Consider the following 142,468-nt stretch of genomic DNA (forward strand, 5'->3'; position numbering starts at 1 on the left):
ATCAGAGAGAGGGACACTTTTTCCACACCACTGTGTATAGTTTGGATAAATGTCCTTACATCAAATGTCTGTAGACAAAACCAGCAAAGCAAAGACCTTCAGTCATCTCAGTTTGGCATATAGAGCGCATCTGGGGTCCATAATGCTACTCACTTGCGGGCCAGGTAGCCTCGGCAGACAGCCTGAAAGTAGATAATGATATCTGTGATCTTCAGGTCACGCTCCTCCTCCAGATGGGCCAGGACACCAGCTCGGAAGAAGATCTTACTCTGCCCGATCCGGAACAGGTTGGCATCCAGCTCCAGGGCCCTGATCTATCGGTGTGAAAAGGAGTTCATGAGAGTTGAATTGACTTTAAAAAAAAACTGTCTCTGTGTGTGTGTGTGTGTGTGTGTGTGTGTGTGTGTGTGTGTGTGTGTGTGTGTGTGTGTGTGTGTATATATATATATATATATATATATATATATATATAAAAAGAAGTAGTAGGCCTTCCATCTTACCATCCTCTCACAGGCCTGCTTCCCATCCATGAAGCCCTTAGGAATAGCATTGGGCGTGAGGATCTCATACCTGCAGAGGGAAATAAAACTGTGTAAGAGCAGCATGTGTGTGTGCATGTTGCACTTGTTACAAGTTGCACATGTTTACAAGGCACAAGGAGAAATGAATCTTCTCGCCTGGAGGGTGTCATACCTCTGTCTGAACTCCTGGAAGACAATACGGTTTGGGAAGCCCTGTCTGCAGATACGGATGCCCTCCAGAACACCATTACACCTTAGCTGGTCCAAAACCAGGTGGGGGTCCAGTTTACCGGCCTACACGAAGGGAGAAAATGAAGAAGATTGCTCACCCTCTACAACCCTTACATGATGAATGTCTGTTTGGATCATTCCAGAGGAACCCTTTTTAGGATACAAGACTGAACAAATGAAACAGACTGAACAAATGAAAAATGTTCCCTAAATGGAAAAATATATTTATCATGAAATAATAAGTGCACAGAAACCAATAATAAGTTCACTAAAACCGACAAAATATCTGAGGAACCAATTTTTGCATTAACTGTCATTCTTGAGCTCTAAAATATGAGACACATGATTAATTTGTTTTAGGGTTTCTACTGTCCACTTTGGGGTGGAGCCTAAAACAGTTACATTGATTAAAAAAAATTCAATAAAGCTGGTACATCACCAAACGTGGGTGCACTAGGTCACTCTTTCTAAATGTGTCTTATTCTTTTTGTAATATTTTATATTCAGACAATTCATTTCATTTTTTTTTTTTTTTTGAAAAACAAGCCCACAATATTTAACTTTTTTTTAAATAGAATGTAGCAGATGACCTTGCTTGGCAGAATATTCTTTTAACATCCACGGTGTACTAGTAATACAACATGGCACCTAATGGCTTGCAGGCAAGGGCCACTAAACAAAAGCCTTGTTCTGCTGTGTGTTCTGCTATTCAGCTGCGGTCACCCGGAGGAAACACAAATACCTTTCGGCCGTCCCCGGGGACCCACTGAGCTCCACTTAACAAGCCCTTGGTTCCTGTTCTCCAATGAGAGCGAGTTCACGCCCTCCATACAAGTGGCTGATTCAGACTCATCCAGAACATTAATGTACAGAGACGCCCTCTTTTCTTTACAAAGGACCTTTATGCAATTCATAGTCTTGCATGCATTATTACATGTATAATGCAAATGCTGCAGCAAGGGGGAAGTGAAATTAATTCAGTCCAAGTAACTCACCCTCTTCTCATGGTTGGGGATGATGCAGCGCACAAAGTTGGGGTTGGTGTTCCTTAGTGTGGCCATGAGCTTGGACAGTTGCTCCTTGTAGAGCTGTCCCACTGTGCGGAACATGCCCTTCTTGGTCTTGTAGGCGGCACCGAAGGCTGTCTCGTTCATGCCAGCGACCTGGTCCAAGCCCACGATGCGGTCCACTGCAGAACGGGACAGAGGGAACAGGGTCATGTCTGTGGAAAAGGGTGACGGTGGTGACCGGACATGCGCTCGGCACCTGCTGGATGTGGTGGGCGGTGGTGGATGGTGCTGAAGCGGCAAGTGAAACAGACTAAAGCCATGGTCAGGAGGGATGAGGGACATCTAAAGAAATCACACTGACAACATCTAAAGACCATGACTTCACAACAAGAGAGAGAGGGCTGATGAGGCAAGATGGACGCTGGCCTGAAACCACATTCATAACTGCACACAAACAGTGTGGAGACAAAAAAGCGCCACCCCTACTCAGCCGACAGGCCCAGGAGTCGTTTTCTGCCAACTTGGGGTCCACCTTTCATAATATTTGCACTCTTTGGGCTGCCTGAAGGACGATATAAAGGCCAAAGCTGGTGGAGCAGATGTCTGTGGCCCACGGACATGTTCAAAGCACCTTCCCCTCTCAGACTGTCTGATATCCAGTGGAAGAGATGAGGACAGAGATAACCGTGAAAAGGATGGGACTGAGAAAAGATCAGGAAGAAGATCCTAGAAATCCTGGTATTACTGTGCTACCGCAAACAGTAATAATAACTCCCACCACCCAGCTATGTTCCAATAATAATGTTACACATTCCTTACATGCATGAGGGCTATGCAAGTTTTTATTTAAGCTAATTGCTGAACAAAATATTCAAGAAAATTGAATACAGGAGCTGAAAAGCAAACAAATCCAATACATGTGTGAAAATTTTATTGGCAGCTCAATATTTCAACCTTTTGCGGAGGAACAAACCAAACTAAATATGATAATACAGAGAAGACTGAAATAGTCTTGTGATGTTTAAAGACCATGTGCCAATTTGTTTTTCAAAACATGTTTTTTGTAATTTGACAAAGGGTGCAGTTTTGTAGGGAAACTGAATGCAACATACATACCATATAAGTAAAATAACAATAAAAAATGGGGAAAAATCCATGACCACAAAGGTGTGAGGCCACACCACTGCATGGCCCTGATCTCATTACTGTACTTTTATACTTATAAAAGGAAGGAAGTTAAAACAAACCAAATATTGCTTTCTGTTTCCAATAATTAAATAGCCCATATATCCATTTGCAATAGCTTAAATCTCTCGCCGAGAGCCAGATGTGGTTGGACGTTTCGTCCTAGTCCACCATCTCTGTACTGGCTCAGCTGTTACCGTGGCTGCAGTCCTTGTGGTTTCCAGCATCATTAGGGAAACTGCGGGCTGCAAGGCGTTTCCTTGAAATGTGGCCTGACTCCAGCCTTGTGCGGCGTCTTTAAATGAACTGAAGTGGTCTTGATATGCAGCGTACAGTATGTTTTGGCAGAAACAGGGATTTCATTTGAAGACAGAGGGACAGAGACAGACAGAATTCTGTGATTCAGAGGTCAGGAAGGACACGTTAAAAACAAAACACACTCTGGATTCAAATGCGACAGAAAATTGATATATTCATGGTGACTGCCAGATTGGAAAGTGGACAAACTGGACAAGGAACGAAGATGAACGACAGTGTGGGTTTCCCAGACGGGCGGGACTACACTGACCTTGAGGCCGTTTCCTCAAAAGTGAATCAGTCCTTGTCTTCAAACAAAACCGAACCAACAAAAGACATTCCCACAGAGGACCCATCCATATCCTGCTGAACATAATCATGTGTGTTTTTGTGTGTGGCTTGTGCCTAGAACGTACTGTCTGCGGTTACATGGAGAGATTCATTTCTCTCCCACTGAATTAATTCCACTGTAATTTATCTGATGAAGTGTACCTGTATTCCGAACAAAACACATTGCTTTCTGACATGTACATGTTCACTTAAATGGATTCAACGTTCTTCAGTTTAATTCATTATTAAAGGGTTAAAACAATGAACAAGAAAGTACAAACGAATGAACTATCAAATTTTAAGAAAATCACATTAAACATAAAGAATTTGTACCAGAAAAAAATTAAAGCATTGATAAATACCATGCTGACCTGAATAAAAAGTGAGCCTGAATATAAAACACTTTTATAATCAGGTACAATAACAGTTAAAACTAATTTGAAGGACATTAAAAAATGTCATATGGGATGCCACCTACCTGTATTGTGTTGTTATCTATATCCTGATAGACACCACTTACATCAGATATGAGGGACAATAATGTAATAAAGCCCTACTTTCAGCTCATTTTATATAACTTTATAATAATTTAATGAGGGATAAGCACAATTAAATCAATTCATACTTTCTGAATGCCATCAATTATAAACCATAATCGACATATAAAGGCACACAGTAAAGTATCCCGAGGGGTGTGGCCTCTACAGCAGGACAGGTGGGAACTCTAACTGCTTAGTTCAGTTAGTTCGCTCAGTATTCTAGTGCATTAGGCCATGCAAAGCCTGTAGGCAATGGATGGACACTAGTGAAAGAGCAAGGGTGCGTGGGAAGGGAGAGGGGTGTACGACAGCCAGCACAAGGGGCTTGTGGGTATTGTAGTACATGCCTTCAGCTGGAGGGTCATGGAGACCAGATACATTGTCATAGAAAGAAGCTCTCTGAAAGGTCTGAATGTCTACAGCAGACACAGAGAGAGAGAGAGAGACAGAGAGAGAACAAGGAAGAATGAAGGATTTCCCAAACAAACAAAAAAATGACAAGTCAACACTCACTGATGCATTAGGAACATTCTGTGTTGAACATGCAGTCAAAGTGTGAACACACACGTGCATGTGTTTGCATCGTTCATTGTAATTTACCCAGGAGATTCACAACCTTCAGTAAAATCTGAGCACTGTTCAGATACTATTAGGCAAATTCATGTTAAATTGCATCTGCATGTCAGCTGTGTGGAACCTTCTGAAAGCGTGTCTTTGTTCCTGAGCAAGAAGGTCTCCTTGGAAAAAATTCAACATAAGGGCTGATGGGAGAGGAGAGCATCAGATCGATTAGGTCTATGCAGGGGGGTGAAAGAGTCCCAGTGCATTCTTAAACATGCCAAAGGACATAGAATATTCTGACTGTGCACCAAACAAAAAATGTAGCAAAATTTAGAGGTCTCACTTCTGAACTCCCCAAATGTATTTCAATTGATCATTTTGGCTTCTTAGGGTCAGGTGCAATAAAATATTTGATTATGAACTTCCATATCATTGTCTATTGTCTTCCATATCGGTGTCCGTGTCCATTGACCAATGTATTGTGATGCATTATTGAATCAAGGTATTAAAGTCGATCATTAATCGGGCCACATGCCCCCTATGAATATTTGAACAACATACGACACTTAAAAAGACCTACCATAGATTATGGTTTCATACACAAGAATGACCAACTGCTGAAAGTTTTAGGCCACATGACCTAGTCCTAGGTTGTACTTTTCACCCCTCCTGTGTCCAGATTCTCTTGATTTCATTTCCAGACTCCCTACAATGTGGTTATTGGATATTATATATTAGAAAGCAGGCCTGAAACTGCATTTATTGATCTGAATTAAGCTATGGTCAACATTTGTTCCATCCCACCTTCTAGAACAAAGGAGTCTGAGTAAGGGAGGCGGCGTTAAAGGTGGAGGATTTGCCTTACCATCTTTCCACAGCTCCGCCACAAACTTGTCTGTGGACTGGTGCAGCAGCGTGGCCACGTTATCGTTCAGAGGGTCCATGTTCTTCATCAACCACTCATCTGCTTTGTAGTCCACCTGAGAAAAGGCGGGAAAGGGCATCAAGCATACTGCAATTTCACAACATGGTCTGACTAAGACCCTCGCACCTCAACTCTCTGATGTTCATTGCAGAGCATAGACAGGTTTACGCTCCCACTGGATACCCTGGCTTCCCAGAAACACTTCAAAAGTACACGGACGTCTGTATACTTATTACAGTCAGTTCAGGTACACTGAGAAAAACATTAGAGCCTCCAGCCTCTCGATAACAGACATGAAACAAGTGCTAATGTGCAAATCCTGTGGTCTGTACATACGTGTTGGCAGGACACTGCCGCTGACGGACCACCCGATGGTTCGCGTTGAGAATTCCTCGTTTTTTATGTAACATGAAATTTCCCCTTGTAATGGGAACGAGATGGGGCTTATGCAACACAAACAGGCTTTTGTTGCACACGAGTGACCCAACCAATGTCAGAATGGTGAGCTCTACAATAAAACCAACTGGCTTTCCGCCACCATGGCAACCACTAACAAGCGGTGAAAATGAACTAAAAGTAACTGAACTGATCATGGAGGTGAAAGAACTGCTGGGGACGTGGATTTATGTGGAAAAAAATTGATCTGAAAATGGTGATGGTGTGAAACTCACCCTGCCGGCGTAGTGGATGATGCAGAAGTCGGCCTTGTCCTTCAGCTGCCGGGGTTTCTGGAATTTGGGGTGTGTTCCCTGCTCCTGTAGCACCTTGTCCACAAAGGTCTTATCTGTGGCTTTAGGGAACCAACACTCCTCATCCAGAAGGGCCAGCACCCCTGGAGGATTAGTCTGCAGGCCAAAACGGAAAAAAAAAATGAATTTGTGTAAAACAAGATGTTAAAAACACGCAAATCTGCAATTCTGGAATGAGCACGGACCGGCCTCTCGATGAGGTCGATACAGGGCTGGAGGTCCAGGCCGAAGTCGATGAAGCTCCACTCGATGCCTTCTCGCTGGTACTCCTCCTGCTCCAGGATGAACATGGTGTGGTTGAAGAGCTGCTGAAGCTTCTCGTTGGTGTAGTTGATGCAGAGCTGCTCGAACGAGTTCAGCTATGAGGAACGTGGAAAAAGGACAAAAATTAGTCTCAGAGCTCACAACCTTTCTACCACTATAACATGAAACTGGGTCTGTTCTGTGAGCAAACTCTTCCATCCTGAACAACAGGATGTCCTTCAGAGATACAAAACCTGGTAAGTAACTATAAATTCTACAAATGTGTTTGTTCAATAATACATTTTTACATGCAAGTTGCTCAAATCCTTATGCTTGCCCATATTTTCTGCTGCCAACACATCAAGAGAGTTACAGTCAAACAAGATGTTTCCTCCATGACAAACAAGACAAGACTGTAAAAGTCAGTTTACAAGTGAGAACGATTATGGCAGTGCAAAACAGGACAGTGTACAATATAGCCAACAAAACCAAGTCAACAAGTGCTTTTTATGTGTGTGCAAAAGATGTTCGCTCTCTGCCTAATATCCCACTGGGTATTCACTCAGCCAGTTTTTAAAGGTCCCATGAGATTACATTTTTCTTTTTCCTTTTATATAGGTCTTAGTGGTCCCCTACTACTGTATCTGAAGTCTCTTTCCAAAATTCAGCCATGGGACACAATTACAGCCTATTTGAGCCAGTCCCACAATGTTTGGCGGAGACAGAAAGTTGTGTCTACAATTTTCCAGAATAAATAATATTAAGCCGCTGGATCTTCAGAGGCTCATGTGATAGAACTAAGAAAAAAATTGTGCTAATTTTTACATCCCAAATTCCAGATCCAGCCATCTGAGCTGGCGCTCTCTGAATGACCAAACAGAATGACCAAAGCACTTTTTACACCTATCGCCTTTTCTAGCCACTGCAGGTCCATAGACAGGCTAGGGGAACTCGTATTAATGTAAAATACTTTATAAATACTGTTAAATTGCTGTAACTCCCTTCTAGCAGGTCTACCTCTGAATGCCATCCGACCTCTACAACCAATGCTGAATGCAGCACGACTGCTTTTCAGCCTTAAGCAAGGAAAAAGTACAACAGAGTGAATAAAATGATTGTATTCAGGGTTTGAGTCCGAGTGAACCACAACCGATTACTTCATTGATGGTAACATGAAAGCACATTGTAAGTCGCTCTGGATAAGGGCGTCTGCCAAATGCCATGTGAAATTTTCATGTCATGGGACTTTTTCTGCTGTCTGGGTCTGTTAGTAAGTACCTCAAAGATCTCAAAGCCAGCAATGTCCAGGATGCCAATGAAGGAGGCTCCCTGGCGCTTGGTCCGGTCCAGGGCCTTGTTAATGCGGTGGACGAGCCAGCGGAAAAGCCTCTCGTATGTAGCCTTCGCCAGAGCCTCCACAGCAAAATCCGCCTGGGTAGGAGGGCAGAGAGAGAATCATAAACCAGGCGTATAAACGGGTGCTGCGTCTGATTGCGGTATCTGATAACATCGTCCGCATCAATTTCAGGGCTACAACAAGGCTGAATGTCTTGTGCTGAACACGCCCATAAAATTAAAGAACATATTTACACAGCATATTTGAACAACCTGAAGATTAATTCACAATTTTGCTGTGTATAATGCCAAATGGGTCATAATTTGGTGACCTAATTCAATGTGAAAAATGGACAAAAAGCAGAATATCACATCAGACAGACTATGCCTATGGTGCAGCTTGTGGACATGGTGAGACAGAAACTGCTCTTTTACCTGCTCTTTGGTCTGGGCTTTCTGTACGTAGTCCCGGCCGACCTTGATCCGTGGAGAGAGGATGGCGCGAGTGAACTCCATCACGTTCATGCCCAACAAGTGACAGAGCTTCTGCGCGGCTTGGAGAACAAATAAACACAGTCTGTCAACACGATGGAGCTTTAAAGGATATTTGTGGCGAAAGCGAGCTGGTGTGACACAAATGTGTTTTTCATCAAAATAACTTTTCAACTACAGCACTGTGGGTTCAATGTTAATGTTTTTCTATTCATATATTACTGTAACTCTAAGACCCGGTACGATGACTAGGGCAATAACAATAACAAACTGAGACCAAACTGAAGTCTATACAAATCCATCAAAACTCATTTTTTATTTTACAAATAACACCATAACACATGTGCATCAGGAAATCATTAATCTGTTTAGATAAAAAAAACTTGGAGTCTTGTTTCACCCCTAGTAATGACCTCAATATGGCAGAGCTGAAACGTAACAGATTGTCATAGTTTTATGACAAGGCTTTGTATGGATTTGGACATGGACCAGAGGATCTCAAGAGAATAGAAAAGCCTCCTAACTCTCACGGTTACAACACCATCTAAGTTTCAAAACACTGAGTGAAGTCATCCATTTCTACCCGATGAAAGGAACAGACAGCACATGAGGCTCGTCCGTGATTGGTCAAAAAGGCAGAATGCATAGCCCAAGAGAAAATTACTAAGGGATACTTTAATCACAGCACCATAAGCACTGCAGGTTGGGAGTGTGAGACTGCCTTTTTTGGGCCCTTTTGATCACAGATTCAACATGGGCCTGTGTATCATTGACCCACTATAATAGGAAGTGAACATCTGCTCCAATAGACTCCTTTTCTTCCAGGAGAAATTGGTTAAAGGTGAGAAATGACGTAATACTAAATGCCTAAGTGGTGAAAGACACTCATTAGCACTTACAGCGGCATGACTATGTAATAATTAGTCTCAGTGAAGAATTTTATAGTCACACCCCATGATCAGCCATTGAGTTTCCCCTGACGTCTCCAAATTCTTTTACTCTTTTCCCCTCTGTGGAAATGTTCTGTTCTTTATTGGTAAAAAGAGAGGAGGCAGTGGTGGCGCACCTGTGTTCTCCGGCATGGAGGCCTGGTCTGTGTTCCTCTCCTTCTTAAAGACAATGTTGCCAAACTGCAGCACGGCCGAAACCACCTTCAGCATGGCTGCAATGAAAGTGGAGATGCACGTGTGACCAATGACAGCGCGAAGAACGACATTGAAGGGGTGTGCTCAAGATTGAAAAAGATTGCTTTTCAAGATCATTGTAGCCTATCAACCAGGTCACCCATAAAGTCTCAGTTTCCGTTTAGTGAGACCTGAGTTTGTCCATGGGGACCATCCCTGTCATTACTAAGATGCTCTGGATAAGAGTGCATCCGCTAAATGTAAATAAGTAAATGCAATCCGATCAATGGTCAGGGCTTGTTAAAAGAGAGTGAATAAAGTGAAGCTGTAAGTGTTCTCCATGTCTGCGTGTCGTGTGTGTGTGCATGCATGTACTGGTGCTTACACAGGATCTCGTCATGTGAAAAGCTCATGATGTGCATGGCATCCATGGTCTCCTGGAAATTGTCCTTGTCCTGCTGGCCAGGGATGGGAATGTTGCCATTGGAGAGGAAGCGGTAGTTGTTGAAGCCCTCCAGCAGCAGGTCGGCTGGAATCAAAAAGAATAACGAACTTTTAATAGAACTACATACAACCACCACATATAATACACAATATGCAAAAATGTGAATGAAAAATTAAATTATTATAAAACAAGAGAACACGTAATCGCATGTTCTCCAAGCAAGCCACTACCTACCACTGCACATAACACACCCAGATAACTCTGAGTTCTCTGAGGAGGCAGTGGTGGCCTAGCAGGTAAGGAAGCAGACCTGTGCACTGTGTGCTGTGTTTGCTGTGCTCCCTTCACCTTCACCTCACTTTCTAATATTAATATAATTTAAATATCAGTAATGATGTATTAATCAGCCTGGGAGAACAAAATACTGTCCAAATTCATGAAAAGCAGCTACTCACATTTCAGGTGCTCCCCGGCTCCAGCCAGAAGTTGGTAAAAAATATGGAAGGTCCTCTCATCTTTGGCCTGACGGATAGCCCTGGATTTTTCTAGAAGGTCTGGGTGTTTTCGTTAAGACTCCATTACATTAAAATAGAACCAGAAATATCAAATATACACTGTTATATATAACAGTGTTACTTACTTTTGTTAGGCTTCTTCCACATATATTCCATATATATTATTAACACTGAATTTGAATGATTCTCCTCCTTTTGACCCCAGATTTCCAGACCAGAAAAATATGTTTCTGCTGTTCTCATGATAAAATTTCATATTAAAAAAGGCAAACCACCAAACCATTAAGCAAGACTGAGATTTGATATGGAAGTCCTGGGAAAGGCCTTGTGGAAAATAAATCTCATAACCATTAGAACGCCATGGCTGCCATCAGGACAATGTAGTGTGATGACTTTCCCAAATGCACTTTCCATTGGGGAACACTATCATAAAAATAAACATGGATTAAAAAAAAAAAAAAAAAAAAGAATATCACACAATGTCTTTCACTCCTGCCAAATATTGCAAAACCACAAACCCTGACGGGGACTGGAAGTATTCAGCACAATAAGTAACACAAAACTTCAGTCTGCTTCAGATACTGTACGTGGTATTTAAGAATTTTAACATTTTGATGGTGTTAATTTGACACTGCATATTCATAGTAAAACTAATTTATCTGTGTTATAAAATTTGTAGCTCTTATAACAATGGAATAATTTACATATTAAAGTGTACAGATTAATTTGTACAAATCAACAAAAATCCAATATGGCCCTGGTGGGGGACACAAAGGAAAGGCAGAAGATGACATATTGCATGGAGCCCTGTGGGGCTTCCGCCTGTCCCGTCCACGAAGGAGCTGTCTCCACTACGCTGCATTCCTGCGGTTCTGCGTAAAGACCGGAGACCCCTCCCAGCTAAAACCACGGCTTCGTCTGCTCGCTATCTCTGCCTTTTCTTCTCTCTGTCCATCTGTAGCCAATGAAGGATACAGGTTTCGATGTTGGCTCCTACAATGTAGCCCGTGACGTCAAAGTTTATTCTGATGAATTTTCCCTGTAAAGAGAGTCGTGCAAAAGTCAGCCATGAAAAACAGCCATTCGGTGTTTCAGTTCACATGTTATGCAATTCTTCCTTTAAGCTCTGATTGGCCTGTAAGGTGGAGCATAATCAGCGTTCCATATGAACAGTGGTGTGTACAGTGAAGGCCAGACATGCTGTAATGCACGTCAAGGCTGCTTCCCGTCAGCCGTCCATGCCTTGTGTGTAATGTGTCTCAGATGGGCCACGAACACAGAACCGGATCTCGGCGTCCGAAAGGGAAAGGGCCTTGTGATGTCTATTTAAGGGAAAATAGGGAGCTGTAGGCATTTCAGGCATCTTTGGACGGACTACAGCGATGACACGTGTGAGGAGAGCAGGTACAGATGTGGGCAGCAACACTGCTACATGGTATTTCCATACTCCCTGTTCTTGGAATACTTATCATTAGTGTCTGGTTATCCAGTTTCACACTGACTTACACCCAGCTTAGGGCTGTGATTAATTTTAAATATGAAAGATGCTCAAATATATTAACGGCATTAAAATTGAATAAAAACAATGCAACACACTCATCTTACATAACTAAGTAGTTATACTATACTATAGTATTACTATACGTATTATCAAATACAACATTGTTATTACTATATCTGTATTATGTTTATGGATAACAGCAATTAATGGAATCAAAAGACTTTAGACTTACAAAACGTGATGAATTGTCGTTTTTCACTGTCTTGGCGTTCCCAAAGGATTCAAGGATGGGGTTGGCTTGCAAGAGCTGTCGTTCAAGCTCACCCTGGGAGGTAAGTAAAACAAGAATTAGGAAAATGATCACTTCCCAAAGTGATTTGACTGACAATGGACATCTGGGAATTTGGCAACTAAACCTACATTCAAACAAATAGTGAAATGGGGCATATTAAAGGTGCCAGAATGTAGAATGAAGTCGAGTTTATTTCATGCCAACTACAGAAGCATGAGTTTTAGGAGCACCGGGTGTCTACTGAAGGGGAAAAGGATCTGACACAGGGGTTATTACAATGTCAGCTGGAAGGTCCGAATGGAAGAGACCTCACTGGAAGTGTGTTAATGTTCCCGGGGAGTTAAAACACTCCACAAAGTAGCTGTGGAATTTTGAGAGTTACTAAACACGTAGGAAAATAAGTAAGCACAATTTTGAGAAAATGTAAAACATATGGTGCTCAGCAGTACAGAAACATTCCTCGGCAATGTGGACTGAATGATCAATTGATACTTTTTTTTTTTTTCGCTCTGGGCTACTTCTGTGGCAAGTTTGACTGATGCTAGTTAGTGTGAAGTGCCATAACATAGTGGGATGGATGAGAGCCTGTGAGCAAATGAAAAATCCTGCACATCCAAAACAGGCGGCGGATTGTGTAGAGCTCAAAGCACATGTGGAAATTGGAGCTGAATCCATCTGTGGCCATGGACAGAGGGAAACGTGTGGAATGGGTCTGTTAGAAAGCTGGAATTATGAACAGATTTGATATAACATGCAGTCTTTCTGTAGGACAAGTGCAATAATGTTTTTAATGCCCTTCTGCGCTTTCAAACGGCCACATACATACAAACAGTGGTGGCCTGGTGGTTAAGGAAACGGATCCATAATCAAAAGGTTGCTGGTTCGAATACTGAGCAAGGCACCTGTCCCCACACACTGTCTGTGACTGTCATGGCTGCCCACTAGTGGCATAGTGGGTTGAAATAGTGCGGTTTCAGCTCTGTTACCGTGGTTATGATGGCATTAGTGATGTGCAGAGTTGACTGCACCAGATGACAAATTCCATGTACCTGTGATTGTTATTCATCAATTTAGCATGCTAATGTAAAAAAAAAAAAAAACTTTTCATAACTATGCTAACAATGCTAATTTGGTTTATTGCATTTTATGTGCCATACCTATTGTATACTTTAACTGTGATTCTGGAGATTTTCAAGCTAACTACAAAGTCAAGTTTAAAGCTGATAATTGACTTTTTTGACATTTAATGGACTTTGAAATTTGTGCAAGTAGATTGAGCAGCCAGGACAAAACAAGACATCCTTCCTCTTGTTATAAAGTACTTTGTAATATTTTTCCTCCAGCCAGTAAGAGGGTAGATAGGCCAGGCAGAGGTAGTTTTAATTGTGGGGTATGCTATGTGCCAGCCTCTCCCGTCTCTGTAGATTTCTGTGGCTCCCAGAAGGTCCAGACAATCCACCTCTCTTTCTCGCTTGTCAAAACTTGGGTCACATCAAGAATTCGAGACACTTGAGGGTGACATTCCTGCATGTGGCTATGTTGCTGGACCAGGAAGAGCAGAAATAGTACGGTGGCCACATAACAGCAGGCCTGGCTTGGGGCCGGAAGGACAGGAGTGCCCTGGGACCTCTCGGGGACAGGATGGCTCTCTCTCTCCGATTTCGGCAGTCAGTGTGGGGCGCTGACCTAGATAAACAGAGGCCCAGAGAGCAGAGGAGTATGGCGACAGGGCTTCACAGCCGAGGACTGTCCCACATATTAACACAAAAAGCCCCAAATACCAGTTTCATTCAGTTTAAGATATTTGTGTCATAACAAGTGTTTAACCATTGATTTGTCCAGAGAAAATCCAGTCTGCTCCGCTCGTCCTGCTGCCCTGTTTTTTTTCCCCAGACTATAATTTCATTCTGAAGTTGCACTGTTGTTCTCTCGATTTTAAAAACTGAAGAGGATTTCACTTTCCTCCTCCACCGCGCAGGAGCCCCAGCTCCCTGCCCCAGGCTACTGTGCATCTAAAGCAGCTCCTCCAGGTCGGCCTGCTGCTGTTCCCCTTCTTCTCCTCCTCCTCCCATCGCATTCCTCTCCAGCCAGCTCACAGGCAGCTTTAATTGAATGCAGACTATGGCCTGAGCCAAGAGGGGCAGAAGTCTAGTGTTCCTTTCTCATCCAGGTACACACACACACTCGCCAGCGCAGAGGCGATCTTAAATTACTAACACACACATACATACATACATTCATAGCTTCAGAGAATATGGTTTCAACATGAATTCCATTTAGGCCACTTCTGGCTTATGATGTTAGTGAACACTCCCCCCAAAATAAAATGTGGAGGAAAAATATCTACTGCAGAAACTTGAAGCCATCAGGAATTCTTTAGTGTCACATGTGGATGTGAAAAGGGCTGAAAGGTGAATTATGCAACACGGCTGATCACTCCCTTGCCATTTTACACAGCAGCACATCCCTCAATTTATCGAGCTTTTTTCCTGCGCTGCAATTCTTGTTTCTTCCTCTCTGAGGAAGTTGTGTGTAGTTGTGACGGTGATGCTGTCCAGCTACATGCTTTGTCAGTAAGACAGATGTTACCCTTAAGATAAACAAGCATGATTTCGACTAATAGGCATCATTATGGTTTTATAGGCTTAGAAACTGGGAATGAATGCAACGAAAGGCTTGAGCCAGGATGTAAATTACAGTACATTCCCGGTCATTTTTGCAGCAAGACTTCAGATGGGTAATAGCTGCGTTATTGAGAACTTTGGTCTCAAAATAATATGTTTTGGTGGTGTACTAGGGTGTATAGTCCAGTGCACAATTGCTTGGGTCACAGTTTTGGCATTTATTAGTTATGTTAGAACTAACATTAGAGATTAAGAAGAGCAAAGAAGAGTTCTTAGTAATATTAAGCAGCCTAAATTGTAATTGCTTCATATTATTATTTCATTTTGCTTTCCAATTTTTCCAATAACTTGATTTCATGATTCAGTTATTAAAACAATTAAATAAAATAACTCTCAACAGTTAAGATCACAACACACCGAAAAGTATTTGTCTTGACACGGTTGGTTGCCTGTTTAGGCAATTAGTGCATGCTACAGAATACATGTTGATTTTAAAATATTGCGATTCAATGCAAATATGATCTCACTTGATCTTATTTGAATCTAAATACACCTACTCTGGCAGTGATTGAGTCTAAGATGGAGCCATTTTGAAAAATCCAATGCAAAAAAAACTTATTTAGTATTTGCTGCATCTGGAGAAAGTGAAGTGAGTTTGATTAATCTATTTTTCAGAGTCGGCTCTTTTTACCTTCATGTTTTGTTCACTATCATCAAAAGCCATTTCATGAGATTCTCATTAACATGAGTGAATAATAAGAAAGTGTTCTGTATAAACCTTCAGGACTGTTGGAATCCATCCCTGTTGTCTAACAAGGTGGTGGAGAAAGCCAAGGGTGTGAAATGCTGCCACAGCAAAAGCTCCCTGCTTTGGTGAGACTCAAAATGTCAATTTTTTTTGCTAATTTTTGTGTGTTATATTATAGTCCTTTTGTCTTCAGTTTTGTTCTATAATGTAAAAAAATGCTTTTTTTTATCTGTGAACATGACTATGGGATGGCCACTCAACCCTGATGGCTCAGACGTGCTGAAAATAAGATATTTTTAATAGTGTAGCCCTACAACGCAGTGCATAGTAGAGGTGTGAACCTTGACTGGTCTCACAATTCAAATCAATCATTATTATCAATGCCTTGATTATCGATGATTATCCCAGTAAGAGAATATGTTGATCTCTGAGTGTGTGGACACTCAGAGATCAGCTGTTCCTCCATCCCCGCATTGTGTGTGTGTGTGTGTGTGTGTGTGTGTGTGTGTGTGTGTGTGTGTGTTTTGAAGGGGCAGACCGAACATTAGCCCGCTTAATTCCTTCATTCGTGCAAAAATACGTAACGGCGTGTACCGGTCAAATATTAGGATATAATCGATTATGTTCTGTACTGCATCGATGCAGAATTGTCTACATCTGCATCATGATGCATTGATTATAAGATTTATTTCAACAGCCCTAGTGCATAGCTACAGGTTTAGTAAACCAGACCAGCATAGAGACGTAGCAACCAACCAGTTGTTAATATTAAACAGCAAGCTTCTCAAGTGAAGATGCATGCAGTAAAGAAAAGTAAGGAGGGTAAGAAAGCAGAGACACTTGCCTGAAGCTTCACTGGCTTAGGTGAATCGGGCTGTTTGTCACAGATAAACAAATGCAAAGCGTTAACACATATCTGAGGCTTCCGTTTGTCAGACACAAAGCCAAACCCTCTGAACATTAAACCATCAGGCCCCCCTTTCAGGTGCCAGCAGTCATGCCCATCCAGCCTGGAATGAAGTTTTTTTTTTTATAGCAGGCTAACATGGCATTAGAAGGCAAAACAAGATTAGCTATCAAAGCTCTTAGCAGAAGTCGCGAGAGCAGGCTTAGTTTACGATGGCATCAGTGTCGGGTCTAGAGTTGCTTAAAGGACAACTTGGACAATGGACGTCCTGTGACTTTTTTTTTATTAGGGATGCAAATATGCATTCGTTTTAATTTTCTAAAACATGTTCTATTATACAAACACTAAAAATGCAGCATTAATATGAATATTAATACAAAATCTCAAGCATCTGAAAGCATTGCAAGTCAACAGGTCACTCATTCAGTTTGCTATTATGACGTTAAATAAAAGTGAGATATTATATTATTATTATTATTAAAAGTACAACAAGTTTCTCAAAGTGGCAAATGATTTACATCCCTGGAGACCTTAAACATACAAGTATACTGCATGTCTGTTGCTGAGAGTGTGTGTGACAGGCACTCACAGGAATGTTGTGGTCTTTGCGTCCTTTGTGTGAGGAGGCGACGTGGGCCAGGTACTGGATGACCTTTTTGGTATTCTCTGTCTTCCCGGCTCCTGACTCACCCCTTTGTATAAAAAATAAAAGAGAAGAAGGCAGAAAATACAGAGTTGGTACAAAAAGGGGACAGAAAAACAAAGAAGAACCCATTTATATGTTCATTGTAATTTACACGACATATATTACACATAAAGTATTATAATTCATTGTTTCTGCCAAAGATTCTGGTTACCCATCACCACCACAACAGTATTTTGTAGGGAAACTGTGACTACACCTCATGTTGATATTATAATATGTATTATGAGAGAGAGAGAACGAGTGATGAACAAAACCCTGGTGCAGTGGTGGTCTAAGCAGACTCATAATCAGAAGGTTGCGGGTTCAAATCCCTGGTGCCACTGACTTGGCACTACTCCTCACTGCTCACAAATACACAACTTTTTTATCCTGTAGGCCAGTTTGACAAAAGCTAACTATACATACATCTTTAAAGAGAAAAAGCAACATGGCTCATCTCGTACAAATAGCAGCTCAACCACATACTGTAGCTACTCATCATAAATGTAGGCTTCCATTCCCAGACGAAAAACTACAACTAAAGCAAGAGCTGAGCCTCCAGGGCAGGGGTCCTTTCTTAAAAGAAGGCTCAGGTCTAGAAGTCAGACGACTGTCCAGTCAAAGAAATGGCTGTTAGGATCTTCAATCATAGTTTGGTATAAGGGAGGGAGAGAGGGCAAGAGTCATAAAGGCTAAAAAGAATAACAAAGACAGAGAGAGGGAGTGAACGAATATGACAAGACAAGAGAATTAAAGCGGTGGGAAGGACGGACAGACAGGCGGAGAGTAAAGTGTGTTAAAAAAGAAGAAGTAAGAATAAAAAGCGAGAATTGAAATAAAGGCCACAGTTCCCGCCATCCTCCGGCCCAGCCTCCATATCCACCACATACCAGTGGCTTTACTGTAGGCAGCCATTAACTCTCCACACAGAGGGCCGCTTTTGCAGGAGGGCAAGGGTGCAACTCTGAGCTCCGGCCAAGCCACACTCACAGACATGCTGCATACTAATCCCCAGGGGTGCGTAAAAATTCCCCTCCCTTCATTTTCAAATAACTTATGGTATTTTTGCACGAAAGGGGTAACACCAAAACAACATCAAGAGGAGTCTCTGGTTGCAACTACAGACCCTCAGTCAGACCTTAAGTGCCCCCATTAAGGTGATGCTTTAGTCTGCTTGTTCACTGCGTGTTTATGGGGCTCTGGACGTTTTTCACACTGGTGAAGTTGAAGTTTAAAGGGCCGGATGCTTCGGCATCTAATCTCGTCTCCAGGTGGGACATTCCACAACTCAGACCAGCACCCTGGGAACAAAAAACTGCGAGGCTGAAGTTGATTTCCAGAGGACTGACAGTATGTGAATGTGCCAAGTTAATTAGGAGATAATATGGCACCATGTTCACAAAAAAAAAAATACAGTCAACCATAATGACAAATGTTCCGAAAAGAAGGTGATCTGTGGAGGGCCAAACTAGATGCCGTCAGTAATCAGTAAAGGCTGAAAAACAGTCTAGACCAAGCACCAGGAAGAACAAGAAAATAGTATTTATCTTTATAATAACTAGTGGTGGCTCAATGCAACCAATAGAGGGAGCTGTTCTCAAATTCCAATCAATCTATACAAACCTAATTCAATTTAAACAAGGTGTATATCCTAAAAATCCCAAGTTTTTCCAGATAATTCTCTACTTTTTCTAATATCTTACGTAGAGTCACAGCAGAATGAGCTGAATGTAATTTACTTCAAGCCATAAAAATTGTTCACTCACACAGTGAAAAGTAATTATGGCCAAAGTTGATGTTTAGTTATTCAGCTCCAGTACACTATTGGTAATTGCACCACGCATTAGGACTTTTTCTGGCACTGTGATATAAAGATTTTGCCATTCATATTTACTCTAATGCCTCTTAGGCAAAGACACATAAACACACATTCTCCTTATTCCCACTGGCATTATGGGGCCCAATACAATTATGGGTCCCCTAATGTGATTGTTATGGGTTTATCATTTTAACAGGGACCTTCTGCTCGGTTACATAAATAATTCCATGAAATGAACATTGTTAATGAGTTATATCTCACAAGTCCGAGTCAAGTCTCAAGTCATTGAGGGCAAGTCTAAATTCAAGTCACAAGTTATTGTTAAGCGCGACTTGTGTCCGATTCTCAGATGCTAATAAAATAAAGATGGCCGCACATCCTGTAAGAATTTGGAACGATTAGACACAATTGCTCACTCATGCAACTAAAGACTAATTAACACTAGGATTTGTGTGACTGAAATGTGCCAATTGCTTCGTCGGGTAAATCCAAATTCAGATGGAAGTGATTTGAGGGCGGACAGAGATGGATGGGCTGTGAGGAATGTTGCTTGTACTTACGTGCACAGGATGGATTGGTCCTCACGGTCTGTGGGGGAAGAAAGAGGAGCGAATGTCAGCAATGTGATCTTTTCATTAGCAACACAGTGATGCAGGCAAAGAGACCAGGGTCTGGAACACCTATCAGGGAAACATCTGCAGTAGACAAGACTACACTTGATCAAAGAAGTATGGCAATTGATTCGTCACTGCAATTACTTAAAGTGCTTATAATGCACTTGTAATTAAATGTTTATTACATAAAAGTTGTCCAGAAACATGCTTGTTTGGATTTCAAAACAAAGCAATTGCATTTTTTATGTAATGTATGAAATCGTGCTGATGCTATTTGTGGGCTGTGGCTAAAGCAAGGAGAAAATGTGAAGAAAATAATGCCTGGCTCAATTTACTTGGAATAAAAGAGCCAGGCTAAATACAGCTTCAATCAAACCAATCAAATAGAATATAGTTTCCTTTTAATACAGATTTGCTGACAACTGGGCTCTTTACACCGAGTGAACGCTCTCCTCTGGGTTTCAGCTGATGTGTGCGTATTAAAGCACCGTTCGGAACACAGGTCCCAGGTGAGCCAAGTGAATCTCACACATGTGCTCACCGGGTCATCAAAGCATTCGGAGAATACCGCGGAGCCACTCGCCACGGATTCCCATCTGCCAAAATACATACTCCTGGCCCCTTGTCCTCCACCTCAAATAAACTCCTCAACATTCTCCATAAAGCCTTGACTTTCTTCACCATATTGAACAAACATCTTAGCTATGAGGAGATAAGGGCTTAATAGCTCCATGCCTTCCACAAATTATGAAGACCAGCTTCTCTTCCACCCACATTTATGTGAAAAACTGAGGGCTTGAATTTCCCTACAATTGTTTTTAAAGGAGTACCTCCACCAGTGTTCCGGGTCCGGTCTTATTGGTCTGTCACTGTCACGTGCGTGTAAGTGTGTGTATGATGTCGGGTCGGTGGGTGTGCGTAGTCTGTCTGAGTTGCCAGCAGGTCTGGTCCAAGTCGTGCCCTGAGTCGGTTGTCTCAGGGTCTTTCGCGACCGTAGAGTGTGCTTTCGTTTTTCGCGACCGTAGAGTGTGTTGTGTTTGCAGGTGTTCAGGTGCCCCCATGACATCCTTTCTTTTTCACGTTCCCACTTCCCCTTCCTCAAAAGTAGATTCCTATATGTTTGTTTGTCCCACTATTCAATAAACGCCTGGGTCCCCCCCTTCCTTTGTGTCATGACAATAACTCTCTTGACGCCAAGGATAATGGTTCAAATCAGTGGAAAGGTGCATGAGGAAATCCAATGGCAGCCAAAACTGGTTTTGGAAGCTGAATGAGGGCTTCTAACCAGGACCAGGGCATCACTGTGGACCTTTATTTTCCTTGGAATGTTGTTCACAGAAGACTCTGGTTTCTCACCATGTGGACAGTAGCTCCTGTTTAGTTTGGAACTTCTCTCTTGGTATCTGCTCAGTTTCTGTATGAATGGTAGCCACTGGCATAATAAACCAACTTATCTGATCGTGGAACTAAATGAGGTTTCACTGAGAAGTAACCCTGCTGATCCGATCTCCAAACGCCCCTAATGCTATCCGAAGAGATGGCTTTCATCTGAACCAAAGGAATACACAAGAAATGTGTTGAAGGTCACTGCCCTGATGACATGATGAGCTGCCACTAGAAGGTTCTCACTATGTAGAGCTGCTGGTTTTGGCACTGACTTACTGATATCAAGAGTCAAGTAACGAGAAAAGATACTGATCCATCCAGTCACATATTGTCACTGGTTGTTTAGCTCTGAATTTATCCACCATTGGTACCCCAGACCCAGTTCGTGTGAAGGAAGCTGTTGACAGTGGGCTAAGGAGGGCTACGAAGTCAAAAATGCAGCTAAAAAAAGTCACTGGTAATTATTTAAGTAGAACATTTTCAATATTTTGCATACAGCAAGGATTTCAGTGTTATGCTTAAACTGTATAAAAAGTATTGTAAGACAACTCAACACCAGTCTTGTTACAAAGCCACACGCATGCCATGGGGCACAGAGGAAATGAAGGTGGTGTCACCTTAAAATATGGCCATCTGGCACGTTGGGGGGGCAAACGACTCGGATCTGAGGCTCCATCTCCCACCAAGCGAGAGCTGTCTGCTGAAACAGCAGTATGCCCAAGATAAATCTTCCTATAAACCTGTGCACTGACTCCAAAGCCAGGAGAGAGAAACGTACGATGACTTGCCTTTGAGCGAGGATCAAGGGGAGATAAAAACTCTTAGTTCTAGAATGGCATTTCCCCCCATGTACACAAATGTCTGTGGAACAACAACTATCCAAGAAGCCAGACTAGATCAAACGTTGGTTGTACTCAGCCATCAGTTGCCTCAAAATCAATAGCTTCACCAAAGCTGTCCAGTTCACTAGCTGACCTAGTTCTACAGTTGAAGCTGACCGCTGAAAGGTCAGGTCATGGTGTTTACTTTGACCTCAGACATGCTGTTTGACCTTAACCTCACTCCGTCTGTAGTTTTGTGTAGTTTTTGGCCTGGACTAGCTAGAGTGCTTCAGTCAAAATGCAATATGAAACAAAAAAGCTAATTAAAAACATCCTGATTATTATATACATATGAGTGCTTTAAAAACAACACATTAAGAGATGTGATTAAATAATAAATATTTAAATGTGTTAAAATGAACACAGCTGCATTTTTGTTCACTTGCTCTAATCTTTGCCGTGGATGCAAAATTCATCCTAGACAAGCACAGATGGTCAGTGAAGGAGTTTTAGGGCCGACTCAGATGACGCATCTCTCTTGTGTGCTTTTACATTATTCTCAAATGGAGAAATATGACTGCCAAGGCACGATCAGATGACATTATTTATATACTCTACTGTATATATAAACATTTTTTAGAAATGATTTCAACTAATAAAGCAAAACATCAGTTTTCAAACGAGGAAACGAGTTTTGCCTGTGGATATGCAAATAAGCTGTCAGATGAGCAGGGTAACTTATTTTAAAAGGATTATAGATTTTGTAAACTAATCTATTCACTAGATGAATTGGAAATCATTTAAATCAATTAAACATGTAAATTAAATTGACCAGTGTCTCAAACACATTTGGACGAGAGGACCCAGGACGGGAGGTTCAAACTGAATCATTCATATAAAAAAAATGAAAGGTAAGGGGAATGGGACCCCAAAAACAGAGCATAAACACATGTAAAGTTTAGACTGAAATGTTTGGAGGTCAGCACTGGGGGGTGCCGACCAAAGTTTGTTTAATGTGTCCTGAATATGTGCAGGTGGTGGTGATGCGTCGGTGCAGCTGTGTGTCATCACAAGGAGGCTGAGTGTGAATGACATTTACATTTACAGCATTTATCAGACGCCCTTATCCAGAGCGACTTACAATCAGTAGTTACAGGGACAGTCCCCCCTGGAGAAATTTAGTGTTGAGTGTCTTGCTCAGGGACACAATGGTGGGATTAAGTAAGTGGGATTTGAACCTGGGTCTTCTGGTTCATAGGCGAGTGTGTTACCCACTAGGCTACTACCACCCCGGAGCAAAGCACCGTCCCCACACACTGCTCCCCGGGTGCCTGTCATGGCAAATGCAGAGGACACATTTCTTGGGTCACCTTGTGCTGTGCTGCAATGTTTCACAATGACACACTTAACGCTGAGTGTTACTTTATGCACTCAGAGCAGGGTCCTTGAAGAACATGGTGTTCTCAATTTTTCTGATTGCCTTTAGATGGATTTTTCTGCGGTGTGCACACACCGTCTGGCCCACAAGCCAACATCCCATCTCCCGCAGAAATCCATTCCACATTTCTCAGGATCACAAACCTGCAAAAGTAATATGGTGATAATCAATGAGCTGCTGCTAAATCGAACTGACTCGCTTCCCCCAAAACGTTCCAGAAGCCAAAGCTCACGCTCGGAATTGGTCCACTGGTCCATTGTCATAAAAATGACCTCAGGCCTTGGTATGCCACAGGCACTTCAAACTTTTTTGGACGGCACCTTGGCTTTCTACAAACTACAGCGTAGCCAAAAATGGAGAGACGAGGGGAGAGCTATTTGTCCTTTACTACCACAGCCAATGTTGTGTCAGCTGCAGCAACAGTGCCGTAGGCTGCTCTCGCCAGGTCAGTCCGGGGTCTGGAACAGCGCGCCGCTCCCCGTGGGAGGTGGATGCCGTCTTTGTGACCGACCTCTTCGGGTCTGTGGGAGCTGGGATCGGGCCGTCCATCACTCACATTGACTGACGGCCAATGCTGACTGTTGTATAGAAAGTGCAGACTCCCATGCATACACACCCTCCCCTCAATATCAAGACCTTCCTCCACCTTCTGCTCCTCATCCTCCCTCTTCCACACCCTGTCTCTTTCTGACATAACAATATGGCTGCAGCAATTTCTGTATAAATAATCTATATTCTTGTCTCACATCAGTCTGGTTTAAGAATATTCTGCAGCATGAGGTTAAGCTTAATTCTGCAGAATAATTTTTAATGAATAAATAGGAGAAGAGGGGAGTAATGTGAAAAGAGGACGAAATGTTCATATTTGTTTTATTATAAAGTCAATCTTCTGTGTGGTAGCTAGCTTCTCCTCCCCAAAATACAAATAGCTGGCAAGCAGTCTTTTTGATGTTTCTGTTTATTCCTGTAAATCCAGTAGACACACCCCAAGCACTTTATCTTATATAGCACCATGAAAAGATGGCCCTATAAAACAATGATAACAGAAACATTAAATACATTAAATAAATCTCATTACAATTAAGCATTTGTAGGATTATTATGTTTTACTGCGCTCTGCAGCGACTACTATAGAGAAGATCTTGGGTTCCTTGTCATAACTCCCATTAAAACATTAAATCCAGAACCGTACGACCCCATGTTCCCCCTTTAGAGGGTGTCACATCCCTCATCCTTTCCTCATCTGTCAGCCTAGCACATGTGAGAGGAAACAGGGCACAGGATCCTATTCCCAGCATCACTGAGGCCTTCGTCAGCCACATTCAAACAGCGGAAACCTGATGAATCATCAAAGAGGACAGCTGGGGAGGGGTGAGGTACTGAGCTCTGTGCCATTCTGTCCGAGGCAATGTCCTTGTTTGGCACAGTTCATGTCACCGCTAATCCCTCCCTACACCCCACACTCGGTCAGAAGAGGCAGGTTTTAAACAGGGTCGTGCTGAAGGATTCGGCTTTTCTTTAGATCAGCGAATCAGGGTTCTGGTGGGTCATTGCAACTGTCCCTGCAAAAACAGCATTGCGAGCGCGGCAATGTGGGCCGTGACGGTCAGGGAGGCTCGCTGAGAGGGAAGAGGAGAGGAGCACACAACCCGCCTAGACAGCTCCCACAAAGGGCTCCCTGTGACGCTCTAAGCCCCTGGATCACAGCCAGACTCGGCCATTGGCTTCTAATGCCTGGAATTACCAGGAAGCAGTGGAGTGTAAACTGTCACTCCAGACCCGAGCGATCGGCCACTGATGCTGTTCGCACTGGGCACAGGACGTGTAAAGCCGTGTAAAAAGCCCATCGCTCTGGTAAAAGCCGGGGATTCCATCACATCAGAGGGGGGGGGGGGGCGTCCTTATCATAGCCTGGAGTGCCGCGCACCATCAAAAGTGCAGCTCTGCTTTTCCACATGATAAAAGCTGCAGTAATTACACCTGGCACGTCCCTCCGTTGCCTGTTATAATTAAACGGCCAACAGCCAATCCCCTGCACTCGTTCCCTAACCGTCCGCGTCCCTAATTATTCCATATGCCTGAGCCTGTCGCAATTAGGATTGAGCGCGTTCCAAACTGGAATCTCAAAGTAGTGAAAAATGTACGGTTGCCCCACTCAGCTGGACACGTCCGAAATGACAGCTCAGACCCATCTGCCCCGCCCGGCCGCTGGCACCCATCTGCTCTGTAGATATTCACAAGCCCAGTGTGATTACCTTGTGCAAATCCAGCACATCTCTTGCCGCCAGCACACACACGCATTTACACACACACACACACACACACACACACACACACACACACACACACACACACACACACCCTCTCTTCAAACTGTAGGCCAGAGCCAAATGATTACTCAAGCCATTAAACAGAAAGCAATGGCTTTTCCTGTCCACAAACACCTAATAAGAAAAAAAAATTAGTCCATTTTGTGGTGGTCCTTGCGAAAAATTTAACACGAATAGAGCAGCATTACTAACATAATGAATAAGTGACACATTTCCAGATTCAGTTTGGTTTTAGCATGAATCCAGTTCTGGTCTTCTGAACTTTTCCATCTCAGACCATTTACATTTATGTGTTTAGCAGGCAATTCAGACACATGCCAAATGCTGTAAAACCTTAGAAACAAAGAAGTGGATAGCAACAGTTCAGAATAAGGCTGGTGGGACATTTAATCTTCTCAAACATTTTAAGGCTATTTATATAAAACTAATAAACAAGTACTAAACCCCAAATTTAGAGGAAAATTTTTTTTACAAATTTTGCCACTGAAATCTACAGTAATTCAATTGGGATTAAGGTTGATCCTGTCCAAAGCTATCTGGTTTGGCTACTCAAATACTGATAATACTAAAAGTACATCCTAATATAACAATTTAAAAACATTCACATATGCAGTCTCCAACCTTTTTTGTATCCTAGAAAAGTGTAATAAAAGAGAATTTTAGATGACAAATTGGCCATCACATGTGAAGTGAAGTGATTGGCGTTGTGATACACTGCAGCACATGGTGCACACAGTGAAATGTGTCCTCTGCATTTAATCCGTCACCCTTAGTGAGCGGTGAGCAGCCATGAAAGGGTGGTGGTAGCCTAATGGGTAACACACTCGCCTATGAACCAGAAGCCCCAGGATCAAATCCCGCTTACTACCATTGTGTCCCTGAGCAAGACACTTAACCCTAAGTTGCTCCAGGGGGACTGTCCCCTGTAACTACTGATTGTAAGTCGCTCTGGATAAGGGCGTCTGATAAATGCCATAAATGTAAAAGGAAAGGCACTCGGGGAGAAGTGTGTGGAGACGTTGCGCAGTGACACCTCAATGGCACCTCAGCGGTTGGGGAATCCTTCCGATTATGATTCTGTTTCATTACCCGTTAGGCCACCACTGCCCAGTGCAGATTATCATGCGCACAATAAACACAGCTCACCATAACACACAATCAGTGACAGCCCTGACCATTGGAAGACTTTCACTAAGTTCTGACTGGGTTAAAATGTTAGGTTTAATGTGACAAGTGACAAAACGTCTCCACGTGACATTTTTGTTACATAAAATATGGACAAATAACACATTTGGGGAGCAATCACATTCTTTCATTTGTCTTAAGGATAACACCCTGTTTAACAAGTATGTCACTAGTATTGTAAGACAGAAGGAAACAAAAATAAATTACAAAAACATTATTCAAATTATGTCAGAGTTTTGTGTACATTTTTGGATGCTTTTTTTATTGAGCATATTAAACTAAAGAACTATTATGTGTATGTGACCCATCTGTTGCTCTCCCTGAGTTTCTGAAGATTAATAAAGTAAATCCCTTCTGTAATTCAAACAATACACACAAACATTGGCAGGAGACACACTGTGTTCTAGTACCACCAGGCCCTGTGTCGCCAATAATTCATTCCCACATACAGGATTAATGTGCTCATTCCAAACATTCCAAAACACTTCCCTGCCTACATCCCCCTCCCGCTCTCTCTCCGCCTCTCAATTCAATCTTAACATCCCCCTCCCCATTTCATCAGTCCCTCTCGTGAAAAAAGTGGAAGATGCTATCGCTGTAAGGTGCTATCTTATACGCATATATGGTAAAATCAATCTTTTTTAGTTCTCCTCCCCAAAAATTCACCTTCCGTAGTGTTCTTCCGTAACCGTAGAACACGCCTAAGGGTGATTCTGCAGGAGAATTCATGGCATCTCCTCAGCACAGCGATATTGCTGAATCGAAGGAGCATGAGACAAGGCGTTAACAATGCAAAGCCACAACTCCAGACCTGGAAGCTGAAGGCCCCACCCCCATCCAGAGCTGTTCACACTGATTTAAAAAAAGACGACTTCTAAAAATAAAGGCTACAGAAATCACAAAGGCCTAAATTCAGTTGACGTGCACTTTCCATGGCCGGGAAATGGGTATTTTATTCAGAATTCCACCTCCCCGACCATGGGTAACACATCCCCCTTGAAAAGCAGGACACCCTTTGTGAGGTTGGCACTGTGGCCCACTGGAGCGGGGGTCCCTGTTCTAATTCCGCTTGTTAAGCGCAAAAACTGCAGCCCCCTGTTTTGTGTACTGCCATCGCTGTGCGTCGGGCCAGATTCCAGGGGTACTTAGCGCAGGCGGAAACAAAAGGCCGAGTGTGAGCCCCCCCCACCACCAACCCGTGTGATGTCTGGACTCTTTCAGCACTCCAGGAGCCATTCCTGCATTCTCAGACAGGAAGGCACGGACAAGAGTTAAAAAAAAATGATAAAGGAGTGAAACGTGTTCCACCGTCGCTGGACGTGCCAGATCTGTGGAGCATCACTGCCGCCGTCACCTTCCCAACTTCCCCTGGCTGTCAGGGGGACACTGCCACTGTGTACACAGCGAAGATAGAAGCCATTCATCCCAGGTCGATTAAGATGCTGAAGGATTAGGGAGCTTTGGTGCCACAGGAAGAAATGCATTAACTTTCTATTAAGTTTCTAACAAGTGCCAGAGAAAAGCCAGAAAAAGAGAGAGAGAGAGAGAGAGAGAGAGAGAGAGAGAGTGGTCAGCAGACACCTTCATACGACCCCACCAGTCACAAATAAAATACCACCAAACCTTTAGGGAGCAGAAGCAGGAGGTCAGAAGTGGTTCTTCCAATGGGTGGCACTGAAATGGGTCGTCAGAAGGGATGTAACAACACTCCAAATCAAGGGTTTGGTGCAAGACCCTGACATTCACACCCAAATCTGCTAGTGGATCTGCTAGTGGATCAGGGTCCTTTAATTAAAGCATTCCGATGGGCAATCTATGGACGGGACATTCACTACGTCTTACATAGTGCCAATGAAAATATCCCAAAATAGAATAGATGTATAGACTTATAATGATGATTTCATGATGTACATATCGTTTAATGCATTATAGGTGCAGAAGTATAAACTATGCGTGGGGGCTTGGTAGCTAGCCTCAAAGGTGTCCTCAGGATTTACATGAATAAAAAGAAAAAAAGGAAAGAATTGTTTGGTAGTTACTTGTATCTTGAACAAGAAACCATCCTTTTTGTTAAGGTTTAACACAGAACAGAATTTAAAATGGGTGGAGCCAGATGATTGACAGCTCTCACACATGCTAATTCCTTATTGTGCATGATTTAAGACATTGTTCCTTATTGTGCATGATTTAAGACATTGTTAAGGCTATGTACTAGTAGGCAAGAGTAACCAAAAGGCCCGACCAGGCCCAAACCTGAGCTGACAAGTGGAGCTTTTTAAGAGCCGGCCTTTCTTTGCTCGCTTTGAGTGATAGACTAGTGAAGGGAAGTGATTGTCACATGTGATACACAGCAGCACAGCACATGGTGCACACAGTGAAATTTGTCCTCTGCATTTAACCCATCACCCTGAGTGAGCAGTGGGCAGCCATGACAGGCGCCCGGGGAGCAGTGTGTGGGGACGGTGCTTTGATCAGTGGCACCTCAGTGGCACCTTGGCGGATCGAGATTCGAACCGGCAACCTTCTGATTACAGGGCCTCTTCCTTAACCGCTAGGCCACCACTGCCCCTAAGAGGGAGGGAAAGGAGAGGTGGGGAAAACATAATCACCACCAATCACCATCACCATGGTTAAGATGTATCACCTGACGATGGTGGCAAGGAATTGCAAATCAAATTTACATTGCCAAAAAAAAAAAAATTTGCATTTAATCAAACAAATTTACATCATGCAAAACACTTTCACCAAATCCAATTTTACAAGCAGCATATCATATGGAAAGGATAGACAACATTTTGTGTTTGCTGATCATTGGGTCAGGTCGGGTCAAGCCTAGATTTACAGGTCTAATACTTAGTGCCACCAAAATAGTGTTCATACTGCTAATGATAAATTGTTATTCGCCTGTGTGTGTGCGTTTATACGGTAAGGGGAGCTGGCTGTTTGCATATCGTTACAGCCCTAGTAAGCCTCAGAGGACAGACGGTCCAGAGTGTCTACACAAGAACAAATTGTTATAAAAGATCAGATTACAGAGCACTTGGAAGGTGGAAAATAAAGTAGCAATGAATTCCTTTCTGAGTTCATACTGCTGCACAATGAAATGTGGAGAAGAGGCCAAAAGGGCTGAGTAATGTTCCTGATTCAAGTGGGCGTCAGTTCTGCGGTGTTTGCAGCAGATGATGGGGTCCAGCCAGCACGGGAACGCAAGCTGCACAGCAGATACACCAGGTAATAATAAGAGCAACTCTTTTCCATGTGAGAAACTATTTTAAACCATACTGCTCTATTGGAGACACGCACAAACATCTACAAGTTTCATATTAGCATCACATACACAAAGATATATCTGACAAATCGAAGCCGTCGAGAACCTAAAAACAGAGTTCACTACAAAACACCACAAAACAAGATTTCATCCTTGAACTGATCATGGAAGGTTGGAATTCAAAACCTGCAGGGTTCACCCCCTAAGAGAACAGGAGAGACCATGTCACTCTGAAGATCCATGTGCTGAGGGGGTTTATGTGACGAGTATGACTAAGAAAGCACACACTGAAGTTCAGGTTTATCAACCACAAAATCAAGATCCCTCCCACAAACAGCACACACGTCAGCAGGAAGATTACAGAAACTTAATGTCCTTTCTGGCCCAGAGAGCACAGCAAACCTCTGCCAGGCCCCCAACGACCACAAAATACGGCCCCCTGAGAGCCTGCAGTTACAAGGCCCATTCGACCCAAGCCTCCACCAGACAAGAGCAGCATTCCTGTTTATAACTCGAGTCAAGAGGACACCCAAACACTTTGCCACCTCATTTGCTCTCACCGCGACCTGGCAGCTTGTTAATGTTTACAGCATGGGGGGGGTACAAAAGCCCTCCGCCGAGATGGTCTCCGTCCAGATGACGAGCAAGGTTCTGGACGCCAAAATAAACTGGAGAGACAGACATTAAGTGTCCTGCTTGCGTTGCGTAGAAGGACCCAGACTACACTAGACTCAAGTGACCTGCAGGTCCCTCCAAACATCGAGCTGGGATGACGATCCCTGGTTAAAAATGATATAGTAGCTCACAGACTGTAGAAGGGTGGTAGTAGCCTAGTGGGTAAGACACTCGCCTGTGAACCAGAAGACCCGGGTTCAAATCCCACTTACTGCCATTGTGTCCCTGAGCAAGACACTTAACCTTAAGTTGCTCCAGGGAGACTGTCCCTGTAACTACTGATTGTAAGTCGCTCTGGATAAGGGCGTCTGATAAATGCTGTAAATGTAAATGTAAATGTAGAAGGGAGGGAAATGTGTGGTGCTCCAGGGTACATAAGGGACACATGGTTTTGTTTAGTAAAACACTGTTGTTGCTCAACTGACACTTTCTTGCTGTGGTTAAAATTAGCTCGTTGCCCCACCGAGCACAGCCGTTCATCCAATCGAGCCAGAGGGAGATACCACAGAAAGTGCTTGGCCACATAATTGACGGCATATGGGCACATTTGGCCCACAGTAGCCCTTGTAATGGAGAATTCTAGACTGGCTATTCCATGAACATATTTTATTTAAAAAATACAAATTCATCAATTAATCGCATATTTTGCAATTGTTTAATTGTCATAAATTATCAAAAGTTACGTTTGCTATAATACACATTTAAAACTACACCAGAGTGTGAGAAGGAGGATCAGATGGGAAGTGACAGGGGGATGATCTGGTCAGTCCCTGACAGTAAATGCAACTTTCCATCTATGGGCTGATGGGCCCAAACGCACTGTGAACCGCATGTCAATTGAAATGTTTTCTGATGTAAGCTTGTTGCTAACACGTTTCAGCACAGCAGCCACGTGTCTCCATTTGAAAATAATGTCAATATGCATGCGAAAGATACGCACATCTGTATTATAGGTCACACAGGAAGGAAGTGAAGCTGTATTCTAGTTGCTAAAATTTTTTTTTTAACATGTTTAAAAATGTTTCTTTTATTTTTTTAACATGTTTAACACAAAGTAATCACAACAATTAACGTGAAATTTTATCACATCTCTGCCAACATGCTACTCATATTACAGAAGAGGACACATGCTCACACTCAAAATGCTGGGCAGCGGCTACAGATTGGACCCACATTTGTCATTGTGCCGCCCGAAATTTATGTTGAAAAATGCTACCTGTGGAAGGCATAAACATTCAGCTTCACCCAAATTTTTACTGAATTTATTTACTGCAGACGTCTGGAGAACAACAGTCCAGGGGAAAAAAATCTGGAAAAATGCAGGAAACCTGACAAGGAAGGCATTCTTCTTCATGGCAGCGAGGCTGAGGCCAGGAAACTGGATCTGCCCTCCTCAAGCAATGCGTAGGCTAATGTGTACTGTAATCTGTACTGTAATCTGTCCTAAGAGGTTAAAGGTCCTACTCCACAAGGGACGACTGGCAGTCTGGCTGTCACTCAGGAGTAGCTGCAAACTAACTTCTGTTCTTTTATTATTTGGAGTTATTATTTTATTTCACTTTTCCTGAGTGATGTATGAGGTAGAAATACTTGTATGAGATACATATTGTGTTCATCTTACAATTCAAATGTTATAAAAGTTTGTTCATCATGGTAGTAAGAGAATTGTTAAAGTAAGATTCACTCTTGTGACTTGGTGGTTTAGACAGTTGATAGTCGTGTTTGTTCATCCAAGTAACTCACAACCTGTAAACCAGAAAATCTGACCAAAATCCAGCCTGAAGGTAACTTAGGTCTCACTGTGATGCTTACTCGTCTTGAAAAAGATGAATGGCCAGGGAACCATGCAGGGGCAAATAATAAAAAAGAAGATTGAATGGAGGTTCAGCACATAAATTCACTCATCAAACTTTCTATTTGTGAAATGGACTTTGTTAAAGCATGTCATTTCATGTCATTTAACAACACAGCAGTATTTTAAAAAATCACCATCTACTGATCTACTTTCCATTTCACATCACAACTGAAGTACCCTAGATAAAATGACCCTTGTAAATATGATTTTGTGGTTGGAATTATGATATTTCTGATAGCACAAGGCAGACTGAACCTCCATCTCTCTTCTCTATGGGACATCAGTACACAGACCAGACACTACAAGCAGATCCAAAGCAAACAATCAAACCTTCCCCACGGTCATCCCGAAAGGCTTCCTGAAGGAAGGAGGACACAGGGGCTCAGGATTATTAAATGATGGCTTTTCATCACTCTTGTCCGTCTCTCAGCACTCCTCCTTAGGAAAGACAGATGCATCGGTGCAGGAGAGATGGAGGAGTGTGAGAAAGTCTGAGGCAGGCAGGCAGATCTACGAGGGGGACTCCCTGGCAGAAATAAGATTTTAGGCTGCATGCCACAAGTGGGGTGTGTGAGCTCCGACAATGTGTGTGTGTGAGTCTTGTGGGGACGGCCATTTGTCTGAAAGTAACATCCTGTTAAGAAATGCAAGAGATTCCTTTGAAGGTCAGTGAAGGTCCTAGTAAGAAGACTCACACACACAGCCCACCACAAGTGACCCCTCACACCTGTCCTGTCGATCATCCTCATGGCCCTCCCTGTCAGGAGTTTCCTCTATCTAAACAGAGGGCCTCCTCTTCTCAGACGACAGTGTGTCCAGCATCCCCTCAACCCCCTCAAACACACACACACACACACACACACACACACACACACAGCACCCCTTTCCCCACCACACAAAGCTCCCTTTGTTCTGCACAATACCAGTCGGCCCTCTGCCTCTCCCTCTGGGAAGTGATGAAGGGTGGTGGGGAGGGTTGGTTTGTGTGGTAATGTGAAGGGTGCAGCCACTAGGGTGCGCTGTGAGATGCATGTGTCTTAAAACCGCACTCAACACCAATAAGGGAGAGTCTTCAAATGCATGTCCTGCATGTCCTGGCCAAGTTATAAACTGCCAATCACAAAGGTTCTCTTTAGGCCAGCCCCACCCTTGAGCTGTGGTATGTGCGCGTGAATTCTGGTAAACTTGGCCAGGGTCCAGCCTGAATCCCTCCAATCAACCCAGGGCCAGCCAAGGACCCAACAGCGAGTGGAAAGAGGAAAGGTGGGATCAAAAAAGCAAACGAAAAATAGAGAACACAGGAGAGTGAGGGACGGCTGCCAAAAGTCTGGCCCGGACGCGATTAGATATGAAGTCCTTGGCATCGAGGGTACTCAGGGAGTTCACCATGGCAACGGTCGCCAAGGTCTGGGATGGCGCAGTCCATCCGGGGACATTCCGGATCCATGTCCTCCTGTGTTCTCTGTACATGACCGGGAAAATGAGGACAACAAGTGGGACAGGACCTGCACAAAGCCTCATAGTGCAATTTCCCCCTCCATCGTCCACAACGACGAAATGAAAGACACCCAGAAGCTCTCAGAGGCTGCGAGGAATTTATTTTCCATTTGCCAAGCTGTGCTTTTCACTCGACAGGAGTGGGAGGATAGAGCGAGGGATGAAGGGAGAAGAAAAAGAAAGCGGTGTAAAAAAAAGAAGGCTGGTTGGCGGACACAGTTCCTGAGCTCTTTAGAGACAAAGCAATTATCACACAGCAAGATGCGCAACTCCTCCCAAAACACAGCCATGAATCACAGCCATGCAAACTAGGGGCACTATTTTCAAACTGGCGCAAAGCGCGGCGCAGGCGCCCTCAAGACTTATAAAAATAGATGAAACAAGATTGGTAGTTATCTGTATCTTAAAAATAAAACTTCACTTTTTACTAGTGTGTAATTATTGCTGTCACCCAAAATACAATCTTTAATTATATTTTTATAGACAAGCGTTTAAAATGGCCTGTTGATTGACAGCTCTCTTACATGGTATGTCCTTATCCAGCCTGATTTAATCCATCAACACATCACATGCAAAAACATCATTATACATTTCTTTCTTGTTTAATCTGTTTCTTAACACCTTTGACCTTAAACTAACCACCTTTGACCTTACACCAAACAACTGTAACGATTCACAGACCAAAACCAAAACCTTTTTACATTACAAGCCCATCAGTCTTAAAAAAACAGCATATCAGCACAAGAATTTGATGACTGATGTGAAGCCAAAATGAGGTCGAATGGCAGCTATGCTGATACAGGATGACAGGAATAGTCTGTGTGTAATGGCCATTCGGAAAAGATGTTACCTCAGTAAGCGTAACGCTTAGGTACAGGAGGGGACGTCACAGGCACGCAATGACTCAGGAGCCGTAAAAAAAGTCTAAAACCACCGTGACATCATTCCCCTGTACAAGGCTGATGAGCCAATCTGACCAAAACCAACCACAAATTCCCAACACTGGCAACAGACATGCCTGGAGGCATCATATTTTTTGGTCGCCTGTCTGTACATCTGTCCCGTTTTTTGGGAATTAAGGGAATTTAAGGGAATTTCTACAAACAAATTGCTATAAACCTTTATTGTCAAAGATGACCTGAATACTCACCAAATATGCCAAAACATTATGCCAACATAGGTTAATCTTGCTGTATTTAAAGTGATTTACAGATGGATGACAATTAAATGGTGATGGGGGTCATGCTGCTCAGTTAAGTGTGTGTGAGTAAGGTAAGAAACCAAAGAAAGCTGTGTAAGGTTTAAGTCCTCGAGATTTTCGGGATGCTACAGAGTGGGAAGAACATTCCAGCATATGGGAATGATCTTATCTGTTCACACTCTCTATGATTTAGAATTGTCTAGTTGCTAAAATACTCTGCTAGTTTCGAGCAAATTTTGATTTGTTTTCCAATTAGGGCATTTTGCAGCACATAAGATTATTAGTCTTTAAAGATGACAATATATTTATGGAAACAATAAAAGTATTGTCAAAGGTCAAGTTATTAAAACGATATCAGCACCAAGTACACCAAGATAATTTCTCCAAAATTGGTATAAGCACTTGATTGGCGTTAGAGATGAACTGATTACATTGTGGTGGCCACACAATAAATAATTGAGTTTTGGGGGTAAGTGGCCAAAGGCCAAGCGCCCAGTGACCTCACATTCTTGGAAACATGGTACATCAGGAGGTTAAAGGTTGTCTACAATGAAACGGAATGGATAGCATATTCACTGTGCAAAATGTATAACCTTCCATATTGCTCTCTTTTTACTGAAGGCAGTGTTTCTCACTGAAAAAAGATAAAGTAGATAAAGAAGAATCATGCGTCATTATGGCGATACTTCAATTTTCTTTAAAAATACACTGTCCTGCAGGGCTATGGCACTGGCTGTGCTGACTCTGGCACCTCTGCAGCCTGCCTTAGCCTGCCTGGTGACTGTGACAGTGGCATCTGCCCTGGTGATAGGATTTGGGGTGCTCACCACCACGCCTGGACTGTGGGGCCACAGCTCACCAGCAGGTCTATATATATAACAGTGAGGACATGGAAAGTCTGAGAGCGAAAGTTCCTGGAGATCTGAGTAAAGACACACAAGGTGGAGATGCCCTCAGAAACTGTGAATAAATCTTTATCTAAAAACTGTCTGGCATTACAGACCTATAGAATAAACGCAACAAGAAGACAACTTCCTGGAGTGGAATCTTGGAACTGCCTCCCCTCTGTGGAAACATCTGGACCTGTGTGTGTGTGTGTGTGTTCTATGCAATGTTCGAGAGAAGGAGCCCCTGCCAGGGAATAAAGCCACAGTTCTGGATGTACATTCAGCGCTAAAGCCAGCTTTAATGACACAATCAGTCCCTCTCTGATCTCGCTTTATTGCGAGAAGCAGGAAACCATACGCAGCGACAAACCATTCTGCAGATTTGTGCGTGTTATAGAGCACAAGCGGTGCGGCGCCATGGCAATACAGCGAGCAAAATGGAGGAGTTTTCTGCCATGGCAACAGCAGAGCTGCAGAGTGTGAGGGAGATTCAGGAAATGATGCTCAATATACAATCGATATACAACAATATGTAACTACACCAGGATTGTGTATATCTAAAAAGAGCTGTAGCTGACTAATGCAATCCCAAATGTTCTCCAAAGTTTTTCTGCAAATTGGAAGAACAATCTCCATGGGCAGGTCTGCTCCACACTGTCGTGCCTGACAGGTGACAAAATCCTAATTCTGTCCTACCAAGATCCTGTAATGTTGCAGTTGCAACAAGCCAGCTTGTCCCTCAATGAAACCAGACACAGAATTGTAAAAATAGGCCACTCTGAGTTGAAAATCTCACTGCACCCAGACTTCATCAAGGCAACCAGCCCACATGACCTTTCACCTACTACGGCAATGGGGAAGGATTCTAATGATGTTATTCAGATGCATCTGTTGTCATGGCCGACCACCTGCTCCAAGGCAACCCACGCCCGGCCAATCACCTCCCAGTCATGGCTGCCCCAGAAACTGGGTTCTGAAGATGGCATTCTGCAGACGCCACGGGGCAGCAGTGGACGTACCTTGCAGCATGCAGCGGTAGGCGGTTTCTGAGATGGCGTAGATGTGCGGTGGCATCTCGTGCCGCTTCTTGCCGCGGTACATCTCAATGATGTTCTCTGAGTAGATGGGCAGGTTTTTGTAGGGGTTGATCACCACGCAGAAGAGCCCCGAGTACGTCTGCAGGCGAGAGAGGAACAGTTACACCCAAGCACAGGAGGTCATGCACATACACACACAAACACCGGCACACACAGGGAGGCTTGACTTGAGTGTGCGAGGATGAAGGTGCCGTGCACTTGTTGTGCTTGTTGTGTTGCATGGGTCCACATCTGCTGAACAGCAGGAAGATTCCAGCCAGTCACAACCAGGAAAAAACAAAGGACATACAGAACAACCGAGCAAATATTTGTTCTTTCATATTTGTTGCTAAAACCATGAATATAAGAGACGACATTAATATGTACCATATCTTTGAATTCTTCAGTACAATAATGATCATTATTATTGTCAAAAATGCACAATAATTCTACGTAGACAATATTAAATTATAGCCAATATTAAATGATAATGCGAAACAATGAAAAAACCCTTTAAGAAGGGTTCAACAATCAAAACCGGGTGAGATTTGGTTGCTCAGATCATCACGTTGAGGAAGGTGAGCTGCTGGTGAAATTCAACAAATAACAGACACAGAACAGCTGCCATAGGAATAGAAAGAAAATACTTTGAATGTTTTTTTCAGAGATTTATATTTCCAGTTATACTATTTCATTATGATTCATTGTTTTTCTTATGAATATGCCAGGGTGCCAGAAATATGTTGAACAGGAAAAGTGAAGGAGGGAGAGAACGGGAAAGGAAAGGCCAATGGAAACCAACGCTCAGCACATTTCACATCTTCTCCCGGTCGAACACACCTGGGCTCAATTTCAGTCGCAGAGCAAGGCCAGGTTTAAAAAGCGCAAGTAAAAGCCTGACAGCCAGCAGTGGCCTTCATGGTGAGATGAAGACGCAAACATCCATGGGTTCAATAAATCACTCTATCATGCAAATACACCTTTATTATATTTTGCACCCACCTTTTCTGTTTTGTGCCATTGAAAAGTTGGTTTTCTCTGCCATCAAAACAGAAGAAATTGCCACGACCGGCCCAAAACCAGACCCGTGGTCCTGTCTCCTCCCTTCCTCTTCTCCATGTTCATGGGCCAGAGGCCATTACCCACACAATCTCTATTACGATCAAATTCTGCAGGATTGAATGTGTCATAAGGGCCAGAGGGGCCGACTGAGGGCAGGAGGAGGAAGGACGCATTGGACATCAGGGTAACAGTGAACAAAAGAACAAAAAAAAAAACAGGGGTGTGGCAATTTCCAGAAGCGAGAACAAACAGAGGTTAAGTCTCTTGGTCCACATCGATGCAGCAGCTGTGTCCTGCGGCTGCTCTTTGCTTTTAACAGGTCCTAATCACCTCCATTAGTGCGAGGTAGGAGCCATTAGGAACTGTTAATCAGGCTCATTAGACAAGGCCATCACAATATGACATGCTACCTGTATGTTTTGTATCATTTTATAAATCGCAGTAAGAAGTGGTAAGATGGGAGGCGCTTGGTGTGACGCTGTCTTGTCGCGACAACCAACGCGGCACAGGAAACGGCAGGAAACGCGCTGCTGTGCAGAATGAAAGAGTGCGAGTAAATGAGGGAAGGGCGGAAAGAGAAGGGGGAGGAGCATCTGAGAGGAAGAAGGACAGACAGAGTGAAAGTCAGAAAATGACTGCGAGCAAGCATTCCATTAATTAGCACTGGGACTCTGATTGTGCTGACGGGCAGGCCCTGCACCCATGGGTGCAAAGTGTCGGGGCTGTGAGACCGAGGGAGGGCACATCACTGTAACTCAAACTCAGGCTTCCATTCTGTAAGACATTAAAAATGCATGGTCCTGATCTGACAGCGAGGTCTATAAATAGAGGAGAGCGTGCAGCGTGGGGTGTCCACGGCATGCTGCCTCGCCACTACCTGTCCTGCTGGTGCATTTATCGATATCACTTACACAGAATGCTGATGATTCAAAATATCATCATATTTCGTTTGATTAATCCCAGATCATGGGCAGAAAAAAAAATTTAATGTCAATGGATATTTTTTTTGTAAATTGGTGGAATTAAAACATAAACTTGAATACAGTTTTATTTACATTTGCACAGTTTATGTCTAATGGGTTGTTTGAATATGAAATGACCTGATGCCAGTCTCCAGGTGTCAGAGGTCAGAGGACACACGGTGGTGAGTCAGGTGTGATTTCACACAGCTCCACAGGAGAAGACAGAAAGTGATAGAGAGTGAAACGCGAGCCAAGAGATTCTCAACGGTGAACACCAGAACCCACAAACACCCACCACACACACACACACACACACACATCACTGCAGTACACACACACACACAACCCAGTAACACAGGGCTCTTCTCCTATAACACAACAGCATGTGAGGGATACACGCCGACCAGTTACAAATCAATAACCAGAACTCTACATCAAGTCTACCAACAGTTACTGCCCAATAACCAATAAAAGAAACAAAGAAATAAAGTCATTTTGTCCACTGGTTAAACCACAGGCTTTACTGGGTTCGTTTGGACTTTAAAAGAATGTTTTAATGAATCCACCTTGGGTTATCATGTTACTCAATGTCTCATGAACAAGATTTAGATATTGTACTGTCAGTCACTATCAACAACAGGCATTTGGAAGAAACTATTCTTATTCATGTTGTTATATATAACACGACTAAACTTTTTGCAGTTGAATAAATGTGACAATAAAGCATCTATTCATTGTGATGTACTGTGCTCCGGGTCATCTTATAATTTAACTACGACTCTAAATTGGCATTAGAATCAGGAGAGGGACGCCTTCCTGCCGACCACACTGCCGCTATGGCGCTATGACAACGCCGCGAGTGTTCCAAGAAAAACGTAAAAGCCATTTCACACTCTGCAACATGGCGAAGCGCTTGTTCCACGTCATGCAATCTCTAAAACGGCCAAATAGGATTTAATAAATCTTTGATTTGTTCCCAGAGACCAGCTGTGGACGAAGTGGACACAGCTGCTCGTGGGTAAAATGGGGGAGACGCAGGCAGACGGACAGAAACTTTTGTTAATTTAAGGATCGCCAAGATGTGTCCTGACAGCTGGGGCTTATCTGAGCGCACAAAGGGACAGTTGTGGAGGACAGTCGGGCCTGACTTCTGACTCAGGGCCGCCGGCCCCACACTGCTGTCTGCAGCCTAGGGACGGGCGTGGAGCCAGAAGACCCCAGGCGGGTCACCTTGGCTGGGAAAGGGGACAGGGGCACTGGCCACACTCATGATCCTCTTCTCTAAAACCGCATCTTTTCTGTGCATGATTATTCTCCCATCCATTCAGAATAAAAACTTTAATATAAAAAAAGAAAGCAATTTCTTAATATGATATATCAGCACGGTATTTTATTGTATAATGGAGACCAACAATTTTAAACTAAAAAGTCTCAAGTGCATTAAAACTTTCTTTTCATCCAGAATGGTATTTGTTTCTTATATGCAGCATCCACTGCCATCTGTTGACCTCTATTCTGTCCTTGTAATCAAATAAACATAAAAAACCATCCTAAAAAGGCAGTTTAGTTTTAATCCTCAAACCGAAGAGTAGAGTAGATGTGAAATGCTACCACCAGTCACTGCTGCCAGGTGTGGGAGAAGGACGGACGGTCTGGTCCACGCCGTTCCTGTGACGGCCCCAGTCCCACACCTCCTCCAAAGTGTCAGGGTGAGCAGTCGCGTCGTAATTAATCGCAATTTTTACAAGCCTTTCATCCCTTCTGTAGACAATGAAACAAATGAATGTTCTCTACTGCGCGGTTACATTTTCACTCTAGACCTTTTTCAAGCAGGAATATTATTTTCCAGAAGACCATCCACGAGAAATCAATCTCAGCTGCCGCACGAATCCCTCCGAGGCCCTTTCACTGGTCTCAGGTGATCGGCAGCCCACATTCTATTCCTGGAATGCGTGTCACAAAATGGGTCAAGATCACCGAGATTCGCGCCGGGCGTATGTAGGACGCCGCTCAACTGCTCCATTTGCCCAGCTGCGTGGTGGATTTAACACGCTCCCGCCAAAGCAGCAACTGAATCGCCGGCCTGATGGTGCCATGAGCTCATGCTCTAAACCGGGGAACCTCGCTTCACATCGCCGAGGTCTGTGAAGTCGCCAGGTTTCGCCTCTGTTTGCTGCTGTTCTAGTGACTGTGATACAGTGACAATGACGTTCATTAGCATTCGTGTGCTGTATGTTTCCCACTGTTGTTCATGTAATACATGTATGCACTCATTAATGTACATATTGTTCTATACCAATATGTTAAAAGTGAGTTAAATGTCCATTGTTTTTTTTTTTTTTTTTTGTGGAGGGATGCCTAATAGGGCCTAATACAACAGGACAACCTAAAAATAAAGTAAACCTACAACTCAGTCGAGGTGACAGAAAGATGTCCAGCGGTTCATACTTTCTCTCGAGAAGAGGTCGGTGTTCATTGAAAAACTCAACTCAATGAATTTTTAGATATTTCATTTATTTTCCATTACCATATATATAAATATCTCGTTTGTTAGTGAAGGTAATGTAATGCACTGTAAACAGGAGGTCAGTAGAAATAAAATGGGTAAGGACTCACGTAGATGAGGCCAGAGTAGTATCGGTCCTTCAGGTTGTGCAGCACTGATGCCTCGTTCAGGCAGGTCAGCTCGGCCATGTCCTCCACCTTGCTGAACTTGGGCGGGTTCATCTTCTGAATGTCGTCCTTGTTTACCACGGCCTTCTTGCCGTTCTCGGCCAGCTCCACCAGCACCTCCTCGCCGCGCTCCTCGCGCACACTGGCTGCTTCGAACCCATGCCTCTCCGAGGGAACCCACACCAGCTTTTTGGCCGTCCAGTCGGCCTGAGTAGCCGGGTTGTACACCACCGCCCGGTCCACAAACAGGTACCGCTCCGGGTCCTCCTGCCCACCTCGCTGCGCCATGTTGGGGTACCAGATGTGAGCTCAGAGCCACCTGGGTAACAAAAAAAAAAAGCAACTGACCAGTGAAAAGTAGAACAGGACATTCAATTTTAATCAATTACAGGCCGTTATTCCCACACACGACCACAGGCAGAATGTTTTTTACAGACTAAAACACCCCCGAGCAAAAATTACCCCAGGATTTAACTCAATATTCCAATCCTGCATTACATCTTATTTTTATTCACTTAAGACTCTACACTCTGGATGAATTTTTTAAATGTTTTTTATTCATGGTTGCACAAGATGATGATTCTCGTATCCATAGTAAAAGGTGCTCATTCCGCATTAAAAGCTGCAACTTTATGCTGTAATTATGCTCTAATTGCTTTTCTTTATTGGTGTAAGGGAGTATGAACTATGCTTCCGAGTGTCATGTCCCATCATTAATATGACATTTCTAGTTCGAGTTCAATTAACTGAACTACAGCCCCTATTATAACAGGCTGTTGTAATATCAAATATCCATGTACAATACAGGCCAAAGTTTGGACACACCTTCTCATTCAGTGTGTTTTCTTTATTTTCATGACCATTTCCATTGGTAGATTCTCACTGAAGGCATCAAAACTATGAATGAACACATGTGGAGTTATTTACTTAACAAAAAGTGGAGACCTGGCCTCCACAGTCCCCGGACCTGAACCCAGTCAAGATGGTTTGGGGTGAGCTGGACCGCAGAATGAAGGCAAAGGGGCCAACAAGTGCTAAACACCTCTGGGAACTCCTTCAAGACTGTTGGAAAACCATTTCAGGTGACGACCTCTTGAAGCTCATCGAGAGAATGCCAAGTGTGTGCAAAGCAGTAATCAGGGCGGCTATTTTGAAGAAACTAGAATATAAAACATGTTTTCACTTATTTCACCGTTTTTTGTTAAGTACATAACTCCACATGTGTTCATTCATAGTTCTGATGCCTTCAGTGAGAATCTACCAATGTAAACGGTCATGAAAATAAAGAGAACAAACTTTTGGCCTGTACTGTACACTACGGTTCAATGTTAAAGGTAATTTAGAAATTTTGCCATTAAAATAACGTCAGACTGATCAAACATTTTATGCTAAATTGATCCACAAGTTGTTCAGTGTCTTGGGAGCCAATGGAATGTTGTGGTCACTAAAGCAAGTTTGTCACTTTAAAAGGTTAATTATTAAAATCGATCCACAAGGTCTGCCAAGTTATAAATGCTGCAATTGTAAATTTTCAAACCTGGGAAGGACAGAGGATAGTCGTTAGTCTTCCTTGTCCCAACTCGCTACTGACTCAGCATATCTGCGTCCTGAGATCCCTTTCAACCAGAACCGTGAAAACACTGAGTAGGCAGCTTTTCTCACCCAAGAACCGGGTAGATATGATCTGAGGGCGTGTTTTCTCTCCCATTTCCACTCTTCTTCATTGTGACCCAGGTCCCAGCTGAATTGTCACCGATTTAGCATTGAATTGACAAAGGAAGAGTCAAATAACCCCAGTCAAGAGAGATATAGGGTAGCACACTACACCCACACACCTCCATCCAAACTCTACACCTACACACCTCCATCCAATCTCTACACCTACACACCTCCTTCCAAACTCTACACCTCATTCCAAAGTCTACACCCACACACCTCCATCCAAACACCTCCTTACATTCTCTACACCTACACACCTCCATCCAAACTCTACACCTACACACCTCCTTCCAAACTCTACACCTACACACCTCCTTCCAAACTCTACACCTACACACCTTCCAAACTCTACATATACACACCTCCATCCAAACTCTACACCTACACACCTTCCAAACTCTACACCTACACACCTCCTTCCAAACTCTACACCTACACACCTCCATCCAAACTCTACACCTACACACCTCCTTCCAAACTCTACACCTCATTCCAAAGTCTACACCCACACACCTCCATCCAATCACCTCCTTACATTCTCTACACCTACACACCTCCATCCAAACTCTACACCTACACACCTCCTTCCAAACTCTACACCTACACACCTCCTTCCAAATTGTACAACTACACACCTCCTTCCAAACTCTACACCTACACACCTTCCAAACTCTACATATACACACCTCCATCCAAACTCTACACCTCATTCCAAAGTCTACACCCACACACCTCCATCCAAACTCTACACCTACACACCTCCTTACATTCTCTACACCTACACACCTTCCAAACTCTACATATACACACCTCCATCCAAACTCTACACCTACACACCTTCCAAACTCTACACCTACACACCTCCATCCAAACTCTACACCTCATTCCAAAGTCTACACCCACACACCTCCATCCAAAGTCTACACCCACACCCCTCCATCCAAACTCTACAACCACACACCTCCATCCAAACTCTACACTTACACACCTCCTTTCAAACTCCTACAGAGGCCATTGCCTCCTATGGATAATTTCACCCTTGATTTGTTCCCAAAGTAGTGACAACTAGGGCTGCACGATTTGGGGGAAAAAAAAATATTGCGATTATTGACGTACGATGCAGCGCGTTATGCGGCGTCTAACCATATGTCTCTGAATCAAAAGTCATGTGACCAAACACGTCACATCCGACTGAAGTGAGACTTCAGTCAGCTCGCAAACTTTGAGAGAATGGATCGGATATGTTGCTGATTTAATCCATGTACTAATCATTTAAATCGCAGCTTTTTGCGTTCATGTAATCGCAGACTGACATTGCGATTACGATTGTGATTAGATTAATCGTGCATCACTAGTGACAACCATGAAAATATCAAATTAGTACTTATCCTCTAGCTAAGAAGAATCTACACATATAATGTATAGAATTTATCATTACAGGAGCAAATGAAAGGGTTGTGATTCCGAATGTTGTGGGTTCAAATAATATTCAAATTAGTCATGTGTCAATAATGTACCATCTGTTAATAACAATGTTATGCATGGAGTTAAAAGGTGAAAATGTACACGAAGGTAACAGTCATTAATGAAGAACGTTCTGTGCGTTACAGACAACAGATGAACATTGGGCCTGAACGAACATGGATCTGACAAATCGTCACTCATTAAACTCATAAATCAGGTCAGTCTGTCACCAGCTAGAATTCCCTCAGATCAGGCCAATCTTGACTTTTCACCAATTCCAAATTACAATGAATACTGAACACGGAACAAACCCCAACTCTAGTTAATATAGACACACTAGACTTGACAAATGAAGCCTAGTGACCCATGGACCACAGTTATGTGACACCTCCTCGGAATGTGATCTAACCCTAATAATCATCAGTTAGGAGGCTGCTGCTGCGTAGCTTCACATTTCTGAACATCTGCTGTAAACGTGGACAAAATAAATCAACTAAAAGTTTATAGTGGAGCCCAGGCTCCCAGTCTTGGTCCTGGGGGACCCCCTCTGCCAGAGAATTTGCATTTTAGTGGTCAGTAATAGTTTAGTACTGAATTGGGGGGGCACTGCAGTCGCATTGTCGCACCGTTATGCACCGGAACGTCACGTGGTCCGCAAAAGGCGTCGGGCACAAAAAAAACAACCGCAAACAGGTTCCGCCGGAGATCCTCCACCCGGACCAGAGCTCCTTCAAGAAGTTCTGAGGAATCCTCCCTGTCCGGGGCGGCACGTTTAAAGATTTCTGTGCATTTGATTCATTCCTAGTTGGTAGTTGCGGGGGGGCCTGCTAGCGTCCCTCCATCGGAGTGACCTCCATCTCCAACGCAGGGAAACTGCCGCGTCGGGCTGAAATAGGGATGATATCAGCAGATAGAACCGATGCTCCTACCTGGTGCTGTCCGCGAAGAACCGAGGGCGGCCGCTCGAAAGAAGGAACCCGCACGCCCACCGCAGTACGACTCGACCCCGCGCCACGCGTCCGGCCAGAAACTGCAGCATCTGCCGCTCGCCGCCGGCCTCAGATCGGCCCCGGCACGGCCCCGCCCCTGCAGCCGACTGGGCCGCGCGAAGCCCCGCCCACCGAGGCTGCCAGCGCACAGATCCACACGCACTAGACGCGTCCCGGCGTCGCTCAACTCCGGTCGCTCGACGCACGGCGTTCGTTCGAGACGATGCATAGCGGGCGTCGAGCGTCTCGGAATTGCAACGAAATGCTGGGCGTTTGTCGCAATCGTTTGGAATTTAGAAACGCTTTGGAAAACCCCCCAGCGCGCTGTTCTAGATTAGAGTGCGTCTAGCTGCGGTTACGCAGCGAGAAGCCTCCTGGTTTCCCATTGGCCGCTCGCTCCGTTATTACACCTGTTATTATAGGATGCGCGAGTCATGTAATGACGTTTTCATCCTTTGGTCCTTTACTTTCCTGTTCTTTCTCTAAAATAAATCCCGTTAGGATGCTCGTAAGCAACTATTTATGAACGACAGCTATATATATATGATAAATTCACTGTCTTTGAATTTATAAAGTAATCACATGGCCATGGCTGTCCCCTTGGCCATCAAACGTCAGAATCAAAATGATCCGTTTTCATAAAATTGGGCAAGACACTGAAATTGCTCGACTTCTTTTTATTCCTGATGCACTGAATCACATTAACAGTCCGTGGTACTATTTAGGGTCCATTACTCTAACTCACGATTAGCACAAATTTATCCTGCCATTGCAGATGGCTGCCACTTGTAATTTGTCCCATGTGTTCTTCATATGTCCATTAATTTGCCGTTTTGGAAGAATTGCTTTAGAGTTTTATTTTAGGTCCTTTCCAAAACCGTGTCATTTTCTCCTGATATTGCCATATTTGGGATCCCAGAAGAAAAGTATCAGTATGCCTCAAAGCAGCTGGATGTCCTGGCTTTTTCTCCTTTTCTGCTCATTCTCATTTCTAAAGCCAGAGGACGTTAGATATTCAGTGAGCGGTAACTCTGTAACATTTGCAAACAAGTTGCAATCCTTCATAACCTTCTTCAGTTCTTTCTTCTGTGTCAACAGACTGAGCCCCCTCCCAATCAGTATTATTTCTATAATATTATTACTTTACTTTTAATTTTTTTTTCTTTTTTTCATATATCTGTCAAGTATTGATTTATTTTGTAAACAGTATTTTGTCATCAACGTGCAATAAATATATTAATAATAACAAACAGTTACAAACAGTAGTAGGGTGGTAGTAGCCTAGTGAGTAACACACTCACCAATGAAGCAGAAGACCCAGGTTCAAGTCCCACTTACTACCATTGTGTCCCTGAGCAAGACACTTAACCCTAAGTGTCTCCAGGGGGGGACTGTCCCTGTTACTACTGATTGTAAGTCGCCTTGGATAAGGGCGTCTGATAAATACTGCAAATGTAAACAGTCTGCGGTAGGCAGAGAGCTGCCGCCCACAAGCTCCATCCATCAAAACTGGAGCGTCCTGGGGGCAAAAACTCTTCCGCACAATGAGCAGAATTAACATTCGAACCATGTGCGCTCTCAAAAAATGACATGCTACAGTACAGAGAGTGTTGCACTCATTTAATAATTGAAACGTAGTATTTTTAACACATTTATTGCAAAGTGTGGACTGTTCTTTTAGCCAATGTTGCGGAAACAGTGGGCCAGAGTATGTGTGTGTGTGTAGGAAAGGGACGTACAAAGCATTTCAAAAACTCTCAGATCATACACAAAAAGTTATTCTGTGTTTAAATTCGAGGACATTATATATGTACAACACTTATGAGGCAATTCGGTATAAATGAAGGTCTAGCGCCCCCTCTTGGCTCCTCCACCTCCTCGTCCTTTCCCCCTCCCTCCGCCGGTGAATTTCCCTCCCTTCACGTTTTTCCTGACGCCGCTGGACTGCTCGGTGTCGTCCCCTCTGTCATCTTCATCTCGTGGCCTTTTCCTCTTCTCTCCTTGCTCTTTCATCTCCTTTAAAAGTAAAAAAAAAAAAAAATCATTTATTACAAAAAAAAAAAAAATCATTAAGTAAACTCACAAAGACCAATCCTGGGCACACTTGGTTTAACTATTTGAAGAGCACATTATCAGTCTCATGCAAACTCTGGAACTGTCATGCTTGTATTGCGTAGCTGCAAATTTTGTACATGAACTAGCCTTCGCTGAACTTCTCAGTTCTAAAAAATGGAACTTACAATCCTGGCAAATCTCTGCGCCTCGCTCACACGCTCCACCAACATCATCACTTCTTCTTCTTGTGTTGGGAAGGCAGGCAGCTTCTTCCCAATGAGACTTTCTATTCGCTGGAAAAGCTCTACATCGTATCTAGAAAAGATTTCACACGTTAACTTAAAAAGTGAAAAACTGTCAATTCATCATTATGTCACAGGATAAAGACTCACTGTGTGACAAAAGTGATGGATTTTCCAGACCGCCCCGCCCTAGCAGTTCTTCCCACTCTGTGGATGTAGTCCTGTGAAAGGAGGTTTTAAGGAGGCAAACCATTAGAATCTCTCGAATCTTTCAAACATCTTTCGATGTAATAAATGTGCCCCCTGCATTTGTAGATCCCTTGTACCTTGGAGTGAGTCGGGATGTCGAAGTTTATGACACAGTCCACGTGTGGAATGTCCAACCCTCGTGATGCTACATCTGTGGCCAGAAGCACGGAGCGGGACTTGGACTTGAATTTATTCAGCGCTCCCAAACGTTTGTTCTGGAAGACAGAATACAGCATTAAACAGCAAAAGAAAAATGAGACTTATCGCAAGCCATGTGTGACTAATGCCATTATTTACCTGACTCATATGCCCATGCAGCGGTATAGCGGTGATCCCTAAGTTCCGCAGCATCAGCGCCACCCGCTGGGCATTGTTGCAGGTGCTGCAGAAGACCATGAAAGCGTTTCCAGCCAACTCATTCAGAATGGACACCAAGTAGCAGTCCTGAAAGAGAAAAGGCACAGGAATTAAATTTATATAAATGTATAAATCAAACAAATTAATCAATTGTTGGCAAAATATGCCACTAATTAACTGATGAACTGCCATAAAAGCTTGATGTAATACTTAAAACTGATCTGCCTAACTGAAATGTGGGTGCATTGCTTCGCCAGCCAACTTGTAAGCGTATAAACGTGTTGGCCAATGTCATGATTAAATCACACAGAGCACACTGCAGCTTACCTTATATTTGGCCGGTATGAATATGTAGTACTGCTGTAACTTGTCCACTGTTGCGTATTTAGTAGACACGGCACACTTGACTGGATCCTTCAGAGCTGCACGCTGCAGTTTCTGGACCTACAAAAGGCCATGAGCAATATCAAGGAAAAACTTGGTCTCACGCTGACCTCAGACACACATTAGAAATACATATGAACACATTTTCCAGAAACATTAATGTGCTCAGGTTCTGTACAGGACGGTACCTTTTTAGTCATGGTGGCAGAGAACAAAAATGTGCGTCTGTCCCTTGGAATGACCTTCAATATCTTATCAACCTGAGAGAGCAGAGCAAAAATGTTATAGAAAAGTGACAGTGGTTGCAGGAGCCTAGTGTGTATGAGCCAGCAGACCGCAAGGTCACAGGTTCAAACCCCACTTACTACCATTGTGTCCCTGAGCAAGAGACTTAACCCTCAGTTGGTCCAGGGTGAAAGTAACTGTAACAACTGAATGTAAATTGCTCTGGATAAGGTTGTCTGATAACGGCTGTGACTGTAAAGTGATTGTTTTACACAGCACACGGTGCACACAAGAAAATGTGTCCTCTGTCACCCATCATCCTCAGCGAGCAGTGTGTGGGGATGGTACCTTACTCAAGGGGACCTCAGTGGAACCTTGGCGGTTCAGGACTTTCAACATGCAACCCTTCGATTGCGAGTAAGTTTCCTGAAACTTCGAGGGTATTTTCATGAGGTGTTCACCTCAGACTCAAAATCCATGTTGAGAATACGGTCTGCCTCATCCATCACCAGAAACTTCAGAGCTCGCAGGTTGAAACCCTTTGTGTTTTCCAGGTGGTCTATCAACCTTCCTGGTGTGGCTGAAAAAGAGGAAAGAACTCTGTATTTTAGGACACATAAACCTTTCAAACAATACATACTGATAACTGTACTCACCGATTATAATATGGGGTTTCTTGGCCAGCACCAGAGACTGAGACATCATGTCAATGCCTCCAACAATGACAGCTACAGCAAACAGTTAGAGGCCAGCCAATTAATCAAAACAACAGACATACAAAAGAGCAATATTATTATTAGTTTATTGCACAAATGCTAAATATAGGTATGCCAATACATGTTATTTTCCAAATTCAACCTTGTGACAAAATAAATACTGATGAGGCAATAATATATGTGCAGATATTGCTCATCTGTGTTTACCTGTCTTGACACCTATGCTGGAGCCCAAGGCCTCAAATTGCTCAGCAATCTGGAAGGCCAATTCCCTGGTGGGCGTAAGTACCAGTGAGTGGAGCCTCTGTGCAGAAGACAGGAGTGACTGGAGGATGGGCAGTGCAAAGGCACCGGTCTTTCCCGAGCCCGTCTCTGCCAGGCCAATAACATCCCGTCCTGAGAAGAATGAGACAAGGAAAGGGCAAGCGTCTGTTTTTGTCATTGTGATACACAGCACATTTACATTTGTGGCATTTGGCAGACGGCCTTATCCATAGCGATTTACAACGTGCAATCAATGAAGTAATCGGTTCTGGTTCACTAGGGCTCAAACCATAAATAGAATCTTTTGATTCAATTTGTTGTAGTTTTTACTTGCATAAATCAGACTACAAGAAAGTTACAAGCATTCTCTAAAGAGGGTTGTCTTAAGCTGCCATTTGAAAATACTCAGCGACTTTGCTGTTCTGACCTCAAAATCATTCCACCACCTAGGGGCCAAGGCAGAGAAGAGTCTTGATGAATGTCTTCCTCGTACCTTCAACGGTGGAGGGACCAGGCGAGCAGTACTCTGCGGACTCTGAGGGAGGCTGGTGAAACCCCATGTTTGGTTTTGTAGGCCAGCATCAGTATTTGAATCTGATTTGGGCAGCTACTGGGAGCCATTAGCGGTGAGGTGGTGTGGGACAATTTGAGAAAGTTGTGCATTACAGCAAGGACAGCATACGGTGAACACAACAAAATATGCTTAACTCAACACCCTTAGTGAGCAGTGGGCAGCCATGAAAGCGCCCAGGGAGCACTGTGTGGGGACGGTACCCGGCTAAGTGGCACCTCAGTGGTACCTTGAGTGTTCAGGATTGGAACTCGCAACCCTCCAGTTACAAGTGTACTTCCTTACCCGTTCACAGGCATGATCATGCATGCACATCAGCTTTCATTGCTGCACTTTGTTGAATCTAGTTTCTTTGGACAACATATGTGAACATTTTTAACCAATGTTATGAGGTCTCACCTTGCAGAGCCACAGGTAAAGCTTCCACTTGGATCTTGGTCGGACTCTTCCATCCCAGCTGATCACAGGCTTCACACAACACTTCTGTTACCCCCTGTAACCACAGATCCATGTGTTACCAAACCTTACGCCCAGAGAGTCCACGTGATTCAATGGTGACGTCACAACAGCCGGTTTTCTGGCGAAGATAACTCTCTAAATAAACAACCGTTTCAATGCTGTTTTGTCAGCAATTACATAGCAGCCATAAACCGCTCGCAACATTGGAAAAAGTCTTAAGCCTAACATTAAAAACAGCATCGCGCACAGACGGAGATATTTTAAGATTACCAGCTCTTTGAACGTCTTTGACGGTTCTTCGATTTCGTCTCCATTGCGGTCCAGACTCTCTGTGGCGTTTTTGTCCGGTTCCTCCTCAACCTCACTTTCACTGTTTACCACATTTTTGCTGTTCGTCTCGTCAGTTTTCTCCGTTGCGTCTGCCATGCTTGCTCAGCCCCCGTGCTGATTTGGGGCTCAGCGCGCAGGACCGGAAATGACGGTACAGACAAACAGACTTGTGGGAAATGGTGTCTCCATACATGACGGCGTTTAATAAAAACCACCACAAGCAACATATTCTATGTTTCAAGTGTTTATTCAGTGTTTTGATGAGCACTTTCAACACTTTAACAAACTACATACATTACATCCCTCAACTTGAAACTCCCACAACTTTACTTAAACCAAACAGAAAAAAAATCAAATATATAAAAAAAAATGACATGGGCTAAAGAAATTCAAAGGACAAAACAAGAAAGTCTTGACTAGTCTTTCAGCGCTGTACAATTTAAAATGAAATCGGTCTTAGGTTGAAAGCTCTTTTGCCAGGGAGCTGCATTTGCTAAAACAGTTTTTGCAAAGTGACTTAAATGAACTTGAGTGCCATTACCTTGAACACTGTATCATTTAATCCCCAACTTCATGATAAGCATTTCTATTTTGATCACCCGAGCCTCAGAGGAGTCCTTCCATCTCTCTCATGAACGCCTCATACACCTGGTCCTTGGTTTTCATGTTAGGCTGGCTACCTTGGGCAGAAATCATCTGCATGGGGTTTGCAGAGGAGGTGGGTACCGACATCACCTGTTTCTGCACCAACCCTCCTGCAAACTCATCCCCTCTTCTGGCACCCTTTTCAAGCGGCCCTCCAACGGCTCCCTTGTCTCTTCGCACCCGGAGTGCTGTTGGAACAAAGCGTGTGACTTCGGTCTTGGGGTTGATGATCTGGGGTTTGGCTGAGATTGTGGCACCTCCAGCCCCAGCTGCTTGCCCTGCACCAACCCCCGCAGAGGTAAGGTTTGCACGCTTCTCAATGGTAGGTGCATGAGGATTGCCTGCAGCACTGGTGCCTGGAGGAGGCGGCATCTGCATGACACCGGGACGCATGGGCATAGGCATGGAGGGAGGAGGGAGCATAGAAGGAGCACTGGAGGCGTTCTGAGTGCCTTCAGGGGTTGAGGAGGTGGACTTCTGACGGTGGACAATGCTTGGAGGGGCACTGAGGACATTGGGATTGAGTGGAGGGGGAAAGAGAGAAAGGGGAGGGGCCATTGGGCGTGGAGGTCCTGCTCGGGGTAGTGGTGGTGGAATACCTGTTGAAAAAAGAAACGTATATGATACCAACATTCCTGTAATGCAATGAAACTGAACCAGCAATTAGGAGTCATGGTGGCTCAACAGATAACATGACATTTCACATTTATATTCTTCACCAAACAGTTATAAAATTTGTCAAGGACATCTGTCTCAAAACACAAACCTGGTGGGGCTGGTGGAGGGAGTCTCGGTGGTGGTCCCCTGGGTGGGGGACCTGGAGGCAGGCCGGGAGGAGGGCCAGGTGGGGGGCCCGGGGGACGACCCGGTGGTGGCCCAGGAGGAAGCATGCGCGGCATTGGCCCCCTCAGACCAGCTGGCATACCAGGGGGCCTCAGGAACGGGGGTGCCCCTGGACACATTTGAAAAGGTGACAAGATGGATTACATTACAATTCCGCAAAAAATTACATTATAATATATTTAAGACAGTCAGGCACTTTTACCTGGTGGTGGACCAGGAGGTGGGCCAGATGGTGGGCCTGGTGGCCTCATTGGAGGGGCTGGAGGGGGACCTAACGGTGGAGGCCCAGTGACTGGAGGAGCCTGCATGTGTGGAGGAGGCGGCTGCGCTCCCATCGGCGCTGAAGGAGGTGGCAGTCTGGCATTTGCCACTGGAAGAGCAGACTGGATGTCTCCAGGTGCAGACATGTCCTCTGTATCAGACTCCTCAGATTCTGAGTACTCTTCATCCTCCTCGTCTTCCTCTTCCTCTGGCACGGACTGACCTGGGGAAAAAAAAAAGAAAAAGATTATTAATATATTCTGTTGGTGGTTCTGATTTTTCTGTCACTGATTTGGAGACACCGTGAACTCACCAGCCATACGAAGCATCATTGCTTGCAGTGGTGTGATTGCCTTAGCCTTCTTCTTTACCAACCTCTTCTTCTTCTTCTCATGATGAGAGAGTGCCGGCATGTCTGCAAAACGAACACTACGTCCTGGGCAGAACAAAAATAAGAAAAAATTTAACTACATTATAATGGTTAAGAAGGGTCTTTGTAGAACTTGATTCAGTCATTAAAAGGTGACTTCTGAAGAGATGATTTGTTGATAATGCAGGTTTTTTTTATTTATGAAAGTGGAGTATATAGGAGTATATGCATATTCTGGTGAAGGGGGGAACCCCCCACCTTTTGTCCGAAAGCAGGCAGTATAATACAGTAATAATTAACCTTGCTTTAATTACTTTATTAATGAAATGAATGAAAAGTTAGACAACCCTATTTTTTCATGAACAAAATATAAAAGAATTCAATTAGCAAGAAGCGCTGCAAGTCAATTACAGTAAATTTCTCTCACACATTGAGAACTGCGGCTTTTACAATGTTGCAGCCAATTCATAAATTTCTATACATTTAACCTGGCCAGCACACTGTCTTCAGACAGGATAAGCACTCAGCGATCCATTGAGTTGTGTTAGACTGAGGACTGGGTTTGATTGCTGTGGTCTGATGTCTGAGTAAAAAACATAAGATGCATGCATATGGTCTCTGTTGTCTTTTTCCCCCACTCATTAATTCAGTCTACAACTCTACCCTCCACTCAGGAGTATACCCACATGAAAATTTCACTTTGTGAGATGAATTAACATGAATATGAGCTCATCTAGCCTGTCTACGGCCCTGCGGTGGTTAGAAATGGCGATATGTATAAAGCATGCTGTGGTCATTCTGCTTCGCCATTCAGAGAGCAACAGCTCAGGTGGTTTGATCTGGAATTCGGCCCCATAGGAAATCATAAGGGGAGATGTTTCTTATACTTTGTTTGCCCAGAGAATTTCACCAACCACACACATTGTGGTTGGTGAATGGTGTTGATGCAAATGCCTGCTCACTTCTATAGGCCTCTCTCCTCCTCATCCTGCCTCTACACACACTGAAATGTCATGTCCTGGGGAAATCTCATTGTGGGACTGGCTCAAAGTGGCCGTAATTCTGCACCATGGCTGATTTTCGGATCAGATATGGTATTGGGGGACCACTAAGACCTATATACAAGCCAAAAAAAAATAAAAAAATCATAATAGGGACCCTTAAAGCACTGATCTGAAAAAAGGTAGTTTGTATGTAGTTGTGGATATTACATTTAAGTTTTAAAAACCAACGGGGGACACCTGTGGCTTATGTAGGTACAATTTCTTTTTTATTTTAAAAATTAGTAGGAGCGGCTTACATAGGAACACACTCTTTAGTCTGGAATTTATGGTATATGTGTTCATAAACTGTATTATGAAGGAAAAATTCTAAGCCCCATTCTCACCTCTTTCTCGCTCATCCTCCCTATCTCTGTCGCGGTCATCATGCCGATCACTCCTCCGCCTCTCCTCACCAGTGATATCCCCCTCTCCATCACTGTCATCATCTGAGGCATCCTCATAGTCATCTCTGTCGTTTCCTTCTCCATCACTTTCACTCCCACTGTCCCTGACTCCTCCGGTGTCCATAGCTTCTGAGTCTGACAGCTGGTCAGCTTGATCTGTTTTTGTGTGGAGCAAAGACATTGCAAAAAAAAAAATATTAATAACCTACAACTATTGATATATATAACAAAAAAATGTTTTAATGTCAATTGAACTGCTCCCATAATCAGATCTGCACGGACTGTTGTGTACCTGAATCTCGTCTGTACTGCATGCCTCTACGTGAGTAAAGCTGAAGGACCTGTGGAGGTGGGGGTCCAGGAGGCGGACCTGGGGGTTTCTTGCCAGGTGGAAGCCGAGGCACGCCCGCAAGTGCAGCGGATGTAGGTGCTGCAGATGTGAAGGTGCCTTTGCTGAAATTAGAGATTTATGGAGTGTGTGATTTCTAGAAGTACTGCTAGTAATATCTGTGTGTTAACAGGTTTAATTAGGGAGAGGCGATTCACATTTTTCCTGACACAATAAACAGCTTTGCCTTTATGTCATATTCCATACAAAAAAATGCCCACGTCTTTCATGACATCTTTATCAAACTCGATGTCGTCCCTACAAACAATTATCCTATTACACACTGTTAAAGTACAAAAGAAAGGCTTACCCAAAAGAGGAACTCTTCTTGAGTATGGAAGGAGGCTGGGCACCAGGTAAGGGGATGTCCTGGATGTGAATGCTGGAGGGCGCGTGGGGCATCTCGGGTAAAGGGATGCTGTCTACTTCTACAGACTCTGCATTCTGTAACGGTGTGTGCAGAACACCATTTGGTTACCCCTCTGAGCTGCAAGGTGCTGGAAAAACATCCATCTGCATAGCATACAGCATAAAAGGCACAAACCTTCACAGAGTCGAAATAAAGAGAGAGCTGTCCACGTTTGGTCTCATAGTCCAGTTCCAGTTTTCGCAGCTCTTTGTAGGTTTCAGGGTTCTCTCTCTCATACAGACGCACTATGCGCTCAAACGTCTCTCTCAGTTTCTTCCTCTTATCACGAAGCACCTTCTCATTCAGCAGGGGCTGCTGCACTGGGTTGAACTCTGATTCCCACACAAAAATGCATGAGTCAGAGAGACCATGAGCTTCTATTGCACCATGCTCACACAGCCATCTATTACACTTTAAAGCTCACCCATCTCATCCAACTTCTCCATATCTCTGATGATCTGCCTGGGGTCCTTCATCTTCAGGACAGCTGCCCGCACCATCATTCTCTGCTTCTTGTTCTGTAACACAGCAGAGAGGGATCAGACGAAATGGCACAGAAAAGAGAATCTGTTTCACTTGTACTACACATGCAGACATGCATACCTTTTTAAGTTCCCGCTTTCGAGCCTCCTTTCCTGAAATGAAAGAAGAAAACGTTGACAGACCTGAACGTATTTACGGACCAAGTATTTAACTGATCACATTTATAGCTCTAAACAGAATAATGACAACAGCAAAAAAAACAGCAACTCACTGGCTTGATCAGTGGGATTCATGAATTTCCCACTCTTGGTGGATGAAGTGGAACGTCGCCCCATGGTGACAACAGGCTTCCTTTACCTGTAAGCAGACATTTTAAAGAGGAGAACTTAATAAATGATTTTGGTGCCAGGTTGCAGTAACTGCGCTAGAGGAACGAAAATCACTATCCTTTCTAGCTAAATATGGAAATTTAAGCATAGATAGTTAAAAAGAAATTAATATAGTTCATTATGCACCGATGAGTAAAAAAACGCAATTCAATGCCAGTCCCCCTCCGCGCAGGCTGCAGACGAAGCTACAGCTTGCAAAGGTGACCGAAAAAACTCGTTGCCCGAACAAGCTAAATACTATGGGTTTAGGGCAATAAACGCAGCCAGGTGTGCTTTATGCATCACGTCAGCTAAAACCCTCGATTCAAATACAAAGCAGTTCGCAAGACGACTGGTCGAAAACGCAGCACAGTCGTTAGCATTAGCTAGGCTAATGGAAAAAAAACTATCCAGCTTACCTCGCTGCGGAAGAAAACGGGTGCAAGTAAGGAGCCCTTCCGTCTGCTCCTACGCAAGAGGCGTAATTTATATTTCAATGCGCCCGATTCTTTCCGTGTTTATCTTTATGCAAGACCAAATGTAGCGTATACATGACAGATCTCATGGGCCGCCATTTTTGCCGCCATTGCCGGAAGTAGGGGGAAACGTGTTTCCGGTAGAGGGCGTCGTTTGTCACGTGGTGCTCCGATCAGAACTCATGAATATGGAAGTTTTTTTATGACCATAGTTTATTGTCAGCCTTTGACAAGGAGACACAGACACGATATTCAAGTCTAAATTAATATCCCATTTATAGGGAAAATAATGACATATTAGTGTATTCTTTTGTTCATTGCAAGAATCACACAGACAGCAAGACAGAAAATTATATACTTTAGAGAGAAAATTACAGATTTAATATTGTGGGTGTTGAGGTATATAAATAGAATGATGGGGACATTTTGTCTTGTAGTTTGATTTTTTTGGTCTGAGAGATAGAAGAAATGTGTACATTTTATGACTATGAGAATGAAATGGTTGCTGTGTATTTGAAAAATTAATGCATGCTGCTGTTTAATAGAATTCCTTCAATATTCTGTGTCATGTGATGTGGTATTTATTAACAAGTGGGCAACACACTCGCCTGTGAACTGGAAGATCTCAACATCACAGGTTTAAACCCCACTTAACCCCGTTGTGTCCCTGAGCAAGACATTTAGTGTCCGCAGGGGTACTGTCCCTGTAACTACTGATTGTGAGATGCACCAGATAAGGGTGTCTGCTAAATGCCATAAATGTAAATGTAGTTGTTTTGTAAGTCAGTGTCAGAATGTCATGTCTCTAAGACAATGTAAGTAGATGTGCATAACATGAAATGATTACTTATTTGACAAATTCATCACAATATGAGTTAATATGAATAAAATAGGAACCGCCAAGGTGTCACTGAGCAAAGCACCGTCTCCACACACTGCTCCCTGTGCGCCTGTCATGGCTGCCCACTGCTCACTAATGTGATGGTTAATCGCAGAGGACACATTTGTGTCACCGTGTGCTGTGCTGTAGTGTATCTCAATGATAATCACTACACCTTTATCACTACATGACTGAAAAGTTTTGCATCATTTGAAGAAAAAAACCTTTAAGTTTGTAATATTTTGTATTTTTATTGTTGCTTAACTAATATCTACTAACTGTCGACACACTCATAATTGTTAATAGCTTCATTTTGTAATTATAGCTTATTTTTTTTTACTTTTCAATGAACCTTCAGATTTGACACTTGCAAAATATCTATGCCCAACGTAATTTCTTTAAATGGATACAAGTTCCCTACAGGAATTGGCATAGATGGTAACGATGACAGACGTCTAATAAGGAATTGGTCCGTAGTAGGCAGTGTAGGCAGCGATGATTCCAGAGACGTCCATCATGTGTTCACAACCCAGGTCGGCCTCACACACTTCCCTCAGGCTGGAGGAAAAACACAAGGGAATCATTACAATGTCTCATTTTAATATTACATATAACACCCTGTGACAGAGCTAAGGCCTGTTACCAGTAACGACACTCTGAGCAGCCATGACATGGTAAGTATTGGTGGTTACCGGAACTATTGAACAATATGTTAGTTTTGTATTTAGACCGGCCAGCTAAAAACAAGCTGACATTGTTTAGTTCTAGTAAAGGAGTTTTAAAAGTTTCCTGAGTGCTGGGGAAGGGCGGGGCTAAGAAGGTACCAAGGTGGTGGTTATAGGTAAAGATTTAAAATGATTTAAAAATTAATGATTGTGCAATTCAAATGTTTATGTAAAAATGTAAATGTTTATTGTTTATATGTAAAATGTTTATTAGTTTATTATTTAATGAATGCAAAATATGCTTTATTATGAACTGTTTTAATGTTTGTGTAATTTATAAATGCTTTGGTCCAGGACCATAAAGCCTGGCTCAAGTTCATAGAGAGTATTGAGATGAAGATTGAGAAGAGAATTCGAAAAAAAGAAGAGAGAAAAGTGTTTTATTAGCAATTTTTAGAGGTTGACTAACATTTTATTATTTATATTTTAAATACTACATTTATTGAAGCTTTTTAAAATCTAATTAATAAACGGAGTCTGCCTTCGAACTGCAACCACTTTGTATATTCATCCCTGTCACCATCAACACTCAGCTGTCCTGCACAGGGGGGTCTTCATGGCCTTCCGCACACACCCCTTGCCATAAAATGGGACCAGATGTGGACATTACTGGTGCTGTGCACGGCAGTAGAAAGTGCAGTGGTTTTGAGGCAGACCCAAGCTGAGGGGCACAGACACCCCAAATTACTGCCTACCTCTCCAACTGTGCCACAGAGAGGTTGGTGGGGTCAGCAGGGGCAGCTCGCTTCTGCCGCATGATGATTGAGGCCAGGTCCTTCTTCACAAATACACCTTACAAATTCACAAATGCACAAATCTGAACACACATGACAATTTCACAGACAATTTCACAGTCGATGAATAGAAGCTGTAGTCACAGTATCATAAATAAATGAATGCATGCTCAATTATGTGAAAATTCCATAGTGTTCAACCACACAAAAATTTGTAGTGCTGCGTCTATATTATTATTCATAATGTACCCTGGTCACCATGGGAGTCTGACTTGGTGGCAGGGGAGTCAACTGCTCCTACAGAGAGAAGCAGCAGGTTTTTACACCATAACCATCCAGTATGTTCTATATAACATATGTCTGTTCAAAAATATAAATGCCTTTTAAAAATATATTTACACAGCCTTGACTTACCTTCACACAGACAAACGTAAGCAAAAGCACAGAGGATGAGGATGGTAAAAGTCTTCATTGTTCTCCCTGGTAGTCTAGTCTCAGTCTGGACAATCAACAGAGTTTGACCAGCAAATACGATGCACACACGCACACACAAAGAGTTTATAGTGTGGCTGCTGTGATTGCTTTGGTATATGATTGGTTGAGGAATGATATACACCCACATAGTGAAAAAAATTACCACTGGACACACACAAACACACACACAAATTTTGGATTTGGACAGTTACATCAACATTTTCAACATGCGAAAAATTTAAAATAGAAATATAAAGTACATTACATACCTAATAGGTTCTAAAAACTCAACGTGGAGACACTGAAAATCACATTACTTCTAAAAATGGAAAACATTGCAGTCAGCTGGACAGGATTTGGGGCAGTAATGGCCTAGCAGGTAAGGAAGCGGCCCTGTAATCAGAAGGTTGTGGGTTCGAATTCCGAACCGCCAAGGTGCCACTGAGCAAAGCACCGTCCCCACACACTGGCTGCCCACTGCTCACCAGGGGTGATCGGTTAAGAGCAGAGGACACATTTCGCTGTGCATTGAGGACACATTGCTGCAGTGTGAAGTTGACAATCACTTCCCTTTCACTTTTTTCTTTTTTTCAGGATGAGCGAATGTTCATGATATGCAGGAGATGCAGAATAGACATGCAGTTGCACCAGCTCGCCACACGAGGTCCGAATTTTACAACCTGCCCATGCGCCTCCACTTTTCGAACCTCAAAATATACCAACGGAGGGACATATGAAAGTAATTGAAGCATCAATGCAGCCGCCAGCATTCATTACATTGCACAATTTAATTAGAGAGTTTTCTTTCTCTGATGGCGCCGCAACCATTTCCTATAACAAGAAAAAGCAACCATGTAGTATTTACAAGCATTCAAAGAGTCTCATTAGCTTCATTACCAAGTGTATTTAAATATCTGTGCTGACTAAATTCACATACGTAATATATATATATATATTACGTATATATATATATATACACACACACACACACACACACACACACACACATATATATATACATATATATATATATTACAGATATGAATTTACATATGTGAATTAGTCATTACTCTTATTACTCTTAATTACACTTATATATATTATATATATATCCCTTTTAGATTATTAACCTTGAATAAAGGCTGAATGGAATATTTGCATTTATTCACAACTTATTTATAATGTCATTACCCATGTCTTGATATTTTTAGCCTCAAGAAAGCTAAAAAAAAGCAGAAAAATTGTGTCAAGGGAATGACTATTCAGTGTTTTCATTTTTATTTAACTTTTGTGACCCAGACACACGTCTTGAAGACGTCTCGAGAGCCCCTTAACAAGGTTTCCTGTACCTTTTTTTGGGTGAAGATTCTACAGCTTTTCACAGCAAAATCCCTGTCTCCTCGGCTTATAGCATATGTTGTATGGGATGCAAGCAATGATCTCTCTTCTGGTGTGTCTGGTTATTTCGGGCGTGACAGCGGCCTTGGCGAGATGCTGTGTAATTTCGCCGTCTGGTTTTGTGGTCTCATCGTGGAACCGTGGCAGCACAGTTCAAGAATATTTGTTACATACCAGAAGATTTCTTATTTCAGGATTTCTCTTTGCGCTTGGCCTACACAGTGTCCTTTTTCTTAAGAACTGGTTTTATTGCACAAGAAGATTTACACTCATGAGGAATTTTCTACAAGGCTACACCCAATAAGACCTTGTGGCATTTAATAAAACACGCATTCTGATAATTAAATAAATTGAGGCAGTGTAATTAAGAGTAATTAACCGAGTCCAGTAACTTACAGTGTGTCAGTGTGTTTTGTGAGATGTAGGAGGGCATTTAAATACAGGCATTTTAGAGAAATGAGAATTAATGGGAAATGCCCACTATTTATATAGAATCAGGTGCTGATTAGATGAACAGCTCAACCAAATCTCACAAACAAGCGGACAAGAAATAAATGTTTCTTAATAGTTTATTTATGAATATACATGAACATATATTTCCATTTAATAAAACAGGAATGATGGATTATAGTGAATTGAGTTGATGTTACAGTGCAATATGCATGACTTTTATTAATATGCGTCAAAAGCTTGAGCTGCTCATGATGGTGTTTGTGCAAAAAGTGCACGTTTACTGCATTAACACTTAGGAAACTAGCAGACGCATTCGTTTGCAGTGATCAAACTCTAAGGACTTACTTGTAGACTAACAATACGCATGGTGAGGGTGATTAAAAGGCAATTAGGATGAGAAGCTCAGAATCTGCGAGGATTGGCGACAGGTTGTCGATTCCCAAAATATGTCTGGTAGGCCATCTGGTATCCATAGCGATGGGCAAAAAGGCGACAAGGAGAGTAGTCCTCACAGATCTCTGACCGAATTTCCACTGGAGATTTCACTGGCCTGTCAAAGGGGGTAGAGGGACAATCATGCAAAATCACAAAGCACCCAAAACATCCACTCTCCAACCAATCCACCAATATCAGTTTAAAAATATGACTGACAATTATTTAAAAGTTTTAGTTGTGATTAGTTCTTAAGACTAAAGCTTGATATAAAGCTATTACAAGTACGGGAAAGAGGCTCAGGCCGTGACTGTATACTTTTGCATGAAGGTTGTGAAGGTGCCAACACAGACACTTCCCATTCACTTTGAAGGTGGTGACAAACTGAATTGTGTCAGGCTGTGATTGGTTGCTGCTCCTGTGCTGCCTGCATGGCAGACACGACCACCCTCAAATATTAGCATGTAGGTGTAAGTGTACAGTTAACAAAACATCTGTGTTAATGGCACAAATTTAATAAAAAAAATTATATATTTTTAATGTCACAGTTCTAATTTGCATACAGCGGTAATGGAGAATGAGTGAACTTTGACCTTTTAATGCCGTGCATATCATATTTGAGACGTGCATTTCTGAGACCCATTGCATTAATTTTAACTTTGCATAAAAGCAATTTTCATACTATCTGATGCTTGTCTTCTACCTTTTGCACTACAACAATTCTCACGTACAGCCGGTATAAAGGGAGATTTAGTGGTCATTTGATATTTTTTCTGGATGTTTTATGCATTGGACTTCCATAGTCCACAATACAGGGTTTTAAATCAATTACACAATTTACAGATAAAAATCCATGCAATGACTAATTTCTAGATGCTAAGTTAACTTGCTTGATGGTCATTTGAGTGACACAGAGGACCTTAGAGACAGATGACGAAGTGGAAGATAGGAACCATACTCCCAATGCATAGCACAATGATGTTTGATTGTTTGAAATAAGATACAAAAAAACATACTTGGAATGTGTAATGCCCAAAGGTTCAAATACGATACAAACAAAAAAAGTGACTTGGAAATTATTATTTTTTTTGTTATAGGGCCTAATAAAGACTAAAGATTATTTTTTATTATTATTATTTATTATTATGTTCATTATTTCTTGGTTCAGGCATTAAAGGGTTAACAATACTTGTGTGTCTGCTGATGAAAGAAAGAAAAACAGGAATTGATGTTTTTCTACCGTCTGTAGCTGTAGGTGCTGCCCCGGGACGAGCTGGACGAGCCGTAGCTATGGCCTCGGGGCCGGTTGATGAAAGTGTTGGCTCTGCTTGGACTCACAAACAAATCTGGATAAGGCAGAAGTGCAAAGAGATAATAGCTGATGTGCAGATGATTTTAGCCATTAGTGTGTTATCGTACTCGGGATCCTTTACCTTCATACGACTCGTTGCTTTCATGAGAATCTGCAAGAGGGAGACAGAAAACAAGGGGGAAAACATGGCTGATCTGATTTGATGGCATTGAGTTGACAAAAAAACAGAAAAGCGTGGGCCTCGTCGGGGACCTGCTGAAGCTGGCACTTTGCTGAGGAGTTGACACTGGCACTGAAAGTGCATTCGAGGGTGTGTTCAGTGGTGCGTGTATGTGTGTGTTGGAGAGAGGATGGGATGGCACGTACCATAGCAAACAGTGAGCGTGATGGCAACACACAGCACTGTGCAGCACTGCAGCAGGGTCCTCATCTTGGTCTATCTGCAAGAGCAGTGCCCACAAATTAAGATGCTAAAACATTTACAAAACATGTATTTCACCTTCATTGCTACATATGTAAATAGACTACCATAAACTTTCTATTTTTCACCCCAGATGAAAAAGTCGGTTTGTGTGTGAGTGTGTGTGTGTGTGTGTGTACGGGTCCATGTTGAAGGACTTGAGGACGGTCTGCCAGCCACCTTTTTGGCTTTGTGGCTCAGGTGCTGAACCAGACAGCAGCAGCTGTGAACCTGAAGAATGTCGGGCAGAAACCTCAGGCCAATGAAAACAGTGTGAAACAGCTCGTACTTTACAAAGTCTGGTTTTGAGAGGCAGAATTTATTTAAAACTAACTTTAAATTGCATTAAGGTTATTTTAAAAGTAATAACATGATGAATGAAAAGATACCATGACCCCGAGTATAAATAGGATTTTCTAGTAGCTGGAGGTATATATAAGGCATCAGAGTTGCACAAGAACCAGCGTTTTTGTTTTGCTATTTAGAAGGAACCCAATGAAAAGTGAGATTTATTTAAAGGAGATTATTATTATCATGATTGCAACATGGTGTAAATTGACATCACAAATCCACGTTCTTAAAAATGTTTTTAAAATGTTAAACATATATAACAATGACAATAAGATTATTTTTTTATATAATATGTGTGTGCTAGCGGCAACGTACTATAACTTTGTTTATGAGGCTGTGACCACTTTTCTGAGAATCACCCAGTGGGGTGTGTGGTGAAATGTGAAGGAAGAGACCCACAGAAGGGCAGCAGCGGGAGTCGGACAGTAAAAATTGTGTTGTTCACCTGTACAAACAAGCCCACAAGATGTGTGCAAGAGCCCGTTGTTGGCACTAGTAACAGCCCCATCGTGCTTTCTTTATGGCCTTTGGCTCGTGCTCGATCACATCACCCCCCCCCCTCACCTTCACACAGTTACAGTTCAGTCAGTCAGGCTTTAAGAGAATACGGGGTGTGTTTTTTTCAGGAAAGGTGGTGGAGTGGGGGCTGCTGACACCATCGTCTGCAGCTCTTTTTTTTTTTAACACGTCTGGGAGCTGGGAGGTATGGAAAAAGCCCAGCATGTGCCCACCAAGGATCTGGGAGGTACGGAAAGTACCCGGTCTTTGCATGCCAGGGAGTTGCACATCATCATGCCCTCTCCACTGGGTAACCAGCAGCCTGATGCTGCAGAGCTGACGTTAGCATTCGTTGACAGCATCACCCTGCATTAACTTGGTGCTGTGCGATGAGCTAACTGCACTGAGGTCAGAGTACAGTGTGCATAATGTCACCTGACAGCACATGCAATATACTTTCAATGCTATCTTCAATGTTCTGTTTTTAGCAGTTATTTAAAATCTAATTTTTTTAAATATTGCATTTATGTCTGACCTGAAGCTTGTTCCATACAGTACAGATTATGTGCACTCACCTTAGGCTGGAAGGCAGAAATCTGGAAATCTGGAGAAGTTCACTCTTCTGAAGATCTCTCTCCACTCCCTCACTTTCTCTAATACAGGGAATATTCCCTCAAACTATGTTGCTTGGCCCTTATAAATGCCTCCTTGTTCCCCACCCCTTCAACCCCCTTCCCCTTCGTCTCCTCTCTCCTCCCTTCCTCTATCGCCCCCTTACACCTACTCAATCAGACCAGACTATTAGCTCACAGTCTTTCTTCCTTAAGGGTTAATTTACAGGGGAAAAAGAAATGTTGGTGAGGTGGAACGATGGAACACAGAAAAGGGGAATGATGGAGAGATAGGGGCACATCAGGGTGGACCTCAGCAGGGTCATCCAGGTTCTTACACAAATAAAGACTTCATTTCAAACTTTTAATCAGATGTTTCAGTATATTACACTAGAGGGCAGTTGGGAGCCAAAAGATTCCAACCTTCCAACTAAAAACATGACAACAGTGGAGTAATTATATGGTGGTGGTCTGTGAGACCATTAAACAGGTTTTGATGGTTGACATGTAGATGGTTAATAACTTTTCCTCATCCTGCATAATCTCTCTTTAAAAAGTTGAAACATTTCTTTTTCATTACTATTGAACAATTAGCTTATCAGTACTGCTCCATTTTGATCGCATTGGCAATCTTTCTGGAAAGAAATACAGGCAAAATGAACCAAACACTAAAAGCCATATCCATAATTTAACATCAAGAGAAGAAACGGGGCTTTTATTCTTACCCCACAAGGTACGAAGAGAGCAAAAGTGAGTAGAAAGCAAAATGAGAGACAAGGGCAGTGTGAGGGGGACTGTCATGGCTGACTTGTTGGGCTAGGCCTGTGCCCATGTGGCCATCCCTTTGGTAGACATTCTGATGGAGGCATAAAAGTCAACAGGAAGGAAGAGGAAGGAAGGAGTGGGAGAATGAGTGATGCAACGTGCATGTTTATGTTGTCCTTAATGAACGTCCGAGGTTGGTTTACATTGACATAATACCCTGGAGACCCGTCGACCGCGTTGCTGCGCCAACTGAGACTTTTTTCAGATGTTTTCTTACAGCGGCGGGGGAAGAGCTGGAGATGGAGGCAGTGAGGAGATGGAAATATTGACAGGAAGGTCAGCGCGCCGTTCTGTTTCTGTTCATGCTACAACCAAGTGTGAAATATGCCAGTGTACCCCTCCATCCACACACACACACGCACACACACACCATGCACTAAAATCCTGTAAGGGTGGGTGTGACATCACCCTCTCCTTTACCTGTTATGAAATCTGCTCTCACTCCCCCCTCCCTCTTGTCTCTTGAACATCTAAATATTTGAAAATTTTTAATCTGGCCTGAAGGTCCGAAGCCGCAAGTCGTGTTTTGACAAATAAAATGTGCCAGACATTGAGACAAATGAAAAACAGGACAAGACGTGGTCACTCATGTCTGAGTAACACAGAGAGCCTGCGTGTTCGCGTCCATCACCCAGAACCACCACCGGACTCTTTGACTCATTAAAGTCATGGAGAATAATAATAATCTAATAATCATAGTAATAATAATAAATACAAAATAATATTGCAGTGTTTTCAGTTTTTGCTTCTTTTTGGTCTCTCGTCCTACATTTATTTACCATGAATATTTTTTTCCCCAAGATTACACATTATCACTTACCTGCAGTAAGAAAGGGCCGTTGTCTTCTCCCTTTCTTCCCTTCGGCGTGTGTCCTGATAGCCTCTCAGATAGAGTCCGTAGGTCGGCCTTCAACACCCCCTCATTTTAACTCTGCTATCACTAAGGGTAGAAAAACCTCCAAAGTATAAGGCAGGGAAAGTGACCTATCAGCGCCCGAACCAATCAAGCCACCAGAGATGGTCCCCTAAGTTCTGGCAACGCACATTGCTTTTTCCAGGCTATTTTTATGACACGTTATGATCACAGATACCACAAAGCCACTCGCTAGGTACGGCTGTTGACAGACTTTTCATTTGCTGAGGACACTGGCCGCGCACAACGCCCCTCTTAGCTGTGGACTCAATTAAAGGGTGACTCAGAGAGGGTCTGGAGGTAAAACCCCAGTGCCATCAATACTGAGTCAGAAGGGGATTTTTATGACTGACGTTCTCCGAGGCCACCCTGTCCCTAGTCACTGCCCTCGTGATGGAAGATGTGGGGATGTATTTGTATTAATTTTGGTGACTACAAGATTTAAATGTCCTCATAAATGCACCCACTTTTTTGCCAAGTAGCTATGTGAGACTGTTTAGCCATGCAACACGTGTTTACTGAATAAGAATACGGTAGTTTGTCTCGACTTATCTTACGGCAGGTTCATTCCACACCGCAACATAAAAGGGTCACTATCACCCTTTTTCGAGGTTTGAGGCAATTTATTGGAAAATCTAAATAAAAAAAGAACATAGGTGAAGAAAATCAGAAGGTGCTTACACCAACCAAGACCCAACCCAACCATGTGTCTAACCCCATAGAGAAGAAAGTGAGCTCCTTTTGTAACTGCACCCTAAGTACACGTGTAAGACCAGGTCCTAAAGAAAAAGAAGTACGATGGAACCTGTGAACTGTTGTCAAAAATGTTCACTTTTTATGGACAGCACAGAAAAGGACTGACCTGTGTGTACATTTTAAACCCTATAGTATCCATAAAGTGTTTCTTCTCCACAAAAAGGTGAATGTGCAAAAATGACAATTGACCACAACACCACAACACTGTGCCATGGAACCGTATATGTGACGTCACAACTTAAAAAGTGGGTATATTATAGGCTTTACAACAGTCACAGAGCCATAATGCACAGATGACCTAATGTCAAATATTACACTTGCAGTGCACTACAGCATATAAATGTTTGCACTGCACTGTTCAGACATAGTGCTTTCATTTAAAAACATCTCATTGCATGAGAAAAACATATTGAGGTCAGATGTTTTCATGAGAGCACTTAAAATTTTGGTTGAAAAGTACAACCCTATACCACAGTTTCTATGATGATGCTTGTAAAAACCAAACCAGTTTTTTCCTGCACATCAAATGGAAGAATCTACAGATTTGTGCACAGTGGACATTAATTCACAGATTTAAGCAGAGAGAACATTCCTTTATATTTTTTTTATACAAATGTCGCAAGAAGGCAGAATGATGATGAGATATTAAAAATGATGGGATATTAAAAACTGACAGTTATAACAGGCACAAGGCCAGATAATGTTGGAATTGCTGACAAACAAAATACATCCTGCATTGGTCTAAATGCAAACATAATAAGAAAAAAGAATTTATAAAATCATATAGAATCCTCTGTTGAATAAATAAATCATGTAGACAATACATGCCAAAAATGTCCAAAGGCATGGTGATGGTCTCATACCTCGTGAACTCAGTGTAATGCATGATATAACACGTTTACAGCCTTCAGATTGATACAATCTGTTATGCAGGCTGTACTCTGCACCAAAATGTCTTTATGCATGAGGAAGAATGGAAAAGTCTGAGATTTCACTCAACTGGTGGCTTCATTAGCACCTGCCAAAGTTGTTGAAAAGTTGCTTGGACAAAGCACATCCACACAATACACAGAGGGATGGAGAGTGCACTGTACAGAAATAAAGATGGAGAAAAGACCATGCAAGGATTACTAATAATCCCTACGAATAATCCCATACATGAGATCATGTTTGTTTTTCTAAAACCACGCTATACCAGCTTTGCACACTTTTCAGAAAATTTTGGGTCAGGTGTTCTGCTGGATAAATGCATCTAGACCAAATGGTCAATTTAGCATCACCAGTTCACCAACCCAAACTGGAGAGTGGAAAAAAAGTAAAGAGTAAACACACGGGAACACAGTGAGAAAATGCGGACTCCTCATGTCAGGTCCATAGTATTTCCAACATGATCAGCGCCTGAAAAAAATAGCCAAAAGGAGTAAAGAGTCTGACGAGATTTTACAACAGACCAGTGTTTGAGAACATTACATAATCGACCCCACTTCACCTCGCTTGGTCCCGCACTTACTGTAAGTTCATCTGAGTGCATCGTGTCTAATCGGGGACTCATCTTGCGAGTTCTAGCATATTCTACTTCTTTCTTTTCATGCACAAAGTTCATGCACTTCTGTGCAAGTATCTGTGAGCATCTAGTGCTTTTTTTCCCACTCTGACAGTGATTTTTTTATCTCATGACCTTATTCTCCAAACAAAGGCACTTTTTTTTCAGACTGTCAGTGCATGAGTCTGGGTATCAGTTTCTGGGTGTGTAGATACATTCACACACACACTGAAAAAAGACAGCGGTTCTGAACCTTAATAAGTAAATTATGTGGGAAGGAGGTAATGTCGTAAGTATGTGTTTATATAACGTCACGGGGAAAGGTCAACTGAGGACTGAGAACCTCGAGACCCTGATAACCACATGAAGATAGCTTTCCCTGTGTTTATATCTGTCGCGGGGGCGAAACATTATCGCCTCGTCTACATTCCTCAGATTGGCCTGCTCCAGTTCGCATCTGGGTGCTGTCGCCAGTTCCCCCACTCATGTCCAGTGAAACATCTGTGCGGCTGAAGCCTGGCGAGGGCCAGTGTCAATACGCTCCACAGTCAACTGCTGCCAAACTGTCAATGGTCAGCACATTCACTGGCCAGACTGTACTTTTAAGTGCTTGAAGATGTTTGACTTCTGAATGTCTTAAATGTTAAAACCTCAAGAAAGTCTTAAAGCCTCAAAATACTTAAAAGATCAATTTATGTAAAAAATTTGAACATACTGTGAACATATAAGTTGAAGATGTAAATATATAAAGGGTAAGCGGAAGAGTATTTGGAGACTTCTGCCAAGGACAACAGTCCCATGACATGCACATGTAGCTTGAAGGTATGTCAGGTGTTCCAAGATGAGTGCCATCTGATAGCCATCTGCTACATTTCATCACCACTGAACTTTACTGCCCCCTACAGGATAGGACAGTTTTCCTAAATCAAAATGCCGCACACTGCGAAAAGTGAAAATACATTTGTACATTTTCCAGTCACGCGGGTTCTTCTCTGGCACATGTTACACCTGGTCACCAACTTTCATGGAAATCTGCCCAAAGGTTCTGTAATTCCAGGACATTTTACCCTGAAATTAACTTTGATAAGGATGAGAAACAGAACCAAACTGCAAACTGAATGTCAAAGTAAATGACATTAGCCGCGAAAATTTCCAAACAATAGTATCGCTGGTGCAGCGTTTTCTTCGCAATGGCAACACACATACATAAAACACACACTCGAGGAAAAGAACACACAATCAGTGCACATAGACAGGCAGCGGTACATACACTTCAGCCAGCACATTTCAAGCCAGAAATCCCCATAGTGTTTGTTATGGGAGGCCACAAACACACAGGCTAAGTGCAACAATATGTCCCGTCTATAAATAACATTGACTTTTCACTCTGTCTTTCTTTGTAGGTTTTATTTAGCTGGTGGCTTCTACTCATTATCTTTTATCGATTTTGGAAGTCTTTTTTTGTATTTTCATGCTTGAAGTTTAACTTGGTCATCAAATTTCTTCTTTGTCCTCATCTCCATCAATGTTCCTGTTTATCTGTATATGAAATGTCCTGTTTCGCTGAATCGGATTTCTTTTTTGTTTGATCCATTGCCCGTTTTTTCCGGTTTTGCATGCACTCTTGTTTTGCGCTGTGCACCATCTGTCCCCGTCTCTCCTTCTCTGCTCCTTCTTCTAGATCATGCCTTTGCAGACAGTAATCACATCTGATGGACTGTGCACAGCACTCTACAATGACAACCCAGTAAGGGACATGTGCATGTCTCCTGAACCCTAGAATGACTGAACACACAAACAGATATACACAGAGCAAGATAACAACTGCATTATTATAACAATGTATACAGCCTTTCAGTTGCTTTACTCTTTAGCATAATAAGATTTTTTTTTAGCTAAGCCAGTAATCTAACTTAATTTCAAGTATCACCTATTGGCCCAAACATAAAAAGTTTTTTTTCTCAAAATAAACCTGAACAAGTACATTCTGTGTCAAAACTAAGGGAATTTCTAGAAATCATAAAGATTTAAGGTAATTCAATTTAAATTAAGCATCATTATTATCTTCAAATCTGGATCATCACAGTGAATTGTCTTAAAACAAATGTGTAAGCTGTTTATGGTCAGATGGCCGAGCACAATTCTTAACATGTTGCTTTTTGCTTCACAGGCCAGACGAGTCGGAGCTGAACTGCTCTGTCATGAAACACTGAGCACTTGTTCTTACCTTGCCTGGGCATAGAGCCACCGCCCATCTCCAGACTGCCAAACCACTCTAATCTCATCCACACACAGCCTTTCAGCCAAATCCAACAACTGTTCTCCCTCCGACTTTCAATCCTATTTCAATAATAATTAATAAAGGCATGCCAGAGCTTTTACCAGAACAGAACAGAAATTATAAGTATACTTAACCAAAAAAAAACATCAATACTGGGGCTATTATGGCTCTAATTATTTTAATGTGCACTGGTGATATGATATAAAACTGGTACTACTAATTTATATGCCACTTGATGTTAATTATGGTCCATCAGCCCCCTCTGTAGGTGGAGATTTAGAAGTGCACTTGCCCCTACATCGTCACACAGTACCTCCCTTTAACTATATTTTGTCGAATGGAGAATGTTATTCATTTATTTTGTCATTGTTTCCATATCCAGAAGGATATAGGATATTTAATTCTGGCTTTTGGAACAATAAAAAGGGAGCTGGGGGGGTAAACAGAACGAGAGTTTGGAAAGACTTGAAATTATTTTCTGTTTTGGCTGTTAATAGATCCCAAATTTTTGGCCATCATCCCTATCATCAGTGCGAGAACTAATGAAAGACACATCCCACCTACACACACACATGTCCTGTTGTGTGAGTGAGAGTGTGTGGTGTGTGTGAGAGTGCAATCATCAGGTTTTGGTGCATGCTGCTAAATTAAGGTGTTAACACCTATAACCTTTCAATTTTAATATTTATCCCACTCTTCTTCTCTTCTCCCATTTTCCTGTTTTTTTTTTTTTTGTTTAATTCAGCCACAATGCCAAACCCATAATGCATTTGCCACGGCCTCATTTCCTGTCTGCCTTGCACATGCATGGCCTCCTGCCTCTCCCCACCTCCGCCTCTCACAGGAAGTCTGGCCGGAGGGCTCAGTGTTTCTCCGCTTGTGCCACGGCGACAGCGAGCTACCGTGCCAAGCCTGTGGTTGGTCCAAAAAAAGAGGGCAGGGAAAAAATTCGGAGAGAAAAACAGGCGCATATGGAGAAAAATGAGGGGGTAGATGCAGCATTTCGGCTGAAAGGAGCAGAGAATCCATCCTTGCCAGTGCTTCCCCAATATCACTCCGACTGCCTGTCAGTCCCTACAAACCCTGCAGACACAGCACACTTGGAATAACTGAATTTAGTTTGGTTCTGTGATCATCAGTAATGCCATGCCGTCAGGCACAGACAGAGCTGAGACAGAATGCACAGCACATAAACACTGGCCAAAATAGACCACCAATGGAAAAATGAGATGTTTAAATATAGAGTGGACGTAAAAAGTGTTGCCAGTTGGTTGTGAAAATTTAGACCACAATAAATCAATTTGAAAATGTTGTGTGACCTATAATATATACAATTCAACTGAAAAGCAAGCATACAATTAAAAATAAAAAAGTATGCATTTAGTTGTTTGCAGACTAATACTAATACTTAAACTAATACTTTATTGAAGCAACTTTTGAATTAATAATAATAAAGTGAAGTGATTGTCACATGTGATACACAGCAGCACAGCACACGGTGCACACAGTGAAATTTGTCCTCTGCATTTAACCCATCACCCTGAGTGAGCAGTGGGCAGCCATGACAGGAGCAGTGTGTGGGGACGGTGCTTTGCTCAGTGGCACCTCAGTGGATCGGGATTCGAACCGGCAACCTTCTGATTACGGGGCCGCTTCCATAACTGCTAGGCCACCACTGCCCCATTAATTAATTTCAGCATTCAGTCTTCTTAGGAAGAACTCTGTCAACATGACATCTTGATTTGGAAATAGTTTCCCACTGTTCCTTGCGAAAGTGTTCCAAGTATGTCAGATTGTGAGGGCATCTTTTCTAATGTCACCCCACAGATTTTCGATTAAATTTAAGTCTGGACTCTGGCTGTGCCATTCTGAAGCTTTAATTTTCTTCATGTGAAGCCATCCTTTTTTATTTTAATGTATGCTTGAAGTTGCTGTTGTGTTGAAACGTAAAATTCCTTTTCGTCTTCAGCTTTTTAGCAGATGCCTTAAGGTTTTACGATAAAAGTAAGTGTGGAAGTGGAAGTGTGCATTATTCCCTCTGTCTTGACCAAAGCCCCAGATCCAGCCCGAAAGCATGACACTGCCGCCACCATGCTGCATGATGGGTATGGTGTTCTTTTTGTTATACATTGCACCAAAAATACCTTTTGGATTAGTGAACAAAACACTACAACATATTTTGGCCTGGATTTTTTTTCTTTATAAGAAAAGGCTTCCATCTTGCAACCCTAAGCCATAATCCAGACATATGGAGAATACAGGAGAAATTCCTGTTGCTCCCAGTGTTGCTTTTGGTCTCTTGGCAACCTCCCTGACCAGTAGAGTTGAACTTTGAACTACCTTGCCTGTGGAACTAATCAATCTCTTCATTTGTTGGTGGTGTGAACCCAAGATAACTCAATGTTGTAATTAAATCAAAAGGTGCTTCAACCAAGCATTACCCTCCATACTTATGCAACCAACATATTGTCTGATAATTTTTTTTTCTATTTATTTTATAAAGTAAATGTGGGAAAGGTTTTGAAATGTTATTTTTTACAGTCATACAAACAAGTGTAACTAATGAAGATGTCCATTGGCTGCAGGCGTGTGCCGATTTCCAGGAACTGAAAAACATACAGGAGGTAGGTCACAGATTCCACACCAAAGGCACAGCCTTGGACTGACTGCTGCATTTTGGTTTTCTGGAGTCCTGATCCATAATCAGGTGCATGGGCACTTGCTGTGACAGCCCAATGGCCCCGGGGCATCACAGTACCCCCCTCCTCAAGGGCACAGCACTGAGGCACCCAAACTCAATCATGGGCGGAGGGGGGAATGGCGGCGGCAACCACTGGGTTCCGGCACTGCTGTCGATAGTGGTCCTGCCTCCCACCGGAGGACCCAGACCCTCTGGCTGGCCCCCAGACGTCATCCGGCACAGCAGCATTGGCCCCGTCATGCCGTGGAACGCTATGACCCCATGGTGCTCCTCGCTGGCACCCGCACTTGCCGCAAATGGAGCTCTTCTCAGTCATCTTCCTCTTCTGCCGTTTTGTTCTGCTCTTCTGTCACAGCCCCACATACTGGGAACAACGATTTATTAACACAAAGAAAACAGCACAAAGGCCAAAACTGGGGAACCAACAAAGGAACAAACAAAAATATACCTGCAGCCGTTATAACAGCCATGTATGCCTGATCAGCCGCACCTGTCCATGGCTGGAGCCCTGCTGTCAAGCTGATTGGTGCCAGTTGTGTCCCCAGAATGGCACATTAATTGTACATATTAAATTAGCAAAATAACACAACTGTAAATTTGCAACACATCAGACAGTTAGTAGTGTAAAAACAGGCATTGATAGAAATGAGCCAGCAACTCAAGTTATTGCATTTTCAGTATGCAAAAGAGTTCTAAAATCATCAATTTTTTAACATGAACACAAACTGGGCTGCACAAAGCTTAATTTGTAGAAGAAAAATGTTCTTTGCATGCTTCGTCCTCCATGCAACATTAAACCCAGAACACTGTTTCCAGGTCAGCTGCATATCATCCCTGCAGCCTCCACCACGCACCCTCAAACGTCATGCTCCTGATTTGGTCAGATCCAATTAGCTTCTTCACCAAGCGGGGAAACTAATCCAATCTAATAAGTGTCCACTTTTAATGCCCAAGGAAAAGCCTCAAAGATCGGATTAGCATCTCTGCTCTGTCGTCACCTCTCTTGCCATTCTTTCATGCCATCTCGCTCACTCTCTTTCTCTCTGACGGCATTTCTAGAACTTTCCTCTTTGCTCAACCCTACAATGTTTTTATCTTTGCAGCCCATATGTTTCCATGCGGCAAGTTGCGGTTTTTATTTAGCTCTATAAATTTAAAACTAACTTTAAAGTGTTGGAACATGTTGTATGCTATTCATTACACAAATTAATGTAGAAGAGTGCAACTTCTAAAAAAAAAGTAGAATAAATAATGTGTTTTGATCTATTCTGGTTCAGGCCCATAAAAACACTGTCAGTTCAGGGAGCTGCCTTTATTATAAGTTAAAAAGCAGCTATAAGCACTTTTTGCTTTTCTGTCTTTTTCCCTTGCTGTCATCCTCAGCACATTATTACTTATACATCAGCCAAGGTCAAGATGAAGTAATCACAGAGGGAATGGCAAACTCAGTTCTGAATTCTAACACATCTAAGGGATTTTTTTTATTGGAGGCAGTTTTTTCCCCCTATGTCTGAAAGTTAAGCAAGTGCAGATCACTATTCCACAGCTCAGAATGTCTTTGAAGGTGCTCAAACAAATCCAAAAATACAAAATCTAAGAGCACCTTTCAGCACTGATCCCTCAGTTCAGCTGCCAATGATTTTGCTGCAGCTTGGTTGAATGTGTTGTCTGCACTAGGTCAGGGAAAAGTGGCGTCTAAAAACAGCAGTGTTAATCACATCAAATCCTTGGCCGACGAAAGAAGAACAAAAGCAGGAACGGTGAGAAGAGAGTGAAGGTACTCATAGGATCTCACTGAGATCTCATAGGATCATAGTCAAAGTGGTGAAAATGGAAACAGTATTTATTCAAACATTCATCAAATGCAATACATTCACATTAGCAATAATGGTGTTTTTTTCAAAATCTGAGAAAAGTCCCAAATTGCAAGGGATATTGTGTTGCCATGGCAACTGCAGGGGAAATCAGTTTGCTCTGCCTTGGAGAATGAGAGCATGACAGAAACCATACTGCAGCAACCCAGAGCAGATTAGCAGTCTCTCCCAAGCACCTGAAATCCTGGTCCCCATATTAAATGATAAAACGGCTACTACGGGTTTAACTGAGGTCTAAGCAGGAAAAGGGAATTGTGATAATATCACTGTTTGTTCAGTACATTCGGAACACATATTGCATTACATTTGGACTGGGAAAAAATTTATGCATGCAAATGTGTATTAAATTGCAGTGTATTAGCTACAGGAAAGCAAGAGAACATGATCGTCCAATTTACATGTTTCTCACAGTAAACCGTTTAACTGAGACATTGCAATCGTCATAAGCACTCAGATTTTTTTCCAGTGGCTGAAAAGTATGTAATTGCAAATGGAAATGATTTTGAGCTTTTTTTGCACAATTATCCACCCTTAACCTCAACCCTCTGATGTTTGAAATGTGGAGGCAGATATGGAGTCTGTCAGATTTCAACAGGAAACAGAATGAAACACCAAAATTGTAACAATTAACAAGAAAAAAATCATGAAGGAAACATGCTGCTGGAGAAAGGTGCAGACAGTGGAAATTCAGTTCTTTTCGTGACCAGTAGGGGCATCACGTCCTACCCAGAAAGTGTTAGGTAGAGGTTGTATATTAAGTTGCTAAGGGCTCCTTGTTCATTGTAACAGTCTGTACATACAATCAAACACATCCAATGCTAGGCTGTCAATGAATCTCCCTATGGAAGCTCTGGAAAAAACGCATTCTGGCATGGAATTCCAGATATGGAATTCCAGACATGGTTTTGGAAGCTCCTGGACAAGAGAATTTTATTTAAGGCCATTGTTTTTTTCATACTATGACTAACAACCCTCAACTTCAGTATGTGGGGATGGGGCTTTGCTCAGTGGCACCTCAGTGGCACCTTGGTGGATGAGGGTTCGACCTTCTGATTTCGGGGTCGCTTCTTTAACCGCTAGGCCACTACTGCCCCATTGAAACATGGATAATGCGGGCAATGGTTTCTCTTTATGCTGAAAAGCATGACTGAGTCATGTGTGAAATAAGCTTTATGCTTAAATGGGACCTAATTTGAAGAACGTTCTTGGCTATGGCTGCTAAACAGATCAGAAATATCAATGGAAGGTGCTGGGCATGCTCCATGTAAATCAGGTTGTGCATTGGGAGGGAGATGCAAAGCACGGTTACCCCCCCACTGCATGAATGCCCCAAAGTGTATAAGAGCCTAGCAGCATTCTTAACACTTCTCCTGCTATTAACAGTCAGTATGTAAGCTGCGTGCTTCTTGATATTCAAGTTACATCTTAGTAAGGTACACTGACCTGTCAGCACAGCATAATAATGATAAGGATCATTCAGTTGTCATGCTGGGTTTCGTGAACTTTACTCAGTTGCTGTAAATATAGCCTTGCAAAGCTCATTCTGAATACTGAGCGGCTCTCCGTTTGCAGGCTTCCTCATTTTATCTTTGGACTAGGCGACCAAGAGGTGGTGTTGGTGTGATATGGAAGGTGAAAATTAGTGAAATGCCTAAAATTGCCTTTTTTTCGGGGTCAACGCCAGACAATATGAAAAGCGAGTTAAAAGCTTCAGAAGACGTGACGTCACCCCATTACGGGTGGTTACAGCCTACTTGTTTGTGTTTTGGGTTCCTTCCTACGATTTACTTATCGGTTTTGTCCTTTGTGTAAATAAGGCTTTAGTTTACACCTGACTGTCTTGCTTGTGACGTGCTGTCGTACCTTTAAAGTGTTTACTAGTAGCTTGAAAAGGTCAAGCTGTCATTTAGGCAAAACCCACTGAAAGTCACTTTCATGAACATGAAACAGCTTATTGTTGGTGAAAACACACAAAAGAAAAAACGCCTTCATAATGTGCTGTAATCTTAGGCTTCTTGTGCTATTTTTCAGAACTGGAAGACAATATATCTGAATCCATGAAATTGTGAAAATTGTCAATCCCTGAAAAATGATGCATGGACTGCAGTAGATACAGAGACTAAAGATCGGATTTTGCTTTTTAAAGTAAACCCCAACTGCTCTTATTTTGTACCCATTTCTCCTATATCAATAAAGGTGATTATAGAAATATGCCATCTCCTTCCTCTACAATATAATCCATTCTGTTCTGTTCTGTTGATGAACACTGTGCTTCTAAAAGCGATAACTGTAACGCATCACCACAGGGACTGTTTGCAGCACTGTTTGGATCAATGTACACAAACAGTGTTTCCAGTAAACACTGCTGTCCTGCTCTATAATCCAATTTGAAGCTTACACCCACAAAAAGAACAAATGCTGGAGGGTCTGTAAACTCTATGCATTTTAATCAATGATTTAATTATAATACATCATACATTTGTGTAAAAATCATATGAATATTCAAACATAAATTTTGTAAAATGTAAAGCAATTTAACATTCAGTTATATGCATTGAATCACAGGTGTGGTGGTAGTAGCCTAGTGGGCAAGACACTTGCTTATGAGCCAGACGAAGACAAGTTCACCTTACTACACATGGGTCCCTGAGCAAGACACTTAACCCCGAGTGTGTCCAGCTGAGTGTCCCTGTAACTATTGAAGGTCACTGTAGATAAGGGCGTCTGATAAAGGCAATGCATTCAAATGTAAATAAGCATTCAATAATGAATCATGTGCCATTGCATGTGTCCTAAAGGGACGTAAAGGAAAAAGCTATGTAAATAAAGAAATATCCTATGGATCCTGAAGGCAGTCTCACAGCCCAAACAATGTACCCTGAAGTGGCCATGTGTAATCTGCTGTTACCTCATCCCACCCTGCTTAACTGTCTGACGTCACGTTTCTAAAAGAACCGAGCTTAAAAGAGCTACTGCCAATTGTGATAGGCGAGTACTGTAATTTTTTTTACATTTATATGAAATGTAATGTGTTGCTGCAATGAATTTGCTGGAAAATGCCATCATTTTTAGTCACAGTGGTAATACTCATGGTCACCTCAAAAGGAACAAAACCATTTTGCTGGTGAATGTGATGATGGGCCTGAGCTAAAAGCTAGCGAAACAGGAAAAAATATACATTGCCTATGAGATAAAATGGCTCACATGGACATGAAACGAGACCAGACACACACACACACATGCAGACAGCAAGCAGACATCCACCATTGATTAGACTGTCCTCTGGCCCTGGAGTCCAGCTAAAATCAGGTAATGTGTGTCCCAATGTGTTCTTAAGTGGCGGGGATTAAAACAACTCTTGGCTAAGTATCTCTTTTGTTACCTCAGCCCATGAAGGGCTGCGAGGAGCCTGGGAGGGGACAGAGAGACAGCGTCGAGCAACGCTGGTTGACCTTCAGGGGGACACGTGATTGGAGAGAAGCAAGAGATTAGCACGGCGGTATAAAAGGTGAGGACGGAAGATGCCTCCCTGTTCGGATTTGCTGTACCATCACCTGCTCTCTGAGAATAGGGCGAGAAGAACAGGTGAGAAGATTTTAAACATGTACACAGTGCCATAGTGTTTCTGTAGCTATTGTTTATATTGATGCATAGTGGTGTACTATGATGTTGGACATGCACAGAGGAACTGAATTGAAAACCGAAGTTTAAACCACAGATTACATAGATGAGTCTCAACAAATCAAATTAAAAACCATTTGCTTTGATGACAGCTGTGCACACTCCTGGCATTCTCTCCATCAGCCTCATGAGATTGTCAACTGGAATGATTTTCAGTTAACAGATGTGACTTAGTTAATTCCTTGCATTCTACATGTTTGAGACCATCAGTTGTGTTGTGCAGACTTATGGTCTATATAGTGAATAGTCATGTTCTAATCCATATTATGGCAAGAAACACTCAACTAACGAAAGGGAAATGACAGTCCGTCAATGACAGATCAATGAAAAGCTGGTCTGATGAGTCCAAATTTATGGAAAAAGGTGGTTCCCACTGTGCAGCAAGGAGGAGGAGATGTGATAACATGGGGGTGCTTTGCTGGTGACACTGTTGGCAGTTTATTTAAAATTGGCGGGGCACACTTAACCGGCATGGCTACCACAGTATTCTGCAGCGACATGCCAGGTGACTTTGAAGAATCCAAATACAAAGCATTTTCTGATTTGTTAACTACATAATTCCACGGCTGGATCTACAATGTAAAACATTGTATGAGAAGACTTGCCCAAACTATTGACTGGTTCTGACACACTTTCTGTTTCTTTTGCTGAGGGCATGCAGCCAAGATCATATCATGTAAAATTTACAGCTGAATGGTCTTAGACTGTATGTGACAACTGTTAGGACTTGCCAGGGCAGCGAGGGAATCACCCCAGATTGGATCTTTGGTGGCTGCATATGCCACACAGGCTGTCGATGACATATGCGCTGGGCTCGAATGCAACACTGATCTTTGTACCATGTGAACGTGTGTCTAGCAAATTCTATAATACACTGAGTTCAGGCTCTTTAATCGCAAGATCCATGTGTCTGAGGTTATGTAACAAGATCACGGAATCGAACGGGGTGAAGTAGGAGGATTAGTGAGAGGCGGCTGGAGGAAGATAGAGCAAGGACAGTGCTAGTTGTCAACAAATGTGTGAGAAATGTAATCTTATTAAGGTGCACACACCTAATGGCCTAACTAGATGACTGACATTTGCGGCAATAGTTTGTTTCAAAAGGGTTCGGACCTCTTTCCGCCTTCTTCCATATTCACTTAGATATAAATAGTGAATGTGGTGAGACATTAATCAGAATCAGAATGTCTTTATTGTCAATGTAACAAGGTGCAGTCCCTGAGCCAGAGAGGTATCTTAAATACTCTGTGTAGAAACAAAATAAAAATAAAACAGCTATCTTAGAAGACATATACTAATACAATACAAAATATAATACAAATATAATACCGAATATTCAAAATATAAAAATAAAAACTTTTTAAATTAAATGGTGAAGTAGAAAACTTATTGCACATGAGAAACCTTATAGCACATGAAAAAGAAATTGAGTTGGAGTTGGAAAGATGACATTAAGTGCCCTGATGGCAACAGGGTAGAAGCTGTTGTTTAGTCTGTTTCTCCTGGTTTTAATGCTCTTGCGTCTCTTGCCTGATGGCAACAGTTGGAACAGGTCATGATAGGGATGTGAGGAGTCCTTTATGATATTTTGTGCTCTTCTGAGGCAGCAAGAGCTGTGCAATTCATCCAGAGAGAGTAGAGATTTAATACATCTGCTAAAGGTCAATTGCAGTTTTAAAAATGCAAAAAAAAATCTTTGCACAGTAAATCAGGGTCAGGATTTCACTGTAGTTGACAATGTGCAAATGAAGATAACACAATGGTGGTTTTTGACTATGTCATGCCAGATGACATACAGGAAAGACCCAAAATTGGGAAGGGCAATTAAACAAAGTGGCTATGGGGAGGAATCAGCGATAATGCCTGTGATTAGCCTAATCAGATCTAATCTGGATTAGCCCTGCAATCTGAGGGGTAGTGGCAGGATGGCCAGGATTAAAGGCAGTTGAGGTGGGGTGGGTGTTGATAAAGCAGAGAGTGTGACGTCATCGTGGTTTACTGTTGGGGTGGGATAGAAATGTTTTATGTTGGAGCCTTAGTCTGACATCTCTGTCTCGCTTTCTCTGGAAGAAGACCACAAAGATGAACGCAGCACCCCCTGCAGGAAGTGCCCTCGCAGCCCCAGCAGGTGGAGCAGGGCCCACCACGCCTAAGAAGGGACCACCCAAATTCAAGCAGAGGCAGATGCGTACTTTCAAGAGCAAGGCCCCCAAGCCTGGACAGAAGGGGTAAGCTTTCAAAACCCATGTTCACACTCACAATAATCCAGCATCTATCATACGGTTTATCGTCCGAAAAATGGAAGTTTAACCCATCTGTTCCTCTGTAAACCACAGATTTGGTGATGACATCCCTGGCATGGAGGGACTTGGAACAGGTGCGTTGCAACTTTGTGACAATTCTTTCTTGATATTAGTTGTTAAACATGAAGTAAGACTTCATGTAACTCTGCAAATAAGATGTTGCGGTTGATCTTCTGGCTTGTCAAAAATAAACTCACAAGAAAGAAACCCCGATTGTGAATTGGCTTTAGCTGGTAGAATAGGATATTTTATAATACTGCTGCAATATCATTATTCTCTTTTTCTCTTTATGCAGACTTTACAGTGGTCTGCCCATGGGAGGCCTTTGGCGACATGGAGCTCAGCGACCTGGCCAAATACGGCATCATTTAAGATGCCATGCTTCAGACCCCACCCTCTTGCTCCACCTTTGACCACAACCTGGCCCCTGCCCATCGTCTTTTTCGTATCCCTTCAACTTAATCTTCCTCCCTCTCGGTCTCGGTCATGCGGTCAGCCGGTGATGTGTGTGCGTATGAAGCCAGGAATACAACCAAGGGCTTGCCAAGAGAAACTATACAAAAACACACAGATATAATTTATTTTTGCTACTATAATTATTATTACTATCAACATGATTATTATTATTACTGTTATTATTATTATAATAATATTTTATATATTTTATATATGCCCGATCTGATGACTGCTTGCCCAGGCGCCTCAGCCCGCACCACCAAACTTTGAGCAATCAGCATTCCGCAAGCCGGCCTACCTCGTTTGTTACCCTCCACAAAATCCTAAACACGGGAATGTAAAAAACGAAAAATGAAATGTAGGTGTGATATTATGTGTAATACTTGCTTCTAGTGAGTGGCCCTAATGATGCTAAAACAATTAAACATTAGTGCGACAGTTATATGATTGTCGGTATTTCGGGCCTTTCCCCATTATTTCACTGGTGTGTTTTATCTGGGGTGCTGCTACCAAACACAAACAGAAAAAAAACGTTCACAGCATGCAGTACTATTTTATGTTGCTGTCATGGAGCCTTTAGTTCTTATTCATTTATTCGTTATGCCCCCTTTTGACTCCTCCCATTCCTTGTGAGTTAGAGCCTGCCACGCAGAGGACATGACGCATCTGTTTTATTCCAAATGTGAGGGTTTGCTTGTATATGCTGGGTTAGACGTAATTAAAGTTGATGTTGTCAGTATGGACTTGTCTGTGCTGTTGTCATTGGAAGAACCTGCCAGCAGCATGTTTTCACATGATCACGAAATACACTGGCACCACTGCACAAGCGTTTCATCCCTTTCACAGTCTTTAAGAATTGTTTTATCACTTGCAATGTGTAACGTCTTCAGAAAGAGAATTTTTTTAAAAAAATGACTCAATAAACTAATAAAAAACAAAAAGAGGCTTTGTTGTTTTTTTATCAGCTCATTTAAGACAAGAAACGCATTATGGTTGTCACATTGTCAATAGCTTAAATATACAATCTAACAAAGTCCTAAAAATCTGTAGTAAATTTATTTACTCCCATATGGTGGGAAATTTCTCAGAAACACTAAATGCTTTATTTTATTTGTGCTAACATAGCAAGCTACCGCAAATGAAAACTAGCCTTAAGCTAACCACGATACGATATATCAAACATTGAAATGTGTAAATGATCATTTACAACATATTGCTAGTGACCTGTTGCTTCCCATCTAGTGATATCTTGTTTTCTTAAATATGAAAATGTGGAACCACACTAAATGTGGAATTTTGAGGCATTTACAACTAACATCAATAGTTGAGCCCTCCTCAGATTGCACCACCATTTTCACCAGCCTCTGTGCGTTCAAAATAAAGGCCACAATTAAATAAAAACAACAAAATTACATAGGCTATTTCAATAAATTAACTTTTAGTGAAGACAAAGTATTGTATGGAGTAAAGTGGGTCAATTCTGTATCGTACAAAATACAATGGTGGTACGTAGAGAGCAGCCACGTTCTTAAACCAACATTCAAGACACTTTTAGAAATAAAACGCATTTTATACAACAAACTGATACAATTGCTTCTAATTCATAAATTCTGCATGGAGCCCAGCTTCTTTCATTACTGCTAGCTTGAGCATGTTAACATGTGTATTTTCCTTTAAAACTGTTTTCTACTCCATACAGGTTTTGAATTATTTGTATTTTCATTTCAAGGATGCATAAAGCCAAGGACCAAGGAAACATAGAAGGCTGTGGTAGTAACACAATAATTTGGTTTTAACCACATTATTAAAGTACACTTAATCATACATCAGAAACGCCAATAACATCAAAGAATGACGGCTCAGCCTGGCCTTCCTGACATGCTATAGAAGAAATTGTAACCATGGAAGCAGTATTATGTTAGGGCATTAATATTGTGTATGAGTTGAAGGCATTTTTGTACTATTACTTCAGGATTGCATCACGTCCCAGCTATTATTTCTCAACATCTTTATTTCCATTGCAAAAATTAGCATTGCTCAAGCATACCACTCACACACATGTTGACCACATTTGGACTGCACACACATGAACCAAAATACCTCTCTTATTTATATCAGAAATATTTCTTCTTCGTGAATCATCCGTCAAGTGACAGTTTTCCTTTTTGCTGCAAATCTGAAATGCCGTTAAGGCGGTTGCTCTCCTCCGCTAACACTCCCTCACTCCCAGACTTGTAGGAGCTTGAACAAGGTGACATCACACACAGGCACACTCAGTAACAGTCATCTTCCCCAACCCCATTACAGACCTAGCAACCACTGTGATGACCCTCAAACAATCGTCAAGATTCGCCCACTCATCCCTGAGCTGTGTTTTTTTATCACCCACGCCAGATCACACGTTCTTTCTGTTTAACTTGACCTGCTTTCCTTGTCTTTACAGACAATTGTGGAGATTATCATGCAGGTAACCGATAAAACCACTTTGTGTGTATGTGTTTATCTGTACCTGTTCCATAGCCTCCAGCTACCTCGGCCACACCTCTGCGAGGCGATGCGTGAGTGTGTGTGTGTGTGTGTGTGTGTGTGTGTGTGTGTGTCTGTATGTATGCCCCCATGCACCACTCCCTGCTCACCTCTACCTTTGTCAGTGTAAATTCTGAGAGCAATCTTTTCTTCCCACACTCATTCCCTCTTCCCTTTTTCCTCCACTAGTACAGGCCTGGGATCATGACAGGGAGTGAGCTGTGACCGATCTGCTGACACACAGCTACGCATTCCACTCATTACTCATATTCTGGAGACAATAGGATTACCTCAGTTAGTGCACTTTATGAGGGGGATCCACTGAGACGGCTGGACTTCAGGTAGGCACAACATTCTGAGACTCTCTGATGTTGGTAGAAAGCTAATCTTATTGTTGCACAGATAATGTGATTGATTTGACTAAAAATTGATGTTCAAATTGAATGATTGAACATAATTTGTCACCTTGCTGTTTTGAGAGATATTCAGTGTTATTTTGTGGATATCTGTCATAGCTCTTTACATCCAGAAAGGTCAATTAACAGAACCTCATTTACCAAGTTACCATTTAGCAAGAAACTGCTTCTTCTATAACAATATAGAACAATATTAAACACAATTTTTTTGTGTTTAATGCGCATGCTAATGTAAGTCAGAAATGACAATCAGAAAATGGCATTTGCGCGATAAGCAAATTGAATGTCATGTTTGAATACAGTGACACATCCACAAGGGCTCCCTTTCATAAAGGAGAGGAAGTGGCCATAACCTATCTGGAGTGCACATCTTTAGGTTCGCTTTCTCGCTCACTTCTTCCTTCTGGCTCCCTGATCCCCTCTCTTTTTCCTGGTTTCGCTGGCACAGATTTGTCAGCATTCAGCCGATCTATTCATCTATTCCCCCAAATTCTCTGTCTCACATGCCATTGTTTGCCTGTTTTGACTTGTCTGCTGTCTGTTCCAGTTACAATTCTAGCTCAGTCCAGTTTCTGCCTGTAGATTATGTGCTTATGTGCTAATGTTCTTTGCTCTTAAGGTACATAGAAATATATAATTGTAAATATAGAACAAAAAACCTTGGATCTGTCATGAAATAAACAAACTTGTCATTGTTTCAGTTTTATTCCCAAGAGAGGAATAACACCTGGGGAAAAAAGGCTCAGTAGAGAGTGAAAGGCAGCGAAAGGCAGCATGGCTTCCAACCATTACCAACACGTACACTTTCTTCTCCTCCTGCTGGTCAGTGCCTCCCCAATGGCCATCGCAGACAATTCCACTGTAGCCACCAATCTCACGACAATGACTCCCTCAGCCACAACCGTCCCACCAGCTGTGACCACAAGTGGCCCTCTTGTTACCACACCCTTGAACTCTACTGTGGTCCCCGGCTGCAGGGCGAACCTGGATAGGATTTACTTCAACCTGTGTGACCGGCAGGCCGTGTGGGGCATCGTGGTGGAGAGTCTGGCCTCTGTGGGGTTCCTGCTGAGTCTGGGACTGTTCCTGGGACTGCTCTTCTGGAGTCTGTGGGTCTGTGCCTGCCGGCCAGGCTACCGGCGCGTCGGCCTCGGGGGCAAGGTGGCGGCACACTTGCTTTTCCTGATGGGAACGGCGGGCGTGTTCGCCATCACCTTTGCCTTTGTGGTGCAACTGACGCCCCAGACGTGTCCCGTGCGGGTCTTCATGTTCGGCGTGCTCTTTGCCATGTGCTTCTCGAGCCTGGCATCCCGCTGTCTGGCACTTCTGGGCTTCTCGCTGGCACGTGGCTGGGGCGAGATAACAACAGCGACGGCCCTTTCTCTGGTGCAAGTGATCATCGCCACTGAATGGCTGGTGGTGGTGCTGGTGCGGGACAAGCAACCCTGCGGCTACACGCCAGCCGAGTTTGCCATGCTGCTAATCTACGTGCTGTTCCTGCTGGCGGTGGCACTGATGCTGTCACTGTGGCTGCTCAACCTCACATGTGGCACCCACAGCTATGCCTACTCCTCTGGCAGCCGACGGCAGGCCCAGGTACAGGCAGGGCTGATGTTCTTCACGCTGCTGCTGTGTGCAGGAGTATGGGTGGCCTGGATTTCTATGCTCACTCGTGGAGACCAGGCGGTGGGACGGAGCCCTGCTTGGGACGACCCAGTGCTGAGTGTTGGACTGGTTGCCAGTGGGTGGGTGTTGCTGCTGGGTCACGGCCTTGGGCACCTGGGTTTCCTCTGCCGATGTGAGGGCCAGTCCAAGGAACGTCTGCCTGACTTCTCGGGATGGACCACCCCATCTATGGACCTGTCTAGACCGCCTCCTAGAAACAAGGAGGGCAAGGAAAACTGCAGCTTCGAGGGTGATGGTGTGGAAAAGAAAGGTGAGTGGTGAGGGTGTTTTAGGAGGGAATATGGGCAGGACAAGCATTCTAGTTAGCACAATACTGAGTGTACAAGGTTATCCATCATCTGCCAACTGCAATGGCCGTACAGAATACAGTAGAACAGGGGTCACCAACCCTGGTCCTAGAGGGCACTTGTCCTGCACATTTTTGTGTTTACCTTCGTTTAGCCCATCTGATTCAACTTCTGTACTCATTATCACCCAGTTCTTGAGTTGAATGAGGTGTGGTGGAACATGGAAAGATCTAAGCTGTGCAGGACTGGTGTCCTCCAGGACCTGCAGTAGAATGTGCTGTACTGTTGGTCAAATCCCTCTCAGTAATAAAAAAAGTGCAGCTAGCCAGACAGAACCAGTGTCTTACTAGGGAAAGGATCCTCCACCATGTTTAACCAAGAAATGGACAAATCAACAGTGACTCTTGCAAGCACCTTTTGCATTTTTTTATTTTTTCTGAAATGGCAGCACTGGCACGACATGACTGGCACCTGCGTATCTGTTGTTAGGTATCACATGCACATATATATATATATGTGTGTGTGTGTGTGTGTGTGTGTGTGTGTGTGTGTGTGTGTGTGTGTGTATATATATATATATATATAGTTACAGCCATATGATTGCCTCCTTGCCTTTTTATCATTAACAGCAAGACCTATAACAGTGTGCATGATATAATATAACATAGAAATATTTAACCATATTGGCAATTGAGGACTATATGACTTTTCTTTTCCTTCCTCAGTTAAAAAAAGCCTGCCAGTACTTCGATCCCCATACGAATCTGGATTCTCAATGACGGTGAGTGCTTGGATTAAACAGTAAAACCAAATGCTACATTGGCTAATTGCACTCAGTGTACAATTACACAAGTGGTGGGCAGTCATTAACGCAGCCCTGTGCTTGTGTTCTTCCAGGAAATCGATCCGTCTAAAGATTATACCATCCCACGGCCTCAGACCACCAATATGAATGAGCCCTATGATGACTACTATGGATCCAGGCTGGAAAATTAGCAAAATTGAGACACATACAGAAGCGCCCGTCTGCTTGCACAGCACATTGTGACTGGAGAAAGCCGTGCACACGCTGCAAGGTCACATCACACTCACAACAGAATGAACAGAATTAACATCACTATCTGATCCAGGATCAGGAAGAAGATTTTTTTTTCCATCCATACATCACTCAATGAGCACTTTCATACTGACATAGTAAATGACATAGTAATATATATGGAAGTATTTTTTTTTTCTCTGCATTGTGCCAAGTTATCAGTGGATTAGCCAGACGATTAGAAATGATCATTTCACCCATATAATTGGGAGAGTATAGTAGCCTTTGGGTCAGAATTATATGGACAAGCCTTCTGTATTATTACAGGTAAGGCCGAAGATGTCTTTTATACATGTTTATACACTTCACACAATCTAAAGCAGCACAAACGAGTGGGCAGAAGGCTATAATTTAAGGTTGAGCAAATAGTCATGACTAGAAAAGTGGTTCTTTGTCTCTTAGCCCACACGGAGCTAAAGCTGCATTAGTTGTCGGTGGACATGTCCATGCTGGCATTGGAATGACGCAGGCTTTGGAAATGATTTAAACAGGCAAACATTACACCCAACCAGTGAAACTGCAGTAGTTAACAGGAATATTTTAATGGACGAAGCTTATCTGAGTGTGTGTGTGTGTGTGTGAGTGTGTGTGTTTGACTGTGAGGAAGTGGAGAGGATGTGGGATATGTGTCCTGAGGAGGCAGGGCTGGGAAATTATGGGGTGGGCATCAGCGGTGTTTTCAATTTTTTAATAGCAGAATTTAGACTGCAAAACTTTAACATCACTATGCCAAAATACTTCTCTCGTTGACTTGATAACCAATATATATATACACACACACACACACTTTGTATCTGCAACAATTCTACACGAATGGGATTTTTATGCCAGTTAGCGTTAATTGATTATGTTGGATGTCAATGATTAAATTGAATGTATCTGTATAAGTGACAGCATGTGAGTCGCACATTTATGATTTTGTTCCCTAGGAAACCACTAGGTGGCTCTGTCACATGCCAAATGACGGATGAAAGCTCCTGGAGCTGCAGCGTTTTCAGCTGCATTGCAGGTCAATGCAGGGTTTAACAGACAGCCTGCAGTTATTTCTCGTTTTCTGACATGTGCTTATTCATTTAAAGAGAAATACGAATGACTTCACTAGATTTGGTAACAAACGACGGTTAAAGGAATAATGCAAGCAGGCAATTGTGGATATTCATTAAGAACGTTCTGTTGCACAACTGGCCACCTAGGCAGCACCTCAAGTAACCCGAATCCACACCAGGTGGACCTTATTGGTGGATCTGACAGGAGAACCCTGGTGTTGCCGCTCAGTCGACGTGTGCTTGTAAGTCTGCCACACCAAAGCGACTGGAATATTTTATAGCTATTATTTAACATCTGTTCCAGTTAGAGTGAGAAACACACCTGAAATGTGAATGACCTTGGAACGTTATGGAATTAATGTGACCCAGGATGTATGTGTTCTTAATGAAATGTATAATGTATATTGCGATAGGAACATCTTGAAGGCATTAACACTGAAACTGTACTTAATCATTGGCAGGCAAGTTGCATGGTTTATTATAATTTTTTTAAAAATGAGAGCAGACACATTTTAAAAACCAAACAAACTGTTTATATGTACATTCAATAACAATGACAGAAAAAATGGCAGGCATGAATACAATTGGATGAGGGGAAAACATGAAAAGGAGAAAAAAAAAAAAAAAAAGAAACACACAAGTCAGTCACTTTCTATTGTAAACCAAAAGGTGAGGAGGGTGCTCGGGGAGGGAAAGGGTTAACCGTACAGTTAATATATAAAAAGTCCTGCAACGGCCAGGCTTCAGCACAACACAGAAGGTTGGGTGGGTGGGTGGACGACTGACACGGGGTCCCATCAGTCCTAGAGGCTGTTGGGAGAGTCCAGCCAAGGGGAAGTTGGGGGTTGAAATTAAACCCGGGGGTCACTATGACAACATTACAAACAACTCTTGCCGTGAAATCCAGCATTTTCGAGGATGTTTTTGACTACCAAAATCACGTTTTGTTAAACTGCCACAACCAGCATTCAAACCAGTCTAGAAACACAAAAAACAGGATATAGAAAAGCAATTCTCACTGCAATGGTAGTGACTACATCCTCATGCATTTCAGCTTCGTCCCGGCATATTGAAGTTTGGCTGAAGATACAGATTTGTTGTTAAAGACAAAAGCCAGAGTTGCAACCCTTTCAACCTCCCTCAACCCCCCACACAGCAATGAAACACTGATTAACACTACAGAGCCCCATCCCTCCGCCTCAGCTCTTTACACTTTACTCGGGTACCACCATGCTTCTTCATGCAAAAATCACTTATACTGCTCATCACAAGTCTTCCCAGTGACCACTACTGAAAAGGCCTTGAAGACTCATGCCACCGCAGAACACGACGGTGTCTGTTCTCTGAAGAGCGCTCTGCGCATCTAACATCCTTGAACTGTTTGAAATGTCGTCGCCATCTTCTCTCACACTTGCTACCACAACGCTGGCAGCTGGAGGTGGGTAGTTAGTTTCTACTACCTCTACTGGTCTTTTCTAGCAATCTTTAACCTGTTCCAAGACAAGTGGGAGAGTCCAGGAGGGCCTTGTTAGCCCTTGATAGGACCGGATGCTAAAAGCAGTCCGAATAAATTAACATCAATCCATCCACCCCAATAAAGCATCATCGTGACTTCTCTGCAAAGCTGTTAGATGCCAGGACTCCAGGACCAGGTGTCTAAGTAGACATATGATGAAATGACGGCATTTTAGACACAAAAGGAAAATAATTAAAATAAAATGATTGGAACAACCACTATAAAAAGGATAATAATGTGTATAGCTGACCAAAAATGTGCTTTTAGAAATCTTTGGAACCAAAGAGAAAAAAAATATATAGCAATAATAATGATAATTATTATTATAATAGCAACATATTCAAGAGTATATGGAGATATACAATAACAGGACAAAGACCATATTTACATATTGGTTCAAAACGTCCTGTAACTTTGGAGGAGGGAAAGAAAAAAAAAAAAAAAAAGACAAAAGCTCTGAGGCAGTGACTTGGTACAGACTCAACTACAACATTCCCACAGGAATAACACAGGGAAAAACCGCGCAAGGTGATTTGGACCGTTTGCCCTTTCAAGAATGGCGCAGTTTTTCAGTATTGATTACACACTTTTTTTTTTTTTCTATCAAAATGCAAGGTGATCTGCTCTCGGGCCAGTCATCTCAGACCCTGAGAATTCTGATCTTCATCCTCAAAAACCAGGGGTCTTACTCAAAATGGGATACATGCAAACACATAATGGCAAGTCACCGTGAAGTTCAGAAAGAAGACTGCAGGAATGGTGGGTGTAGTCTAGCACTGCAATAGGAGTTCAGTGTCACTCGGCAGAACGGTACACGGTCTCCACCCATCATTATTTGATCCAGGCGTTCCACTAGGTGTTCCTCAGGAGAAAAACGTAAACGCAGCCAGCAGTTAACATGATACAGATGAAAACCTCTATTTGAGGGTTTTGTCAGTTTCACTTACAATACAACCGGACCAGTAATAGCACGAATCAAGATGATCTGCATAATAACAATAATAACCATCATTATTTAATGTTTTAAAGGACGTATTTGCTCATCACTTTAACAGTTATTACCAAATAACCAAATAAAAAAGTACAATGAGGTAATGCAGAACAAAAACATTGCTTTCTTGTCATTATTATTACATTACTGCTTTGTGAATTAGTTTCTTTTATCCATATGATTTTGGCTCAAATGGCACAATGACATTTTGGGGACATGCTTGCAATTGATTCTTACTGCTCGTCACCCATGGTGTCTTTGTAATGTTCAAAATCAGTCACTTATCTCTCAGTTCTCACACTACACTCCAGATAACGGAACAAATAACGGATTGCCAGATGAAAGTCTGCACCATTTACACAGCAGCTTTTTTCAAAGTAGCGACTCCTTAACCTAAAGGTTCTGTGCACTTGGTAGATAGAGTTGTAAGGAAATAAACACTGGATTTAAAAATTGTAGATATATACATTTTTTTTTTTTTGTAAAATGAGAATACAGGTCCTAACTATAGACTGTTTCAAGGAAACCAAAGTAGTGAATGCAAAGCTGTAGTGTGGGGAAAAAACAACACCAATAATAATTATAATAATAATAATAATAATAACAACAACAACGACAACGACGACGACGACAACAATAGTAAGTTAAGCAGCGATTTCTCAGTCCTGGTCAAAGAGTTTTACTCCTGGTTCTTGTTAAAACGTCCCCAAATATATCTTCCAATATTTTTCCCACCAAATGTCTCTTCAGAGTTGTTCTGTTCCATCATGGCAGAGAATTGATGAATTGATGTGACGGGTTGAGTCTTCTTTATCCTGGTTTCCTACAAAGTCGGGCTCAGACTACAGCCCAAAGAAGATGACAAGGGGAGGGCTCTTTCCGAATGAAGAGAGAAAGAGAGAGGGGCTTCCAGAAATGTAGAAGGGAAAAATCTGGGGTGGACTGTCTTCCCTCCTTTAATATGGAGCAAACCTACTGTATCCACCTCGATATAAACTAGCCTGCAAGAAGAAGAGAGGAGGGTTAGTTAAATCTTAAAAACAGGTTTAAAGCACTCAACCAAACATTCATGTTGGATTAAAATTGATGTAATGGTCGATGTACCATGGCACCGACTCCGTAAGCAGCAGCGGCAGGGGCCAGAGCGTGGTAAGGATCTGTTGTATACACTCTGCCATAACTGCAGGGGTGTTACAAGGAAATAAAAAATTAGTACAAGAAGAGTACATTCAGTGCTCTGGTCAAACACAAAGTCCAATGGTGAGTGGCAAATTGAATTCATTTAAAAATTCAAATTTTTCTGCTAATCAGATTACTTATTTCTCTCAATTAATTGATTAGTTTCATGTTTTAAAAGAAACAAAGTCAAAGATAAAAGACATAAAAGATCTGAGTCCACATTGTGATTAATATGGCAGCTTGAAAATAAAGCAATATTAGTGATGCAACAATGATCCATTATAATAAATTACTTTCATTTACATTTACATTACATTTACGACATTTATCAAGACGCCCTTATCCAGAGCGACTTACAATCAGTAGTTACAGGGGTAACCCCCCTGGAGCAACTTAGGGTTAAGTGTCTTGCTCATGGACACAATGGTAGTAAATGGGATTTGAATGGGTCTTCTGGTTCATAGGCGAGTGTGTTACCTACTAGGCTACTACCAAACAGCATTTATCTAAAATGTCCATGTATCACACACCAACTATTACAATAATAGCAACATATTGAAGAATATAAGGAGATGTACAATAACAGGACAGGACAAATGGGAAAAACATCAAAACATAAAAATCACATTGTTCAGCTATGCTTAAACTGGTAGTTATGAGCAAGCATTAAACCGATCTCTTCCTCAGTCCTGGCTTACTGACGGCATCCTCTGATGACACTCACCTGTCACTGTAGGCAGCAGCAGCAGCCGCCGCAGCAGTTGCCCCGGTTACAGCAGCGGGCTGAGCATAGCGATAGGCAGCGTAACCTCCCTGTGGGAAAGACATTGAAAGAAGGATGGAGGTCAGAGGCAGAGACTGCATGACTAAAGGGATTACAGGAAGAGAAGAGAGAACTAGGAGGTAGGGAGGCAATAGGGTCACTCCACGTCAAATCACTGCTTCAGAATGGTACATAAAAGGCACATTTATCGCATGGACTTGATTCTATTGGTTTTAATAAAGCAGAAAACCTCAATCGGCTCAATGGGCACTGTGCATCTTCAAAAGTCAACAACTCACAATATAATAATTTATCTGTACATGCTCTACTGATGAGAATTTTTGTTTAACCAGATTGTACAAACTGTTAAATTTAAGTTAACTTTAACATACTTAGCTGTTTGTCCTAACATTTGGACGTCTCCACACTAAATGCACCCACATACTCATCTGGTTATGAAATGTGCAACATTTAACTTAAAAACATGCATCAATTCAATTGACATGGACTGACCCCTGCTTTTGACCCCCCCAACGGCAAGGCATCAAAAACGTACACCACAATTGAAGGTATTACAAAGTGAGAAGTTAAGGGCAGAAATAAATAAATAAATAAAAAAAGATGACCAGCACACACGCCCATACACGCATACACACACCCCCCTCACATGTAACAACCACTGCCTTGCAAAAGATGCTGCATGCATCCTATTCAATTTAATATGAGCACACTACTTTTTCTTTTTTTTTTTTTTTTTTTGTTAGCACGCCCTGATCTACAACTGCAGATTAAGAAATGGATGAAACGCCTAACGTTGTATATAGAAGGAAATATATAATCTATATAAATATAGAAACCTGGGGAAAAGAAAAGGGGAAAGCACAGAAAAAGTTAAAATGTTGGCAAGGTGCCTGCATGCAGATATTGAGGGTCATGCTGCAGGTTAATAGAAATAGTGATGAAATCTGAAAGGGGTCAGAGGTCGCCATCAAAAGCTTCATGGTATATACACCCCATGGTGGTATTTCAAACTTTAGGCTTTTAGGTGACAATCAAAAGTAGATACTTTCATATATCCTTACTTTAGAATATACTTAACCATATAAAGCCAGTGTGTGCTTTTTACAGACCACTGTCTCTCTAACTTAAAATAATAATAATTAAAAAAAAAAAAAAAAAAAAAAAAAAAAAAAAAAAAAAAACTCCAGCAGGTTAGTAAAGTGGTGAGCATTTTTAAAATTAAATTTTCAAAAATAAACATCATAACAACCACCTGAGTGAGAAAGGCACACTTGTGTTTGTATTCACCCTACCTGAGGCAATCTGCTACTAATGACTGAGTCCTGAAACACTATTCTATAGAGAGAACAAAAACAGCTGATGTCAACCTTGACTCACACGCATTTAACACACACACGCACGCAGGCGCACGGAAACACACAACCAGTGTGGGCCCATATGTGAGTCTAGAGATTCCCCCAAAAACCCCCAAATCTGCAGTGACATGACCTTTCATTGTCATTGAAAATGAATACGGCATGAATATGTAAATATAGGCCCACAAGGTGTCGGCCTGATGCTCACACGTGGGCAGCCCCCTGCATCTCATTTATGCACACGCATGCAGAAAGAGAGGGAAACAAGACAGAACAGCAGGAGATGGAGAGAAGGGGAGGGAGGAGTGGAGGACGGGTGGGGAAAGTACTTACGTATAAGTCGGCGGCTCCATAAAAACCATCCTGATACACCACACTAAGAGAGAGAGAGTAAAAGAGTGCAGAAGAGGGATGTGATGAGGAGTGAGGGGTGACAAGAGAGTGATTTAAAAGGACGAAAGATTGAGAGTGAGAGAGCATTTCATGTGTACAGGTATGGAAGCCAGAGATGACCAAAATGAGAGGCAGAAAAAAAAAAAAAGAGAGAAAAGAAAAAACATGGAGAGAATGGGGATCCCATGATGAAAGGGATGAGATGAGCCATCACAGGAGTTCCAGGGGAAAAATGAAAAGACAAGTTATTTTTCACACCCATGCAGCATGCAGTCAATATAGCTTCCAATCTGGACAGAGCTAACCCATCCATATGGGCTCATGTGTCAAAACTCTCTTGACCAGGTATGGAAGTTATATTAACTTTTTTTATTCCATTATAAGCACCGCAAAATTGACCAAACCACCACAACCTCATATGTAAGGTTAATGATCATCACATTAGTTTGCATGTACGTTATCAACTTGCTGACATTTAAATTAGAGACCTAAGATATACACTTTCTAATATGTCTGAAATGGTAGATTTTGTTCAACTGAACAGGCAGCTCCATCTAGTGGGACTTCCTAGAATAACACCGAACACTGCGACTAAATGGTCAACATTTTTGTCCATATGTAAAGGCCTGTTTATACATATATGCGTTGATATGTTAACACTGCATTGCCTGTGTGGAGGCTACTTACCCAGGATAGGCTGGTATAGCTGGCTGTGGAACTGCAGCACGAACAGCACTGTAGACAGGTCGACCCCGGCCCCTGAGGTGTGCCCCTCGAAATGCTGCAGCAGTGGATGCTGCTGCTGCGGCCGCCGTAGGGTACGGAAAACCTGGAACTAGATGTGGAAGGAAGAGCAGTGGCTTAGTACCTGTAATCCTCAGTTCCTAATGCAGGTTCATACTCCCCACCTCTCTCAACCACAAATTTCAAATAAATAATCATACTGCAAACCAAGACACAGAAAAATCAACAAAATCTATTCTACATTTATTCTATTAACCATCTTAAATAAAGGAAAATGAGTTTAGAAGTAAGGAAAAGTTTAAGAAAATTAATACTTTCCAACCTTCTAAAAGTATTTTAAGAAAGATGGAAAAAAAACTTGTCAAATCTTCAGACCAATATGCTAATCAGAAGTTATTTACTTGTGATTAAACCTCCTGAAATCAGCACCACAGACAGATGCATTTTATTAATACAGTAAGGTAGACAGGATGATTATTCCAATACAGGAAGATTTTTTTTATGTGTATTCTGACCCTAATGAGCATATAAAAGATGACCAGAAGTACCTGCGTAAAGCTCGGGTCCATAAATACCCCCGACCACAGGGCTCAGCTTCCAGCCTGCTGTTGGGGAGAATGTGGAAGGTGAGGATAAGGTGTGGTGGAGGAACAGATGAGGAAAAACAGGAGGAATGAGAAAAAAATCAGTCCAAAATGGAGTTGTTTAAATTTGAGTTCGGCCAGCACCAGGGTGTTGAGGTCCTGACCAGATGTGAAAGTGAGAAATGGAATTGACTGGGTTACCGTAGGGCAAGGCGCTGAGAGCCTCTCCGTTAGGATAAGGGCTGACCATCTTCTTATTGGTCATGACCCTGGCTGTGGCATTGTTGACCTGAGCAGGGAGGGGAGAGATAAAGAAATAATAAATAAATAAAACCTAACACACCCAAAAAAAATAATAAAAAAAATCAAGGAGTGAGTCCAGTGAGTTGTAAGACAATAAAATGAACGCAACAAATTACTATAATGAAGGAGGTGGGCTCACTGCCTCGACAACAGTCACGCTACTGATGCGCTGCCACGTGCCACATCAAATTAAGACCCAGAGAACAAAATGCTCCTTTTTTGTTCAGTCTTTTCTCTGGCGATCGATCAGAGCACTGGCGTGGGTGACATGCTTCTAATGCGGCTCATCGCTCCACGCTCTCTTCTGCTGACGAGTTAACCACCAGCAAGGCACCTCAGCCATGCGACTTTGGTACAAATTATGCGACAAACTAACCGGGTACTAGTGATCTGATGAGGGCTACCTTTAATGTCCGGCTGCGCGCTGCAGGGAAGAGGAAGATCTGAAGGACAGGGATAATGAAGTGTAGGAGGGCAAGCTCAAAAAAATGAGCAGCTGGGACTTAGTGGCACAACAGAGCCTGGTGGCAATATGTCGACACAGCCTCCGAGTGGGTGTTTGTAGCTGCGGCCATTTAAGAGAGGATGGATAAGCCACCTCAAATCTAAAATGGGACTGACGTCATCTCCATCGTTGCGTGTGACAAGGAGCGATTCAATTAGCCGCCAAGCATCACACTAAGTGCAGGGAGCGCATTAGAAAATTGAAAATGAGCGATAAATCACATCTAATGGATCTGATCAATTTCCTGATCCTTTCATGTGGTTGAGGAAGTAGCATCGCTCTACCTATGGCAGTAGCGTGTGAGTGCTACAGCTGTGACATGATTAATTGCTCTGCAGGACAAAAAGATGCAAATTAGAGAAACAAGAGCTGTAAAAAGACATTTTATGTATAAAAAAATATGAATTAAAAAAAAAAAAAAAAAGTGTGGCTGGGAAGTACATTTGAAAAGCAGCATGGGCAAAAAATCATGAACACTTCCATCCTCTCCCCAAGCTCCCTGCAGGTTAACACAGACCAATGAATACAGCAAAAATGCCCATCTTGTTAGGATTTGTGTGTGTGTGTGTTTTAAGAGTGTTTACATCCCAAAGGAACCTATAATAAAATCAAAGAAGCAGAAGGGAGAGAAAGAGGGGGGTGCAAAAACATTTGTCCAACAAAATTAATGTATATATATTTTTATAATAAACAAATTACACACAGCCAAATATGGGCGCATCACAAGACCAAGAAGTGAGTACGGAACCAACAAAAGAAAGAAAAAAAAAAAAAAACAATAATACAAAAAAATATTTCAGCCAATCAGCAAGCATCGGATGCAGCATAGAAACCAATCAAAACAATCGCAGCACTCCCATATCAACACATACAGAGAGAGAGAGAGGTAAGATAGAGATTGACAGTGAGAGAGAGAGTTCTGGAAAACAGGATGCAGGATTGACAGGTAGAGGAAGACAGAATATAGAGCCAGTCCACATACAAAAAACAGGGGGAAACTCAAAGATGGTAGGAGAAGAAAACTAACAAATAATAAACAAAAGAAAATTTCTACATTAAGCAACACCAAAAATAAAAGGTTTTCCAAGAACCAAACTAAAACAATTAAAATAATACCCCAGTGCGTCACTCAAAAATGAAAGCATTTGGAATCAGTGATCATTCTCCTACAAACTCGACTACTAAAAGTGAGGAATGGAGGGAGGGGAAAAATAACAATCTTCATAACAAGAACAAAGAAATAAAACCCACAGTACAGGTAAAACACTGCCAGGCATTATTACGGTGTCACAAACTGAAACCAGAACACACACTACACACGCAGTCCAATAAAGGGAGAGAGGAAGGACAGAAAAGAAAAGAAAGAAAAGAGCCTCCCAGCAGCCCCAGTGGAACCAGTGTCAAGCCCTACTGAGGGCTGAGTGATGATAGATCCCATCACTCTCATCTTAGAGACTTAGAAGTCTAATAAAAAGCTAATTTCCACAGATCCAACCCCACAGAGGAACGCAACACCGGTGGACTCTACCAGTCCGCTCTTGAGAAACGTGCATGAGTAGAAATGCACTCAATTTATTTTCATTTGTCAGTTCAAATAACAGTCCATGATATAAAGGATTCTAACATTGCAAAATGTATATATTTGGTTCAATGACAAAAAAAAAATACATTTTGTTCTTTAGAATTAATTCTAAGTCAACTTTGAGTAAACACTGAAATGGGTCCCACAGCACAGAACGCCGCATAAGGGTTAATACCGCAATTCAACAAAAAATGTAAAAATAAATAATACAAAATTTAATTCCCAGACACTACACTGGCCTGGGAATTAAATAAATAAATAAATAGATAGATACATAAATAAATAAAAGAACACATGATGCTTAGGTGCTTAGTTATGGCATCAGTGCCAAAAGTTGTCATTCATTCATCAAAAGCGGACTGTTGCAGAGCACCACCCCCTCACAACATCGGTGTTATCAGGTTTTGCCATTCCTAATTTTTAGAATTAATTCATGGTTCAACCAAACGAAAAAGAACAGAAACAACCAAACGCAACAAGGAATTAATGGAATGGAATCTGATCAGCCATGTCATTGGTAAAGAGAAGGACCATTTATCATGGGCATTCCCGGGGAGACGTTAATGACGGGAAACGGGGTGGTGGGGTGGGAGGGAGGTAGAAGGGAGGGTGGCAGATGCTGCTAGCACCTTGGCCGGGCTGCCGGAGAGCCATATCAGTGTGTCTATTCGACCTCTGCCCCATGCTGCCACTCCCGCCAGCTCCTGTTCGGCTCAATATTCTAGTCGCGAGTTATTCAAATATCAGCTCCCAAAAATTCAGCCTGTCGTCATGCCCACCCAAACAATTACCGCGTCGTCTAACCTTGCCTTCCCTGTTTTAATTAACATTCCCTGCAACAGCAAGTTTAAGTGCTGCACTGTGCACCATTCTGTTCATTGGACTGCTTGATGATAATTTTTCATGCTCACAGTGGAACAGGACACATCCATTTTTAATCGTTGCAGTTTTCCAAGGTTAGAATATACAAAAATGATTATCATATCTCAGGGTGTAATTCCCGCTTGCACTAAATTACGGCTCTCTCCAATTAAGAAAGCAAATTAGTCAATCCCAATTAGTCTGTTGATCTGCAGATGTTTTATAGAATTAAACATCTATAAAATGAAACAGCAATTCTGCATTAGAATATAAAAGATGGGGAAGGGTCAGTCAGTGATGTCGTATGTACACAACTTACCGTTCCTGAAGAAACAGCGTGAGGACACGCGAGTGGTTACCGTGGAGACTGACAACAACACACATAGAAGTCATCAGGGAAACAGAAAAATATAATAAACAAATAAACCAACAATCCAACAAATAAAAGCAAATGTAACCCTCCCCCCCCAATGTCAAAGGAAAAATGAGGGTAAGAGGTTCTGAAACCATGTTATTTGTTAAAATTATTTCTCAACAGATGATAAATGGTAACTATCTTGAAAGAGAAGGAAAGTAGTTCATCGTGTGATGGCCACTATGAGATATCAGATGACTGCACTACCAGCTAAGTGGGTTCATCAGAAGTGAAAAGACTTTACAGCCATCACAACACAGGCTCCGGGCACCAATGCTGACCCCTTTAAACAAGCCTCCTATAAAAGGAGGGAGAACTGGCCCAGTGTGGAAATAGGTTTTATAGTTATCCGCTTTCATAAACCCTGATTACTGGAAGAACCCAAAGAAGAGTGAAGGATAAATGAAAGTAGGGTGGAATATGTCTAATCTAAAAAATAGTAAACTGATACAGGAAAAACAAGACAGAGAAGATTGAAAAAGGTCAAGTATTCTTCTACAGGGAGTCTTCTGTTACACAAAGGGAAGGTCAGGGGAGAGGAGACCATGGGATGAAAACACTTGACTGGCATGGAGAGAGAAGAGTGGAGCATGAAATAAGAAAAATAAATTTAAAAAGAGAAAAGACGACGACATCTGGAAGATAGAGAAGGATACAGAATGGAGAGGAAAGGCACACACACCAGTTTTCATTTCCTCTCACACCACACACACACACACACACACACACACACACACACACACACCTATCTACACACATCCACAACCAAAGTAAAACCCACATACTGAACCCTTTTTTCACATTTCATCATGCAAACTGGGATTAAACACTGACCAACAACAAAAGCCAAGTCCAAAGCGTACACCATTTTGGATTAAAACAGCCTAGGTGGTGAAGATCTGTACACCTGAAGTTATGGGAAAAACCACACAGCATTCACTTAAATCTGTTCAATTGTGTTGTCAGACTCCATTTCAGGAAAATTCCACGACGACTGGGAGTGGAAGATTTAAGTGAAGGCTGATGCAGCTTCCCTTGACTCCACAGCACAGAGAATCCGTCATTCAATGACCACAGTACTCATCGTTAGCCATGCAAGACCAGGAACGGAGGAGTTCAGTGTTGCACACACTCCAGTCTACAACTAGTCTGACAGCCATGCAGTGACAACGCTAAATCCAGGGTTTCCTTCATCCCACTGCTGATGAGACACTCTACAGAGACATGCAGAGCACCGACACTGGCAGGTAGCCTCACAAACAAGCCCACTCACTTTCTACCACAGTCTGCCTCAGGCCTGGCAAAAACTCTGCGCCATGTAGGCCTTGCCACCAATTTCCACCATGTTAACAGTGCGCATGCGATTAAATGATGAATGTACATCAGGAATGTACTGTGGAATGGAAGATTTAAGCATGGCTGGACAGCACAGGGAAGGGGGGGGGGGCCAAACCGTGGTTTAAACATGGGGTATTCCACAGCACAGTGCTCTGAGGTGCAATGAATTGGGGTTTAGGGTAGATTAGATGGGTTTAGAATAGTTGCAGAGGAGCCAGGGATGTCTACAGTGGAATAACCCTTCAGTGACATGAAAGTGCACACCCATCACACACCACCACCAACTCTACTGTGATTCAAGTCTGTTGCAAACGTTTCAGACACACGCACACTTAAAAAAAGGGGAAGACAAAGGAGGACAAGTGAATTTTGACCACTTACATGAATGCATTTGAAGCGCACAGGAAAGTGACCTCTTCAAAGCGCAGAGTTTTTGCTTTTCTCCCAGACATTAAGAAGTGAGCTTAGACGTAATAAAATAGGGTCATACACTATACAGGTCTCTACTCTAAATACAAGCATGCACATGAAGCCACGGGTACTTTTAAAAGACCTCTTAAAAAAACATGCACTTATGCTCAAAATAGTCAGTACAATGAGATCCAAACATTACATCTGCCACTAAATATTCAGCTATTTTAACTTTTTTTTTTTGTTTAATCAAAGATCAACTGGAGCTTTAGCTACAGTGAATTTATGCTAAATCAATTACATCCTTCATTTTACTATAATTAACCTGCATTTACATTAAATTGCAACAATCTCAATTCAGCATTCTGTGATCAAGCACAATCACTAAATGCAGACAAAATCAGGTCACATGACAGAAATGGGGCATTTAGAACTACATAACACTGGTATGCAACAAGGCACTGGTCTAGAACCATAGCATTTTAAAGGATTGATTGTTTCCTCTGCCTCAAATGTGAAACCAACTTTTCAAAGTAACATTGTTACAATTTTGCAATAGACTATTTCAGCAAAAAACACTGATGGGACTTTGCCGTTACATATCAATTTATTGAGCATCAACTGAGGCTTCTCTAGACTCATGCACTACCACACAAACCCAGCCATCCTACATTAACCCATGCAGCAGTAAGATGTAAAATAGATACACAGCACGATACAGTAGAGATCTACCTCATGCAGAAGTGATGCAAAATAAGTCTGAGATACAGAAACAGAGGAACACAAACCACCTCCTTGTTATACCATGCAAAAAAAGAAATGAAATATTACAAAATCAGGAGGCTACAGAGACAATGTTTAAAGGACCCCCAATGGACTGAACAGGTTGTTAAGGTGCCAGCTGCACTAGAATTTCCACTACAGCATATTGGATTCTACTCATGCTTTGTCAGTATCCATTCAACTTGCTGATTGACTGAAGAGTGTCAGATTAAAGCATATTAAAAAAAAAAATCAAAGAGGAAAATAAAAGATTGAAGAAAAACATTCATGCACAATTGTGTCACATCATATGCACCATTAAATAAAACAAATGATAACCACTGTAGAGAAGCCCATGCACAATCACATTTTGCTAGGCATTTCATTTGAAAACAGCTTCAAGAGAACAGGGAGTGCAGAATTTCATTAGATCATTCTTAAAGAAATGTTCTAAAATAAAAAATAAAAAAAACATGCAACATCCCAGGTCCATCCTCCAGTAACAGCAGGCCGTACAACAAGGCCTTGGATTGGTACATGGAAAAAAAAGTATAACAGTAACTGGGAAGGGGCATGCATATTGCCAATCTGTCATGCTGGGCAATGAACTAAAGGCACATTAATAATTCAGCCACGCATAAATAAACAAATAAACAAACAAAAAATTAAATAAATAAAGGTGTAATCTGGCCGATTAAAACAAAATTAAGGCATTTTATGGAGATTTTCCATGCATTGTTGCAGGATGTCATAGAACATGCTGCATACTAAGAAACTAGAAGTGGACAACATATCAGTGGATAAAAACATAAAAAGATTTTTAATTGTGCAGATGAAAGTAGTCATGCCAGTTTGTCTTTACACCCACATGTTTGGCCCCCAGAGAAAATAAGAACTAAAACCAAAACAACTGATTTAATGAACAGAAAATCTGCAACAACAGCATAGCCAAAACAGGGTCACAGGGCATAACAGTGATAAGAATGGTGACAGGAACAAGGCAAAAAAATGTGTACAAGCAAAGGGACAAGGGATGTAAACATGTTGGTGGTAAATAAAAACTAAATAAAACAATAAAAGTTACCTCAATCTTGCGGCCCTCTACCAATGTGCCATGAAGCTTCTCACGAGCCTTCTCAGCATCAGCACTCGTCTCAAATGTTACAAACCCAAAGCCCTGTTCACAAAGACAGTCAGAAAAAGGAAATAACAAAAGAAGAAACACAAAGTGAGATTATAATGAGTGTGTGTCAAGTCTTATTTTATAATATTTTTTTTTCCCCATTGGTCGTAAGTGACCACCCCTGACGGCAATCATTTGAAGAAATGCAACCGCATCTATACAAAATTTAGTATCTGCGAAATCAATCTGTGGTCAGGCATTAGGTCCTGTACACTCACCTTTGAGCCTCTTTCGTTGAAAATGATCTCTACATCAAGATCTTTCCAAATTGCTATAAGAAAAAATTGAGGTATGAAAAATAGAACATAGGTTTATATTAACAACAAAAAACTCTTACATAAACCATGGACTGGGTAAATTCAGTGTGTACACTAGGGGGCACCATTGCAATACTAAATACTAAATGCACCATTAGCCTGTTTCAGTCAAGAGTCCTTTTCTTTGGTTTCTTCTTTTCTCCATTGCACTTACACCCATTACTGACTACTTCGTTTCAGCCATAACCCCATGCAAACAGGAGGCATCATTTTCTAATGTGACCATAATGACTTCTGTTCCCTGCCTCCAGCAGAACCTGGGTTCCATCCAGCAGCAGTAATGGAAGCCTAATGCTACAGCCTCCTAATGCTCCCTGTGTGTCGTTATTAGGAAGGCTTTAAAAAAAAAAAAAAAAACCAAGGAGACACATAAAGATGTTCTTACCCCAAACATCTGCCTGAGATCTGGGTCTCGAAAGCGGAAAGGAATGTTGGAGACGTGGAGGCGCTTTGGGGTTCCTTTGGGCTCTGAGTGGTCACCACCAGATGCTCCTGACCCTCCAGACCCACTCGCAGCGCCGCACTGAACCTCAGCCTGAGAGGAGCCTTCTGTCTGCTGGAGAGGGATGGAAATTTTAATCCTCCTTTCGCCATTTATTCATGTCAATGCTCTTGACTCTCCACTTGTTTGCATATGCTTTAGTCTAAGGGCAGGAAATTGCCATCCTCAAGAGCCTATACAACGCAGGATTTTCTCTGCAAGCCCTTTTAATGCCTCAGAATTTTGCCTCATTAGTAATGGGTTCCCTTGAAAAAGCATGTTGGAAACTGTCATCTTCTTGCAAATGTACTAGAAGACTGTGTTTTTCTTGAATAAGAAAAAGTTTTTGCATGATGAAGATGGGCAAATGTACCAACAAAAAAGGGGTGGTAGTAGCATAGTGCATAACAAAAACCTGCCTATGAACTAGACAAACCAATAAGTCACAGGTTCAAACCTCATTTACTACCATTGTGTCCCTTAGCAAGACGCTTAAAACCCTGAATGTCTCCAGGGTGACTGTAAACCGCTCTGGATAAGGGCGTCTGATAAGTGCTGTAAATGTAGTACAACGTTGGTAGGGGGGCACCATTAAAAGGGTGGTAGTAGCCTAGTGGGTAACACACTTGTCTATGAACCAGACGATCCAGGTTCAAATCCCACTTACTACCATTGTGTCCCTGAGCAAGACACTTAACCCTGAATGTCTCCAGGGGGGGACTGTCCCTGTAACTACTGAGTGTAAGTCGCTCTGGATAAGGGCGTCTGATAAATGCCATAAATGTAAATGTAAAATTAGCCTCCTTCATCATTTGGTCATGGCTATTAACATAAGAAGAAAAAGAAATAGACTTACTGGTGTGCTCACATTGTTGGGGGCAGTGGTCAGGCCATTGACCCTGTAGCTGACTCTGTCTGGCCCTGTGGTCCAGGGTTATACAGGGCTCCCGAAAACTCCGCACCAAGCCCATTCTGAGGTGGGTGGTGGAGGGGGAAAGTTGGAAAAGGCCACTAATCCCTCTTGGCCAGTGGCTGAGTCTGAGGCTCCCTGGAAATAAGAGAAACCATACGATGTGAATAAATGTTGGTTTAGCAGATTTGCAGACATCCCATTTCCCCCTTTGGTTCCGGGAGTCTCGTGGTCATTGACAACAGCTACAGGACGCTCCGAAGCTGCAGGAGTGGATGTGGAGGTGCAACTGAACCTACACATCACATCACTTCCATGAATAAGTTGATTTATTTTTGTGTCCTAAGCCGCTCAATTTAAACTTTTAAATTAAAAAGCCTCTCAAATCAGAAATACGGAATATTTAGAAGGGGTGGGAGCGGTCACGGGCTTTCACACCGGTTTATTGTGCAGCTCCGGGTTAATTCAATCATGCTGACAGCAGTGGAGGGAGAGAGGGTAAAAAAAAAAAAAAAAAAAGTGCCTATTATATTTCACTCTCCTCCTGCTTCTTGCCCTCCTTCCTCCATTCTCTCCGCAGCCCTGACAGCCAGTGGGTTTCAGTCTACCATGAAAATATTCACAGCAACCACATCTATTATTGAGGGCTTGAAAATTTGATACACACATTGCTACACAACGATGCACACGCCAACCCACGGTAGCAGCACATCACACAGGGCCAACCATTTGTATAGATCCTCGGCTTTATTTAAACGGACAGTTGCACGCCGCGAGGGGGGTGGGGGGGGAGGGTGGGGAGGGGTTATGGATTTCAGCGCAGCGCGAGCGTTATGGAGGAGGAACGCAAATTGTCTGATGCCCATTTCTGCTTCGGCGCATTACAGGGATAAGCTGGAGTATGCACAATCAGGCCTGTGAGGTGCACTCGTACCTCGAAAGGACATTGGTCAAGAATGAAAAGGAGTCAAATCCTGAGATTTTACCTTACATTAAAAAAAAAAAAAAAAAAGTCTGGCCTGCAGCTTGTTCTAACCACAGCATCTCCATTTTCTCACAGAACCCCTTCGAGGTAGAAGACGAGTCTTAAGTGCAAAACACAGACACACAAAAAGCAGGGCAACCCTTAACAGCACACTTGGGAGGCTCTGGTGACGTCCCATGGAAAAATTAGCCCGTTATGTAATCATCAAACTCAGGGGCCTGTGACAGGCCAGCGCACACTTAGCAACACGCGCAAGGCAGCACGCTACGTTAACTACAGAGAAGACGGGGGGGAAAATGAGAGAGAGAGAGAGAGATGCAAAAAGGTGGCAAGCGTGTCACAGTTCAGCAAGTGACATGCTCCTAAAGGCGGCGTTCTCGGTGCGTCCACCGGGTCGAGTCGCCGTGGCGAAGCGTCTACGGCGGAAAGAGAGAGATATTTCTGCTGCACGGAAGAAAGCGAGAGAACAGAGCGGAGAAGTGGGATATTTTCGCTCCTATCGCTCCATCATGCCAACACACGAAGTTGAGGTGCTGTGGGTTAGAAGCCCGGGAGGCAGGAGAGGGCACGGTGCAGTTACTGTGTGGGAACACCATCATCTTATCTGAGAACTAGGCAATAAATACACAGTAAAAAAAAAAAAATAATAAAAATGAATGATCGCTCTCTCTTTTAATAAAAGAACACCCGAGCAATGACCAGCGACCAGTGCATGATGTCTATCTCGTGATTATTTACGCTCCTGCGGCCAAGTCGCACATTAAAAACACGCGCCGAGTGACAATCACGCTGGGTCGATGCACAAGACGAGGGTTGCGTTAAACCAACGCGACAGTAAAAAAAAAAAAAAAGAAAGAAAGCGGCGACATTTACCTGTGCGGGCGCGCGCGCGTCCATTTTCGCGCGTTAACTTTTTCAAGCAACGCAGCTCGGGGGGAAAAAAGCGTATAAAGCGCGCAGGGAGAAAGGAGGCGACGAAGGGAGGGCGTTACCTGAGACCCCATGCGTTTCTGCGTATAAAAACACAGAGAGAGAGGGGAGAGAACCGGGCCAGACGCTCCGCGCCCACCTTTATGGTTTATACGCGGCGTTACTTTCAAAAAACGGTCACGCGCACGTGCGCACGCACGCACGCACGCACGCACGCACGCACGCACGCACGGCCTCCGCGTTCACGCCCCTGCTGCAGACGGCGCCGTGGGTTCCCCTCCCTCGGCTTCATTTTCCGTGGGAGTGTCCCGTCTTCACCTTGACTGAATAAATGGTTCTAAAAATAATAATGGTGACCAATTACATGGAGCGCCAGAGTGTTCAAATGACATAAATACAACATAATGAAACAAATAACCACATGAATAAACAAGAGAGTTATATATAATGGAAATATAAAAACATGTGAAATAATTACACACGTTTTGATATACAGCTTCTTATTGTGAAATATATTGCGTTCTGCATGGGTGTGTGTACTTACATTTTTTCGTGGTCATTGTTTTATTTCATTTCAGCAGTTTTTAATAAAGAAAATAATGTTTTTCAGTCAGCATTTTCAGCAGAATGACTTCGTCTGTCAATCAAGAGAGACAGGGCGTAGCTAGTTGTGTGATTGGCTGCTCCTTTGCTCAGACATAAGCAATAGCACACGAAGTGTCGATTTAAGTCTTCTGCTGCAGCGCCTTCTCCTCTGCAGAAAATCAGTTTCTGAGTTACTCAGAGAGGTTGATAATCGCTTAGAATGGTCATTCCCAACCTTGAGATCGCCAGTGGTCCTCACAATTTCATTTTAAATTTAGGAATTAAAAACTGTTGAAATGAAATAAAAACCTGTGTTTGATAAAAATAATGACCATCAAATAATATCACACAATAATAAGTACATTTATATAGCTGTATATCAAAATGTGTTCAGATAATTCACAATTTTATGTTGCTATTATCATTCTCTTATTTCTTAATGTTGTATAATTTTAAACACTTTGGAGTTCCATACGACTGCAAGACCACACCTCTTTAAACGTCGAAGGCCAACGAGACTCCTGATATTCCACTTAGCGCCACCCACTGTGGAAAGTTCCACACTAATTTGCAGTTTTGTGAAAGTGATGCAAAAGGAAAGGGAAGATAATCTGGTTTTAAGCGAATCAACAGTAGTACCGCAATAATCAGGCCACTGTGACTGCATCACGTCACCTCCGGAGCACCTCAGCAGGAGCTTCTGAAAATATCTAGCAGCCAGTCTGATGAACCTCTCCAGTTCGCGCCTGTAGATGTATTGTGGAGCCGCAGGTGAACAACTACCTTGGTTAATGCTGCATTGTAGGCCCCAGTATACGCAGTGCTTGCATATTTTTTATATTTCCCCAGGAAATACCATGCGTAGTTTCACTGTATGAAATAAACGTGCTCATGTTAAATTGCAGAATTATATGCCCCTATTAAAAATCCTAATAATGAGGAACTAATATCAACATTTGTTTAAAAAAGGAGCATCTTTTTAGGGTGGAAGTGAACCAGACGACCCAATTACTACCATTGTGTCCCTGACCAAGACACTTAACCTTGAGTGTCTCCAGCGGGACTGTCCCTGTAACTACTGATTGTAAGTCGCTCTGGATAAGGGCATCTGATAAATTCCATAAATGCAAGAACTGTAGTAAGCTTTGAAGGGGAAGAGAGAAAAAAATTACTCACACACACACACACACACACACACCACACACACACAGGACCCCAGAAAGTGACTTCATGAATCCACCTGCAGCTGGAGGTACAAATGGTCTAGTTTCCATGAGGGACAGAGAGAATGAGCTCAGGGCCTGTGCTGCAGTCACTCCCACCCTGGTAGGGAAACACATGGGTGGAGCTGCACAAATACTTTCAGGCCCTGCTATGTCTCTTCTCCATCACCACATTACGATCCCCCCCAAGCAGTTACATGCTCAAATAAACACACAAAAGGATGGGACACACACACACACACACTGAATCAAAAACCCTTTAGGCAAGACTCAACATTACCATTAACATGAGAATACAGCACCATCACCACTTATATACGGTTTTATTGTACATTTTTCAAATTTCTACTAGCGGTGTCATCTATTGCCTACAGTAGATTAGCTGAGACTGCAGTTACATTTGCAGCACATTTAAAAAGTGTTACTTTTAACGTTTCAAGCGTTGCAAATGCTGCAACACTCAACGAAACAGTGCATGTCCATCTTCATCCCCACTGGGTATAGAAGGATAAGGATGTCACTTTTAAAATCCATTCACACTCACAATCTCACCTCTCCCCACCCTGCCCCCAACACCATTTGCTCAGAGTGGGTGTAAGGCGGTTGGGGTGGAACATTTAGATAACAGCTGCTTCAGCCCTCAGGAGGGAAATTAAATAGGACAAAAAGGTTCAATTGCTTTGAAGAAAGCACTGTATAACAGATCAAATAATACAAATAATGTAAGACATTTCTTGAAGTTATTCTAACCTCCGTGACAGTGGGGGGAAAAGTAACTATAGACTGACCCAGAGTGCATAAGGGGATTTTTACCAATTGTGCCAAGTGGACTGGCTCGACAACTGTTACCGGGCACCTGTTCCTTTCATTCGCAGGCAAAGATAGGGAGGGGAGGGGTGGTTGCAACGACAGCTGACAAGACAAAAGAGTTCCTGTAAATTACCCCAACGACCCCCAACCCAAACTACAGACCAAAACACGGCCAAATCAGAAACCAGAAAAGGTCGTTTAAAAAAAAAAAAAAAAGTTGACTCAGGGACCTCCAGGGCCTTGGAAGAATTTGCAGGCTTCAGGACAAGTCAGGGCACAGCAGACTTACAGCAGCTGGTTAGCCAGAAGAACGCTGCTCATTAGAAACATACAGACATAACTCCTCAGTTGCATTTTTAAAGGATTTGTTTTGGAGGTGTAAAAACCAATGCAAAAAATTGCAAAAAAATGTAATAAAATAAAAAAAAAATAAGGGCACCCGGCTGCCCAGCTCATATGTGGGTCGAAAAAGCAGCACCCTTATTAAATCACCAGAGCTGCAGCGAACAAGCTGTACAAATACAATGTGCCAGAAGGCCCGAATCTCTATTTAACCACACATCAGATACGCAGCGTTTCGTGCTAAAATGCTTTCTGGGGAAAACGAACCAGGAAAATACGAAACTCACCGGCAAAAGGGAATGATAATGCAGTCCCAACATGACGTCCAAAAGGTGCAAATCTGTTCTCTTCCACTGAGGGAGAAACTCAAATACTCCCTATCATGCACTACTCCAGAAGGCACTGGTGTCCTTGGTCTTGTGTCACTCAGACATTTCTATTGCAGTCTCGACATGTGTCTCTTCCTGACAGTTGGACTCAGCACTTCTCACATCAAAAGAGCCACTCCCACTGCTTAGCATTTTTTGTCTCCTTTCCTTCAAAAAAAAAAAAAAAAAAAAAAAAAAAAAAAAACTCATCCCACCTCCAGGCCTTCCAGCCCTCCCTCTACACCTCGGCCCATCCCTCAGTCATGCAGCAATCCATCTTTCCGCTCGTGCTCCACTCTTCCTCTCTTTGCGCGAGCAAATAAACGACTGGCTTCTCGCGATCCTGAGAGATGATGTTTGGCTGGCTTCATGCTGGATCGCAAACCCACCGCATTGCAGCTTTTTTTTTTTTTTCCTCTCCCCCCACTTTTCTTCTTTGATCATTTATTTATCGGATGGCAACATGTCAAGGCTCTGGCCTGGTCGTCTCTGTGCTGTAGCAGCACTGGAGCGAGGGAGAGAAAGGGTTATACCGCTTTTTTCCTTGCTCAGCTCCCAAATGTCTGCACTGCACATGGTGCATCAGCAGCACCAGGCCACGGCGTGCGGGGGGGGGGGGGGTGGCTGGTAGGACTAAATTAAAGGCACAGCAATATGGGCAGCACAAAAAGATCAGGAAATAAATAAACAGGTAAACCCGCACAGACTACTGTCACTTACGTATCGTATGGAACACACAGGCGACCCAATCCAATTTAAACCCATACACCTAACATTACACCTTCAGCAGGTATTTATATACTGAGCCAATTAAAGCAAATTAAATTAATAAAAATCAATTCCAAGCAAATAACCAGCAAAACATTTTGAAAAGACTTTCAATCTGTAAACCTGAAATTTACATTTTTATAAAAAAAAAAAAAAAAAAAAAAAAAAAAAGCACATATGGCAACAATAGGGATGTATCATGTGTTGCCAAGTCACAGATTGCCATTCCCTCCACCCCGACTCATAACAGCCATCACATATCCCCATCAATAACAGCACATATGTTCATTTCTGCTCGGGGTGGGGGCGAAAAAAGGGAGCAGCGGATGCAGCAGACAGATAACAGGATGGAGATAAAAGGATAACGGGATGGGGAAGAGAAAGAGTGAGGGATGACAGGATTAGGGTGTAAGTGAGGAGGATGAGAGGATGAATAGAGGATGATCTAAGGATTAACTACACAGAGCCAGAACGCGCTGACACACACACACAAATACACACACGTCTGTATTTACTGCACCGTCTCTCCTCGTGTCGAACACACACGCTAGCAACACAGCAACACATTAAACAAAAGGCACTTTCCATTAATCTCCTCATACGCACGGACCAACCCACTCACCCAGCCAGCCACGCCGATAAAACAGGGGTCAAACTCTAACTCTGTTATTTCAACAGTAATACTGATTAACACAGTGACTCCGCACTGACACGGCCACTTAAAATTGCACACCCACATGGGGCAAAACAGAGAATTACTCGAGTGTTATGTTGTGCGGCATCATCCAAAGCTCCTTTACAAAGTTGTAGTAATGTCCCGCTGCCGTAAAATTTACAGCATTTTTCTTACCCCACCCTCTGCTAATTCACGTAAATGTAAACGAGTGCAAGTAAGCCACCCAAAATTATAACGAAGAAAAAAAAAAAATGTTCTTTGTCACAGCAGGAGCCTGTGATGTGGCATGCTGTAACTTGGACGGGTTCAGCCCTGAAGGCCTGGGACCAATTCAACAACAGGGAAAGCTGTGCGGCTTTAAAGACCAATTCTTCACAAAGATAGCAGTGCAGTCGGAAATGGCCTTAAATATACCAACCTGTTCATAGTCAATAGACCAATTTCCTATTTTCTCCTAGATTGTCTTAATCTGACCAAACAATAAAATAGATCTCAAATAAACAATGATTTCAAATAATCAATTAAACATACATTTATGCCCAGACTGTAGCATTCTTGCATTCAGAAGGTGGTGGTGGCTGTTATGGTAAAATTGGGAATGATGGGAAAACCAATTAATTAAATAAATATTGCGTGAGAGGGCGAAGCGTGTCGCAGCCCAACACCACCCTCCTGTGGTTTCATCGAAAATCTGCACACGGACCCTCTACCAGTGCATAAAACTGGGTGAGTGGGTGTTGCGGGGGGGCTTGTACATAGGAGTGACAGAGACTGGAAGTAGTGTGTGTTGAGTGGGCGTACGAGCGTGTTTGCCTTTAGTTGGCTGTGATCTCGAAGCGAATGTGTGTGTGTGTGTGTGTGTTGTGTGTGTGTGTGTGTGTGTGTGTGTGTGTTCATTCCGCTGATAAGACTCGGTCGGAGGCTGAGCTCACTCTGCTTCATACCAAAGGCAGAGAAAGGCTGAGAAAGGGGGGGGGAGGGGGCAGGATGGTTAGGATTTCAGTGTTGGGTGGGGGGTAGCCAGCAGCCGAGCCACCTAAGCATCTGAACTCTAATGGATTTTCTGGAGAAGCACACCATCGGTCAGCATTCGACGTGTCCCTTGCATCCTTGCGACGGAATACTCAGGAGGACAATGTCAACATTGCATTGGAGAAGCACATCCGGCAGCCTGCCTACATAGGGCAAGGGCAGGTTATTCTCGGGCCAAAAAAAATTAAATCTCTGTCAAAAATCCACTGAGATGAGCTTCATTTTTCTGACATCAAAAGGAAGAAAAAGCATGAGGTGTGACAAAGGAAACACAAAGCCTTCATAAAATGACATGTGATGTATTAACAGACTGTGAAAACGAAGGGATTAGAAAAGCTATTTGTGGCACTCTCAGACAACCCTGCAAAGAACCAGTCCTGAAAATTGAAGAGTCTTTCGGTGTTCTCAGTCTCTCACGCTCATTTCCTCTTCATCAATTTTATTTAAACCTAATTTATGAAATGGGAGTCTTATGATACTCAGTGGGATACAACCTTACGGTAAAGTACCCTTCTAAGACGGCAGTTCAATCAAGTACACTTTCTGATTCCAGGTTCTTACAGAAAGCAGAGCTATCAGAGTAAGGCAGGTAATGGGAGGGACTGGATATGTCCCTAAATATGTATGAATGTAGGTGTACATTTTAAATCTAAACACTTAGGGCAAATGTGGAACGCACAATTGCTCTGTCCTTCAAAAGAAAGTAATCATATGGAATATTTTTAAAATGGTCCCAATATAGATCCCTGTGGCATGCCTTAACGTAGCACAAGTAGAGATGTCCTGTAATCAGGTGCAGCAGTAAGTGGAGGCAGTTTGTCACGACCAGAATGATGGTCACTTAGTTGATTGTCTTGTTTTGGTTACACACCAAATGCACGACAGAAATACTATGCACCTCCATTCACTCAATGTTTTCAAACATGGGCTTGATTAACTAAAAAAAAAAAAAAAAAAACCTACATTTTCATAGCAATAACATCTATCTGACATTATTTTAAATTATGCATAATTACATAACATCCTTTTTTAAATTAGCATAAGATATAAATTAATCTCCTTTCGGTCACAGAATCACCACTTAGAACATCTGTTCTGGTAAAAATGCCTTGAATGAAGCTTCACCGGTCAAGCCAACAAAGACACCCCCCCCTCCCCAGCCCAATCACTCTCACTGGCCGCCTGTGCCCCAGATTCAAGTGGCTTTAATTGCTCTCTAATTACTTTTAATTAGATTATTTCATTCTCTCGCAGACACAAAGTCGTTTCCTGTGCCAGGCTGCTCCGTTGGATTAAGGGGACTAGAGATAAAAGTGTAAACTGGTAGAAACACACAAGTCGCCTCAATTAGCACAGAAACAAAAAAAAAAAAAAAAAAAAAAAAAAGATAGGGACAAAGAACACCGTGCAGACCATCAGAGCAAAAGAAGCAGGGACGTCTGAAGCACCCACAGAGGTGAAGAGGTTAGCAGTTAACTGAATGCACAGATGTCCAGGAGAAGACGGACTTTACGGTTAGCTGCCTGCTACCCCAGGTGGGTTTCCTTTCTGAGGGGGGCTATATACGGATCTGCCTAGCATATGAATGTCAAGTCAGGTGACTCAAATCCACTTCTGTTCCCACAAATTGCCATGGTGTAAATAAATACTGCAGTAGCTGATGAGCTCTAGCTAGCACGCCAGACTGATGAACATTAAACATTTAAAATGTTGCAGCTAGCCGTCTAGAAACCACTTAAAGCCAAAGTAAGTAAATCACCCAGCTTTACCTAGCTTTGTACCTGCATATGCAGTTACTCTCTGAATATTTTAAGGATCAAAACTGGCAGAATGAAAAAGGCCACATTCTTACATTGCTAAAGCAATGTCTGGTGGCCCCAGTAACCGGCTGCCACATCAATGCAACAACACAGGCCTGTTCACGCTTTTAATTTGGTACAATAAAGTCCGTTTTCATCTCGATGTGTTTTTCCTACCAATTATGGAAACAGGCATGTCCCGACGGATAAACAGAGACGCACACACTGCGATCGTTAAAATAAATAATAAAAAAAACGGCCGCGTACCGACTACTGGCTGACCACATGACAATATTCTGTAAATGAGTTTAGTGTTTAATCAGGAGACGGGGGGGTGGTAAAGAGAGAGGGGCAGAGGGAGAATAAAGGACATTTTTATTTCAAACCAAGTTCACGGCAGAGCGAAACAGGAGGACTACGGGCTCGAATGCGGCAGAGTGGGCGCAACACTATATTTCAATCCTGCAGCCCAGTGCCATGACAGGAGAGGGAGATGATCCTCTCCCCTGCAGCGTCCAGCCTCTCCGGCCGCTCACAAACAGCCCTCTCTTTGTCTCCCTCTCCACACTTCCTGTTTCATCTGGAACCAATTTCCCTCTCATGCCTCATCCCCTGCAGGGACGCACTACTCCGAGCAAGGGGTAAGAAAAAAGGAAAGAAAAGAAACGAAGCACAAGGCAAGACGAAGAAGTCAAACTTCAGGTTCCACCAAAAGCCAGTCCGCGGATCCAATCTGTCAGATGGACGCTTGAGGCTGGGGACCAGGCTCGCTGTGAAAGAGACTGCATCTCCTGACACTCGCAGCATGAAGAACGCTCTCAAGGCCAAACAGAGCTCTGACAACACCAGTAACCACTCACACGGGACGATGCGTCAGACGCCTCGGAAACCCCCTCACCCCTAAAAAAAAAAAAATATTCTGGAGGTAAAATATACTACTGCTTGGACTGGGTGATAAACAGAGAAGTTAGGTCTGAGCACGGGAGACGGAGGGGGGTGGGCAAGAGAAAGAATTCAGCAACATCTGGATTCAATCTGCTGGGAGATGAAGGAGTGGGGGATGGAGAAGGGAATAACAGAGCTGCGAGAGAGGGGAAAAAACGTTGAGCAGGGATGGGAAAGGAGAGAAAGACAAGAGACCAAAAAAGTTACAGGCGAGTTTTTAAAAGAAAGGGTGAGGAAAGGGGGGGGACATTGACTCATAACGGAGGAACGCCATGTGTCTTAGATTCCCTTAAAGGGTGGGAAAATGGGGTTTCGAACTGTCTGCAAACACACACACACACGAACTCCAACTCAAACTCCATAAAAAACCATAAGCAGTCAAGCTGTTAGCCATATGGCCCCATGACGGTTTGGTGTATGTTACCAGATGGCCTACTGCTCTTAAAAACACCGTCACCACATCCAACACGGCTCACCATACAAAAGAAAGAAAGAGACGGCAGGCAGGAATGTTTAATGGCTGCAGCACAATAGGGTGTCAACTGTCACACCATCAGGGTCACTCACACACGTTACAGTTGCAGGAGGCCGGAGAGAACAGACGTTCAGTTTACAGAAAGTCTGAAAGGAGGAGAAGAAAAAAAAAAAAAAAAACGGGTGTTGCTCAGTTCTTTCCCCTCTCCTTACTTTCTATTTTAAGTGAAAAGTGAGAGAGTGTTGAGGGAGGGAGCGTCGAGGGAGGGGTAAAGAGCCAGCCATCAACACGAAAGGAATTAGGTCAACATGAGAGGATCCAGTGGATCTCTTTGCCCGACAAGTTAGGCCTTATCGGGGCTCTTAGTTTCGCAACTAAAAAAAAAACTATAGAAACCGAATGAGAATTGCTGGATAATTCGCTTTGGATAAAAGCGCCTGCCAAGTAAAGTAAAGGATCTCAAACCGTGCTACAGTTCTAAAAAATGTAAGATATGTTCTGGCCAGAACAGTATAAGCAGCTCATGAAGTGGATTTTTTATTACAAACATATACAACAGCAGGCAAACTGCAAGAAATTCTCCAAATAGGGGGGTACCGGCCTAGTGGGTAACACACTGGCCTATGAACCAGAAGACCCTCGTTCAAATCCCACTAACTACATTTACAGCACTTATCAGACGCCCTTATCCAAAGCGACTTACAATCAGTAGTTACAGGGACAGTCTCCCTGGAGCAACTTAGGGTTAAGTGTCTTGCTCAGGGACACAATGGTAGTCAGTGGGATTCGAACCCGGGTCTTCTGGTTCATAGGCAAGTGTGTTACCCGCTAGGCTACTACCCCGACACAATGGTAGTAAGACACTTCGCCCTGAGCTGCTCCAGCGGACTGTCCCTCTAACTACTGATTGCAAGTCGCTCTCGATAAGGGCGTCTGGTAAACGTAAACATGCGGGAGATCCAGTTTATGGGGGGTGGGCAGGCTGACCGTGGGATTTTGGGGGTGGAGTTGTGTACATGAGGAGCGGCTGGGGTGTGGGACTGTCCGGTTGTAGACAAGAGAAAGGATGACAGTTTGAGGGCACTGAGGATGTCCGGGCAGGGGGTGTTTACACGGGAACATTTACATTTACAGCATTTACCAGACTCCCTTATCCAGAGCGACTTACAATGAGTAGTTACAGGGACAGTCCCCCTGTCTTGCTCAGGGACACAATGGTAGTAAGTGGGATTTGAACCTGGGTCTTCATAGGCGAGTGCGTTACCCACTAGGCTACTAACACCCTACAGTAGCCTAGTGGGTGCTATATATTTTCAATTCAATCCGCACTCATTGAGTAACCTTTATTTTCCCTTCTGCGCGAGAGCTTCAATCTTATCAAGAGGGTTAAAGGTCAAGGGTGACCATGCCGCTTTTGGCTCAAAGTTCAGTGCCAATCATTAAACAGAGTGAGGGGTGAATGGGGAGGGCTGCTCTGTCTGTTCCCTTTTCTTTTTAGTCTCTTGTCAGGCTGCAACAAAGTTTGTGAGCAAACACAACATCCACTTGGCATTCTTAATGTTACACTGCAGACATGGTTAAGACAAACACTGAGAAGGTCCCCCCTCTCTCTTTCTTCCTTCCTTCCTCCCTCTCTCGCCCGCCCCCCTCCATCCCGACTGCCCTTAAAGCGATCAGCCTGGTTAATTCCGCTTGGCCAAATGAGCTTTGATCTTGTTAAGGTGACAGAAAGCCTCTTTGCTGCCAATGATCGGTCAAATCGGCTCTCTGGGGGTGAAAGGAAATACAGTGGGCACAAAGTGTACGGCCCATCAGATAGGACCAGGCCGGTGCCTTTCAAGGAAGGGGTGTAAAAAAAAAAAAAAAAAAAAAAAAAAAAAAAAACCCAGAGCATAAACCAGTGCACAGTAGGCTACAGGGCCATTCACACAATATTTTAAAAACAAAGAAAACATTAATAACACGTTTAGTACATAAATTCACAACGTGAAATGCGAGGATAGTTATGGATTCAACAATTGCATGTAAAAAATAAATAAATAAATAAATAAAATAAGCCTGCAAATGAACCAATTGCAACATCTGTGGAGTGTTTCCACAGTAAGCCCCGAGCCCCCAATCGCTCTAAATTACGTTGCGCTGTGCTTATTAGGCTCATACACCAAGGCCTGGAGTCCAGGACGTGCGCGCGTGCCTTAATGTATGATAGTGGAGACCTTTCAAGAGGGACAGCCACAGCCCGAAGAACTGCATCTTCCCGTACCAAAAAAGGGGAGGCATGCGGAGAGAATGACAGGAACAGCAGAGGAGGAGTGAGTGACAGAGCGGCCTGTGTGTGGATGAGTGTGTGTGTGTGTGAGGAGGGGAGGGGTGCGTAGCCTCTCAGTCACATGGAAGGCAGAATCTACGGTGTTGAAGTCAATTAGTGAAAGGCGGGGGGGACGTGGCTCTGGGGGGAGACGGGGGTGGCCAGGGGACAATAGCAGCAGGCAGAGAACAAAAGGCCGTCCCTTTTACTGCCACCAAATGTCACGATCATTTGCCATCGCGCCATCAACTCTTTCACTTTAATCCCATTTACCTGCATTTGGACCATCGTTCTGCTCCCGACCACTTGCGCTGTTTTGTGATTTGTGGTGCGTTTTGATTACGTCGCAGGCCACACTGCATTAAAATTGCACCGACAGCATTTCCCACACACCCTCCATCCGTCCTTCCCTCTGTCCTGGACCACCCCTCCTCCATCCGTCTGTCCCCCCCATCACACCTCCGGGCGAATTTCCAGACTGACCTCTTGTACCGCGGCGATCAATGGCGCTGATTGGCAGCGCTCTCGCCGACCCGGGCCTCCTCATCCGCACGTAACCTTTACCGTGACCCCTTCCCGGCATGCAAAGAGGACGTCGACGCGGACGAACCCCCCACGCGCTCGCACCGCCGGCCGCGTCCTTTGTGTCTCCCGCGACGACCCTCCCCCCTCCGGCACATCACCGGGGCCGGAGAGCCCCGCCAAGCCGCACACGTGCCGGCCCACGACGCGGCCATTTCACCGCCGGGACCCGCGGTTGCATCAGGAGCCGCGTGTAATTTCCCCGCGGCCACTGCAGCGGGACCCACGTCGCGTCACCATTGTTCCCCCACCGCGCAGGCCCGCGCCACGTTTCTCCCCTTTTCCGTCCCGCAGCGTTCCTTACCTGTCCGACGTCGCCCGGCGTCCCGGCGCCGTCTATCCGCGGCCGCTTGCACTCGGCCCCGGCCAGCTCGCTCAGAGCCACCGCCGCCTGCGCGTCCGGCTCCGGGTCGCCCCGCTTCATCCCGCGGACCGCCGCGGCCCCTCCGGCCGGGCTGGCGTGGGGTCCTGGCGCGGCGTCAAGATCCCGCTCCCGGTCCATCATTCCCCGATTCACGGGCAGCATGATAGATGCGACGTCGGTCGACATTAACATGGATCAGTTCTCGCTCCGCACGCTGCCTGTTTAATTACAACTGGACAGATTTTTTTTTATCGGTTCTTCCTCTTCTTCTTCCCCCAGATGTAGGACGGGGGTCTGCTTCGTGTCTCGGCTTCCTCCTCACTGTACAGTGAACGAAATCAAACCGGGGTTCCCCTCCAACAATGGAGCCTTAAAAAGGAAAACGCGGAGAGAAAAAAAAAATCCCAAATATCGCCAAAGACTCGCTTTTTTTTTTTTTTTTGGTTAATTTAGGGTACGAGCTCGGCGTCATTAACGCATTAAAAGGACCGTGCGTCGGGGGGGGGGGGAGACTGCAGCGGCGCTAACTAAGGGCGCCTCGGCATAACGCGTTATAACGCCACTAGCTGTATTTACTCGGGCAGAGCCGGAGGAACGCCTCACGCCGGCCAGGCTGCTGGCGTCGTGTTAAACGCGGGGCTGCGGCGCCCGGAGTCGCGGGGCTTTATTAGCCGAAGGACGCGCCACGTCCCGTGCTGCGAGCCGCGGAGGATTCGTCCCAGACCGCGTCGCGTATTTCATTGAGAGGGGAGGGCGAGGGGGTGAAAAAGGCAGGAAAAAAAAGGAAGGAAGGAAGAAAAAAAAAAAAAAACGGATCACGGGAGTCGCGAAGGCGGACGACCTCGAACCGGGGGGGCTAATTGGCTAAACGGCGGCTCGTCGTCCCGCTACCGCGCTAATGTTGTGGTACTGTACCTCCGCGCCCGAGGAGAAAAATGGCCAACAAAAAAACAAAAAAAAAAAACCACCACACGGACGCGAGAAGCGGCGTCTCCTTCGCCCGCGGAGGAAACGGAGCTCCTCCGATCCGGATTATTTAAAAAAAAAAAAAAAATGTTAATATAAAGCAGTTTTTTTCGGCCTCGGTCTCCCTCCCTTATCGGTCCCTTTCTCTCCCGATCTGTCGGGGCGGCGTGTGTGTTGGCGAGGAAGGAGCACGATTTCCTCCCCTATCGTGTGTCTCCGATTCTCCTCCCTCCTTTCCCCCCTTCGCCCTCCTCCTCCTCCTCCTTTCTTTTTTTTCCTCCTCCTCAGACGCAAATACACGTGTTTTCCTTTTTTTGCGAAATCGACCTAACTCGCAGGTAAAATGTTATTCATCGTATTTTACAAACTGGGTTACGACTCGGCTTTAGAAAAAACACAAAAAAAAAACAACGTATTTCCATATAAATGTAGGGACGCGGATAATTAGGTTTAGAGGAGGAGGAGGGGATCACGCGTTTTTTTTTGCCCGGTACCGGTTCTGGTTCCGTGCGGCCGTCGTCTCGGAGCGGGTCCTGGTGTCGCAGCGACACCTGGCGCATGACGCGGGAATCTCGCTCCGGCTGTTGAAATTAGAAATCACTTGTCCCTGCTTACACAACATCAAATGTATATCTTACAAATAAATATGTATATAAAAAAAAATACGTACAGTACAGGCCAAAAGTTTGGACGCACCTTCTCACTCAATGTGTTTTCTTTATTTTCATGACCATTTACGTTGGTAGATTCTCACTGAAGGCATCAAAACTATGAATGAACACATGTGGAGTTATGTACTTAACAAAAAAAAGGTGAAATAACTGAAAACAGGTTTTATATTCTAGTTTCTTTGCTCTGATTACTGCTTTGCACACTCTTGGCATTCTCTCGATGAGCTTCAAGAGGTCGTCACCTGAAATGGTTTTCCAACAGTCTTGAAGGAGTTCCCAGAGGTGTTTAGCACTTGTTGGCCCCTTTGCCTTCACTCTGCGGTCCAGCTCACCCCAAACCATCTTGACTGGGTTCAGGTCCGGTGACTGTGGAGGCCAGGTCTCCACTTTTTGTTAAGTACATAACTCCACATGTGTTCATTCATAGTTTTGATTCCTTCAGTGAGAATCTACCAATGGAAATGGTAATGAAAATAAAGAAAACACATTGAGTGAGAAGGTGTGTCCAAACTTTTGGCCTGTACTGTAAGTGTTGTGTACATAAAAATAGTTTAAAAAAAAAAAAAGCGATGTCTGGCACCGCCGCTCTACCAAACTTTCGCCTCGCGTTGTGGCCTCCATTACTGTCCAGTGAACCAGAGGTGAGCAGATGGAGCTGATAACAGTCTCTTCCAATTTCACCTGCAGCTGTGACCTGAAGTAAAGTGGACAGTATCTCACTCCCCTTTTACTCCCACCGTTAATGTGACCAGCCGTAAAAGGGACCGTATTGATCAGAGAGGGAACAAGCAAAAAAAAAAAGTTTCAAATGGGAGAAGAATCAGGAGACTGTTTTCAGCTTGCAATATGTCTTTTTTTAAAAAGCCAAGACAATTTGCCCCCGGGGCCTTTTTAGGTAACCAAGACTCCTGTTATACAGTACGGAAGTAAAATGAATCATAACTATATTGGAATATGTTTTTTTTTAGTGGAGTGTTTATAGTGGGCCACCTTAAATGGGATCCAAACAATTGCAGGATTACGACTAAATCATAATTCGGCCATGAGGGGGCATCATGCTACAATTATGCAGCAATATGAGCGAAAACGTTCTTTTCTCTCTGGTGCTGCAGGGAGCCTTGTAATGCACAGAGGTGCGGGGCTGTTCCCGTTATACTGTACTACAAACCAAGAGCTTACAATGCATTACTATTTAAAACTAATTTGGATTTAAAATTTTAATATTTAATTTATAAATGCATCAACACAAACAGTAACCTAAACCCAACAGTTAAGACTGAAAAGTACTGAAAAAATGTAATTTGGTAAAAGTATCTTTACTTTGCTTAAATTCTACTCAAGTAAAAGTACACATCTACAAATCTACTAGAGTAAAACAAAAAAATTAAAGATGCTTAGTTACTTTCATTTACTTGATGTAAAAAATGACTAGTCATAAATCCAATACAGCACTAGTTGGTTTATCCTACTTTTAGGTGGTATAAATGTACAAACTATGTTCAGACCACTCCATAAAAAATCTGGACAACAAAATTCTGAACTGGATGGTCCAACATTACATTGAAAAGGGAGAATAAAGTCTTTTTAATAAATTCTATTCCAACAAATATTAATTTAATAAAGCCTTATTCCAAAATTGATTGAATTAATTTTTCCCTCACAATCCTACACACAGCACCTCATAATGACATAGAGAAAAAAAAGTTTACTTGAGGTTTTGGCAAATTTATTATGTCCACAGTTGATTGGACATGATTTGGAAAGACACACTCTTGACTATACACAATTCATGTCAGAGCACAAACCAAGCATGAAGTGAAAGGAATTGTTTATAGAACTCCAAGGCAGGATTGTCTCCAGGCACAAATCTGCTTTTGAAGGTCCCAATGAGAACAGTGGCCTCCGTAAGTGGAAGAAGCTCAAAACTACTAGGACTCTTCCTAGAGCTGGTTGGCCACCTAAACTGAGCGATCTGGGGAGAAGGACCTTAGTTAATGGTCAGAGGAGAACCTTCTAGAAGGACATCCAATCCACCAATCAGGCCTGTATGGTAGAGTGGTCAAATGGAAGCCACTCCTTAAAGTTCCCTCATTGTGAAAATGTTTTTTGCTAATTTTCACATCCAATCATTGAGTAATTGGAATGCTTTGCATGGCTGGAAGCCATGGCAGTTGGTGGAGTTACTTTTTTAGGGGCTGAGAAAGCATAAGAAAGGGGATGTAACATTTCTCCTTATAACAACCATCCCTACAGTGAAGCATGGTGGTGGCAGCATCATGCTTTGGGATGTTTTTCAGCTGCAGGAACTGGGAGACTAGACAGGATAGAGAGAAAGATGACTGCAGCAATGTACAAAGACATCCTGCATGAAAACCAGCTCCAGAGCACTCTTGAACTCAGACTGTGGTGATGGTTCATCTTTCAGCAGGATATCAACCCTGAACACACAGCCAATATATCAGGACAACCCTGTGAATGTCCTTCAGAGTCCAGACTTAAATATGAATGAACATCTCTGGAGGGATCTTAAAATGACTGTGCACCAACACTTCCCATCCAACCTGATGGAGCTTGAGAGGTGCTGCAAAAAGGAATGGGTGAAAAGGATAGATGTGCCAAGCGTGAGGCATCATATAAAAAGATTGGGTCTGCAACCAAAGCGGCATCGATAAAGTATTGAGCAAAGGCTTTGAATAATTATATATATTTGTTTTCTCAGTTTTTTATTTTTAATAAGCCTTTTTCACATTGTTATTATTTGTTGTCGTGTGTAGAATTCTGATGAAAAAATGCGATTTTTTATCCTTTTTGGAACAAGGCTGTACCATAACAAAATGTGGAAAAATTGATGCACTATGAATACATTCCGGATGCACAGGCTATTCTACTAATTACCACATGCTATCATGCTGCAGGCTGTGAAGGTTTAGGCTACAGGTACTCAGCTTTGACAATTATCTGGCCAACCTTCTCTAACAGCAGTCAAGTTGTCATATGTCGTTTGCGTCAAACAAATTCTGAATGCTCGGGGCATCGTTTTCATCACAAGTAGCAGAATAACGATGAGAATTCCTGGATACCTTTTATTTGATTGTTGTGTTGCATTGTGTTTCATACAATACTGCTATTTTCTGATTGGCTGTTGTGTAGAACTTTTCTTTTTTTAATTTCTTTTGATTGGCTGTTTTTTTTTTGGGCCGGCTGTAGGATGCAGAGGAGATGCCTGGTTTCATGGTGAGGCGCTGCTGTCCACGGTTTGAGAATTATTTGAGTAAAAGTAAAATGACCTATTTCAAAAACAACTTTAAATGTTTTAAATCACTCACAAAAACTACTCAATTACATTAACGTGAGTAAATGTAATTTTTTACTTTCCACCTCTGGAAATGTACAACAAAAAGCATAGCCAGATTGGACAATTTTGAGTTTAATATTGATATTGATGTTCTTCACAGTTGATATTGTTTGTTCGGTATTTTTGGGAGGTTTGTGTATTTCTGTGCATTTGTTAATGTTTTGGGGAACTATAGCAACACAGCACATGCATCAAATTTCAAATGCATTTAAATTCAGATATCTGCTCATGTCAGGTGCCCAAGAAAAAAAAGAACAGGAGAGGATAAACAAGGGGGAAAAAAGAGAAAGGCAGTGATGAAAAAAAACAATAGTTTAGTCTATAAATTCTACTCGTTCAATACCTAAAATCAGGCAAAAGACTCCGAAGCATCATGGCAAGAACCAAGGAGGAGTTTGTATCCCCATAAGGATGCTGAACCCTTTGGTATTTTAAAACACTTCAGAATCCCCTCCAGTATCCTGGGATTTCGTCTTAACCCTTAAAATATCCTACTGAGGCATTATTGGAATACGCAGAACAACTAAATGAGTCAGAACTATAAATAAGTACCCAAAAGTTTTTTTTTGTCAACAAATATTATTAATGAGCGTATTTATTTAGTTGATTTGGTCAACATTCTTTATTTGGTAAAAGAGAGTTTTCACTTGCCTAGTTGATTATAAGTGGTGTTAAATAGTGTTGTTGTACAGGAATTGGACAACATGCACCTTTTCTTTTACATGTGGTTAAAGAGGCCATGTAGGCTTTTACTATGTAAAATAACATGCAGTTACATTACACAAAAACAAAACCATCCAATAAAGCAATTCAACAGAAAAAGTTCAAATCAAATCAGAATAATGTTTATTGCCTAAGGATGAAAGTGAAGTGATTGTCACTTGTGATACACAGCAGCACAGCACACGGTGCACACAGTGTAATTTGTCCTCTGCATTTAACCCATCACCCTGAGTGAGCAGTGGGCAGCCATGACAGGTGCCCGGGGAGCAGTGTGTGGGGACGGTGCTTTGCTCAGTGGCACCTCAATGGCACCTTGGCGGCTCGGGATTCGAACCGGCAACCTTCTGATTACGGGGCCGCTTCCTTAACCGCTAGGCCACCACTACCCCAGGATGTCAGGATGTCAGTCTACTAATTTTTTTCTATTGTTGTGGGATATTTTTCTTTTTTTAAGTAAAATATAATTCAATTTTTGCCAAAGCCAAACCTGCTTTAAAATACACTGCTCAAAAAAATAAAAAGAACACTTAAACCACACAATGTAACTCAAAGTCAATCACACTTCTGTGAAATCAAACTGTCCAACTGACAATCAGTTTCACATGCTGTTGTGCAAATGGAATAGACAACAGGTGGAAATTATAGGCAAATAGCAAGACATCGCCAATAAAGGCGTGGTTCTGCAGGTGGGGACCACAGACCACTGAGTTCCTATGCTGTCTGACTGATGTTTTGGTCACTTTTGAATGCTGGTGGTGCTTTCACTAGAGTGGTAACATGAGACGGAGTCTACACCCCACACAAGTGGCTCAGGTAGTGCAGCTCATCCAGGATGGCACATCATTGCGAGCTGTCGGTGTAGTGTCCAGAGCATGGAGGCACTACCAGGAGACAGGCCAGTACATCAGGAGGATGCCATAGGAAAGCAAACACCCCAGCAGCAGGATGCTACCTCCGCCTTTGTCCAAGGAGAAAGAGGAGAATGAACTGTGAGACCATATGCTAGTGCGGATGGCCCTGGGTTCCTTCTAATGCAAGACAAAGCTGGACCTCATGTGGATTGAGTGTGTTAGCAGTTCCTGCAAGACAGAGGCATTGATGCTATGAACTGGCCCGCCCGTCTATAGCATCAAAATCTTTTTGTGTGATTTTGTTGTCAGCACATTCACATTTATGTGAAGAACAAAGTATTTAATAAGAATATTTCATTCATTTAGATATAAGATATCTTTTTAAAGGAGGGTAGATATCATTGCATTTTGTAACCATATTAAAGGATTTAATCAGTATCCATAGCCACCAGTGATATCTGTGTCTTTTATTTTCTTTGAACATGAATATTTTGTTGCATTTTTTTTACTAGTCTTGTCTTTGTTTTAGATTACTTAATTTATAACTTCGATTTATGCACAGTAAGATAACATCAGTTGCGCTTGAGGTTGCATTTGACTGTGTGTTGGACTGGTATTGCTATGCATGTGACAAATAAAAATCTTGAATCATGTGGTCATATGGGTCCAGATCTTCTCATCAGGAAAACTGCCAAATATGACATTCCGCAATTCTCACATACGTATATAACATCTTTCATATGCCGCTATTTTTTTAACTGGCTCTAGTGTGTGGATTGTTCACTAGTGTCGGGTCAAAGATGACCTCAAGATTTATATAAATAACAAACAAGAAAGTTACCAGGTCTTTAAGGATGTTTGCGCACATGACATATTGAAGGGCATGGATTTAAATTTTGAAACACTGGGGATCATGAGCTAGTCAATCAGGCTTCTCAAATTTTAAACTTTGTTCATAAAAAAACATTAAAGATTATAAAATAAAAAACAAAATGGTATTTATTTTCAGGACCCATTTACATTTACAGCATTTATTAGATGCCCTTATCCAGAGCGACTTAGAAGTTACAGGGGAAAGTCCCCCAGGAGCAACTTAGGGTTAAGTGTCTTGCTCAGGGACACAATGGTACTAAGCGGGATTTGAACCTGGGTCTTCTGGTTCACAGGCGAGTGTGTTACCCACTAGGCTACTACCAGTTAACCACCAAGCATTGTATTCGCCGCTTTTTTGCTCAGCATCTCATCTTATGATCCTGTGGATTTTCACAGAACAGAGACATGTTTTGCACACACAGAGCAGGCACTTTGCTTCCTGTGCATATAACAGAAAAAATGCAGAGCAGAGATCTTTAGGCAAATACTCAGATACAATGTTTAAAGCTTTTAATCAGGTTTCAGTGATGTATTACAAATCAGACTTACAAATCAGACGCCCTTATCCAGAGCAACTTACAATCAGTAGTTACAGGGACAGCCTCCCCCTGGAGCAACTCAGGGTTAAGTGTCTTGCTCAGGGACACAATGGTAGTAAGTGGGATTTGAACCTGGGTCTTCTGGTTCATAGGCGAGTGTGTTACCCACTAGGCTACTACCTAGTATATCACCTAGTGGGTGATATAAAATTCACTTTTTGCAAAATCAAAACGAACACCATGTTCGAACATAAGGATGCCGGTACACTTGTTACCAGAGCAGCCTAGGTCGATGATTGACTTTGTACTCGTATCTTCTGACCTGTGACCCGGCAGAAGAACCTGTCAAGATGGTCTTCAATTCCCACCTCCGGCAGAGCTTTGACGGCGTCCCGAGAGCAGTGGGGGACATTGAGTCCGAATGGACCTTGTTCCGCTCTGCAATTATTGAGGCGGTTGTTGCTAGCTGTGGTCGCAAGGTGGTGGTAGTGAGCAGTGCCCACTGCTCACTCAAGGTGATGAGTTAAATGCAGAGGACAAATTTCACTGTGTGCACTGTGTGCTGTGTATCACGTGTGACAATCACTTCACTTCAACCCCTGTACCCATTGGTGGACACCAGAGGTCAGGGGAGCCGTCAGGCTGAAGAAGGAGGCCAAGAGGGCATGGCTGGTCTGTGGGTCTCCAGAAGCAGCAGCATTGGGAGGTGCGGCATTGGGAGTCGGTGTTCGGTAAGGACCATGGAGAAAGACTACCAATCGGCTCCAAAGAGGTTCTGGCAAACAATCAGATGCTTCAGGAGCGGGGATGGGGAGCTGCTGACATCAAGTAGGGCTACAGTCGGGTGGTGGAAGGAATACTCAATCCCACCAGCACGCGTTCCAAGGAGGAACCAGAGCTGGGATACCTGGGTATGGACTGTCCAATCTCAGGGGCAGAAGTTGCTGAGGTAGTCAAACAGCTACACAGTGGCGGAACCCCAGGGGTGGATGAGATCTCACATCTATGGATGTTGTAAGACTGTCGTGGTTGACACGTCTCTGCAACATTGCATGGACATCAGGGGCATTTCCGGTGTAGTGGCAGACTGGGGTGGTTGACCCTGTTTTTAAGAAGGAGGACCAGACGGTGCGTTCCAACTTTAGGGGGATCACCTCCTCAGCCTTCCTGGAAAGGTCTACTCCAAGGTACTGGAGAGGAGGGTCTGGTCGATAGTTGAATCTCAGATTGAGGAGGAGCAATGTGGTTTTCGTACTGGTCGTGGAACTGTGGACCAGCTCTTTACCATTGCGGGGGTGATGGAGGGGTCATGGGAGTTTTCCCAACCAATCCACAAGTGTTTTGTGGATTTGGAGAAGGCTTATGACCGTGTCCCCAGGACCGTGTGCTCCAGGAGTATGTCCTGTATCAGAGGAGCATGAGTTTGGTCCGCATAGCTGGCAGTAATTTGGACCTGTTCCCGGTGAGGGTTGGACTCTGCCAGGGCTGCCCTTTGTCACTGGTTCTGTTCATAACCAATATGGACAGAATTTCTAGGTGCAGCCGTGCTGTGGAGGGTGTCGAGTTTGGTGGCAGTCTCGTCTCTGCTTTTTGCAGATTATGTGGTCCTCCTAGCTTCATCAGGCTCTGACCTTCAGCTCTTGCTGGGTAGGTTCGCACCTGAGGGTGAAGCGGCAGGGACGAGGATCAGCACCTCCAAATCTGAGACCATGGTTCTTGACTGGAAAAGGGTGGCTTGACAACCCCGGGTCAGAAGAGCGGTCCTGCCTCAAGTGGATGAGTTTAAGTATGTCAGGGCCTTGTTCACAAGTGAGGGAAGAAGGGAGCAGGAGATTAACGAATTGGGCCAGCTGAACTGATCTGTCGTGGTGAAGAGGGAGCTGAGTCAGAAACCAAGGCTCTTGAATTACCGGTCGATCTATGTCCCAATCCTCACCTATGGTCATGAGCTTTGGGTAATGACTGAAAGAACGAGACATCGAATACAAGCGGCCCAAATGAGTTTCCTCCGTAGGGTGGCGGGGCGCAGCCTTAGAAAAAGGGTGATGAGCTCAGAGTAGAACTGCTGCTCCCACATCGAAAGGAGCCAGCTGAGGTGGTTTGGGCATCTGGTCAGGAGGCCCCCGGGTCGACCCAGGACACGCTGGAGAAATTACATCTCCAGTCTGGTCTGGGAACGCCTTGGGGTCCTGACGGAGGAACTGGTGGACCCAGAGCCAGATAAGAAGAGGAGTAAGTTGACTACTTAGGTTACTAAACAGATTTTTTATGGTTTATTACTATGGTATTTGGTGGAGATGTCTCTTTGTGGCAAGTCTCCTGCAAGATCTGTGGCACCTTCCTCTTTACTTTTTCAAGTCTCAGATTCTGAACTTGGTGCACTCACACGTCCTGTATAAAGTAATTAAGAGTGCTAGATGTGTACTAGAAATGTGCAGAGTTACCACTGCTTGAATTTGAAACTGCATTTGTTGAGGTAGCAAAATGATCTGTAACAAACGTGTTCAGTTGTATTTGTATTTTTGCAATTGTATTTTTGCTCTTTAAGCATGTGGAATTTTAGCATGTTGAATGTACAGAAAATTTGCTAACATTCCATATATCTTGAATACAGCATTAAATCTATTGTAAAAATAGTAAAATTGCAATAGAATAGATTCAAGATTGGTTTATTGTCAGTACAAAAGTATGAAGAGTTATAATAATGTTTCACACAGACCCCTATAGTGCAATCATAAAAGAAAGAAAACTATACATGTATAAATATGTATATACACACTAAACTATACAAACTACAACTTAAATACTGTACAGATCTCCATGAGAGAAAAGTAAACATTTTCTGTACAATGAACAGGACAAACAGGACAACATCGTGTAAGATGCTTGTAGGTGGATATGTTGGATATTTGAAACAGGACACTAAAGACAAGACAAAACCTACGAGACAAACATGTGCAAAATAAACAGAGATAACAGAGATTTGCAAAATGGTCAGTATGTTATCAGGTGCATAAGGCTGGAAGTGTATTGTTGTTGAGTTTATCAGTGTTTTGGTGATGGCAGATCGCTACAGCCACACATAATACTATCCTCCCAACTGTACAATTAGTTTCCCTATACATTATTTAAAATCACTTATTTTATCATACTGCAAACAACACACTTTCCTTGGTTTACTACTTATTTATCCTTACTTTTTTTGGAGCACACACATTTTTACACTCTTAGGTTCTGTTTGTCCCTTACAATAAAGATGTGTGATAGATTTCTGCATGTTCATTATTTGATTGTGAGCATCATTAGCAGCACCTTATAATGCCCTTTTCTGCATGCTGAATCCATTCCTTTCCTAATGTAATCTGTACCAGTTCAATTCACCAAGGCCCTAAAACCATAATTCCAGAATTCCTCTTTTTTATTCTTTATTAGACCTCATTTATTTAAGATGGACAATTACATGTTATTAATCTGCTAAACCACTCTCTATACTGTTCAGTTTCAATTTTAAAGTTTCAATTTTCCAGTTAGCAAATGCTTTTATGGCTAAAATGGAAACAGAAGAAAATTGCTCACAACATTCAACCAGGAACATGAATCCTGCCTCTTGCCCAAACAAATGCCCAGGACACATGCCAACGTTTTTCAAAGAGGATTGTGGGGACTTCACTGCTCTCACAGGTTGAAACAAGTATGATTTATTAACTCTTCCTTTAGAAGTTCACTCTGAACTTGATCAGTTTCCGAGCTCTGCGTTGGAACACCTCACTCATTTGGTTGCATCTAATATTGAATTTTAATCCTCTAGTGGAATAGGGCATCAAGCAATCGATCCGTCCAGGACAGTGGGCCAAGTTGGAGCCGAAAGGCAGGAGAAGTCCCTGGACAGGACACCAGTTCATTAGAAAGGGCCCGTTCACTGTGACACTTGCAGCCACTCCTGTTTGATACCTACAGTCCATGCAGCTGACAAAGATAATACACCTTTAAAAAAACGTACTGCTGTGTCTACAGATTCCACCTGTAGTACAATAATGAAAGTTCATTCCCATGTAATTCTATCAGTAGCCTTTCTTGAAACACTGACGTGACTCCAGTTCCTTTGAAATGGCTGTTAAGTCCACCATGGTAAGCCACGACTGAAAGTGTAAAAGTGATTCATTAAAGCACAGCACCCAGTGCACCTAGCGAAGTGTGGGGCCGCTCCTAATTCAACCAAGTAGAGTACATTACATGCTATAACATAAATTACACACGAATAGCGGCAAATACGGCGGTTTGTTCTATCATGCATGTTCCAGCTCGTTTTTTTTTTTTAAGTAAGCGTTTGCCCCAGAACACACACTTTCGGTTCATCCGTAGGTTTCGTTTATTAGCAAGTGAAGGCGACTTGTGGACCGTTTCCACCCAGCAGCCCTGCTCTGAGGCACACGGTGGGTTTTTTCACTCCGTACTCGTGTTATGCGATTTAATCGGTCCGAACTGCTGCGTGTTGGGGTTTTTTTTCCGTGTGTGTATATAATCCCAGGAGAATAATAAAATAATAAAAATGTTAAAATCGTGTAAGGCGCGTCTGAGGTGCTGCGTTGTATTTAGCATAACCGGGGTAGAAATTTGGGTTTGTTCGTCAGAAAACACGTTTATCATTTATTTGAATGGTTTTAACATTTGAGGACGCTTCATGTTGCCCTGTAAGAAGTTGTGGAAGTCGCAGTAAATGCTTCCGCGCGTTTAATTACCCGCCTTACTGCGTATTATTTGATGCATCTGACCGAGAAACGTTGATCTGGCTGCTTTTTGTTGATGGGTGAGATTAATACGAACACCGGAAGCCCCGCTACAGATTACGGTGTGGACAAGCGGGACGGCAGCACGTGATCGCGGGAGTAATCCCCTGATCCGGTTCCGACCATCCCATTTTGTCACGCCAACACGGCACCAAGATGCAGAACACGCTTTAATTTCCCTCGTTCGGCCACGTGTATTCACCTCCTCTGTTCCGTCTGTTGCAGGTCGGTTTACGTCTGAGACGCGACACGGGACTGTTTCTTTCCACCATGGGACTGAACGGATGCGGGCAGATTTCCAAATGCATTGTTATCCTCTTCAACATCATTCTAGCAGTAAGTAATAATGATTTAAAAAAAAAAAAACAGCGACCGAGTGAATATTTGACTGCGCGTGTTTTTATGATGACGTCACAGCGCCCGTCTGCCGCTCAGCGGCTGCAGCTGGTATTGCAGGTTGGCGCCCAGCCTGAAATTATCCTCAAATGCGGGATTATCAATCGGACAGCATCTCTCTGTGTCGAGCGATGTTAAAACGACACCGAAAGGTAGTTTTAACAAAGTAATTTAAACCCCTCATATGTCCGATGGACGATAGTGGCTGCTTTGGGGAACCAACAGATGGCGCTGCTTCTCTGCCCTTTTTTTTACCATTTATTATAAGAAATGCATTCAAATAGCCGTGTAAGTACTAAATAAGTCATACTTGAGCTTTTTTGATGTCCTCTAATATCTGCAGATAATTGTTTAAAATCCTGTTACACTTCATTGTGTGTGGGAAATACTATGGTATCCAGTTAATTTCGCATTGCATGTCAGGTATATTTGTTAAAATTTTGTTTCCCCCCCCATGTACAGATTGATGGCTTGGTAATGTTGGGGTTAGGCCTCTGGCTTCGTTTCAGTGCAGAGACTCGAGGATACTTCGACATTGATATGAACACGAAACAGTTTGTAGTGGGTAGGTCTGCTAACCTCCATGTGTTGCTCTGTTTAAATGGAATGGAATGGATGTAAATCTGTCCTGCTCTCTCTCTCTCTCTCTCTCTCTCATATATATTATATATATACACACACACACACACACACACACACACACACACAGGTATAGCCGTGCTGATTGCAATAGGTGCCCTGATGCTGATCATTGCCGCTTTCGGAGATTACGGAGCTTGCAACGAGAGCCGGACTGCTCTGGGAATCGTAAGCAAACAGCATTTCCTGTCTATACAAGGATTCGTTATGCAGGAAGGTCTGATCACTGTTGCTATTTTACATTAATGTCACTAGTGAGGCTATTGGGGCTATTGATCAACCAAAAGGCAAATAAATAAAAAAAAAAGCAACTTATTAAAAATAGGTCTTTGATTAGCCTTTGATTAGTACAATAATGCAACGGAAGTATTTTATCAGCTTTATGTAATGCTAATGATTATAACCTAAAAAGATAACTTAAAATGTGTGAATCCACTTTTTAAAACATTTTCTGTCACTTTGTATAAATAAGATAATACATTATCAATTATACATTTATACAATTATATATTTAGTATTTCAATGTGTTCATTAACATTGATTTGTCTTTTCAAAGTTCGCTGGCCTTCTCGCATTTTTGATCATTCTCGAGATTGGGTCTGGAGTGTGGGTATTTACACAAAGCAAAGAGGTGAGGAATGAAACCAGCCAGTTCTAGCCACTGTCTAATTCACAGTAAACATTATAATTATTATTATTATGTATTTGGGTGTGACAGGTTTGGAAAGTTGGGTCTGTTTAAACCCATTCTTGACATCAAAGATCAAGCTCATTGCTGGTTACCTACATTGTGGGGGGAAGTGAATTGGTTTGCACAGTAACTCTAATTTTTTTGCCACTTGATTCTAAATAGCAGTCACAGGCATGTTTCAAGGGTGTTTACTTTTTCAGTTTCACAAAATGGTTCATTTTGGCAAAACAGCAGCACAGCACAGAAGACCCCACCCCCTCCTGGTGACCAGGTGTTGACTCTGTCCCCGGACAGTGTGAGGAGATCCCTCAGCAGGATCAACGCTCGCAAAGCTCCGGGTCCTGACAACATTCCGGGTCGTGTACTGAAGGACTGTGCAGTGGAACTCACTGATGTCTTCACAGACATCTTTAACATCTCACTATCCCAGGCTGTCGTCCCCACCTGTTTCAAAGAAACCACAATCATTTCAGTGCCAAAAAAGTCATCTCCTTCCTGCTTTAATGACTACCGTCCAATTGCACTTACCCATCCTCATGAAGTGCTTTGAACGGCTAGTCATGAAGCACATTAAGTCTGCCTTCCCCCCTCCTGGACCCCTTCCAGTTTGCATATCGGCCCAACCGCTCGACCGAGATGATGCCATCTCCACTGCACTCCACTCAGCACTCACACATCTGGACAAAAAAGACTCATGTCCGAATGCTGTTCATAGACTTCAGTTCAGCATTTAACACTATAATCCCACAACAGCTCGCAAAAACTGATCCAGCTGGGGCTCAACACCTCACTGTGTAACTGGCTGTTGGACTTCCTCACAGGAAGACCACAAGCAGTACGTTGGCAGTACACATCCAGCACCATCGTTTAAACACGGGCTCCTCAGGGATGTGTGCTGAGCCCCCTCTCTTCACTCTGCTGACCCACGACTGCACTCCGTCACACTTCTCCAACCTCTTCATCAAGTTTGCGGATGACACGACTGTGGTGGGACTCATTAATAACAGGGATGAGTCCAACTACAGAAGCGAGGTGATCCGCCTGGCCACGTGGTGCGGAGACAACAATCTCTCTCTGAATGTGGAGAAGACGAAAGAGATTGTTGTTGACTTCAGGAGAGGAAATACTCAGCATGCTCCTCTGACCATCAACGGTGCATCCGTGGAGAGAGTGAGCAGCACCAAGTTCCTGGGTGTGCACATCACTGAGGATCTCTCCTGGACAAATAACACCACTGCACTGGCCAAGAAAGCACAGCAGCGTCTCTGCTTCCTCCGCAAACTAAGAAGAGCAAGAGCACCAGCCCCCATCATGTACACATTCTACCGAGGAACCATCGAGAGCATCCTGTCTAGCTGCATCACTGTGTGGTTTGGAGCCTGCAATGCGTCCTGCAAAAAACTCTCCAACGCATAGTCAGAGCAGCTGAGAGAATCATCGGTGTCCCTCTCCCCTCCCTCCAAGACATCTACAGTACACGCCTCACCAAGAAAGCCCTCGGCATAGCAGCTGATCCCACCCACCCAATGCAAACCTTCTTCAGCCTGCTGCCATCAGGGAGGAGACTGCGGAGTTCCAGGCCAGGACCAGCAGACTGAAGGACAGCTTCACCCATCAGGCTGTCAGGAAGCTCAACTCTCTCCGGCTCTGGCCCCACTCCCCTCACTCCCCTCTTCTGCTCCACAAACTTTCTGAATTCTAACACACACACACACAAACTGACCATGCACCAGTCTCTCTGTGCAGCATTGGTCTGCCAACTACCTCACTTTGTCACTTTTACTTTTGTATTTAATGTTACTGTTTGTATTTAATGTTACTTGTATGCACCATGGGTCTGAGAGTAACGCAATTTCAATTCGCTGTATGTCCAGTACATGTGGCAGAATTGACAATAAAGCTGACTTTGGCTTTGACTTCATGTTTGGTGGCAGCGTTTTCTCTGTTGAGCACAGATGTGTGTGATTTTAATCTGAAATTATGTGTGCCTCTCATTTGTGTAGGTAGCGGACAACCTGGCTGAGTTCTACGCAACCGTATATGCGCAGTACATCAATAAAAGAGACCCCAGCCTGAAATTCACCCTAACAGTAATCAACAATGGAGTTGAGTGACCACAACTGTCTCTGATATCTGTCTGTAAAAAAAAAAAAACTCCACTGTTATTTTTTGGCATAATGTTTGGTGTGAACCCAAGTTGTTGGGTGGTTTGTAACACCCACACAAGAAAACATATCTAAATCAATTTTTAAATCTGTCTCTGCTTATATTTTCCCCATCAGCTGAGTTGCTGTGGAATTGGTGGGGGTTTGGAACCATTTGTCCGAGATACCTGCCCTAAGATGTCCTTCTTGGAGACATTCACCTATCCAGTGAGTACCACTTTTTTTTTTTTGCTGTTTGGTAAATTTAACATTATTATAAATTGTTGAAACATTTTAATGCCCCGCCCTCCTTCGTTTAGAGCTGTGTTAATGTGATCACGGACCTTTTTGAGTCCAAGGCCCCTGTGATCTTGGGGTTCTTCTTGGGAAATGCAGCTATAATGGTAAGTAACTAACGGTGCACTGGCCATTCAAAAATTACTTTTGATTTGTCTCATTTGATTGGAAGCAGAAATCTGATTTGCCACAATTGAGATTAACCAAAGATCTTTATCTCTTTTTTTTTTTTTTTCTTCTCTTGTACAAATCTCACAATCTTTTGCTTTCTTTCTTTCCGTTTTTTTTTTTTTTTTGGTTGATCTGGTAGATTGCAACTCTGATTTGTAGCTTATCTCTCAGTAAAGCTATTGATCATCGTAACTCAACTCCTCCCCCTACCAGCTTCTCTCTATTACCACCTTCCCCTTCAACAAACCCTCTCATTTCACCCATGCCATCCGTGCCCATGCAGCACTACATCTAACTTCTTCTACTCTGAGCAGCCCTAGAACCTCTCTTTGGATCACTTAAAGTATTTTCTAACTGTCTGCAAAGAGGTGTACCTATGTGACAAGTTTTCTCCAGGCTCTGTGGCACCCTTCTTCACTTCCTCCCACTCTTCTCCTCTAAACCTCAGATTCTGACCTTGGTGTGCAGTTGCGTCCTGGCTACAGAAATTAAGAAGAGTCGTCAAGGTTCACCTTTGTACTACCACCAGAACGTAGTTTACTGAAGCAACTTGAAGTTTGCTGCTGCGACACACTGGCCATGTTCCATTTTATCACCAGTTTTGGCCTCTAGGAGTTTCTATCACTCGCCTTTAGATTGCTTGAGCCTGGAGCTAGTGAATGTGCATGTTCTTGCTGCATTGTCAGCTGCTCTTTCACAAAAGGGAAAGTGATATTTTTTTAATCAAGTGTAGTAGAATAGGTACAATGGTGTTCATGTTTTATATGACTGTAAACATTGTCTTTAACATGATTTATTCATTCCTTTTCTAATGTAGTACCAGTTGATTGCACTGTATTGTGAAGCCACTTTTGCCACCAGATTCTGTGGGCCCTATGCCATTTTTTAAAATTCCAAAATGTTTAATTGTGTGACTGAGAGAAGGAGTAGTGAGAAATGTTTATTTTTGGGACAGAGGGCTCAATTCAGAAACTACCAAAATATATTTAAAAGGGAAGTCACGTGTAGATGTAATATGGCGTGCCACAGTGTACTGAAAAGACTGTCCTAATGTTCGTGTAATGCATTCACCTGATAGAACAATGTTTCATCTTTGCTTTTTGCTCTCTCATTTTTTTTCATTGTATTCTTTAGCAACAGGCTGTTACAGAAATAAAAATTTTATTAATGGGCTTTCCTTGTCTAATTTCCGAGGCCTGATTGTTCACTAAGTGAAAGCTGCACAAGTTGGGTACACATGTTTCATACAGACAGTGCGGTCAGGAAGAGCGGAAGAAATGGGGAAAATGCAAATATTTTTAAACGTTGCATATAATACAACGGACCATTTTAAATTATGCTTTAGGCATTCAAATACATATCTAAAACTACTACAGCTATAATTGTGGGAATGAGGTTCAGGCTGTAACAGTACGCTAGCATGAATAGGGTGATATCCGGTACCACTAAACTGAGTTGTGTGATTGTGGCAGAAATTTAGGAGGTTTTGTAACTTTTCAAGCAACAGTCAATCAAATCTATTTATGCAGGTTTTTATAACCTTAAGAGTAATATTTACAGTACAATGAACAATATCCAAATAACAAGAAATAGTAACTATTTGACTTTTCAAACCACAGCACCGTAAAATGTTTCTATGTCTATGTACAGCACGGAATTGATTTATTAAATTGAACTGTAACTGAATTGGTTTGCAGAGGCCGACACATGCATAGATTTTATTTGTGCTACACTTATATGTTTAATTTTCCATTTTATGTATGTTTAGTGTCGAAATCTCTATGCAATATAGTTAATGTACATTGGTATAATAAACTGTAATGTTTACAATTTGCAGGTAATGGGCTTTCTGGTTAAATTCTACAACTCCAAATATGGCCAGTTTAAGACTAGTCAAGTAGAGTCCTACATGAAAATTACTCTCACAGCACTTCATTTTGTTATGGGACTCCATTTGGACCTGAGGTAGTAGCCTAGTGGGTAAGACACACACCCAGGTTCAAATCCCACTTACTACCATTGTGTCCCTGAGCAAGTCACTTAACCCTAAGTTGCTCCAGGGGGGGACTGTCCCTGTAACTACTGATTGTAAGTCGCTCTGGATAAGGGCGTCTGATAAATGCTGTAAATGTAAATGTTTTGCAATCATTCTCCCTTTTTGAGTTAAGGGCCCATTTCAACTTGCTATTCCTCTGGGGAACTGCAGCTATGATGCTAAGTCAAATTGGAAACACAAACCTGATCTGCTGCTGTTATGATTTTCTCCTCTCTTGTCCAAATAAAAATTACGTATCTCTGGCAAACCTTTTCTTTCTATCCCTGTGTTTTTGATGATCTTGCAGAGATGCTGTGTATCCACATCTGACAAAACCAAAGATCAATCTACAACAATCTACCTTTTCTCAAGATCCTCTCCTTTAATGTGTGGCCATATTCACCTCTTCTTTACTTTCAGCATCTGTCAGAGCTTGGGTTCCCTAATGTAACAGTCTTTATGTGGTTGTGTGGTACATTCACTTCCTTCCTTTCCCCTTTCTCTTCTGAGCCTCAGATTGTGACCTTGGTGTGCTCCTGCATCCTGACTAATGAGACTAGGAGTGGTGTGATTTGGCCTTGCCTCCAATTATGCCCTCACTCACTCCCTGTACAAAGCTTCTTTGGAAGTTTTTGCACCTTATGGCCGACAGGAAGATCCAAAGCCAACACGAACAAATACATTCCTCTACTTTTTAGTTTCACATACTGGACCATTAAAAAAAAAAAAACAACAACATTTATTCCTTATGTAGCCCATGACACCCCCCACAATTGACCCTTCTGTACATGAGGAAAAACTCCACACAAATTGGATAGGGATAGCGAAAAAAAGAAAGGAAGAAACCTTGAGAAGGAGTGATACAGAGAGGGACCCCCTTCCAGGGTAGAGTGAGCCTGCAAATGGTGTCAGTGCAGGGTACGGGATGATTTTTCCAAGAAGACAAAAAGTCTTACAGTTGTGGAGGTGGAAAAGTCCAAAGTGAAGTACAGAGCATCTGTCCATGTTTGGAGGGGCTGGACAGTGCAGAGTAGTTGTTTAGTGCATTGCCCCTTCATTATAATGCTACTGGTCCATTTGAAGATCCCTGAACCTAAAAATGTTCGAAGATTGAAAACCAGACAGTAAAACATAAAATAATGTATTTCTCAATATGCTGTTACAGAAATAAAAGTTTATTTTCTTGTATTATTACTGAAGTATTTTTTGATTAACGACATTTCATTGGGTGGTTTACAATTTTCTTAAATTTGACTGACTGCATTATTTAGAGCTGTGGAAGCTAGAAACATTTGGACACAGTTATCTCACCATGCTACTTCAGTTAATCTGTGCCAGTGGTATTATTCTCTTTCTTTGCAAGAATTCTTCCACCTTATTCTGCATGTATTGTAATGCACATCTGTGACCTAAAAAGAATACACCAGTACAGATTTATACCTTGCTGCAAAACTGAATTTGTGTGGGGTCCTACCAGAATTCCAGATCAAAGAACTAACTTATAACAATAGATTGGTCAGTTTTCTCTGTAGAAGGTCTCAGTCGCCCTCTCTCATTCAAACTGGTGGAACTCAGGCTCCCCCTAATGGTACAACAGGAGTCTCAGCGATTGTTATTCAGAGTTGGGGTTATTATTCTTAATGTCCTTGGTGCAGTAAAGTTCATGTCCTCAATTATTGTATGCCTGACCGCTGGGCTGACAGTGAATGACAGTTAATGATATACAACATTCATATTAGGAGCGTAATTGCCTGATGTGTAAACTAGTCATCTTGGTTGACATTTTTTAAATGGCCATGATGGCAGTACTTAAAGAGGTAAATGTTTTCTGTTTTCAGTGGTGTAACTCATAGAGTTAAGACAAACTCAAATACCATGATGTAGGTTTTGTTGGTCAGTAAGGCTGCAAGCAAGGCCTCAGCGGCCTAGTGGTCAGTAAGGCTGCAGTGGCATTAATGCACAGATCTTTTTTTACGAATAAATTAAATTAAACTTACCAAAAAAATACAGAGGGCATGACCTCGGCCTCCTCACTGCTGACCTCAAGTTAACACTACAAGTTAGAGCATTGAGATTTCCAAAAT

At 42.8% G+C, this 142,468-nt stretch overlaps 9 protein-coding genes across 16 annotated transcripts in view; 3 read left to right on the forward strand and 6 right to left on the reverse strand.

Moving 5' to 3' along the window:
- Positions 1-46,269, reverse strand: part of LOC114793637 (myosin-10) — a 59,415-nt gene extending 13,146 nt beyond the window's left edge. The window contains exons 1-21 of one of the 4 annotated variants that reach the window (XM_028985688.1): positions 46,121-46,269; positions 41,952-42,327; positions 37,255-37,411; positions 19,639-19,666; positions 17,164-17,266; positions 16,512-16,541; positions 12,236-12,328; positions 11,478-11,541; positions 10,443-10,541; positions 9,928-10,071; positions 9,485-9,580; positions 8,362-8,480; positions 7,870-8,022; positions 6,534-6,707; positions 6,271-6,444; positions 5,540-5,654; positions 4,461-4,529; positions 1,748-1,941; positions 694-815; positions 501-570; positions 154-314 (exon numbers count right to left, since the gene is read on the reverse strand). In XM_028985688.1, coding sequence (XP_028841521.1) covers positions 154-314; positions 501-570; positions 694-815; positions 1,748-1,941; positions 4,461-4,529; positions 5,540-5,654; positions 6,271-6,444; positions 6,534-6,707; positions 7,870-8,022; positions 8,362-8,480; positions 9,485-9,580; positions 9,928-10,071; positions 10,443-10,541; positions 11,478-11,541; positions 12,236-12,328; positions 16,512-16,541; positions 17,164-17,266; positions 19,639-19,666; positions 37,255-37,411; positions 41,952-42,296 — 2,510 coding nt within the window. In that variant the 5' untranslated portion in view covers positions 42,297-42,327; positions 46,121-46,269. Of the gene's footprint in view, positions 1-153; positions 315-500; positions 571-693; positions 816-1,747; positions 1,942-4,460; positions 4,530-5,539; positions 5,655-6,270; positions 6,445-6,533; positions 6,708-7,869; positions 8,023-8,361; positions 8,481-9,484; positions 9,581-9,927; positions 10,072-10,442; positions 10,542-11,477; positions 11,542-12,235; positions 12,329-16,511; positions 16,542-17,163; positions 17,267-19,638; positions 19,667-37,254; positions 37,412-41,951; positions 42,328-46,120 lie in introns of those variants that run through there. The other 3 variants (XM_028985689.1, XM_028985690.1, XM_028985691.1) reach the window with 3 other exon arrangements.
- Positions 46,270-47,779: 1,510 nt separating this feature from the next.
- ddx47 (DEAD (Asp-Glu-Ala-Asp) box polypeptide 47) lies at positions 47,780-52,148 on the reverse strand. The gene is made up of 12 exons (XM_028987063.1): positions 51,973-52,148; positions 51,643-51,736; positions 50,616-50,804; positions 50,349-50,420; positions 50,154-50,272; positions 49,656-49,727; positions 49,411-49,527; positions 49,024-49,170; positions 48,804-48,941; positions 48,628-48,698; positions 48,421-48,550; positions 47,780-48,196 (listed from the first exon to the last, which is right to left on the reverse strand). Exons 1-12 carry the CDS (start codon positions 52,126-52,128, stop codon positions 48,029-48,031), a joined length of 1,473 nt encoding a protein of 490 aa, XP_028842896.1. The 5' UTR covers positions 52,129-52,148; the 3' UTR covers positions 47,780-48,028.
- A 129-nt stretch (positions 52,149-52,277) lies between these two features.
- On the reverse strand, positions 52,278-57,870 carry wbp11 (WW domain binding protein 11). Its single transcript, XM_028987039.1, has 12 exons — positions 57,666-57,870; positions 57,150-57,235; positions 56,999-57,030; positions 56,820-56,913; positions 56,531-56,727; positions 56,297-56,430; positions 55,891-56,051; positions 55,539-55,754; positions 54,095-54,217; positions 53,723-54,004; positions 53,444-53,629; positions 52,278-53,276 (listed from the first exon to the last, which is right to left on the reverse strand). The coding sequence occupies exons 2-12, from the start codon at positions 57,211-57,213 to the stop codon at positions 52,639-52,641; spliced, it is 2,127 nt and encodes a 708-aa protein (XP_028842872.1). The 5' UTR covers positions 57,214-57,235; positions 57,666-57,870; the 3' UTR covers positions 52,278-52,638.
- Positions 57,871-58,833: 963 nt separating this feature from the next.
- Positions 58,834-60,628, reverse strand: LOC114794544 (osteocalcin-like). Its single transcript, XM_028987175.1, has 4 exons — positions 60,476-60,628; positions 60,311-60,358; positions 60,023-60,119; positions 58,834-59,160 (listed from the first exon to the last, which is right to left on the reverse strand). The coding sequence occupies exons 1-4, from the start codon at positions 60,531-60,533 to the stop codon at positions 59,058-59,060; spliced, it is 306 nt and encodes a 101-aa protein (XP_028843008.1). The 5' UTR covers positions 60,534-60,628; the 3' UTR covers positions 58,834-59,057.
- A 1,856-nt stretch (positions 60,629-62,484) lies between these two features.
- Positions 62,485-67,842, reverse strand: LOC114794257 (matrix Gla protein-like). Of its 2 annotated transcripts, none has more exons than XM_028986687.1 (5): positions 67,696-67,842; positions 64,497-64,570; positions 64,252-64,281; positions 64,059-64,164; positions 62,485-62,936 (listed from the first exon to the last, which is right to left on the reverse strand). In XM_028986687.1, the coding sequence occupies exons 2-5, from the start codon at positions 64,558-64,560 to the stop codon at positions 62,789-62,791; spliced, it is 348 nt and encodes a 115-aa protein (XP_028842520.1). In that variant the 5' UTR covers positions 64,561-64,570; positions 67,696-67,842; the 3' UTR covers positions 62,485-62,788. The 2 variants fall into 2 exon arrangements, with proteins under 2 accessions (XP_028842520.1, XP_028842519.1); XM_028986686.1 differs by lacking the exon at positions 67,696-67,842 and adding an exon at positions 66,015-66,102.
- Positions 67,843-80,425: 12,583 nt separating this feature from the next.
- On the forward strand, positions 80,426-84,318 carry LOC114794149 (retinal cone rhodopsin-sensitive cGMP 3',5'-cyclic phosphodiesterase subunit gamma-like). 2 transcript variants are annotated; one of them, XM_028986511.1, is made up of 4 exons: positions 80,426-80,528; positions 82,698-82,852; positions 82,961-83,001; positions 83,223-84,318. In XM_028986511.1, the coding sequence occupies exons 2-4, from the start codon at positions 82,707-82,709 to the stop codon at positions 83,297-83,299; spliced, it is 264 nt and encodes an 87-aa protein (XP_028842344.1). In that variant the 5' UTR covers positions 80,426-80,528; positions 82,698-82,706; the 3' UTR covers positions 83,300-84,318. The 2 variants fall into 2 exon arrangements, with proteins under 2 accessions (XP_028842344.1, XP_028842343.1); XM_028986510.1 differs by having other exon boundaries at positions 80,477-80,528; positions 82,695-82,852.
- Positions 84,319-85,993: 1,675 nt separating this feature from the next.
- LOC114793590 (G-protein coupled receptor family C group 5 member D-like) lies at positions 85,994-90,285 on the forward strand. Of its 2 annotated transcripts, XM_028985554.1 has the most exons (4): positions 85,994-86,250; positions 87,027-88,261; positions 89,024-89,079; positions 89,196-90,285. In XM_028985554.1, exons 2-4 carry the CDS (start codon positions 87,100-87,102, stop codon positions 89,292-89,294), a joined length of 1,317 nt encoding a protein of 438 aa, XP_028841387.1. In that variant the 5' UTR covers positions 85,994-86,250; positions 87,027-87,099; the 3' UTR covers positions 89,295-90,285. The 2 variants fall into 2 exon arrangements, with proteins under 2 accessions (XP_028841387.1, XP_028841388.1); XM_028985555.1 differs by lacking the exons at positions 89,024-89,079; positions 89,196-90,285 and adding an exon at positions 88,300-88,961 and having other exon boundaries at positions 87,027-88,263.
- Positions 90,286-90,887: 602 nt separating this feature from the next.
- LOC114793780 (RNA binding protein fox-1 homolog 2-like) lies at positions 90,888-121,686 on the reverse strand. The gene is made up of 12 exons (XM_028985907.1): positions 121,187-121,686; positions 107,107-107,192; positions 106,056-106,219; positions 105,565-105,617; positions 105,248-105,340; positions 98,188-98,275; positions 97,951-98,007; positions 97,346-97,493; positions 96,599-96,641; positions 94,851-94,939; positions 94,052-94,127; positions 90,888-93,948 (listed from the first exon to the last, which is right to left on the reverse strand). Exons 1-12 carry the CDS (start codon positions 121,436-121,438, stop codon positions 93,904-93,906), a joined length of 1,194 nt encoding a protein of 397 aa, XP_028841740.1. The 5' UTR covers positions 121,439-121,686; the 3' UTR covers positions 90,888-93,903.
- Positions 121,687-133,580: 11,894 nt separating this feature from the next.
- LOC114794488 (CD9 antigen-like) lies at positions 133,581-139,013 on the forward strand. Of its 2 annotated transcripts, none has more exons than XM_028987065.1 (9): positions 133,581-133,657; positions 134,237-134,347; positions 134,870-134,972; positions 135,117-135,214; positions 135,603-135,677; positions 137,741-137,842; positions 138,020-138,109; positions 138,202-138,285; positions 138,798-139,013. In XM_028987065.1, the coding sequence occupies exons 2-9, from the start codon at positions 134,282-134,284 to the stop codon at positions 138,891-138,893; spliced, it is 714 nt and encodes a 237-aa protein (XP_028842898.1). In that variant the 5' UTR covers positions 133,581-133,657; positions 134,237-134,281; the 3' UTR covers positions 138,894-139,013. The 2 variants fall into 2 exon arrangements, with proteins under 2 accessions (XP_028842898.1, XP_028842899.1); XM_028987066.1 differs by lacking the exon at positions 133,581-133,657 and adding an exon at positions 133,890-134,031.
- Positions 139,014-142,468: the final 3,455 nt, after the last annotated feature.

This window comes from Denticeps clupeoides, chromosome 7 (assembly GCF_900700375.1).
Source record: "Denticeps clupeoides chromosome 7, fDenClu1.1, whole genome shotgun sequence".
NCBI lineage: Eukaryota > Metazoa > Chordata > Actinopteri > Clupeiformes > Denticipitidae > Denticeps > Denticeps clupeoides.

Coding starts and splice junctions, on each gene's coding strand:
- ddx47 (XM_028987063.1), bottom strand. CDS start 52,128: ATGGCAGACGCAACGGAGAAAACTGACGAGACGAACAGCAAAAATGTG. Junction 51,737..51,972: donor CAAAGACGTTCAAAGAGCTG/GTAATCTTAAAA, acceptor CTGTGGTTACAG/GGGGTAACAGAAGTGTTGTG. Junction 49,171..49,410: donor TCATACCGGCCAAATATAAG/GTAAGCTGCAGT, acceptor TTTCTCTTTCAG/GACTGCTACTTGGTGTCCAT.
- wbp11 (XM_028987039.1), bottom strand. CDS start 57,213: ATGGGGCGACGTTCCACTTCATCCACCAAGAGTGGGAAATTCATGAAT. Junction 56,052..56,296: donor AAGAAGAGTTCCTCTTTTGG/GTAAGCCTTTCT, acceptor CTCTAATTTCAG/CAAAGGCACCTTCACATCTG. Junction 53,277..53,443: donor CCCTCCACCAGCCCCACCAG/GTTTGTGTTTTG, acceptor TTTTTTCAACAG/GTATTCCACCACCACTACCC.
- LOC114794544 (XM_028987175.1), bottom strand. CDS start 60,533: ATGAAGACTTTTACCATCCTCATCCTCTGTGCTTTTGCTTACGTTTGT. Junction 60,359..60,475: donor TTACGTTTGTCTGTGTGAAG/GTAAGTCAAGGC, acceptor TTCTCTCTGTAG/GAGCAGTTGACTCCCCTGCC. Junction 59,161..60,022: donor TCTGTGGCACAGTTGGAGAG/GTAGGCAGTAAT, acceptor TTTTTCCTCCAG/CCTGAGGGAAGTGTGTGAGG.
- LOC114794257 (XM_028986687.1), bottom strand. CDS start 64,560: ATGAGGACCCTGCTGCAGTGCTGCACAGTGCTGTGTGTTGCCATCACG. Junction 64,165..64,251: donor AAGCAACGAGTCGTATGAAG/GTAAAGGATCCC, acceptor TGCCTTATCCAG/ATTTGTTTGTGAGTCCAAGC. Junction 62,937..64,058: donor AGCACCTACAGCTACAGACG/GTAGAAAAACAT, acceptor CCCCTTTGACAG/GCCAGTGAAATCTCCAGTGG.
- LOC114794149 (XM_028986511.1), top strand. CDS start 82,707: ATGAACGCAGCACCCCCTGCAGGAAGTGCCCTCGCAGCCCCAGCAGGT. Junction 82,853..82,960: donor CCCAAGCCTGGACAGAAGGG/GTAAGCTTTCAA, acceptor TGTAAACCACAG/ATTTGGTGATGACATCCCTG. Junction 83,002..83,222: donor CATGGAGGGACTTGGAACAG/GTGCGTTGCAAC, acceptor CTCTTTATGCAG/ACTTTACAGTGGTCTGCCCA.
- LOC114793590 (XM_028985554.1), top strand. CDS start 87,100: ATGGCTTCCAACCATTACCAACACGTACACTTTCTTCTCCTCCTGCTG. Junction 88,262..89,023: donor TGATGGTGTGGAAAAGAAAG/GTGAGTGGTGAG, acceptor TTCCTTCCTCAG/TTAAAAAAAGCCTGCCAGTA. Junction 89,080..89,195: donor AATCTGGATTCTCAATGACG/GTGAGTGCTTGG, acceptor GTGTTCTTCCAG/GAAATCGATCCGTCTAAAGA.
- LOC114793780 (XM_028985907.1), bottom strand. CDS start 121,438: ATGTTAATGTCGACCGACGTCGCATCTATCATGCTGCCCGTGAATCGG. Junction 105,618..106,055: donor GACCCAGATCTCAGGCAGAT/GTTTGGGGTAAG, acceptor TTTTTCTTATAG/CAATTTGGAAAGATCTTGAT. Junction 105,341..105,564: donor TCAACGAAAGAGGCTCAAAG/GTGAGTGTACAG, acceptor CTTTGTGAACAG/GGCTTTGGGTTTGTAACATT.
- LOC114794488 (XM_028987065.1), top strand. CDS start 134,282: ATGGGACTGAACGGATGCGGGCAGATTTCCAAATGCATTGTTATCCTC. Junction 134,973..135,116: donor CACGAAACAGTTTGTAGTGG/GTAGGTCTGCTA, acceptor ACACACACACAG/GTATAGCCGTGCTGATTGCA. Junction 135,215..135,602: donor GCCGGACTGCTCTGGGAATC/GTAAGCAAACAG, acceptor GTCTTTTCAAAG/TTCGCTGGCCTTCTCGCATT.